The sequence below is a fragment of the Lycium ferocissimum genome, chromosome 10 (assembly GCF_029784015.1).
Source record: "Lycium ferocissimum isolate CSIRO_LF1 chromosome 10, AGI_CSIRO_Lferr_CH_V1, whole genome shotgun sequence".
Classification (NCBI taxonomy): domain Eukaryota; kingdom Viridiplantae; phylum Streptophyta; class Magnoliopsida; order Solanales; family Solanaceae; genus Lycium; species Lycium ferocissimum.
In genome coordinates, this window is record NC_081351.1 from 32,024,031 (window position 1) to 32,162,200 (window position 138,170).

Below are 138,170 nucleotides of genomic sequence, written 5' to 3' on the forward strand. Positions count from 1 at the left end.
TCATATATGCATACGTTGCTTGCCGCGAGGATTTCTTTTCCGTACTAGGAGTATTATTATCTTTGTGCATTCGCTTATTTTTTCGATCTCTAATACAACTTGATTATTTCTTGCACTTCATTTATCATATTATATGTTGCTATTATTGTTATTATTAATAGCACCTTCTCTTGAGCCGAGGGTCTATCAGAAACAGCCTCCGGTAAGGTCTGTGTACACTCTACCCTACACGGACCCCACCTGATGGGATTATACAGGGTATGTTGTTGTTGTTGTATATGCATGTCAATTTAATATGTTAAAACTCATTAACTATCAAATACTAGGAGCGAATTGTTTTTCCTAGTAGTTTATCAGGCTATTTAGTTCATAATTTACTCATTTTAGCTTGTTGTTGGTTGAATGTGACTTCATGCCTGCTTTGTGTTTGTGAAAATGGAACCCTGTAATATTTAGTTGAGTATGTGATACAAGGGTGTGACTTGATTCATTTTCCTATAGAAATTATGAGCCAACTAAGAGAGATCGAACAATTCGTTAAAACAGTGAGAGGCACTCTCATCAGGGAGGGCAACAAGATATTATCGCTTTTTCTCAAGGCTATTTTTTTTAGTCTATCCTATGGCTCTAGAGTTTGGAAAATTACAGGGGTTGCTCAATGAAGTTGGTGGCCTAAAGACAAATATACTAAAAGGTCATAAACTTATTCGTAAAATTCATACAATAAGGAGACACAAAAGATATAGTTAGAACCCTGTCCCTTAACTAGCTATATAAAGGAGAGCTGGCCCTTTTGCTATTTTACTTTTGTAACTACTATGCATCTGCTTGATGCCTGCAATGAAATCATTTACTTCATCAAAAAAAAATAAATAAAAAAAAAATGGAGATACAGTTAGAACTTTCATCTAGCGGTAAGAGCGCAATGTGTGGCATGTGAGTTCGGCGCAAGTCACCTTTTCAAACTCTATCGTAGATAAAACTATGGTATTTTAGTGGAGACACCGAGTTTCAAACCTTGCGCCACTTGCCCTCAGGAATTTCTCGATTAGAAAAGATGAGACACAAAAGTTTGTTTTCTGATGTATGAACCAAGTATGACAAAATGAAATAGCTGATTCAGAGAAACCAAGTTGAAATTAGAAAGTGAAATTGTCAAAAACATGCAAAAGAAATGAGTGAACATAACGGAGGAGAAATAGAATTGGAGAGGAAGGTAAATACATTGCTTAATTTAATGAGAGAAAAAGTTTGCCGTTATTTACTCACGCATCTATACAACCTCAACCAAATTAAAAATAACGTTAAACTTTTGAAATCTTTTATTGATAATAATTATATAAATTATACTCCCTTCGATCCTTATCGGGCACCTGGTGCAAGAAATTGTCTTTAGAGGTCAAAAATTTCCTAGACTAGCAAGTGTGTTTCAGCAGCTGAATTGGTATACATAGGGTAGTAAGTCATAGATGAGCATAAGAACATCTTGAAGGTTGGGACAATGTCCAACCTCAGGTTATTTGCGTTGTAACTGTTTTCACTTGGTAATGAAATCATTTTATTGCAAAAATAAAAATAAAAAAAATACTCCCTTCGATCCACATTATTTGATGTTTTACCTTTTCATTTTGGTTCAAAATAAGCGGTGATTTACATAATCAAGAAGGTATTTTTTTTCTTTCTATCAAATCTACCCTTATTTACACATTCTAAAGAACTATTTCAATTACAATTTCCTTTGAGTACATTAAATAGTTACACTTACTATTTCTTCAAAGGCATTTGATATGCACATAATATTATGTCATATTACTTTCACTTAGAATTTAGAAAGGTGCACATAATATTATGACACCTCAAATCCCTATGCTCTTTATACTTATCAACTTAGAAAGATGCAAATTTAATTAAGGGTAATTTGTTAAAATTGTTGATGGGGAGCCTTGGAGCAACGGTAAAGTTGTTTGTGTGTGACTTATAGGTCGCTGGTTCAAGCCTTGGAAGCATCCCCTAGTGCTTGCATTAAGGCAGGCTATCTACATCACACTCCTTGGGTGCCGCCTTTCTATGGACCCTGCTAGCGCAGGATGCCCTTAGTCAAAAAATTTCTCTGTGTCCAGGAGTAAGTATTTTCTTAAGGGGTGTGTCAAAAGGCAAAAACAACAAATAATATGGACCGGAGGGAGTACTTCTAGCAACTAATAAAAAAATTACCCTTAATTAGATTTTCATCTTTTTAAATTGATAAGCATAAAAAGCATAGGGATTTGAATTGTATGACATAATATTATGGCATCTTTCTAAGTGAAAGTAATATGGCATAATCATGGAGGGTTAAATAAAAATAGAAATGGCTAAGAGAGGTCGAGGAAGGCCTCGGAAGGATGAACCAGCAGCCATCGCGACAAAGGACACTCCACTACAAACTATACAAGCTCTGATTTCTGGTGGAAAGGAGCAATCGATGAATAAGGGTACTATAACTCCGAATAGGGAAGCAACGTTGAAGTCAACTGGAAAAACCTCGGGGATTCCAAAGCTGACACCACCAGATATGGCAGCAACACCGACATCAACTGCTAGCAAAAACCCAATATTAGGATCTGCCATTGCAATGGAGAAACCAAGGGAAACGAGATCCATTGGGGGTGTCACTCCTATGCAATTGATGGCGGTAAAGGAAACTAGAGAGGAGCAAAAGCCAGCTCAACAACCGGAGGAGGGAAATATGAGGCAAACCCGCACTTGGACTAGTTTGTTTGCAAATAATCGGAATGCGGCAAATGGTATGCCCCTTTCTTTTATTCCCCCGATTATTGTTGATGGGGAACCAATGGTGGTAATTGAGAGCAGCGAGACAGCTGCACAAACTAAGGAATGGTCAAATGCTTTGATACTGTATGTTATGGGGGAAACACCTTCTTTTAGTTTTATGAAAAAATACATTGCTAAAAATTGGACTGGTGTAGCTGAGCCTAGGGTGTATTGGCATGAGGAGGGGTATTACATAGTGAAATTCCGGTGCATAGAGGACAGGGATGAAATACTGTACTCCGGACCTTATACACTTAACAGCAGGCCGCTAATCTTAACACCATGGACCCCAAATTTTGACTTCCAGCAAGATTTTCCCAGAACTATGCCATTGTGGGTAAGATTTCCGAATCTGCCCCTAAATCACTGGGGGCCTGGTCCTTTGAGTAAAATAGCTAGCAGATTGGGGGAACCTATGTTTGCAGATGAATGCACAAAAAAACAGACCTATCTCTCCTTTGCTAGGGTCCTAGTTGATGTGGATATTACTCAGGATCTACCAAGAGAAATTGTAGTAACTGATGAGAATGGACAAACGTTTACTCAGGGTGTGGAATTTGATTGGAAACCTCTATTCTGTAAGTATTGTATACAGCATGGGCATGAGTGCAAAGAGGATCCAAAGCAGCCTACAAATCAGAAGAAGGGAAACCGAATGCAACACCCACAAAAAGGGGAAAAGAGAGGCTACAAAGGTTATGAAAAACCTGTGCAGCAATGGGTTGGAAAGCCAGGGCCAGTACAGTTACCAGGGGTTGTAATCAAGCCAGTAAATGTTCAGCAGGACACCCAGAGAGTTGAGGCTACTGAGGGGAAGGATAAGCAAAAAGTAATAACTCAACCAGAAGGAAACAAAGAGGAATGGCCAGCACTGCCAACTATATATGTGACACCACTACCTGGAGGATCATCTGGAGCTTCAAGCTCACATGTGGATAGTATGGGTAGCATGTCCTTTGGTGCTGCTCATAAAGGGGAAAGCTCCCCATTGGTAACTGGTGCTATGGTAACAGTGAAACTGGGATTGCCTCCAGAGGGAGGGGAACCACCAACTTGCCAATGAAGTGGATTTTCTGGAATGTGAGGGGCCTAAATAAGCCCTTCAAACAGAGGGAAATGGGGGAGTATCTGAAAAAATATAAGGTTAGTTTGGCTGGGCTGATAGAAACAAAAGTTAAGGAACAAAAATCCATTGCTTGTGTAAATAAAATGGCTAAGGGGTGGAAGTTTATTCACAACTATACTCATGCGAACAATGGAAGAATATGGGTAATTTGGAAAGAAGCAGAAATGGGAGTCACAGTACAGGAAACCCATGGACAGTATGTTCATTGCCTAATCACTGATAGAAGTACTGATTTTACCTGCACTATGACAGTGGTATATGGCAGCAACAATCCTGAAGAAAGGAAAGAGCTATGGGAGGGTTTACTTCGATTGGGAGCAACTATAACAACCCCATGGTGCATATGTGGGGACTTTAATTCCCCTCTATCAAGTGAAGATCGAACTGGTGGCAATCCAGTAGCTGATGCTGAGACTAGAGACTTTCAGAATGTTGTAAATACACTGGTGTTAGCGGACATGAAAGCAACAGGAAGAATTTTCACATGGACAAATGGGCATATCTGGAGCAAAATAGATAGGGCTTTATGCAATGCTGAATGGGTAGTACAATATGGGGCCATCACTGCACAATACCAGGAGAATCATTTTTCTGACCATTCACCAATTCACATTGCTATATCTAGAGCTGGCAATCTTAACAGGAAACCTTTTAGATTTCTTAACATCCTAACCAAGGAGGAGCAATTTTTGCACATTGTGGAGTCAAATTGGCAGCAACAAGTCCAAGGTACTGCTATGTATAGGCTATGGTGCAAGCTGAATTACTGTAAGGAACCACTGAAAAAGCTAAAAACTGATAGATTGGGAAGCATTGATAGTAGAATTGAGGAATTCAGATGGAAGCTTGAAACAATTCAAAACCATATTACAACATCACCAACCCCAGAATTGATGGCACAAGAGAAGATAGCTATGGGTGAATTCACAAAATGGATGAATATCCAGGAAAAGGTGTTAAGGCAAAAATCTAAAGCTCATTGGATAAAGGAAGGGGATGGAAATAATAGGTATTTTTTCAACTGTATGAAGGCTAGAGCAAGCTCAAATTCCATCTCACTCCTCAAAGACTCAACAGGAAATATACTACAGAGGCATACAGAGATTGAAACTGAAATTCTCAACTTCTATAAGGATTTACTAGGTTCTGCTGCAACCAGGATACCAGATGTGAACCTAAATATCTTAAGACAAGGGCCTACATTGAACATACAACAACAACAGGATATGTGCACCAACATTACAAGAGAAGAGATAAAACAAGCTCTGTTTGGCATTGAGGACAATAAAGCCCCAGGTATTGATGGATTCAGTGCACTATTTTTCAAGAAGGCATGGCATATTGTGCAGCATGATGTATATGAAGCAGTTCTGGAATTCTTTCACCAGAACAAACTACTTAGAGCTGCAAACAACACATTAATTACACTGGTCCCTAAGAAATCCCATCCTGAGACAATGAAAGATTATAGACCCATAGCTTGTTGCTCCGTAATATATAAAATCATTTCCAAAGTTATCTCTGAAAGAATAAAAGGGGTCATTGATGGTATTGTGGGACACTGCCAGTCTGCATTCATCCCAGGGAGACTAATTTCTGACAACATCATACTGAGCCATGAACTTGTCAAGGGGTATACTAGAAAGCAGTTGTCTCCTAGGTGCATGATAAAAGTGGATTTGCAGAAAGCCTATGATTCGGTGGAGTGGCACTTCATTGAACAGATGCTGAAAGGTTTGGGATTCCCAAGGAAAATGGTACTATGGATCATGAACTGTATTCAAACTGTCAGCTACACATTTATGGTGAATGGGGAAATGACTAATACAATGAAAGCACGAAGGGGATTACGACAGGGAGACCCCATGTCACCATACATTTTTGTGTTACTGATGGAGTATTTAAATAGATGTTTGAATGGCTTACGCAGAGACCCTGATTTTAACTACCATCCAAGGTGCCAGAAGCTAGGAATTACACATCTTTGCTTTGCAGATGACTTGCTTTTGTTTGCTAGAGGAGACTTGCAATCTGTGATGTTATTAAAGGACAAGTTTGCCTTATTTACTGAAGCTTCGGGATTGAAAGCAAATTTGAACAAAAGTGAAGTGTATTTTGGAGGAGTGGATATAGCAACTAAACAGGCCATTTTGGAGACACTGGGATATGAGGAAGGAGAGCTTCCATTCAAATACTTGGGAGTGCCCCTTTCAACCAAGAGATTAACTATCCAACAGTGCAAACCTTTGGTAGACAAGATTACTACAAAAATCACAAGCTGGATGGCCAAATACCTCTCCTATGCTGGGAGACTTCAATTGATCAAAACTGTATTATTTGGGGTCCAGGCCTTCTGGTCTCAACTGTTTCTAATGCCTAAGAAAGTGATAAAACTGATTGAATCAGTCTGTCGAAGTTACTTGTGGGCTGGGGAGGCTACTGTTACAAAGAAGGCTTTGGTGGCGTGGGATAAAATATGCTTGCCCAAGAAAGCAGGAGGATTAAACATTTTAAATCTCAGAATATGGAATCAAGTAGCTATCTGCAAACTACTTTGGGCATTAAGTCAGAAAAAGGATAAGCTGTGGATAACTTGGATCCATACTTATTACATCAAGCAGCAAGACATATTTACAATGCAGATTCCAAAACAGGCAGCTTGGATGATAAGGAAGATTATGCAAATGAGAAAGTACTGGCCAGATTTGGGGGACACTAATAGCCTGATCATTAAGGAAAAATTTCATCTTGCTACTGCTTATACTAGAATGAGGGGTGAAGTATTGGATGTTGCTTGGAATAGTTTACTCTACCAGAACTTTGCTGAGCCAAAGCAGAACTTTACACTCTGGCTGAATCTTCATGGAAAACTGAGGACCAAGGACAAACTGATAAACTGGGGAATGGCAGTGGATGCAGACTGTGTGTTATGCAATAACATGCCAGAGACAAGAAACCATCTGTTCTTTGAATGTAGGTTCACAAATGATATTTGGCACAGTCTACTAACTTGGCAGCACTGGGATAGACGAATACAAGAGTGGGAGCTAGAATGGCAATGGGTCAAACAAAAGTCAAAAGGGAAGCATCCTGGGAAAGCACTCCTAAAAGCTAGCTTGGCCAGTGCTGTGTATGGGATATGGACGGAAAGGAACAGAAGAATCTTTCAACAGACGGAAACTACCAAGGAGCACATGCTGCATCAGATGAAGTTGCACCTATGTATTAGAGCTAGAGACAATATGCACTTGTTTAGCTATATCAGCTCCTTAGGAGCTTAGGCAGAACTGGTCGTACAAGTTAGGATATGCAGGCTAAGAGACATAGAGATCTGAACACTGAGAGGGATTTGGATTTGGTTAGTCCACCCTGATTTGTAATTATACACTTTGGTGATTAATAAAATTTCCTTTAATTGCCAAAAAAAAAAAATATGGCATAATCATATTCAATGCCTTTGAAGAAATAGTAAATCCTATTTAATATACTCATTGGAAATTGTAATTGAGAAAGACTTCTTTGGAATGTGTATATTTGAAAAGATAAAATTAATACCTTCTTGATTATGTAAAACAAATGAAAAGGTAAAGCACCACAAAATATGGACCAAGGGAGTAGAGTAGTTTCTTAAGGGGTGTGCCAAAGACAAAAGCACCAAATGATATGGACTGGTGAGAGTATGTATATAATAAAATAGTACATAGTATTTTTGGGGCTTCTAATAGTTGGGAGACTAAGGCAATGTCTTTATTTGCCTTACCCTTCAGCCGCCCCTGAAAAAGTATTATCCTTCTAGTCTTTGATGATTAAAATGTACAAGTCAAAATGCAGCTGATCTGTAAATAGGAAGGGGGGGTATGTGGATAGAAGAAAAAACAGCAAAGGAAGAAGAGCAGAAGTCTATGTGAATTCCAGCTTGAGGTGCCTAAGCTTTTTTTTTTTGTTTTGGGGGTACCGAAGATATTTTATTAATAACATAAGAAAACTCATACAGGGAGGACTGTCCTGGTGGGCGCAGTTAGATTACATACATAGCTACTTCTACTACTATTAGGTGCATTACTACCAGAGCCCCCAAGAGGAGGGCTTACATCTAGTACATCACCACATAAACTAGGTTGGGAACTACTACTAGGAATCTGACTGTGATAGTGTGATAACAACAGGGTGTTTGGTTTTGTGGGGTGGGCTCACTAGGTTTATAATAGATACTACGAGAAGCTATTCTGCCATCCGCATCTGCTTGTAGCAGTGGAATGATGAAGTCGGATGGTTCTTCAAAAAAGTGGATGGTGTTGCGTGTTTGCAGTTGGCAGCTGTAATTTGCTAGACTATCTGCTACATAGTTGGTCTCCCTGTATGAATGAGAGATGTCTGGATCAGCCAGCTGGTGCATATGTACCTGCAGTCATTTAACAAACTGTTAGTATGTGTTGCCGTTGATTTTACTAATGAAACGACTTCCTGTGCGTCAAAGCTGATAAGTAAAGGCGTGGGTTGGCGCTATAGAGCCAGCTGCAGTCCTCGTAAGAGGCCATATAGTTCCATATTGGAACTGGTGGCCTGTTGGATGTTGCCTGAGTACCCCAAGAGCCAGTGTCCACTGGAGTCGCAAAAGACACCACCATACCCATGCTTCCTGTGAGGGACTGCTGCGTCCGTATTGAGTTTGATATAGCTCACAGGCGGTCTAAGATTGGGCCAGCCAGTAAGTTGTTTTAACACCCAAAGAGTCACAAAAGCTTAGACAAATTCACCTGTAATTCCTTGCCATGTTAATTGGATAGATGAATGTGTAGACGCTGGCTTCAGAATCTCCCAAAAACAATGGCGAGACAATAAGCAATCAACAACTTTCTGTTCAAGAAAAAACACAAGCATCTATTCCGTTCACAAGAAAAAAACTAAACATATCTGATTACAAACATTAACAAATTTTTGTTCAAAGTTGATGTAAAAAAGTGTGTATTTTGCACACATGCATCCTACGTCATGGCTGGTAAGTTGTACTTGTGATCTATAGTCCCATTTCCTCCAGATGACAAATTAATGTAATTATGTCTCTTGATACCAGCTGAATGGATAGTGTATGTACAATGTCGGCTGATAATCAGAATAAGTTATTTTCAGCAACAGTTTTATTGTATAGTCTTTCAGTTCAAGATTTGGAAGGGGTAAATAAAAATTAGGGGCTCAGGGAAGGACATAATTGGCCTAAGGCCCCCATGTGTTGTGGCATAAACTCACCATTCATCTCATGCCTGTCTCAATGTGTTTTGCCTCATATCTTAAAATTTCATACCCAGCAAATTCAGAGTTAAGGTAAATATGTCTATTGTTGGTCATGTATTGGGAAATGAGCGACCTACGCATAGTACCCCGCTGAGAGAAATATGGTTAACATGTCTAAAGTCACCTTTACACCCAAGCGTTTGGCCTAGTGGTAAATGAAGTGGTTGAAAACCATGAGGTCTTAGGTTCAATTCTCAGCGGAAGTAAAAGCACTAAGCGGTTTCTTTCCATTTTTCCCAAGCCTTGGTGAAAAAGTTCCTCCGTACCTGTGCTGGTGTGAGGTAGAAGTTATCCTGTGAAATTAGTCGAGGTGCTCAAGCTGACCCGGACACCACGATGATTAAAAAAAAATGTCTGAAGTCCCCGAGTCATGATACAGTTGAAACTCACCAAACTCTGATGTGGAGTTCTTAGTGATAGTGTTGGTCCAATAATGGTTACATAATGAGCAGGGCACGCGAATGGTGATTGTTGATGTGGAATGAAATTGGACAAAGAAGAAAAATGCTTCTGTATAGATAGATTTAATTTAATATGAACAGCGTGAAGTAAGATAGATGTAACTAACTCTTAAATATTTTTGTTTTTTTAAAACGAAGAAGAATATAAATCTTAAAGATGATGAAACCCTCGCACCTTTCAAGGTCTCATATATCTCAAACAATTTACGAGGGCCATGCTCCTTGCCGAGGGCCCGTGCACCCCCGGGATTATTCAAAGAGACTTGCTTAATCAAAAAGATGATGAGCACGTTTAGGGATATATCTCACAGAGGCCATGCTAGACATTTTGAGCAGTTTGCTGCTCTTTGATAGAATGCTTTTACCAATCAAAAGAAAAAAGTTTAGGTGTAATATCTCTATAAGATGTTCTGATAAATAACTATCTCTGACGGACTGTTACCATTCTCAAAAAAAAAAAAAAAAAAAAAAAGGATCTCTAACAGGCAATTTAGGTGTAATATGATGGACAAGTTTACTTCTTGTCTCTTATAGTATTAATTTTAAAGGTTGTTTGAAGCAGCCTCTCTGCCCCACAAAAGGTAGAGGTAAGGTCTCCATACATCCTAGCCTCCCCAGACCCCACTGTGGGATTACACTGGATATGTTGTTGTTTGAAAGTCTAGTATGTTTTAGTTTTTATGATCTTATAATTCCAACTAGTCTTAGAAGAGTTTCTCAGTATCCTTGCTGCTAGATTTGTCATCGGTTTGAGTAATTAATAATTATCTTATGGTTTAGTTGTCATTCTTGAGGCATAAGGGTGCTACCAGAGCTTAATAGTACTCCAAGCTTTCATTTTGTACTTAATAGGTAAAAGTGTGTTTTTGACTTAGATTCCTTGTGTAACCTCTCTTATTCAGGTTGTTCTCGGACAGTCTAGGTGGATAGAATATACTCTTATTCTGCAACTTATTTTCACAAAATTAGAATGATGTCAACCAGGCTTAAACCAGGCTTAACGTTTTTTCTTTGACTACAGCTTCTCTTGCTATGCGTGAGACGTAATATTTTCTACGATCCATCTTTTCTCTACCAACTTACCATATTTTTCTGACCCTTTCAGTCTATTTCATATTAGGTCTGAATTGAGCTATAGGATTATCATTGTTACGTCTTACTCAAGTTCCTCATTCAAGAAAATACTCCTTTGTCATGCTACATGGATGTAGCTGATGGTTAAATGTATGCAAGTTTGTTAACGGTTTAGGGTACTTTGAAGAATCCGCATGAAAGACCTACATCCATTATACCACCTGTGTAACACGGACACGTCAAGGAAAATATAGGATCGATGTAGCAACTCTTTCCATAAGGGAATCTAGTATTCACAAGGAAATGAACAAACCAAGATTCTTAGATTTGTCCTGTGGCATGCAAGGATATTTGGATGCTATAGTTGCTAGATCATCATGGGTCATGTATATGAGAGATGAGGCTCAAAAGAAGAGCAAAAGTATATGAGTTTTGATTTGACGATGTTTTGCACTTTATTGTTAACTTCAAGATCCAGGAATCATGTGAGAAAAATTCTTTTCCTGATGGTATTCACTTAGTTTACAAAACCTGCCTGAGGAGAAAATTACAAATTATTTTGAACTTAGAAGTTTCTGAAAATATTGCAACTTATGAAGCAAATAGAAGCATAGGTACATAGGATGGATGAGAGAGCAAGCTGGTTAAGTATATTTGTGGAGATGCCTGCTTTGTACAAAAATAGCCTACCTATAATACATAATCAATTACTAGACAGATTGGCAGCCCGACTTGTACGTAATGAAAATACAGATCAAGGCAAATTCCCCAGCTAAGTAACTAACTCCTTTTTTGAACAGAAAAAAAAAAAAAAAAGGATTGAATTTGCCTTGATCTATATTTTCATTACGTACAAGTCGGGCTGCCAATCTGTCCAGTAATTGATTATGTATTATAGGTAGGCTATTTTTGTACAAAGCAGGCATCTCCACAAATATACTCAACCAGCTTGCTCTCTCATTCCTTTTTCTAATTAAGAAAGACGCAAATGCTCTTTCTTCTTACTCCCTCTCCATTCTTCTTATATAGCCTGTACCTCAAACTGTTGCACATTTTCGTTAATACTTGAACAGGATCACCGAACTCGGTGAGTCAACAAATTTGACGAGGTTCTACGTCTGCGAGTTGAACTCTTAGATTTTGATCGCATCCTTTGATGATTATTCAACGTAACAGAGCAGTAAACTATGAGATTTCTCATGCACTAAAGAACATTCCAATATCCAATACTGATAGCTTTACTGAGAAAAGGAATAGGTTTCAGCCGTCTTTCAGGATTTAGCTTGCTATAGAAAGCATGGAAATTAGAAAGAAGTACCCCCAAACCGCAAATTTATTGAAATAACGTCATAAAGCTTTGAGGTAAAATCCTACACTTGTAACTGGTACAAGAAAAACTAACTTTCTTTAAATTGGCTTCTCGTTGTGTTTCTTTTGTATTGTGTGACTTCCTACGCCAAGGTTTGATGTTTCTTCTTTACTTTCTGGTGTATAGCGATAGAAAATAATGGTTTAAATAAGTCTGAAGACTTAATTGGGAAGAGTAGAATTTTCAAGAATATCATTTCAATAAGCACTCTTTAGTCATTATCAATTTACCTTTTTCGGTAGTAACTACTATAGAAAGTGCTATCTAGCTTACTATAACTGAATAATCCTTCTTCCTCAGTGATAACTTGCTTCCCTCTGCCACTATTGTACACTTTAATTGAGTTTCAGTTCAAAATACAACAGTTGAACTGATTCATTAAAAACATAAATAAATAGGACTTCATTTGTTGATAGCTCATTTGATTTGTTATCCTCCTGGCCTAGATTTATTTTTGTTTTGTTGTTTTTCATCAAAACTTTGTGTTGGGTAATCTGCCGAACATGTTTTTTTGTGGTTAGTGCCAAGTTGAAGATAGATGTTCTCTCCAAAAATAGAAATATCATTGTTATGGAACATGTTGGTATTACCTGGAAATTTTCTGTCAAAGTTGCTTTCTTTAAAATGTCTATAAATTCACAATATAGTTACATAGGTATGGACTGGTTTTCTTTTTTATATTTTTTTAGGTTTCTGTCTTCTTGAAGGAAATTTTTGCACGTAATCTTCTATAAGATTATGTAAATCTGTATCTTTCTTGTCTGCATTCTGCAAAGACTTCATTATAGTGCTATGTCATTATCCTTTTTCTCTTCATTCCCAGGTATATGGACGGAGAACGTCTGACAGCAGAAGATGAGAAAATAGTGGTAGACAAGCTTCTTGCTTATCATCCCCATTCTGAAGATAAAATTGGATCTGGCCTCGACTCAATTATGGTTGGTCACATAGTTTGATGATACTTTGGTTGCTTGATCTTATTAATATTTTTTAATTAAGCTTCTTTTCAAGCGACTGGAATCTCTTGGTAGAGATTGAAAACTTCTTTTAGTTTGTTAGTTTAGCCTTTTGTCATCGTGCTGCATTGTAAATTATGTTAATTAATGTGTTTGGAGTTCTCATCTCAAACTATATTTGTCCATTGACTACTCACTCCATCCGGCAAATAGCATATGACAGGTCAGTCTGAACTATTGGATCTACTGAAGTGGAAGAGTGTCTTCCTTTGTGAATAACAGCCTTCCCTTGTATCCAAAGTAGACAGCCTTTGCAAAACTATAATCCACTTAATAGAAAAGGAAGCATGTCTTTGAAGCTTTCCTGAGTATTCCAACTTATTTTAAATTGGGCAAACTATTTTTAATATTTGAGGGAAAATGTTGACCTACTCATTGATCATTACAGTACTTCTTGTTAATCTGTTTGCTGGTTCTTAACCTAAGTACCATGTAAAGAGTCAAGACTTATGTAGCTGGTGATTAATTGTGTGTTATTGAGTTGACTAATAGCCTCTATTTTGTAGGTTGATCGGCATCCCCAGTTCAAACGGTCAAGGTGTCTCTTTGTCGTAAGAACAGACGGTGGATGGATAGACTTTTCCTACCAGAAGTGTCTGAGACAGTACATTCGAGATAAGTACCCTTCTTATGCCGAAAAATTCATAAAAGAACACTTCAAACGCGGTAGCTGAGTTTGTATTGGAAAGCCTCGCCTCACATAAATACTAAAGCTGGAAGCTGTTGGCATGTAGAGCCCTCATGGTGGGTCTTTGTCCTTGAAGGAACAAGAAAATGACGGATCTTATGAATGCTTGATGTGCGGCTAAAGGTGTTCATGGATTCAATGACAACAAATGACTTTCTGATACCTTTAGTCAATGTGGTAGATATTAGTTGACCAGCATTTCAAGTTTTATTTAGTGGAAGAAGAAAGTTGATGGAAATAAACGTTGATAAAGAGTATTATTCCATAGTAATTAGTTGGATTTGCTTGTAATGTTGACTGTCACTTCTTTTGATGAATCTCTGTCTCTATCTTCTTTAATTTCTGAAGGCACATTACCTGGCATAGTTGGTGTACACAAGTAAAAACTTGCATGCGGACCTTGTAGCTAAGACTAGCAACTTGTATTTATTTTGCCAAGTAATGAAGGTGCTAGATAGCAAGTTGTGCTGGTGATAGGTAGCAGGTACCCAATAGAATAGTCGAAGTGCTCGCTGTGATTGACATTATAGAAAATGGTAAGTGTTTGTATATTTTGGAGGAATGGTCAAACATGCAATTATGTTTCTCAGATTCAATCATGCAAGGGAAGTGTCATGATTGCCACCGAACTCATGCTCACTTGTACATCTCCAAACAAATTTTTCAAAAGGGGTAGCATGCCTTTTACACTTTTGACCGTAGGATCATGTCATGTGCATCAATTTGGATTGGCAAAGATAATACTACCTTTTTTCTGCCTAATAACTATGAATTGTATTGTGTGAAAATCAAGAAAAGTAGCCACTGCACGGTCTGTGAGTACATAGTGATGGTCGAGGTAGAATTCGAGTAAGTCAAAGTAGTCCCAGCTTTGCATGTTGCTAGGTCGTTCTTTTGGTGACTTTGGCTTGCCAAAAGTAACGTTGTCTACATTTCTTTTAATAATGTTGGCGAACGGTCCAATTTTTGCAAGTGTGTTATTGGATAACAACTATACCCTTGGTCTCAATTTATATGATAATGTTTGACTAGGTATGAAGTTTACAAAAGAAAGAAATAAAGACCTTTGAAATTTGTGATTCAAACAAGTTAAAAATTCAGTGACGATAGTTAAGTATAAATAAAAGGTTAAAGGTAAATTATTTTTAAATATAAGATATCATTCTTTTTTGACAGACTAAATAAGCAAATAGTGTTAAATAAATGGGGACAGAGGGAGTATTCTCCACCAACAGGAGCATCACATAACTCTGTCCACAGATAATTAGATAGTTGGAAGAATTACTTAGCATTTTATCTATGCTGATATTTGAATCTTGATTTCCCATAGTTTCACGTGCTGCGTTAGCTATTATGAGTTCCCTTTGTGCGTTTTAACTAGAAATTTAGTAAATTTTCAAGCTATAAAGATGTTTTAATATAGAATTTTAACTAGAAAAAATAATAGCGGTCTTTGCTAAACTAGACTCAAACAAGAGGGTGACTCAAAGACCTGGCTTTACCTTATTAAACAGTTCACCATTTGGTAAAATGTCAGTGCTTTTACCTTTTTGCCTCATTGCTGAGCTCTAAGCTTCTAAGTTGTATCCTCTTAATCTAGTTAGTGGTAACATCAACTAGCAATTTATGTTTAGATTATTAATGACAATGATAGGGTTTTAACTTTTAAAGCAGGTGTTATAATGCAAGTATTTGATTCGGTGCAATGGGTCCAAAGTCCACAAGCCATGTGATCAATCCATCCAGCTGGATATTCAAGGAAATCTATCGACCACTTCTTTCTTCTTTTCAAAATCTTCTGTGTATATCTTTATAGGATCTTTGAGAGAGACAAACACGTATCTCTTCCGAATATTCTGCTCCTTTATACCCAATATATATCCATAGTTAGATTCCAACTTTGATGGTTATGCATTTGTAAATCGATTTCAGTTGATATTACAATAATTAGTTTTACAGTTCAATGCTTAATAAATTTTAAATAGATAAACTATCTAGATAAAAAATACTAGGCTCGTGTGAACCATACTCAGGACTAATTTCCTTGTATTATTTTACTAAAGTCTCATATATCGGAAGGGACAGAGCTTATACCCTTTTTTATGTTATCAAAAAATTAGGAGGAATATAGTATTATTTGGAGAGTTAAATAATTTTCTTATAGTTGTAGAGTTAAATAATTTTCTTCTACTATGATTTTCTATAATACGAGTATAATTTATGATACTTTTCATGTCATATATAAATATAACAATTTTGTTCTAATTTTTTTTTAAAAATTACGTGTGGAGTTTACTGTTTATATTTGTCGACGCTCTGTATTCTAACTAGGGGTGGGCATGGTACGGTATTTGAAACTTAGGTTCGGTAATTTCGGTATTTAAAAATACTATACCATTACCATACCAAATTAATTTGGTATGGTTCGGTATTTTTAAGTTCGGTTTCAGTATTTTGCGTATGATAATAATTCGGTAAACCATAGTTTGTTCGACTCGACTTACATATATACATATAATAAAGAATTATGACTTATTTATTAAAACGTCTCAATTATATTATACTAACACCTTACACGTGTAAAAATTCAAAAGAAAATACAAGCAATGCCCTTCGTTAATCAATTACACAAAAAGGGCATTTCAATCAAGATATATATATTTCATTATACAAAAGGGGCATTTCAATAAGTTATGTCATACTAATATCTTACACATGTATATTCAAAAGAAAGTACAAGTAATTCCAACGTCTAAACAATTAGTTTATACTAATATTAATTATATATTTGTTAGTATTATATATATATATATATATATATATATATATATATATATATATATATATATATATATATATAGAATTGTATAAGTAACTATATGGAATATAAATATTCGGTATTTTCTTCATAAATACCGAATATCGTATCAAATACCAAACTTTTTAAAAATGCATACTAAATATCGTATCAAATACCATAATACCGAAATCACGATATAAAAAATTTCGATTTCGATATGATAATCGGTATATGCCGTACCACCCCTAATTCTTGCTATCAAAGACTAGTCAGTGAAATGTGTCATTTTCATTTTAGAAACAGAGTTCTTTTGAGACAAGAAATTTCATAGCGATGGGACAATGGATTTTGATCGATCGGTCCCATCAGCTCATCGAGAGTAGGTAATATAAATGGCCATGCATTATAATTGAGGTATTGTAGGGCGTCGTCCCTATGAGTTTTTTGGTCTATGTATAGGCTGCTGTTTTGAGTACATTCTATCTGTAAACATTATGGTGGAAAAAAAGATTGAAGAAGTTGAGTTCGCAATTAGAAATTTAACTTTACGCTGTTAGTGTAAAATAATTTTTGCAGAATTAAATTATCTAAAAGATAATTATGATTAATCAACTCCAAAGCATGAAATTAGTAGCCCCGAAAATAAATAAATTTCAAATTCTAGCGGAGGCAAAATATTAGGCGACTTATTCTTATATGTCCAATCTCGCCTATATGAACAAAGTTATTTCCTATTATGCTAGGAGATGACAGGGTTTAAGTCTACAACATTAAAGTATATTTGCAGTGTAAGAACTCTTTCGTATGGTCAATGTATATAAATTAATTTCTTAATGCTATATATGAGCGCTATTTCACTACTTTATGATGCCAAGATTGAAGTCTGATCACCTGCCTTTGGCAGTTTGACTACCAAATTTATGCCACACGATCAAGAACAGCTGCGACAGACGACAGTTGTAAGATTTCTAAGGATTCTGGAGTAAATTAACTCGTCAATCATAAGCAATAATTTGAAGAAACAAACATTAAAACAGTTAATATAAGTAATCTGATAAATAGAGGCGAAAAACACTAAAAGAGTGATAAAAACTACTCCATAACATTGATGAAAAGACAACTGGAGATATGATATAAAACGTAGGTCACAATAAATATTGTCACCATATTGACGGGTACCATCTGGTCGAATTTCAATATCAAGAACCAAAGTACACGAAATTAATTGTTTTAATGTTTTAGGAATAGATTTTGGAGATTGCAAAAGATACTAGAGATAAAATCGTAAATGCTTGTCCAAACCAAAAGTGTTTATAAGAATAAAAATCCTAAGTTGGGATGATCAATTTCTAACTTAACACATTTGGAGTTGTTTGGTAGGTTATATTAGAGAAAATAATACGTGTATTAATTTTGATATTATTAACATCTTGTTTGATACAATTTTTCAACCTATGTATCACGAACCTCAGGTTTTAACCATTGGTTCACAGTTCATTGCAGTCCATGCCAGTGACCTAACCATTTGGGACTGGACCCCTTTAAAATTACAGTACTTATCACACTGCATTTAATTAACTCCATTCATTTGCAAACTGGTCCTTACCTGCATCATGTTTCACCCAAAACTCCCCGTTATATCATCATAAATTATTCCTAGCTTCCTACAAATCAAATTCTCTGATTTTCTATGCTATCCATTCACAATAACTGCAACTACCGGATGATATCAAGTTTTTCATTATTAATCATATATATATATATATATATATATATATATAGAAATTATCTTTATTTGAGTTTTTTTCTATTCCTTTAAAGATAAATTATCTTTCCAAATGTAAGTTTCGGATATATACCGGTAGAACAGTAAACCAAAAAAACTACCACTAGTGTCAATGTAACTATAATATTCTATCTAGTTTCTACGTATAACAACACACTACTTTATGCTTGGTGCATGCATGTATAACTTCCGTTACAAAGTACGAGCTGGGTGTGGGGAGAAGGACACGGGGGGAAGTCATAGTAAATAGTGAACGTGGAATTTCTACCAGGGACTAGTTCTCTATACACTCTATGTACACAATTTTTGACCCTTTGTCATGATAAACAAAAGGTTGAAAACTAAAACTACCAAAAACTGTTTGTGTTTGTTGGTTAAATGATACTACTAGTAATAATTTAGCTATATTAGTGACGAATCCAACAATGAGTTTGCAAGCTTCGAGATCAATTCAATGTTTAGAGATCAGATTTATATGTTTCTAATCTAATATTCAGAATGTATAGCGTTTAAACTCTAAACCTGTCACCGTTTAGCTATTTGGTCCCTCTTTCTTTCTTTTTCTTTGTTGTATTGCTTGATAGTACTCCGTTTATTTAATGTCCGGGGTTCTCCAGCTAGTCAAAGTCCTCGGAGAATGAGCCTTTTGGAAGAGAGGAGGGAAAGGAAGGGAAGAAGAAAAGTTAATAAAAGCAAAGGTAAAGAAAGAAAGCAACTAATCATAGCAGAAACCCTATCTCTACCATCATCAAAACAACAATTCCCACTGCAGCAATTCAAGATTTAAAATTACTCGCTCCCTATTAGTTTAAATATTATTAAATTAATTATTATTTGAGTTACTGGATTTAAAATTTGATATTTATATATATTTAATACTCTTTTACTCTTACGTATAGAATGTCTTTGATTGGACATAGAATTTAACAAAAACTTGTTAAATTTATGATCTAAAATAAATTATAGATATTCGTTTAGCTATTAATCATCTCATCAAAGTAAAATATAGAGTTTAAAGTTAAACAATTTCTCAATATGTATAGAAAGATATCAATATTTTTGGATAAACTAAAAAAAAGTGCATCACATAGCCACATACATTGAGAACGAAAGAAGTAAATTTTCTTATATATGGTGAGTTCGACCAAATCAACTACTCCCTTCGTCTTAATTAATGTAGCACCATTTGATTTAACACGCAATTTTTTTTAAAAAAAACACTTTTGAAATGAGTGGTCCAAAACAAACCTTATATAAATGTGTGACTGTAAATCATCTCATAAAGTTAAATTGTTTTAACTATAGAAATATGACGTTCTTTTTGGGACAGATAAAAAGGAAATGGTGTCACATAAATTGGGACAGAGGGAGTAGTTTACATGTTACATCCGCCCCTGCCACAAAACATATACTCTCTCCGTTTCAATTTATGTGAACTCATTTGACTGGAAGACGACATTTAAGAAAGAGTGAAGACTTAAAGCTTGTGATTCAAAATAATGTTTTGAATATTTTGCATGATCAGAATAATTTCATAAAGTGAATTTATTTTCAAAATAGGAAAAAGGTCATTCATTTTGACACGAATTAAAAAGAATATAACTTCATATAAATTGAAATAGAGGGATTACATTTATTATGTCTCTGCAGTTAATTCAAGTATACGTATATTTCTGGCAAATACATCTACCCGTTTGCCCTCCTTTATTCTGTTTCTAAAATATGCTCTCTTGTTCTATTATCCCTACAACTCTACTTACTCATAGGCTATATACTTTCAGCTTTATTCGTACAAAAAAGAAGTCCCAGAGACAGAGACAGTAAACAAAGGCATTGGGAAACTGGAATACCTTCTAAATTTGCTTGGTGGCATTCTACACTTGACATTATACCAGACAAATCCTAAACACCCGTTTGGCCACGAGAATTATTCACTTTTTTCTTTTATTTTTTTCATTTTAGTCATAAAAATTTTAAAAATACAGCAGAATTTGAAAAATAATCAAAACTTTATTTTCACTTTTTTCATTTTCTGTTTTGGACCTTCATTTTTGTTTTTTTGTTTTCAATTTTTACCCCAAATATTTTTTTGTTGCTCAATTATTACCTTAAAAGTTCTTACAACATTTTTCACTGATCAGAGGCAACTTATGTTGCTCAGTTGCTCTTCACTCCAATAACATTGGACATCATGTGCTAAAAAGCCTCTAAAAGAAAAGAAGCAGTTGAGAATTTTGCAACAAAATCATATTTAGAGATGCTATATTTTTTTTGTGCACAAGTAAGCCTCCCAAGTTGCAGCCTTTTGATGGAAAGAAACCATCAGTTTTGAGCACTCCATAAGCCGATCTTAAGTATAATTGCTATATTTCTTGCACTAGTTATGTTTATTAATTGCTTTGGGTGGTTTTATTAAATTTTAGAAATTGGGGGGTATAAATCATTTTTTTTTTTAGGAAAAGTACATTTCAACAATCAAATATTATTTGCAAAAACTATGACCAAACACAACTCCAACTTCAAAAATGCCAAATGTTTCTATGGCCAAACGCCTACTAAATGACAATGTTAGATTAAAAGGTTGCTTCGTTTTGTAAGCAAAATTAATGGAGTCTTGAATATTGCCGTGGATTAATGGTATACAAGGATTCTACTTCTAAATTCCCCATAGTACATCTCAAGAAAAAATTAGAAGTGTACTTATTAGCCTTAAAATTGATGATGCAATACACTAGTCTAAACTACAAATTAGAAGGGTGTTCTTCCTGATGAATCATCGAACTTCAAACTGACATAAGGGAATAAGTAGAGTATACCATAACGCTCGAGAGAATCTACGATCGACTCAGCATCTTAGAAGACATGTTAAGGGTGATAAGTAGAGTAACATGCATGATATCAGAAAATATAGAGATTTTATATTCAAGTCTCACTTAACATTAATCCCCAAAGAGAATTTTCAAGTGATTGACCAGCTAAAACTACCAAGCCGGCACACGATGACGTGCTAAAGATATACTAATAAAATAAATAAAAATATTATCTTTTGATGAGATAATAGCACTGTCTAATGTAATCAATCCTTAACGAGAAAGTCAACTATTATAATCTCATTAGACTTGGTGGTGATGAGTATTGGATTCTCGCGTTGATGGTGGATGAGAGAGGCCAAATATGATCTTGAATCTTTTTTATTGCACGAGTTATTTAAGCTTTGGAGTTAAATTAGACTCGCTTATTTTTCTTAATGAATTATGAAGCATTGCATGAGAAAAAGGATCAACGAAAAATGCTAAACTAAGGCAAATGGGAGGAGGGATGGATTAAAGCGTATGGAATTTACTTTTACTTTTGTTTTTGGGTATTATCGAAAATGGTGTTTGGACTTTGGGAGTGATGGTGAGTGATATAGAGAGTCTACTCTTGAAAGCTAAAATAGGCACGCAGAGCAACTTTTGGCTGCTTTTCTTTTCTTTAGTGTATGGGTTTTTTCTTCCTTTTATACACTTTGGTAAAAGAAGAGATCTGAAGGTATATATGACTATTCCACCATCGTATAAAGTACTTTGAAAATATCAGTAAGATAAAGTACTTACACCACTTTTCTTTTTATAAGAGATAAAAAAAAAGAATTTAGTTAATTAAAAAGGAGAAATATGGAGAATTAAGTGCAGGTAATGATAAATTAATGATGCAATGAGAAGTCGAAGTAGTAGTTGGCAAATGGCAAGATGCACTTTTCTGTTGAAGCTGTAATTTTTGTCATTTCTGATGCAAACTTTACAGCGCCTGCCCCGCTCTCTTGCATTCACTAGTCAACTGTTCCCTTTGGTCCCAGTTTTTACTTTCGTTTTTCCTTTGCTTTACTTTATGTGTTTCAGTAAACTATTCGAGGGAAAATATTTACCCGTGTTAGATGTTTATAGCAATCCACTACATACGGTAAATTTATGGTTTTGGGGTCTAACTCATTCCCGAATACTAGCTCATGAGAGGGGATTGTCCAAATTCATATAAGCAAATGTGGAATCTAATCAACTCTAACACCCTCTTTACGCCAAGGGTCAACTAGAGGCGGAAAATATAATTTGGGGAAACAAATAGGAGAGACCTAGTTCTGATATCATAAAAAGATATGACCCTTGAGTTTAACTTAAACTCAAAAGCTAGTTCATTCCCCAACCAAATTAGATTCTAACCCACTTTAACATACACATCATACATGCTCTATGTTTTTGAATATATAGTTCTTTTAGTTAGTTGTAGGTTATATGACACACAGGGGCAGAGATGGACTCTGAATTTAAAACTTAATGGTCGATCTTTATGTTTTACCATGGAATCTATTGTATTTTGAAATCTTAGATTTAATATAAGTAATACTTAGTATTTGTTTATTTAGTAAATTTCAGATATATCTATGTATGCTCTATTTCAATTATTAGATTTAATTGAACCCAATTATTAGATTTTGTCTACCATTGCTAGGGGTGTAGTTAGATGTAAAAATTCATTCATTAATCAGATGTTTCAATGAATATTCACATTTTTAATGAGTTTTTCTCGACGTGAACCTTAATTTAGGTATAAAGAGTATCATATGTTCGGCTAGACACTACGCTAATGTTGTACTTAAATTCTATATTAACTTGATATTTGTCCAGCATATCATTGCCGGTCATGACATTTAAGTTTGGGCTAATTGATTATGTCTAATTTCATAGTTAACTTAGGCTAATTGTACGTATAGGTTAATGACCTTTATTTGTTCTAGGTCAAGATCGGTTATATTATAATTTGCCCATGCCGCGTATAATGAATCTGGATCTTTAATTAAGGATCGAGCTTTAATCCCGCGCGCATGAATCATGCATGTACAAACTAAGAGATGAATATTAACTAGTCATCTGTAAAATTGGCTACACTACACTAAACATTGATGCTTGGAGGATGTCAACATTAAGGTAATTAATGCATATTTTATTTCAACTTATCTTTTAACTATAATACTCCCTCCAGTTTAAAAAGAGTGTCTACTTAGCTTTTTTTATTTGGTTAAAAAAGAGTGTACACTTACCAGAAAAAATAAATTTTATTTTTTCAGATTTGCCCTTATTAAGTGTTAAGTGATCAAATGCAATACCTATTTAATTAGGGATAATTTAGTCAAATTACTTATTTTTGCCTAGGAGTTATATTTTCATAAGAGATGTGCAAATGACTAAGTGGACACTCTTTTTTAACCGGAGGGCGTAAAGTTTTGTAATTTGGTGTAAACACGACGAGTGAATAATATATTTTTCCGTCCGCATTAGCTTATATTACACAAAATTAGTCAAACCTCTCTATAACGACATCATTCGTTCCGATATTCATTTAACTGCTACAACAAAATAATATTATAGAGAATATACAATATAACATAACATGAAAAATTGATTCCAAAAAAATGACCATTATAATGAAATATTATTATGGGAGATGATGATTGCTATAAAAAGGTTTGACTCACTCTGATTAATGGGAGTATTGAGAACTAATTGGTCCACCTCTTTATTACTCGTGCTAAAAAAAAAATTGATTTCTTTTCGGTTTTTGATATCCATTTTGAGACTTGTCTAATTCGGATTCATTGAAAAAAAATCATTTTAAAAGTGACTCTCTATATCAATGTGATTCTATACTCAAGATTCGTACTTTAGAATTTTGATTAAGAGCGGACGAATACTTGCGACACATAATTTTGATGGTTTTACTAGTGCTAAAAGAATAAAACTACATACTCCATTGGGCCTCTATTGCAATTGGGGTCCCAACCAGATTTGTAACCCGCACGAACCTCACGTGTCGAGTTATTATTCTGCATGATCCCATAATTTCCTTGTATATACTCTTCCACAAATAATAATAATGCCATAAATTCATTAAAGAACAAAGCAAAAACAATCCAGATACCCAAAATAAAAACACAATCTTTCCCCCAGTCTCTCCATTCCCTATTCCCCATTTTCCTCTTCTCCACTCTCTCTTTCTCTTGCTCTCTTCAACACTATCAACAAATAAACTTCAAGCTCTTCTGCTAAACAAAGAGCTTATTTTTCACCTTCTTTTTTTCAGTTTGTTGAATAGTATGAAGTAAATGAAAACACAACTAAACTTCTTCTTCTCAGAAGAAGATAATGACTCACTTTCATCAAGAACAACAACAAAAAATCCCATTTTTATTAGATTCTCTTTACTGTGAAGAAGAAGAGACTTGGGAAGAAGATGATCTTTTCACTGAGAGTTCTTGCAGTGAAAATAAATCAAACCCTAATCTACACGACTTGTTATGGGAAGAAGGGGAGCTTAGCTCTCTGTTTACTAAAGAAACAGAGAATAAAATAAGCTACAATGTGCTAGAAAAAAACCAATCTTTAACTTCATCAAGAAGAGAAGCAGTTGAATGGATTCTAAAAGCTACTGCTTATTACTCTTTCTCTGCTCAAACTGCATTTCTTGCAGTTAACTACTTTGATAGGTTTCTCTTTAGCTTTGATCAGTCTCAAATTTCTAAGCCATGGATGAATCAACTTGTTGCTGTGGCTTGCCTTTCACTTGCTGCAAAAGTTGAAGAGACTGAAGTTCCTCTTCTTCTTGACCTCCAAGTATGTTCCAAGAAAATAAAAAATGGATCCTGTAAATATTTCTAGTACTTGTTTTCTTGATCATGTTGACTGATTTGGTGTTTTTTTTTAGGTTGAGGAATCAAGATATGTGTTTGAATCCAAAACAGTTCAGAGAATGGAGCTGTTGGTTCTGTCTACACTTAAGTGGAAGATGAATCCAGTGACCCCATTTTCATTTCTTGATTATATCACTAGGAGGCTTGAATTGAAGAACTTTTTATGCTTGGAATTTCTGAGGAGATGTGAGAAGGTGCTTCTCTACACAATTACTGGTGAGCAGCTTAAACATTTAGACCGAACACATTTTTATTTATTTAATTATATTGTTAACTTTACATGGACCTAGATGAATGCAATATCCTAACTGGTATTGGGCAATGGCAGATGGTAGATTCATTGGTTTCCTTCCTTCTGCAATGGCTTCCGCCACGATGTTGCATGTTCTTGATAGGCTACAGCCCTCCATTGGTGAGAAGTATCAAGATCAACTTTTGGGCATCCTTGGAATTGTCAAGGTTAGAATTTTATTCTCTAAATTCCCGCTTGTAGTTAATCTGTCGCTAAATTGCTCATAGCTAAAAGAATTTTTTTGATAATCCATAGCTGAATATATATGCAGTTAGATGTTGCATTCCCTTGGCTTCTTCGAGTGTTTTTTTTTTTTTATTTTTTTTTTATCTTTTGAAACCCTTGGTGAAAATCCTGAATTTGCCATTGATAGAATTGTCAATTATTTGTTGTTTGGCTGCATAATTTGTCCGTGGTTAGTTCCTTTGCTTTTTAACGAGTGAGCTTGTTATCCAATTTGTTGATGTTTCTAATAAAATCTGGTTAATGTAACAGGACAAGGTGGAGGAATGTTATAGGCAAATCAAAGAGGTGGCTTGCAACATTGATTTTCATTCAAATAAACGCAAGTTTGGGAATTTGCCAGGGAGTCCAACAGGGGTAGTGGATGTGTCATTTAGCTCAGATTACTCCAATGACTCATGGTCAGTGGCTACTTCAGTTACTTCTTCTCCAGAGCCATTGTCCAAGAAGACTAGGGAGTCATGAGAATGACAAAATTCAACTCTCAGAGTTCCTCATCAGATAGATAATTTAAATGTCTTTTAAATATTTCCTTAATAGACTCTAGTGAACGATCTTCACTATAGTTACATATGTATAATGTTCAATAACAGTACTCTGTCTCAGTTAAGTATTAAGTTCTTGTTATTCACATGTTAATTTGCTTACCATCTTTACATTTAAATTAAAACCCCTTTTGAGAATAATAACAACTAGCTAATGGACCATTTCTAATGGTACTGGCTATAGACTATAGTGGGGCTGAGATTTTGTACCTTAAAGGTAAAGATGGTAGGCAATTTATTCTGAGGAAATAAAAACTTTCATAAAAACAAATCACGGAATGAGTATTAAAAGTAAACTAGTGTCTACTTGTTCATCCTGGATTATCTTTTCAACTTCTTGATTTTATAGCATTAATGTTAAGAACTTATTACCACTTTAGGGCGTAGTGCGATGGGATAAGATCACTTTTGATCAAAGGTTTTGCATTGGAGCTGTGGGAATGAAGAAATCTATTAATAGTATGCGCTTCTTCGTTAACTAATCCTACATTGCACGAATTTGGATTAGTTATACCATTGAATACCAAATACCTGAAATAACAGGCTGTTATGATTTCAGTTTTCTTTGTCCATGACCATATGAAATGGAATTTCTTACTCTATATTGTGCTACATTTTTTCAAAACAAAGAAAGAGACGGGTGTGTTGAAAAATAATCAAGATTTGGGGAAAGAGTGGATTTTGTTCACATCTGGAAGGAGTAAAATGTTGTCGGCCACTGGAAATTTTCTAGGGGTTAGATTTGCAAGTATTATTTGTTTGACCTCGTTAGAAGAGTTGGTCTCTTTTTAGTTTTGTTTCTCAATTTCGAGGTCTATCAGAAGGACACTAGTTAAAACGATTCAATTAAAAATAAAAAATAAAAAGGAAAGGATAAAAATACCTTTGAACTATTTGAAATGGGCCAGATTTGTCCAAATTATAATAATTTTTCCAACCCGAGACAAACAAAGGTCAGGGAGAATCAGACTGCGTTTTTGGCTCAAAAATATCTTACATTTTTGGTTCAAAAATGTCCTCCAACTAGGTAAATAACTCAAAAATATCCTTCTTACTAAAAGTTGTTCCAAAACTAGAGAAAAGGGGCCAATTTTGCTTGTGCATTATTTGAATGGGGCAAATTTATTCGAACGATTGAACTATGTTATGTTTCAATTTAAAGATTCGAACACATGATAAAATGGTCATATTAGACATTTATGACTCAAATTTTAATAAGGCTCTTAAATGCGTGTCATTAAAGAATGTGACATATTTTAGGTGACTCTCTTATCTGGACAAGTGCAGAAGCTTTTCCAAATGTCTACTTTATTATGCGTTCAGGAATTCAAGCGAATAGGCCGTAATTCGAATGTCTAAATTGAACTTCTCGATAAGTTTAAGGGGTTATCAATATATTCAACCTATTAAGAATGTTTAATAGAAAATCATTAGTAGAAATTCAAGAGTTTGAAAGTAAACTATAATCATATGGCTTCTCTGCTAAGAGTTTTTATAATACAATCAATAAATCAAGTGATTTGGAGCTGCTAATGATTATTTATGAACTAATGATTAACTTACGAGTCAAAAACCTTATGTTTAAGTTACAAAAATGAAGACATGGGTTCATGGATGGGAAATTAATTTTGAAAATAGGATTAAATCTAAGTAGGCGTTTGGCAATGGAAATCAAATATTTTTCACTTTATTTGGAATTTTGAAGTTGGATTTGAAGATGGAGTTAGGTTTGGTTATAGTTTTTGCAAAGAATATTTGGTTGTTTGAATGTATTGAAAGTGGAAAAAGTGAAAACAACATTTTTGATGTTTTTCAAATTCCAAATATAACTTCAAGTTGTATTTAAAATTTTCATGGCCAAACATTAAATTCCAAATAAAATGAAATAATTTTTCGGAAAAAAGTGAAAAATTCGGCCAAACGGGTCCTAAGTTCACTTTGTGCTTTGTGGTGGAAGAAAAGACATCCACAAGAAGCCTTGCATGTGCTTTCTTTACCCACTTTAAAATAATCATGACTTGGTTTTTTCTCTCTTTTTAATTTCCCTTTCATTATTTTAAAACTAAACACAAAGCTCTAGCAATTTATTCCGAAATGATAAATTAATTCATCGATTTAGTCAATCTTTCTCATTGAAATACCGTGAATGTCGGAACACTATTTATTTATAAAAGATAAAATTATTGGACAGTTCATGGATACTTATATTGACCAAGTCACAACACAACGACGAACAAGCAGACAGGTGTTTCCTTTTTGTGGTGAAAATTTATATTCACTCATATTTTATATCAAACCAATAATTACAAAAATATGTATCTGTTTCATTTCACACATTGATCACTTACCCCACCAGTCCACCAAACAATTATTTCAAAGCAGAGAAAACGCATTGCGATAGTCACATTAAACAATATATTTCTCAATGTTTTGTAATTTCCTTAACCCTTTTTTAAGAAGGCATAATTAGTTCTTATTATTAAATTGTGTGAACTACCTCATCTAACGACTTAAATTGTTAGAAATTCTCACACATTTTATTCCGCCCCTCATAAAAACAAGAACGGGCTTGATTTTTTGTTAGAACTCAATATATGTATCTATTTATACCATATTGAACTTAATAAGGTTAGTTTGGATGGTTAAAAAATGAAAAGAGGCTATTTCCTTGTTTTATTTTAATTCGCATGGCTTTAGTGCGATGGAAGCACAGCTGCCAAGATTTACCATAAGTGAAAAGAGTTGCTCCATGTGAGTTGCATTTTCTCATCTAACTATTGTACTGATATTCATAAGTTGGTGGGGACAAACATAATAAAACAGAAGCAAAAAATAAAAGGCAAAAAAGAAAAGGATAAAAACAGTAGCCAAAAAGGCAAGGATCGGGATTTAGGAGTATTAAGAGGTGCAAAAGGTGAGGATATTAGAAGATTAAAGAACAATTTGGGATGCAATTAGATTCAAAACGCACAAACAAAAAGGGGGGAAAAGGTAAAGAATGTGGAAGGTAAGTTGGGGGACAATATCTTTTGATTTTGAATGAGATGTCTTTGTTGGCACTTTTGTTCACTTGCTTTTGGCTGTCATACAAGAGAATAGACTTTAATGTGTTTTTCAACCCTTAAAAGAAAAAGAAGAAAAGACAATGATAAGAAATGGATTGTTGGTTCCAGTTAACATCTTGGCCATCTTTAGAGCCATATAGTAACTAGTTTGTCGTCCTTTTTGACCTAGAGAACATTAATGTTCAGTACTGAGCATTGAATAACTTGCAGAAAACAGGTAATATGAACAAATTATGGCACATTTTTTTCCTTTTCAATTCTTTGTTTTTTTCTTTAACTTCAGCTCAAATATTGTCAAAGTGACTATTAACACACCACATTCGTTGACAAAGAGATCTGATATTTGATGACATTAATTTGCGCCCGCTTGAAAACCTTTTATTAAGCGTTTGTTTGGAAGGTCATGTGATAATTAAATTTGGATATAATTGAGTATAATTATCATTGGTGTAGTACAGTAGTTGATGGGGAGCAATTACCTTGTTTAGTAATTCTTCAGGGAGACGGGGGAGGGGACAAAGAATTAGAGGTGATTACATGATGTAATTACCATTGACTTTTCAAATTCTCTCTTTTTTTATTTTTAATATTTTCTATATACACATATATTTGTCACATTAAAAGTAATTTATATGTTCATCTGAGTAATTACACTTATTGAACTAAGCATGTAACAAATAAACAGACCATTATAATCACTACTTACATTGTAATTATTCGGGGGTGTAATTACTAATCCAATGATCACATAAAGTACACGGCAATTTCTAAACACTAAAGTAACATAGAAAATAAATTGGGGCGTTTTCAAATTATAATTCTACATTCAATCCTTTTTTTTTCCTTACAAATTGTTATGTTAGGCTCTAGTATGGGGATGTTTGTTTAAGTACTATTAACAAATGATGTATGAGAATGAATGTACTATAGCTTTGATGTATGTTTAAAGGGGAAAATGTAGTTAACCGAAGTATTGATAGTACAGATAGTTAATCAGTTGTAGTAAGTTAATGTTTTGTAAGGACTAAGGAGTGTTTAATGGAGTAATTAATATCGACGGCGACGAGAAAGTGTTTGGTATTTACTCTGCCGCAAGCTAGCTATTGTAGATAATGTACATTAGCTTATCAAATGGAGTTAACATTTTTTAGGATATTATTCTCAGTCTTTAAACTCTTCTTCAATTTGGATGGTACAAAACAAAGTGAGAAACCTATGAATTCATTTCGATTGACTAGGTTTAAGTGATATCTTAAGGTAAGAAAACCCATGACAATTCAAAACATAATTGCTATTTTGGAGAGAAAATGGTACTCCCGTTATCTGAATTAATTATATGATGGTCACTCAATTTTCATTTTATTGTATTAAATTTATTTAATTATTTTTGTAGTATAAAATCACTCAATTATACATAAATCTAAGGAAATCACTAAATTATTTTTTATAACCAAAAAGTCATTTAAATTTATCTAAGTATTATTAAGCTGAAATAAAAGAGACAGTTTATATGTTGATTAGACCAAGTTGAATGTTTTTCTAGTTATAATAACTTTTTTTGGTGACTTTCTTTGATACTTAGGAAAATGGATTTTTTGTTTTTGTTACAAAAATAATTTAGTAACTTATGTGGTATTTAGATAAAGTTGATCTGAGTGATATTTTGCTATCAAAAATAGTTTGTGACTTTGATGAAGTAAGATAAAGTTGAGTGACCTTTTTTGAAATTACCCTCCCTTTTCTTGATTTCTGTTTATTCCTTCAAAAAGGGAAAAGAAGTATCATTAAGTTAAACGATTTTTTCTAAAATATCTTTTTAAATACAATTTATGAAATTATTGTATATGTAATTTGACATAAGAATTGAAAAGTCATTGTTCGAAGTAAACTAGTTTACTTTCTAACTCGAACTTTTCCCATTCTTTTGTTGACAACAAAAATATTTTCAGAACATTTAAATCGAAATGTTGGGATAATAATGGAGGGATTAAGGACCAATGTAAATCCCTTTGCAAATCATTAAGTATATGAGCAGGACGCTGTAACTTTTATTAGTACCAGCAACTGACAAAATGGTTGTTTTTTATTTATCTACTGATGGCTTAATTCCATTGAGAATATATTATTTACCAGCTCCATTTCCCTAAGGGATGAAAAATAAACAAAGAATTTGAACGACTTCGTTGATAAATTAAGAACTATGGGTAATAACACTTTTGATCCCTCAATTATCGACAAATTTTGATTTGATCCCTGTAATATGTGTATAAATACATTAACCATCAATTAATTAAAAGTGTACTTTTTATCCTTTTATGTAAAAAAACAAGTGAATTTGCCGCGTTTCGTACGGTTATAAAATAGGTAAGTGAATATTTTGAAAACGTCGTTATATTTGGATTATTCTCGAAAGTATATTACTTTGAAATGTGATGGAACAATACAAGCTTAACATAAAACATGAGAAGTTAAATGGTGGATTGGTTAATAATTCTGTAAATGTGTGAAGATTCACAAGCAAAGAGATCAAAAGTACACATTTTAAGTAATTGAAGATCAATGTACTTAATCAGATATCATAAGGACCAGAATCATAATTTATTAATAACTGAGGGATAAAAAATGATAGTATTAACTCTAAATAGTACTTTAGTAGTAATAAAGTAAGCAGACTTGAGGAAAAGTAAACAACAACCTAGAGAAGACAATTACTCAATTGTCAAATAATTATTTCCTCAAGACTGATGAAGCATGATGCAGCAGACAAAGCCAATGCACATGTCAATTTTTATTGCAACTAGAATGTATTTGTAAGCATTTGACAGTGAATTTTTTTATGATTCCATTTAACTTTTTCCTTGACAGGTGTATTATTGGGATTTTATAAAAATACTGAAGTTGTTTTCTTCAGTTAAGTACCTATCATTTGTGAAATTTAATTAGAGGTCCCATAAGTCAGACAGACGGAGTGTGAGACCGGCTTTTGAAAATAGTTCCTGCTTATAGTCTCACTAAAACTTGTAGCTGAAAATATCTACACTTCTTTTCACATGAATAATAATGATGGTAATAATTTGGCAAACCTAATACTTGATGTCACTAGGTGGTGCGTTGTTCAAACTCGACAAAGTAGCAGACGTAGCTTTCTAATGTCTTTTCCTCAATCCCTGTCTGTCTTCGTGGAAGATCAAAATTCAAATTTCAGTAATAATAGAAAACGTTAGGTAATTTTTTATTTTTTTCATCCTTCTTATCAACCATTTACGTTGGTTTGAGGTATCAAATATCAAAATAGTTTCAACGCGCAAGCTGATTCGGATACCACCCTTATTCAAAGACGTGTTCATAAATTAAAGTGATTTGACACTGAATAGAAATCCAACAATTTCCACAATTTAAAATAGTTTTATTTCTTACATATTTTAGCCGGTATAAAACATATCATTAATGTATAATCACTGTTTATTATATATATATATATATATATATTGATTTATTAATTTGTAAAAGATTTCAGGATGGAAAATGATTTTTCAACCTGAGGGAAGATTTCCAGCGCTGCAAAATTATTTATGTAAAGGGCCCATATTCTGCAAGGAAATAAGATTTGATTGGAACTGGACTTTTGGAAGATTGAAGGCATAGGGAGGAGCATTTCATCTAGTCTACCATTTTGCCAGAAACACACATTCCAGGCGTGACTCGAATTATTGTGAAGGACCCCTCTAAAATTTATAACCTCTTTCACTTTCTTTTTCTAGAAAAAACATTCTCTGAGTGGGACTATATTTTGGGTTTATTAAGGTCAATAATATAACGGAAATAGTTTTGTCGTAGGATACAAAGGAATTCAAGTTGCAATCGCTAATGTATTCACTATATTCAACTCAAATTATATATATATATATAACTTGAGTCTGTCAATAAATGTTGTTATATGTTCATGTTATGTTGATTCAATGGTTACAAACTGACGGAAATAGTTTGACGTATGATAGAAAGGGAGGTTATAAGACGAATTCATTTTCTTAATTCGAGTCGCCAATGTATTCACTGCCTTCAATTCGAATTACATGTAAAACCTGAAAGTGCCGACAAAGGTTGATATTATGCATGTTATGTTTGATTAAATGGTACAAATTGACTTGTCATATGATATCCACTATATAGAAGAATTTTCCTTATTATTCACTTCTCTTTTCAAAATTTTACCTATTATTTATGGTTTTATTTTTTGGCAGACAAAGGACTAGGATCACAAGTTGAGAATCCAATGGGCTTTATTGGGCTGATGTGGTTTCTCAGAATCAGAAGGCTTTAAAGTCGGCAAAGTCACATAAATACAATTTTTTAAAATGGTAATTAAAAAGATTATAACTATTTTAAAAAAATTACACAAATACAACTTATTCAAAATTTGAAATTTTTAATTACACAAATATAACTTTTCACATTCCTAAAATATCAATATAGAGTTATATTTATATTAATGTATTTCATAAAATATATAGTATATCGATGCATTTATATGCTTAACTTAACTTATATAGTATATCAATGCATTTTTCCTAACTTATATTAATATAGTATATCGATGCACATATATGCATATATATAGTATATTATTTTTAATATAGTATATAGTATATTATGTTTAGTATATATGGTATATGTATAGTTAATATTATTGCCTTCATCACATTGTTAATTCTATTATTAATGGTAAGTAGGAAAGGAGAATTTGTAAGGATAAATTAAGAAAAGAAAAAAATATAACCTGTATAAATTTGTTACCATATTTATACTAAATTAAATACTTAATATTATTGCCTTCATCATATAGTTAATGATAGGTACGAAAGGAGAATTTGTAGGGACAAACTAAGGAAAAAATATAACATGTATAAATTTGTTACCATATTTATATTAAATTGAATACTTAATATTATTGCCTTCATCATATTATTAATGATAGGTAGGAAAGGAGAATTTGTAGGGACAAATTAAGAAAAAAAATAACCTGTATAAATTTGTTACCATATTTATACTAAATTGACCATATCTATTGATTTTTTGCTTTTATCATATATAGGGTATATTTTATGAATTTTGTAAATTCAAAAATAGTTATAGATTTTGTAAATAATTGTACAGTTACTAGTATTTGTGTAAGTTGCCCTTTAAGTCGCTATCTGAAGGTAAATGCCAATAAAAACATTCAATCTTTGCCCATGTAAAGACAGCCCTGACTTAGTCTTGTTTTTTATCTGGTCTATGGTGGGTCTATTTTTTGGACATAGTGAGTCTTGCTCCATTATTTATAGCAGGATTTTACTCGGCCCACGTGGTCCACTCCTTTATGGTCCGATATACTTGGATCTTCTATCGGCCCTATCCCTTTTATTCAGAAACAAAATAATAAGCGAATTCAAATTTCGATCAATTACAATTTACATGTTTGATTAACTAGAAAGGGTGTTAGCAAAGTACTACAACAGCATACCCATCCTACAGCTGAGGTCCAGGGTGAGGGTAACGTCTTGATCTTCGCATACGCATTTTTAGAGAGGTTGTTTTCAAAGAGCGCCTTCGAAAAGAAAGAAAGAGAAAAGAAAGTGAATGGAACAGAAAAGTACTTTGAAACAGATACAAAAAGTATAGCAGTAAAATAGCAAGATAGAACGCAAATGTTTAACAGATGGTAATGCACATCGAAGAGTAAGAAACTACGTGAGTACTAAATAATATTGCTAATAATAAGAGGCAAACTAAATGCAACAATAAATAATAATACAAATCGAAGCATAAGAGACTATGTGATAACTGGATCCCACTACCTACTAACCTTCTATCAAAATCTTCGACCTCCACACTCTCCTATCTATCTAAGGCATTAGCAAAGTATCCCTCTACTAAATATAATACAGTAGGTAACTAAAGGGCTAATACTATCTCTTTCTTTTTTCTTACTTTATGGAACGATTGGATCGATTAGACGGGTTGGATTTTTTTTGTTTGGGTTTCATGTGAGAGAAGTGTCACGTGAGCTTTAATAAAGCATCACGAAGTCAATGGTTAATTGAAGGGGTATTTTTAAGCTAGAAAATAATGGCAGAGACATTTATGGGCCGATAGATGGACAAAGCGTAATTTTAAAACAAATCCAATAATATTATGGTAGTTCTGGCCCTTCTCGATATAATTTAAGTGAACTCTATGAATGTGAATATGAGGTGGATGGGGTATAGGAAAATGAGGGGTGGGTAAGTCGGTCTTGGGGGTAAGAGGGGTGATAGGGGTAGGCTTGGGAGTGGGTAGGTGGGTGGGAGGGGGAAGGCGAAGAGTGGGGGCTGTGGAGTTTGTGGAGCTGGGGTGAGGGTAGGTGGATTGTTGGGGGTTGAGGTGTACAATCAACGCGAAATGTCATTTATGGAATTTATTTTTCCTACTTTCACTGGAAACATTGTTTTATTTTTATTTTTAAGAAATTTATTTTCCTAGAGAATAAATTCTCCAAAACATTTTGACCAGCTAAACATAAAAAAATTAAAAAGTATTTTCCTGCATTCGAAACACACCCTCAGAGTGATTTCAAGTGAGTTCTTCTTTTTACTTCATTTATCTAATTTGATGCAGTGTTGGTTTATCTAACAGGTGGATTTTAGCATGCACATCTATTTTAACTAGACTAGATTATATGGTAGCTTGTTCTCTCAAGGCACAATTTATGGAACCTAACTAAATGGTACTATTTGACATGATAATTAAATGATAAGGTGAAAAATGATAAGAGAATAAATACTGGATCCTAAAAGTAAAACTTTTAAGAGATGGACAAGTGGTCCTAAACTGAGGGGTAATTGGGCCTAGCCAATGCTATGATGTCAGTGTGAGACCTTTTTTTCACGATTCAGATATCTGGCTATCGTTCGTGCATTCAAAAACCAAAAGAGTACAAGATTTTAGGCGGGTCATTTGAACTTCTGTCCTTATTTTATAATGATCTTTAATTTTTTACTCTCATAGCAAATAGGAGTAATTTTTTTGGAGAACATAAATTTATGTTTTTGTATCAAAATATTCAATAAGTTATGCCCCGCATGACTTTTGTCCCTGAAAGAACTTATGTCCACCAGGCATAAATTCGATTGTTAAAGGACCAAAATTATAGACCAGCCCATTTAAAGTACATATCATGCAAATTCTTCATATTTTAGGCCTCAATTTCTCTATTTTTACAATTTTTTGCACGGATTGTCCGTTAAAGACCCTGATCTTTAATTTTTATCCCTCAAATTGTTGGTCTTTAATTTTTGCCCTTCGCTTAAAAAGGTGACCGAAAATACCCCGAGGTTCTGGGTTCGAGCCCCTGTTCAGTCAAAAAAAAAAAAATCGCAAGACAAGGCTTTGCAAAAACTCTACCTTATGCGGTAGAGTTTGCCTTAAGGCATGACGAAAGTCTACCTTCTACGACAGACATTGCCTTAAGGCATAACTAAAAGTCTGCCTTTGTAACGACCTGTCAGGTCGTTATGTGCCTTTTGATCATTTTTCCCCTGTTGACCAATTCCCGAGATCATAAAGCATTTGTAGTGAAAACTGAAGGATTTAGAATCCTTAAGTGAAAGCGTTTGACCTATAGTTGACTTCTAGGCAAACAGACTTTTTTGGATTTCCGACGATTCCGTGAGGTCCAGAGGGTCGATTATGAGTTGGTGGGATGGATGGTTCGGTTCCCGAGGCCTTTGGTTGCATTTTGGATACTTGATTGGAAACTTGATTTTATCGGTTTGGGGGTTGACTTGGTAAATTAGACTTCCGTTGGAAAATCCGATGCCACGGATGAGTTCGTAGTTTGTTTTTATGTGTGTATGCATATCCAGTTTGTATATGGGGGGCCTCAGATTGATGTCGGGATGCGGGAAAGACTTGCGAAAAAGCATATTTAGTTGGTTACGGTGTGATTTTTTTTTCCACGGTGGGCTTGGTCTTTGCTTGTGCCGGACCATGGCGTAGGGGTTTTGACCGCCATAGCGGTGGCATGGACTTTCTTTGGTTCCGCCATAGCGGATGTTCTGACCACCATAGGGGGACCGCTATGGCACAGATTTGATCGCCACGGTGAGGGATAGCCTTTAATGATTTCTGCTATACCGGAAGGCCTGACCGCTATGGCGATCTTGGTGACCGCTATAGCGGATTGACGGGACCAGAAACTCATTTTATATTCTAAAGTTTTAACCATTAGTCCAACACTTCTAAAACCTAATTGTAAGTGCTTGGGGAGGCGAATTTTGAAGAAACTTAGTGGTATCATCTTTGGGGGTAAGTTCCAACCCATTATCTTTCTTATTTACCTTTCTTCTTTGAGTTTCCATGGTGGTTTAAGGTCCCAGAGTGATGGGTAATGATACCTAGGCTCCTAATCATGAAACCTATTGATTATTGTTGATTAATGTACTGTTTAATTTATCTAGAAGTATAGATTAACACATTCTAGGGTTGAATTACTTGATAGTCTAAAAATCTAATTATGAGACTTAGGGTTTCACCCAAATTTGAGGGTTTTGACTAATTGATGAAATTGAAGGGTCTAATGTGATTAGAAACCCATGAATTTAAGGATTATGATTGTTGGGACTATGGGTAAGGTAATTTCACCCTTAATTTCTCATTTTGCCCTCGTGACTCGTTAGGGATATTTTGGGTATTTTGAGTAACCTTTCCCGAATTGATTTCTCATTCGATTAGTTAGTTGTCGTGGTCATTTACTTACTTGCGATGTTATTTACTAGACTACCATCGTTCTGAGGCGCTTTGGAAACAAAAGGCTCGTATGGAGTAGTTGTGGCTCTTGTTCTGCTTTCGAAGTAGGTTACGACTTACTTTAGTTAGACTTTGATTAGCGAAATGTATATATTGTGTAGAATTGACGGGAGAAAGCATGGTTAGGTCTTCGGACATGATGTCTGGTTAGATATTACCTAGGTTGGTATGACTTCTGACTATGTAAGCTTGTCACAGTTATTTACGCATTGTGATGGTGTATTTGTATTCGTATTGTGGTGATTTGGGATGGTATTCTATTAGGTTGGTTGATTGTGGTTTGTTGCCCTGTTATTGTGATTAGGTTTGTTGCCTTAATTACTCTATTCTGATACGGGTTGCACTCATTTGTCTCTTGTCGTGTCATTTATCATCGGAGAAAGGAAGGATAATGAGATTAGGCCTGAATCGTGTTATATAATTATGATGATATCATGCATGGCATACATTCTCATTTCACAAGTATATTGATATCGAATTATGACTCGGTACTAATGATACATGAGAAAATGGAGAACTTTAGTGACACAAGACTTAGTTGTGAAGTGTACTTATTATATTTGGACGTAAAGGGTGTCATAGACTCTTTATGTTGATTAAGATGGTTTGTATTAGGGCTGGGCATAAATACCGAAAACCGAAAAACCGAACCGAACCGAACCTAAATTCAACAAACCGAACCGAACCAAACTAGTTTGGTTCGGTGTTTGGTGTTCACCGTCAAAAAACCGAAACCGAATAGCAACGAAGTTTGATAAAACCGAACCAGCGCACCGAAATTTAATACATTACCCAAAAAAAAATTAAAATAGTCCCGGCCCATTAAGTTTAAAGCAAAAAAAAACCCAATTGTAATAAGTCCTCTTTTGCATTTGTATCCCTAATTTTTCACTTCAATTGAGAAAATCAAATATCCTTAACAAAGAAAGGTAACTAGGATGTGTCTTTAGGATTAATGTATGCCCTTTATGTGTTTTCTTAATTATTCTTACGGTATGTATATAACACCTAGTAATCCTATATCATGATTATAGTTTTCTGTTCTCGTGTATCCTGTTTGTTTGATTTTGATTTCAATTTATCGAGTTTATGTTTTATTGCTTTTGAGAATACGAATTAGTGTCATGGAATTGCTTTAATATTATATCAAAAAACCGAATTGAAAAAACCGAAACCGAACCGAACTTTAAAAAACCGAAACCGAAAGAACCGAACCGAAATAGTTTGGTTCGGTGTTCGGTGTCCACCTTCAAAAAACCGAACCCGAAATAGCCAAACCGAAGTTTGATAAAACCGAACCGAAAAAACCGAACGCCACCCCTAGTTTGTATGATTCATTCCATGGTTGAGCTGATTTATCTAAGTCCTGATATGGCTTGTGGAATTGTGACTCTTACTTTCATTGGCATTTGATTTCATTGATCTATCATGCTTACTTTTGAGTTGGTGTTTCATATTGGGGTTCTAGACTTGAACCATATTTTGAATACTCATCTTGCATATAATATAAGTATATAAGTCACATCTGATAGGGGTTGAGGATGTGGCCTATCTTGTGATATATATATATATATATAGGCACGTTTGTTGGGGGGGGGGGGAGGATGAGGCCTCTTTGTGAACTCGTGATTTGAGGTACGTTTCCGAGCAGTGGACTCGTGATTCGAGGTATATTCTAGAGTGAGGGGTACATAGACTTCATGGGTCCCTTATGGGTCATGACTATTGAGAGAACAATGCATTTAGCATGTGCGTACATGTTTGAGGTATTTGGCCAGTGCACTGCATTGCATTGTACAACATTGTATTTTATTCTGTATCATCATATGGCTCTTCACGTCTGATTTGGTATGGCCTATTCGTATCATTGTGGTGGCATAGATTGGATTATGGACTGGGTCAGATTGCGGAGTAGTGACTTTGCCTAGGTTCAAAACTTGGTTTTGTGATTATCGTTTAAGATTATTGAGACTCGACAAACTTGTGGTTTAGAAGTTTCATCTTAAGTTGTGATTCAGTTATGGGATATTCAGGTTCCGTGGTTTGGGTATTATATGCCTATTTGCTTATCTTGTTAATTTTATGATTATATACGTGAACTAATCTTAGTCGTCCTATGATGTCAACTCAGTACATGTTGTTTGTACTGATGCTACTCTTGATGTACTCTTTTTTTGAGTGCAGAGTCTGTTACGCACTCTATTTTTGATCCTCAAGAGTGTTTTCCGATACGGTGTTGTTGGAGACTTAGGGTAAGCTACTACCGGATCTACAGCCCGAGTTTCCATTCTTCGTATACTTGTCATCTATTTCTAGACGGTATTTCTTTTGATGTTATGAGCCATGTATGCCAACATTCAGATAATTCTTGTTATATATTCAGACCTATGTGTTTATTAGTAGCTCTTGTGCTGACTTAGACAAAATACCTTGGGTAGAAGATGTATTCCGTACTTATTCTCTTTTAATTGATATTGATTTATTATTATTGCATTATTTTTCCGCATTGATAGATTCCATGTTAGGTAAGGGAAGGGTTCGCCTACCAAGGTCGAAAATGGTAGGTGCCCGCACGACTAAGCGATTTGGGTCGTGACTTGACCTTATAAGGCAAAGTCTATCGTATCCGGCAAACTTTTAGTTATGTCTTAAGACAAAGTTTATCGCATAAGGCAAACTTTTCGCGAAGCCTTGCCTTGCGAATTTTTTTTATTTTTATTACTAAGCCGGAGTTCCAACCCAAAACCTTGCGGGTATTTTAGGCGAAGAGTAAAAATTAAAGATCAGCAATTTGAGGGACAAAAATTAAAGACCACCCCAAAGAAGGACAATTGTGCAAATTGCCCTTTTTTTTTTTAAGGGCAAAACCAGATTTGGGTCACGCATCAGTTGGTAGGCCCATTACCAGCCCCAAGTTAGTAAAGAGACTTTGGAGACAAGGGGCAAATCATCTCCATCATTTTTTCTAATAAAACAAAGGAACAGTGAAAAAGAGGAGCAGCCCTCATACAGGGTGTGCAAAGATCATCGATTTACCTGATTTTTTTTTCTAACAAACCCATCACTCTGCAAAAGATTTTTGTAAGAGTGATCTCGTATGTCCACTTACAATTTGAATATAAGAAACTAAGATTACAAAAATCTCCTATGTTAGTTTGTACTGATCTCATGTAAACAGGATGATATAACTGAAAAAACATTTGTAGTGAATTACAAAATTAAATCTCCCCTTTGTATTTTCTAAAGATAGGCAATAGTGATAATGGAAATTAAATGGAGCATGTTTTCGTTCTCTATGCAGTGTGCTCCTTTGGCATCAATTCTTTTTGGCTTATTAAAGTTACTGTAATCGTAAATATATGTGCATTGTTAACACACATGCCTTAACATTTATTCTTGTTTTGGCAATAAAAATTATTTGACAGCATCACTAAGCAATTGATTCTAAGTTCTACAACACCATTAAAAAAAAGTTGAATACTTTGTAATAGCTTAAAAATTATGAGCTACAAACGCGAGCTACTCTAGTTATCAAACAGGTAGATTAAACTTCAAGTTACAGATATATAAAGTTTATTCACACAAATGCCCTATTTCGGAGGCGGTCTTTAATTTTTGTCCTTCGACACTTAAGTAATAAAAAGTATTCGAAAATACCTCTGATATTCTGGGTTCGCACCCCAACAGAGTAAATTAAAAAAAAAAAAACCGCAAGGCAAGGTTTTCATTGAAATCAGTGGCGGATCCAAGATTCGATGGGCTTGGGTGCTTACGTTAAAATCAATAAAAATATATTGCTTTGAGTAGGCTTTGAACTTGGCTCCTCCATGGCTTAGCCTAAAGCCTACTACCTTTTAACCAAAGCACCAAGATCTTTTACTACTTTTTGAGTATTATTTATTATTATATACCAAAATTTTAATATTTTCTATACGTCTACATAGCGTATTTGCCATGGTTAATGGGTACTCGAGCGCCAAATATTACTACATGGGTCCGTCCCTGATAGAAACTATGCCTATTCGGCAAAGTTATGCCTTAAGACATAGTTCTGTAGTATGCCTTTTCGGTATAGTTTTGTAGTATAATTTAATTTCTACAGAACTATCCCTTAAGATATAGTTTCTATGTAACTACATTGAAACTATGCCTTCTCCGACACAACTTTGCCCCAAATAGGCATTGTTTCTATGAAAACATTGTCTTGCGATTTTATTTATTTATTATTATTCTACCGGGGTTCGAACCCAGAATCTCTGGTTTCATAGACCTGCGAATAAGGTTACTTTTTGCCCACAAAATGAGAAGTAGGGACAAAAATTAAAGATCAGTCCATGTAAAGGACAAGTCGCGCAATTTTTTGCATATATAACACAAAAAGTAAAAAAAGTTAAATTTCACATCAAACTAGCTAGCTCCTTGTTCACTCTATTTTCAAATTAATTTACGTTCAATATCTTGAAATTTAAAGTTACCTGATTCAATTGTTATGTACTTACAAACGTGAATTAAAAAATAATAATGATTCTTGTCTTGTGAATTGTGATCAAAGGATCACCAGCTATCTGGACTGGGCTAAGCGAACAGCAGGCCCATTTAGCCATCTGGACTGGGTTAAGTGGAATGAAGCCCATTTAGTTATGTGGACTGGGTTAAGTGTAGCGAACTGCAAGCAAGCCTATTCCTAATTTCAGGATTCGTGAACAGTTTGTTCCAAATTTGTCACAATTATATCAGAATCCTTAAGATCCATGATACGTAGTGACAAAACCACAAGTTTGACCATCCATTGAACCCCTGACAATCAGATTGTCAAAATTTGTGAGCAATTTATTCCAAAGTTATGGCACGACAAGACAAGTTTTGCTTTGTAATATTCGAATGAAACTTTTTCAGGTACGATGAGGGAGAAATACGTTATTTCACTTGATTAATTATTTTCTCATAAACCACCCATGAAATTCACATTATGTTATTCCATCCGAACTCCTGGCGCTTCGTTACGATTATGAACAATTTATTTCAAATTTACGACACAATTTATACTAAACTTCTGGTGATTCTCACAACTTGTGGCAAAGTCATCCATCGAGGACATTCTGTAGTGAACTCCTGGGGAGTAGCCGTAAATTGCGGGAATTGAGTGTTATGGCCATCCTCCAGGAATTGAACTCCAAAATCTTCTGACCTAGAAGTTATTTTTGTACAACTTTTAAACGGGATTAAAAGTTAAATAAAGGCGTGAAATGACGCTATTTGTGTAAATCACCCGATGACCTATGAGGATTCAAATTTTAGAGAGAGAATTTTTTATATTGTGTAAATAATCCTTTTTAACTACTGCCTACTACGATGTGTCCCGAGGTTTCTTGTCCATAGAAAAGGGCGAGTAGATGAATAATAGTGGTTTTACTATGGAACAATTGATGAAATATTTCAATGTTCAACTAGTAAGAGGTCTGAATTACATTAGACAAGTGAACAATCGCTATTGATATCCTGAGGAGGAGGGAAAAACAGTGCTTTGACTATCAATTTTGTCCTTTCAGAATTACATGAAGACTAATCAGTAGAGGCTAATATGTTGTAGAATAATATAGTTTTCGATAACTTTCTCACCCTTTTTCAATAAGAGGCAATTACTGTTTGATATCTTGAGTGATGGAAAACATATAGCTACTTTCACTATCATATTTTTCATTTTAGAAAGAATTAGAAATCACTTAGCTTAAATTTCGACGTTACGGAACACACAGTTGTAGTTAGAATCTTCCATATGGTGTTGGATGCAAATCTTCTTTGGGGAAAAAGATTAAAAGTGATCAAACTTTAGAAATATATGCCTTTCACTTGCTAAAAACCGAGTGATGTCATGAATAATCTTGGGTACTTTAGTTATAGTTTTGAGCTCTCTTAATGTGTCTCCTGACTCCTGTAATTTGCTTCAGATTCTTTTTGGGGTAATTTTACTTTTGGTCCCTTGATTATTAATAATTTCTTGTTTAATCCTTCTAATATTTGGCTGAGCATATTTCATCTTGAATTAACTTAATTATGTGTTTTTGTCCCTTTATATAGAAAATATATGACTATATTTAGAACTATCTTAGCTTCAAATATGGAGTAAAAACACACATTTAACATAATGCATCCATTGTTGAATTGTTTGACACTCAATAATTCGTTAAATTTGTGAAGATTCATAAGCAGAGGGATCAAAAGTGCATATATCAATTACTTGAAGGTTCAATATGCTTAACCAACAATCATAGGAACCAAAATCGGAATTTGTTGATATTTAAGGTCTACAAGTGCTAATTTACTATTCTCTTTTCTTTGTCTATCTTTTTCTGCACTATCAAATCAACTAAAAATATATCTACACATATTATGGGATCTGCCATTATAGGTGGGATTTATAATCTTTAAAACAAAGTAAGTTACTAGCTATTACAACAATAAAGAAGATAAATTAATGCAAATGCAAAAGCTTTTAAAATCGATATATATATATATATAAAAGTTAAACTCTCCGAGGATTTATCGGAAACTATCTATCTATTCCATAAAGTTAGAGGTAAGGTCTGCGTGCATGCTACCCTCCCCAAATCCACATGTGAGATTACATAGGTTAAACTGCTCTCAGAATTAGCATGCACTAATATTCGCCATCCTAGCAGAGTAAAGCAAGGAGCAAGCGAAAATGTTTATTTGGTTTCAGGCAACTATTAATTTATTCAGCAGATGTAGCATTTATAATTTTATAGTTGTAGTGATATTTTTCGAATATATACAACTATAATTAAAATTCCCTCAAAGAACCTAGGAGGCTAGGAAGAATTTTTTTTTTTTTTTTTTTTGGTTGGCAAACCTTCATCAATGACCTCGGAGATCATAAATGTGAAAACTCATGAATAGACCAGAGATGACATAGAAAAGACTTCCCCTTGGTCTTATTCGAGTGGTTCAAGAGTAACCTCAGTTAAAATCACCATTTCAAAACATGGCCCCCGCTTCTTCAGTTTGATTGCTAATTTCCAGCCTAATGGAAAAATCAAATACTCATTTGGGGGTCTGTTTGGTATGGAGCAAAATATTTTTTCATATTTTTTGTTTAGTTGATCAAAATATTTTAAAAAATAAGTTCCTTAAAACTAAGGAAAATGATTTTCCTAATAAAAGAAGGAAAATTAAGTTTTTTAAGTGGCAGTCCATACTAATTATTTCATTATCGCCCCTAGCACCGACATGGTACGCCTACCCTCTTAGTGTCTGCCTAGGTTCTATATAAATAATCTTAAGATAATATTTTTTGCTTATTTGAGAAACACCATAAAATAATGAAAATCTTATTTTTTTCAGAAAAATATTTTCTGGGTGAAACATTTCTCTTCGTACTAAACACACCCTTGAACGAACATTATATTTTACGGTTTTTATCAATTGTTTCAACTTCAGTTTGAAATTGGAAAACTATTTTAATATATCAAATTAAAATAATAAATTTTAACTAAAAAAATAAATTCAATTGTACCCAAAATCGCATGCTAACGACTACCACTACACCACACGACTGTTATCTCAAGATTCATGTGGCGTAAAACCCGTCCTACAATTGTTGTAAGATTAGCTGATCTTGTTTTTCAGATTCTGTTTTGTCGTTATTCCTTGAAAACGAAATATGTTTGGCCCAAAATCAGCACGAAATTGACGCTCCAAAATCAACAAAGATATGGAATCTTCAAGTTACATATGTCTCAATCATTCGACAAGTGGATCTTGAAGATTCCAAGCATGCCGGCAGAACCTTCATGTTTTATGCAATAATAATAAAGTGGTGGAGCTGTCAAAGTTGTATTTGATAGTTTGGTCCCCCTACATTTTTTTTTCTACTTTTTTCTCCCTTAAATTGAGGGCTGGAGCGGATTTAAGTGGAGGTGAGAGTGTTCACCAGAACACTCTGTAAAAAATTGTACACTGTATATATAGGATAGATTTTTTATGTTTGTATAAATATATTAACTGATTGAGAAATCCCCTGGAAGGTTGGAAAAATTGAACACTTGCACTAATGCAAATATGCATCATCTTCCACCTTCAGCCTTTCTGTCTTTTCTGCTCTAGTAGATATATTTTGGGTCACTAATCTATTGGTTAAACTGAACCTAATTTGTCTTCTACGAAGTTAAGTCAGTAATTTAGAAGACTAAATTGAAAAAAGATCAATACTATAGTTGAAAACCTGTGAAACAATAACAATGTCATGTCAGACTAGCGACAAATAAAGAGCTGTTTGGAGGAGAACAAGGTAATTAAATGGATATAGGAGGGTGAAAAATTAAACCTTATTCATAATTGAGATAGGTGATGTGATTAACTTGCATAAGAAAAAATATTCTCACTCTATTCTACTTTACATGGCATTTTTTCTCTTTGAAGAGTCCAAAATACTTATTAGTACATAATTTCCTTAAGTAATTTTATAATAAAAAAACTTGAAGCTTCAATGTCCGATTTTTCAAAAATTAATCAATTTTACCCTCGTACTCTGAGTTGTATCACATAAATGGAACATGAGGAGCAATAGGGTATATTGACCTAATAATTCGGACGAGTCAATACACCTCTCTTTGAATCCTTTTGTTGGCGGTTTGAAACCAATTCGATTGAAGATACTATTTTTTTGTTTTGTTATTATATTATTATTATGGGTATTACGATTGAATTTGACAAAGTTCATACCTAAATTCAAGATTCGTTTCATTTTTCTTTTCCTAAACTAAATTTGAGGACATCCATCCATGGGTACCTCAGCTTATAACTAATATTCAATTGTAGTGATAAATTTTTCAAAAGATAACGATGAGAAACGCCTTTAAACAAGATATGTTACATGGTGACATATCAAGAAGACGGACCGCGTTGATACATGATACTTTGATATGGATGAACAATTTCACGTCAAGATTAGGGTTAGATGTGTCGCTGACGTGCCACTTATGTCGAATTTAATTGGATATCGTAACTGAAATATTATAGAAGACTAATTCCAAGCTCATCTAATTGCTCTGATTTGCAGCTTACTCATCAACCCTAGCAAATTCAGCCAATCATCATCCTTATCAATTGCTGTATCAGATAATAATTTTGGTGAACTGAACTTGTTTCGAAATACTAGTACTAATTTTTTTCCTTAAACATTTATTGCTTTCCTCTTTCAAAACTTTTTTTTTTATTATTATTATTTCACTAAGAGGTAGGAGAAGGGAAAATGGGGATGGGGATTATAACGTGGGGATTCGAACCCTCACCAATAAGGTGAAAGTTCAAGTAGCCAACCAATTGAGCTACTAGATCCCTACTAGTGGAATGTGAAATAAGTGAATTATTTAAACATTATACATAATACTTTTCAAAAATAATAATAAATTATACGGAGTAAAAGGCGTCCTGGAAATTTTAACACATAAATTAATAATATTAATCGTGACTCATATTATTATTTTTTTCAAATGATTTCTCTAATGAAATATTAATAATAGATCTTTGGAATCCAGCTTTTACATGAGGCGCCGCCCTCTTTTTTTATTTTCCCGGCTGCAAGACCAACTTTAGGAGAAAGAAACCCCACTTTGAATTTGCAAAAGTGTCTAAATTAATATGCCCATTGACCAAGATGACCACCTTCACTGGTTGCATTTTTGTTTTAATTGTTTTAATCATTCGAGGGAGGCAATTTGGTGTAAGAGAAAGGAGGATGAAAGGGGTTGGTAAAATTAAACACAGTTGTTTCGCTAGCTTCTCATTTTAAACCTTAATTAATTCTAGACCCCTCATGGTTATAAATTTTTCAAACCCACCAAATATTTACAAACAAGTTATTCTTGATAATTAAAATTAATATATATATATATACACACACACTCTTCTCTTGCGCTAAATATCGAATGCCAATTTACCCATTAATTTCCCTCCCCTCCTTCTTTTGAAGCTTGAATGGCTACGAGAGGACGACGGGAAATTCTCAAAATTGTTTTTTTTTCTCATTAAACCTGTGCTATTATCACTGTTTTACTAATGTTTTCTTCCTATACTCATATTGAGAAAAAAAACAAAAAAGATTAATTTAAATTTGTGATATAATATTCGATCTTGGTCTTTGCCCGTTAAACAATCCTAATCGGAAAATTTATAAAGTGTTCACCAAAAAAGATAAATATTATTTTCGTCCTGATTTTTTGCAAATATACAACAAGTACCTGAGCATTATAGCTTAATATCGTATTTCTATCTTACACCGTACTTGGACAGGATATAAAATACATTGTGTTTTCATATCTCGAGACTCAAAAAATGTTATAATACTCCTTTTAGCCAATCAGTCCTAGGAATACAAACGTAAACCTTTTTTTAGCAATATCTTAATTAGCGAATCTGCTGGAGTGACTGACTGAATACAATTAGATCCTCTGATTCCAATAAAGATTCTTTATTACATAGATTCCTTTTTAGGTGAATGCATTTCTATAATGAGATACTCCAGGAGTACTTCAGTTAAAGAATTTCTTAAGAAGAGATTTTTTTCTTTTCTAGAAATATTTTTAATTAAATTCTAGAAAAGTTGTACACTAGCAGATATTTTTTATTTCTTGATATTGGCTTCCCCTTAGTTACTGAATACAATGTACACAGAATTCTAGAACGAAACACATTTTAAGTACATTCACATGTAAAGACAACTGCAATGCTCCTTGCCGGGGCGGATTTAGAGGGTGCCGAGGGTGTTCACCCGAACATTCTCGGTAAAAAATTATAGTGTATATATAGGGTAGATGTTCTGTGTTTATGCACATATATTAACTTTTGAATACTCTGAACAAATGCAAAATGTTAGCTCAAGCGGTGCAGGGTGTTTAAAATTGTCTTTAGCGTCCTAGGTTTGATTCTCATTGACAACATTATTTTTTATATTTAGATTTTATCATTTTTTTAAACCTCCTGAATGAAAATTCTGAATCTGTTACTGTCTTCTTGGGTCACGCCCTCCCTTCCTTAACAACTTAAGAGAAATAATCTAGGTCTCAATCCCCATGGTTTGGGATATAATTAAGATATTCGATCCGTCCCTTTTGGATATTCAATTTTATTTAAACATAATCATGAGTTGTACTTCTATTCTATTTATGAAAGTTGGTTTAATATTCTAAACAAGATCATTTTTTGAAAATCATAGATATGCCAATTTGTTTTGAATTAAAACGTTAGTATTATATTACAGTCAAACCTCTCTATAACAACATCGTTGGGTTCGAAATTTTTCAGCTGTTATAGAGAATGGCTGTTATATACGTATAGCAGTATTGACATTTAAATAATATTTCGTTGTTATAGGCAAAAAATATGCATAAAAATCTTATTTTGTTGTGATAATGTATTAAATGATCAATATTTGGTCAAAATCCTATACTTATTATTGGTAATCATAGATATTCTATTTTTATAAGGACGGTTAATTATTATATTACCAAAAAAAAAATGTTATATGGGGGTAATTTTATAAAAAGTGTACTGTTATAATTATAGAGAAATAAAATACAACATAAAGAATCGGTTAGAAAAAAATTTTTATTATGAGAGGTGTTGTTATATCTTTTGATTGTAGAGGCTACGATCCTATATTATAGGACACAATTTCCTTAAAAAAAAAAAAAAAAAAAAAAAAAGAGGACACAATTGATACAATTATATGTTGAGTTGCGTTACATGGAGTCCCTAACTACTAGTATTTCAACTCTGCAAGTAAAATTTTGGCAATGACATACAGCCTACAGGTGATTTACAATTATAATTTGAACAAAACGAGTCCTTGTCAAAATACATTTCCATTTCCCCCTGTTTTTATGGAAAAATAATTCAACCCTGCTGCTTTTCTGAAGATTTCGTATGTCACGTGAGCGAACGTCCAAGTAAATAGGAAATGCACGAGAGAAAAAAAAAAAAAACTAAAAGTCGGAATTCCAGAAAGGCACCTATAGAATCACGTGAAAAAATACACGTGCACGTCAGCGAAACAGGTGGGGGTTGTCGGAACTGAAACTATATATTCACAAACCTTGGTTGAGAGTAACATATCAATTCCGCAAAAGCCATTAAAACAAAAAATAAAAATAAACTGCAAGACAGAAGCCAACTAGGATTTGTGGTGTATATAAATAGAAGTGAAGGGAAAATCATTTTACCATCGAAGCAATTGTAACATACATTTATATTATAGAGAGAGAAAGAGAGAGGAGTTAATTGGAGAGAAAAATGGGTGGTTGGGCTATAGCGGTGCACGGGGGCGCTGGTGTGGACCCAAATCTCCCAGCAGAACGTCAAGAAGAAGCCAAACAACTCCTTACTCGTTGCCTTAATATTGGAATCTCCGCTCTTCGCTCTTCTCTCCCTGCCATTGATGTCGTTGAACTCGTCGTACGTTATTAATCTCATTTATTAACCACGATCCACTGACATTCAACCCTTTATTGTTTCGATTTTCTGTTCTTTTGTTAGAATGAATTTACATTTGAATTTGTTGATTGAAATGAAAGAAAATGGGGGATATATTCATGATTTTCCCATGAAAGAAGTTTGTTAAAGTTGTAAATTTTGGCCAAGTCCTTTTTTGCATGGCATCATCAAGTTTTTTTAGACATACAATGAATATTATATTCTCTTTTTGTGTTTTCCTTTTTTCTCTGTTTCCTCTGTTTTTTCTATTTTGCATTTTTTGTCTAAATAAATTGGCATATCTAATTCTGGTTGTATAGGTGAGGGAACTGGAAAGTGATCCTTTATTCAATTCGGGTCGTGGATCTGCATTAACTGCAAATGGAACTGTGGAAATGGAGGCGAGCATCATGGACGGCGATGGAAGACGATGCGGCGCAGTTTCTGGAATCTCCACCGTTAAAAACCCTATCTCTCTTGCTCGCCTTGTCATGGACAAATCACCTCATTCCTATCTCGCTTTCTCCGGCGCTGAAGAATTCGCCAAAGAACAGGTAATAATAAAATCCCATTAAAAAAATATTAATGGCCTAACAATATTATTCCTCAACAGTCAACAACAACAACATACTAGTGTAATCCAATTCATAGATGGGTATAGGGCGGGTGGCAGCCTTATAAACCTCGATTCAAGTAAAACATATCAAAACAGAAATGACATAATTAATCCTCAACAACAACATACCCAATCCCACACAATGAGGTCTGAGGAGGATACAATGTGTGTAGAAATAATATTAATCTTCATAACTATTAAAACATTAATCTAATTATGAAATTAATTTTTTTTTTAGGGTGTGGAGATGGTGGACAATGAATATTTCATCACTGAGGACAATGTAGGAATGCTGAAACTAGCCAAGGAGGCTAACACCATTTTGGTACGTTAAACATGCCACAACATTTCTATTGCTATAAAAGTCTGTCATTTTCTTTTAAATGTAACGTAAATTGAAGTATTTACAAACTTCTTATGGTTGAAACAGTTCGATTACAGAATTCCAATCCATGAATCCTGTGCAGCTTCTGTGGAAAGCCCAATTCACATGAACGGGTTACCCTTAAGCATATACGCACCGGAAACAGTGGGTTGTGTGGTGGTTGACGGCCAAGGGAGATGCGCAGCCGCCACGTCAACCGGTGGTTTAATGAACAAAATGACCGGTCGTATCGGTGACTCACCACTAATTGGTGCTGGGACCTACGCTGGTGAACTTTGTGGGGTCTCTTGTACAGGTGAAGGAGAGGCAATCATACGTGGAACCCTAGCACGTGACGTGGCAGCTGTTATGGAGTATAAAGAATTGGGCCTACAAGATGCAGTGGACTATGTGATTAAGAAGAGGTTGGACAAAGGTTTTGCTGGGCTTATTGCTGTGTCTAATAAAGGGGAAGTGGCTTATGGGTTTAATTGTAATGGAATGTTTAGGGGATGTGCTACTGAAGATGGATTTATGGAAGTTGGTATCTGGGATTAGAGAGTTCATTAGGATACTCCTCTGATTTGGTGGGTCATGTAGTGATGTTTAATAAACCATTTTGATGCTAATTAGCACCAATATTTAATTTAATTGTATCGGGGATCTATTGCTTACATTGTAATGAATACTTCGATTTTCATTGTTCGACTGTGACGCTCAATATATCGAAATACCATACGCGCACCCATAATCAAGATGCCTAATTCAAAGTTTTGTAAATAATGGATGTCTGGATTATTTTGTCATAACTCATAACTTCAGTTTGATTTCCTATTTGTCTAAACAGCTTATAGTGATGGCAGGGTGTGATGAATCAAAACTATCTGAAGAAGCCCCTCAAACTATGATGGAAGACTGGCACTTCATATACATAATTTTTTTAATCCCTCTCCCAGGAGCTCTTCCTTTTTATAGAAGGTGCCTACTATCTAAACAATTCCTTCTCTCAAAGGGCAAATATAGGCTCACTGACATTTAACGAAATTGATATACTCAGTGGTGGAACAGAAATACAAAAGAATCATTATCTATAATTCTTTATATTTATACAGTATAATCCAAAAAAATATACTGCGCTATGTCGTTCTATTTTACTTGTCTCTTGTACTAAAAATAAATTTTCCTTTTTATTTGTCCGTTTTGACAAATCAAGAAAAATTTAGTACTCCCTCGATTCACTTTTATTTGTCTACTATACTAAAAATATATTTCATTTTCACTTGTCACTTTAGCATATCAAAAGATTTTTTTTCTTCATATTTTACTTTTAACATTAATTACTTATCGACAAATCATTTTTCAAGACTTAAGACTAAACATTAATTAGTTTGGGTATTTTTTTTAAAAAAATTTGTTTTATTACATAGGGAGTAGGGGAAGGGAAAATGGGGGAGGGGATTACAACGTGGGGATTCGAACCCTCACCATGCTGGTTCAGGTAGCCAACCAACTGAGCTACTAGATCCCTACATTAGTTTGGGTATTGTGATAGAATACCCATATGAATTATTTGTTTATTAAATTAACAGGAATGCCCTTATTACGGGGGTGGTCTTTAAGTTTTGCCCTTCAAAATGGTGGTCTTTAAAGTTTGCCCTTCGCTAGGGACAGCTTGGTCACGGGTTCAAACCCCCACTCAGGAGAAAATTAAAAAAAAATCGCAAGACATAAGTTCAGAAAAAATGCATAAGTTCAGAAAAAATAACTCTGCCTTGTGACAGAAAGGGCAGAATTTGCAGAAATGGGCAGAATTTCCATGCAAGTTCTGGCCTTTTAAGGCGAAATTCTCGCTTTTTTACAACACGCTCTGCAAAAAAAAAAAAATTCACCGAGAGGGGTTTGAACAAATAGTGGTGCACGGTGAAGGGTAAGAACTTTAAAGGCAATTTCAAGCATTGGGCAAAACTTAAAAACCACCCCAAATGAAGGGCAAGCCGCGCAAAAAAAAGATTATTAAAGGATATGCAAAGTTCAAACTGAATAAGTACAAGTAATTAAAGAGAGTACATATTTCTTTTAATATTACCCCTGTCCTGAAGTAACATATTTCTTTTAATATTACCCCTGTCTTGAAGTAATGTTTTTCATATTATCCTTATCATTAAGTAAGTAATTGACATTAAAAATGGACGGGAAGGAGTAATTGAGTTGTATTTCTTCTCGTACGCATTAATTAGGCCTCTTCAACTCAGTTACGTTTCTTATTCTTCCTCCCTCAATTACCATACAAAAGCTACATAGAATTCATCTCCCAGAAATCTCTGGTCAAAATTGAATTTCTGTTTCATTCACTGTTACATCAAATTTCAACGCTTTATAACGTGAGAATGAAAGGGGTTCCCCACTTGAAAACTATATTAAGTACACCAAATTCTTTCTGTTAGTGTTAGGATTTTAAGATGACAAGTTTCTGTTTGCAGGAAAAATACTCAAGGACTTCAACAAGCCCATTGGATGAACTTGCAGGATTGCCCTTCATACAGACTGGTCTTTAATTTTTGGAAGAATGGCGTATATATACATATGAATAGGGTATATTTACAAAATATGACGATACTTTTCAGTTTACAAAATATAACAATAGATTTCTTACAAAACATATACAAAAAATTTTCACTCAAGGCTTGGAAAATTCGCTCAAATATTTGTGTTTAAAATCGGGTATTTAAATGTATATTTCGCTCAGGCTTAAAAAAATTTCGCTCAAAAATTTTGTGTATGAAAACTGTATGAATTATGTATGTCACTCTATGCTTAGAATTTCGCTCACATTTTTCGTGCATGAAAAATTGTATAAAATCGGTATGAAATGTGTATATCTCGGTTAAGACTTAGAATTTAGGTCAAAATGTCTTGTATAAAAACTCTATAAAATTGGTATGATATATGTATATAATTGTATATACATTATGTATAAAGTTCATATTAGGTTTTAGAAAATTTAGTACAACTAAAACAATATTATATACAACTTTCATACAAATTTACTACAACGACAACAACATACAAAATTTAAGAAATAAATTTCATATAAACTCAACATACAATTATCATACAACTTTAATACAATTTGAATCTCTCAAAATTTGAAGAAAACCAAATTTCATCAAAATTCACAATACGATCCGCTAACTTTCCTAATTCTTCCTCGATTTGAATGTGACAAGTGGATAATATAAACCATACAACGATACATAACTAATACTAGTGAAATCTTAACCGAACAACTACGTTATAGGAATGCCATGGTTGATAAATCTACCCAAACGAGGAAATTAAGAAGAAAAGAGAACATAATGTTTTGAGTAGTCACAAAATGATGATTTGATTTAATGATTAAGAATAATTGCCACAAAGTTATTTGAGATAACAAAAGTTTGCATTCGTGAAATTTCCGATCTAATAGTTGAATTTTAGGTAGTTTGGTTGTCCCGCCTTGAACGCTGTCGTTTCGCCTCCGTTTCCACAATAAAGCGCCATTTTCCTCTATTTACGGCACCATCTCCATCTCCATAACCACCATGAAACACGTCCCCAAACACCGATCAACACAATAGATGCGAAGCGAGAGGTTGAGTAAAATGGAGAGAAGAGGAAGAGAGGAGGGGCGGTTGGGTAAAGGAAAAGGGAGGGTGGTTATGGCCGGGAAGGGAAGAGAGTGGGCTTTTAACTTTTCCAGATCTTGTAGGATTTGTAATTAAATTGTTATATTTTATAAATAAGGAAAAATATCCTTATGTTTTGTAATATAATGTCTTAAGTGGTGTTATTAGGTCATTTTCCCTTAATTTTTATCTCGTTCTTTAATTTTTGCCCTTTACTTAAAAAGGTGACCGATAATACCTAAAGGTTCTAGGTTAGAAACCCAGTGGAGTAAAAAATAACAATATTTTTGCAAGGCATAGGTTTCTATGAACCTATGCTTATTCAGACGAAGTTGTCACGCCCCGAACCATGGCCTGGGCGAAACACGGCACTCGGTGCCATACTGCATGTGATCGAGCGAACCACATGGCTTGCTGAATCATCATGAGGCATACATGAGCGGAAATATAGCATGAAGGTGATGAGCTTTTTTAAAACATGAGATGTCATAATAATTTAATGAAATACTTTTTTTAAATCATAAATGCGGAAATAACATGAGTTGAGCCAAAGATGGCTAAACACCTTGCATGTCTAACATAACTATACTGACTAGTCTATGAAACCTCTAATCGTGAATCTTGGTCGGAAAACGTACTTGTCGGGACAAGGTGCCATACCTTTAAATGCATGAATAGTAAAATAAAGATAATGACTAAACCCCCGAAGAGATGGGGCTCACCAAAACGAGCCGATACGAGCAAATCCTCACGAGCGAGGTGCGGCGTCACGTAAATACGTACCCGCATTGTGAAATGCGGCCCCGAGCAATAAAGGGGACGTCAGCATATTGAATGTACTGGTATGTAAAGCAAGCTGAAAAAAGAAATAACATGGGACATGGAATAACATGGTAAGAAGCGAAAACCTGGACTTGAACATGAGCATGAGCACGAGCATATATATATATATATATATATATATATATATATATATATATATAAATAAAACATGATAAGTAGGGAGAGCATTTCATAAACCGACCATGTGATATCACCACGTGGGTATGTGGAGTCTGGTACCTCGCCGGACCCGAGAGAGCCCCATACCTTGTCGGGGGTATAAAGGTAACGTGCACGATGGATCCATTCGGTGTAAATTAAGGTATCGTCCTAATCGGAGCGATCCTTGTCCTACGGTGGCTACGTAGTTTCGGCTATCTTAGCCTTCTCGGTAATTCGTGCAACTCCCAAAAACATGAACATAATATAGCTGGCTAAGAAAGCCCATGATTTTCGTGAATTAACTTGTACTTGTCTTGAATCATATGATTTCACGAAAATAACTTGTAAACATGGTTTCATGAAATAACTTGTAAACATGGTTTCATGAAATAACTTGTATTTAGTACGTATGTATCTTGAGTCATGGTATGAACATAAATAAAATACAATTGCATGAAAACTTGTAGACATGTAGGATATTCATGAAATAAGTATTTTTATTCAAAAACATGCATGCAAGAATCCATGAATACAAGATATGGGTTTTCATGGATTACGGACGATTCTCAAATAATCATAATGAGTATCAAGAACACAATGATAGGATAATAAAGAACTCAAACATAATATAGTCATAGACATGGACCTAGGGTTATCACGAGCATAGTATAGAATGGAAACCCTAATTTTGTAAAGTTTCATACTTTATGGATTAGGAGGCGTGGGGAAGAAACAATGATGTTCCCACACGTAGATAGTAACTCTACATACCTTAGTCGCTCCAAAACTTGAATTAAAGACTTGAGCTTTGAAGAAGATTTTCAAAATCTTGAATTCTTGAACCTTGAGATGGGTTTTCTTGAAAACCCTAGTTTAGGAATGATGACTTCTTGTTTAGATTATTAGAGTATATGTTAGAATTGAGTTGGAATAATTAGAGTAGGCTTACCTTGGTGTTCTTGATGATAGAGGGTAGGAGGTCGTTCTAGGGCTTGAAGGAATGAAAAATAATGATTTGAACTGATATGGACGAATATATAGTGTTCTGGAAAATTGCAGTTTACGTCCAGCAAGGTACTGGCCGTATTTTGAAATACGGTCCGTATTCCGTATGGACTGCACTGCGTCTCTTCAGTAAAATGGCCATAACTCTTTGCACAGATGTCCGTTTGACCCCCATAATATACTTGTTGGAAAGGTATTTCAAAGATCTACAACTTTCGTCAAAAGTTTCTCAAATTCAAATATGTTTTGAAAAACGGGCCATATTTTGAAATACGATCCGTTTTTAACGATGTAACCTCTAAGTGTCAAATTCTAGAAAGCTCGTAAATCTTTGGTACTGATTTACGACTTGAATACGGCCGTATACTGAAATACGGTCCTGTTCATGGGCGTAAACCTCCATCTTACAACCGAAGAGGAAATTTCAAATTCCCACATTCTTTATCTGATTTTCTAAGTCTAGGATCATGGTCAAAGCTTAGGTTAAAGATACGGGGTGTTACAGAAGTTACATAGAACCTATGCCCGAGACGATATACTTTTCCTTGTAAGGCAAACTTTTAATTATGCTTTAAAGCATAACCAAAAGTCTGCCGGTTCCGACAGACTTTTAGTTATGCCTTAAGGCAAAGTCTTGCCTTGCAATTTTTTTTTATTTTTATTGAGCAGGGGTTCGAACCCAAAACCTCAGGATATTTTCGGCAACCTTTTTAAGCGAAGGGCAAAAATTAAAAACCAGCAATTTGAGGGGCAAAAATTAGAGACCACCCCAAAAGAAAGACAATCCGCGCAAAAAAATGAATATTGACAATAAGGTAGTCCGCCCATTGATTCATGCAGCCCATAAAAGCTGTAGAACCGACCAGTCCAAATGAAGGATGTTCTCACCAAGTAAAATAATTAAGAAGATTTTGTACTCAAAAGGAAAGAAGATCACTGCACGCTTACATTGAATGCAGTCAATCAAGGAATCTTTTATTTAAGGAAGCAATTACGAAGTGACTACATCAATGAGAAGAAATTAAGGAAGCAATAACTGGAGACCCTAAATCAAATAACAATCGAAGTCGTCTACAAAGAAAGTTGCCTAGAAGATATGAAGATCGATCAACATTGAATGCTCTTGCTTTATTCTTGGAAAATCAGGAACCTCAATATTCCTATTTTCCAAGGATCAGAATCTCTTGGGCTGCCTTCTCTGCTTGAAGAGCCAAACATGTTGCGGATCGAAATAACAGGGCGTCATGCGAAAGCTAATAATTGCAAACCTTGAATGGCGATAAATCAAACAACAATGAAAGACTATGAAAACGACTTTGATAATATGATATGTGTTTGGTCAATTGACCTACATATTGAAAACTAATATAAAAGAAAATCATAAAAACTATTGAAAGAAAAATCTCCCCCTAAACAAGACTTCGTTTGAGGACTACATTGTGGATACTACTGTGTTATTTTGTGTGAAGGAAAAATCCTCAATTTATAAAAATACAAAACTTTTCCTCCAAGAAAGTATTAGTCAAATATGGAAGAAATCTTTTCCACCAAGGAAACCTTTTCCACCAAGAAAGGAATTCTAATTATGGTAGGTAAGTCAGGGCAAAACCCTAACAAATCTCCCCTTTTGGCCTGGATTTTCTTGACAAAACTTAATTCGCATTCTTCACATTTATAATCTTCATCAGTGTTGTTTTCCATGGTTAAAAATCGGTATTGGAGCCCTATACGTTAAAAGTAAGCATGGGTTAAAACTGGTTTTTATTTTTAAAGATGTAACCACAGGACTGTTGATATTATGGTTGAAAACTTTGTCTCCACATATGCAGTACTTTAGACTTCTTTTTTTTTTGTGACAAAAATCTTGATTATCTTCGAGTTGGTTGCAACTTGAACTGATAGACCTTGAACATGTCTTCAACCTCATTAAACTATTGGTTTAACCATTGACTCTGATACCACTTGTTAGGGATCGAAATAACAGGACGTCATGCGGAAGCTAATAATTGCAAACATTGAATGACGATAAATCAAACAACAATGAAAAACTATAAAAACGACTTTGATAATATGATATGAGTTTGGTCAATCGACCTAGATATTGAAAACTAATATAAAAGAAAATCATAAAAACTATTGAGAGAAAAATCTCCCCCTAAACAAGACTTCGTTTGAGGACTACATTGTGGATACTACTGTGTTGTTTTGTGTGAAGGAAGAATCATCAATTTATAGAAATACAAAGCTTTTCCTCTAAGAAAGTATTAGTCAAATATGGAAGAAATATTTTCCACCTAGGAAACCTTTTCCACCAAGAAAGGAATTCTAATTATGGTAGAAAATCAGGAAAACCCTAACAAAACGGCTATATTCTGAAGAATGCAAATAGAGGTTTAAACAGACGAATGCAATTGTACTTCGTCTCAACCTTCCCATAGTCTTTGCCCTATTTTTCATAAGCATTGTATTTCTGAATAATTTACTGTGCCCAAAAAAACAAAAAAAAAAAGAGGAGAGATAAAATTATAGTGGGTGAGGCATTATATCAAAGATTATGAGAGTTTGAGTGTAGACGTTGGAGCTCCATCCAAACGAACCATTGAACCCAACACCTTTACTGAGAGCTGCAGAGAACACTCTTGCAACCTAAGGGGACTGGATTAGGATCTCCATTAGATCGAACCGATAAAACATCCGTGTCATTTACGTTCTGCAATTTACTTGCAGCACTGTTATAAGTGACTATATATATATATACACACACACACTAGTTACAAAATCCCGTGCTGTGCACGGGCCCAACTCAGATAAAAATGTTGCAATTGCTTAATTTTTTTAATGAATTTACATTATCTCTTTTTATGATAACGTTAAAAAATGTAATTAAGTTACAAATTTAATACTATCCCTTTTTGTTTGTTTCTTATTCCAACAGAATGTATATTATCAATTCATGATAAATTTCAAGCCCGAAATAAATCGCACAATAATAAATTGAACAAAATTTTGGAAAATATAAACAAAATATTGATGAACTCAAAGTACTTTTTTTCCAAGACAAGAAATATTTTTTTGTCCCAAAAATAATTTTACTTTTGATATGCATAAACAATTTTAACTTCAAAATTCTCATAATATTTTTAATGAGATGATTTATAGTCACACAAATGTGTATGATATGTTTTAACCCAGAAGTTTCAAGTATTTTTCTTTCTTAAACTTTATGTTTAGTAAAAAATGATGTCACATAAATTGAGGTGGAGCTAAAATTCAGATGTTCATTTTGTTGTAATTATATAATCTAATTTGTCCTATAAATTTTAAAAAGTTAAATTTACAATTAAAAATTCAATATTACAAAAATAAATAACAAATTAAATTCAATATTACATAAATAAATAACAAATTAAATTCAATACTACCAGTTACGTCTAGAAAACTAAATTACTCAGAAGAATCTAACATTTAGCATAAGTATCAACGGAAATTTTACATATATATATTATTATTATAATAATAATAATCAAACAGAAATTCAATTAAGGTCCTACTTTTTTTTCAAGATAACCACTGTAAGGTTAAGAAGCCACGTGGCTAGAAAAGAGAAAAGTAAAAAAGAAGTGGGTCAAAAGGCTGCTGCTCGAAAGTGATGCATGCTGACATAACTACAGGTTAATTTGGTAAAGATTTTCAAAAACTTATACATTAGCTACAGTAAAATGTCTTTTAAGCCAATCAAATTATTCCCTTGTAACTGAAATGACCGAACTGCCCTTCAAATCTCACGTTGGTATGTTGATCTGTTGGCTGCTAACTCCCTCTTATTAGATACTTTAGTAGAGTATAATTCATAGAGCCCATTTGGCTTACCTTATAAGTTGCTGAACAGCTTTTTTGGTTGTTTGGCTGGTCAATTTATAAGTCATTTTGTGTTTAAAATAAGCTTAAAAAAATAAATTGGGATAGCCTAATTTTTTTTTTAACTTATGAGTTATTTTCAGCTTATAAGCTATTTTTTTAAACTGAGCCAAACGAGCTCATAGTCCACTATTGAATCCTCAAAGTCGACTTGCTAGAGGAAAAAATTTCAATTGCAGCCCCGCTTCTTGCACTTTCACTTTCCGTGTCCATTTGTTTGCTACGTAACGGTCCCCACCGAAAACGAATCCTCACCAACCAACCATCGAAAGTTTTACCTAATGAATCCGCACAATGTCGGCTTAAATTTAGTGGACATGATCTAAAAATCTATTCTAACTAGTGTATTTGTCCGTATTTTGCGCGGTCATAATTTTTCTAAAAATATGATTCAAATCATAAAATTATGTATAAAACTATTTGAGGAAAAGAATTTGTGAAAAATATTGTAGGTTAAGTATTAAAAAATCAAACTAACTCAATATAGGTAAATTTAAATAAGAAAATCATAAATAAAGATTCGACATTATTTTAGTGAAGGAGAGCACTTCATTATAAGAGAAATTCAAATAAAATGAGAAAATATTAGTGTGATAAAATAATTTGCATGGAACAGTATTAAAATTTTAATGCAATATATATGATGAGAAAACTTAAATAAAGATTCATAAAAATATTAACAAAAGAAATGAATTTTATAGAAAAATAATTTCAAAACTCTCTTCTCTTGTTAAAGTAATCATTTCAAAGCAAACTAAATTTTACAGATTTATTACATACAAATTCGTCTAGGATGAACTAATACTTCTAAAATTGAATATTCGGTAAGGAAAACTTCACAGAAATAATTAAAAATAAGTGGGTTAATGTAATGAAGCTATTAAATCAACTAATTTCAAAAAGGGATAAGATGCTCGATAGGACATGAATTCTAATATCATAATTGTTTCTCATAGGAACTTCGGCAAATTAATCGAATTATATTAAATCTTTAGAATAGATCAATAGAATTTAGGAGAAAGCAATAAAAGACATGAATTCAAAATATGAACTTCCAATTGAGAGACATCAAGAATTCTTGTCCATTTCTTATGCTGAATGTTGAGGGCGATGTTTAAGGTTGCTTTAGGGATGATTCTAAAGCCCATAATCTTTTGGGTATTGTTACCCTTTTGAAGAAGAAGAAGTAGCTGGAAAAAAAAATAAAAAAAAAAATATATATATATATATATAGAGAGAGAGAGAGAAGTCATCTTATATGTTATATCCCGTATTTTGTACGTTGAGATAATCCGAGCTAACCATGATAAGTTAAGGACAAGACTAGTTCGGGATACGAGGTTGAGACTTTTGACCTCCGATTTTATTTTAATGCACAAGTTTCTTATGAATTTTATTGGTATGGAATATTAAGGGAAATTAGGGGCTAGAAGTTGAAATAAAAATTTTCATGAAAAAGCCAAAGTGAGCCGTGTGTTAAGGTGGGACCCACATGTCGGGATTTTATAAAGGACATATGAAGAGATATATGGGTGGTACGTGAAGTTGAGCAAGTTAAGATGACCCATAAGCTAAAAAATGAGTGTAAGCCCTCCAAAAGAGCGATTTAAGAAAACGTCTTCGGGTGATCGACTTCGAGGGCCAAAACGGTATTATGAGTTTGGAATTTGGGAAAACTCCCGAATGAAAGTTGTAGATAATTGAAATATCTTTCCAACCATAAGTCGTGCGTTCACGGAAACGTCGGGATAAGGAGATATGGACGTTTTAAGGCGAAAAGGTCGGTGGGCCGGAGCCCAACCCGAGCCCAACCGGTCGTGCCCATTACCCACACCTTTTTAAATGAAATATCAGCCTTTTCTCCTCATTTTCATACGAAAACACCCAGAAAATTCTGGAGAAAAATAGAGAGGAGAGCCTAGAGAGAAAAACTAATTTTGACCAAAATCCGCGCCCCGAATTCCGAAGCCCATGAAGAGAAAAGTGTCATACGTCGCGTTGCCTTCAATTTGAGCTAAAAATCAACCAAGAAGAAGAGGGTGGACGTGGTGGCTTCATACTTAAGGTAAGATCAATGTTCCTTTTCATTGTTAACAAGTTTATTCAGAGTTTTAACGGATTAGAACGGAGGGAATAGTGTGTAGAAATGGATGAAATTCATGAAACTTTGTATGTTGATGTTGAGCCGTGAGTATGGGCTGTTTTGTGACAAGGAATGAACTAAATTTTATTTAGTATTTTTTGGTTGTTGTGTTGTGGATTCTATGATGTAAATAAAGCTTTAATGAATTAAGTTGAAGATAAAATTGTGTGTGGGCTGTTTTGGAAGCTAATGTGAATTAAATATAGTTTCTTGTATTTATGAAGATAATGTTGCTAAAGTGTGGATTGTTGGTGTAGTTGATGAATTTGAAAGAAAGAGTTGTTGTTCCTATTGGAATTGGGAAGTTTCGGGTGAGGTAGTATAATGGTTGGGTTGTTGGAATATTGTGCGGATTGTTTGAAACGTTTTTGAATCTTGTTTGAATGATCTCGGATTAGTACTTGAACTTGTGATCGTCGATGTTGGGTTGAATATATGTAGTTGAATCGAATATAAATGAATGTCGTCGAATTATGTAGAAATGAGTTATTCATGCTAGAATGCGTTTGAAATTAATTATTGATGTCGTTTATATGGTTGTTGGTATTGTTGTCGAAGATTTGGCCGAGTTGAATTCTCGGGGTTGTTGAATTTATAGGGAAAATGCTGCCCAATTTTTTGTAGATAAAGTGATGGCTTGGAGTTGAATTCTTCGATGCTTATGACTAATGTTAATATCTAATGACGTTGTTGTAGACTGTGAGAAGCCGAGACGTAAGCTTGACTAGCGTAGGAAGCGGACGAGGTATGTAAGGCCTACCCTTTTCCTTCTTTTGGCATGTCTTAGATATGATAAGTTACGAGTCTCGGGGCAATTCCATTCCTATGATCCGAGCATATATAAATATATGAGTCTTGTTCATTCCCTGATGTTCGCGCTTTCAATATAGTCGGACTATGGTCCTTATGTCTTTTGTATGATTGTATCTCAAAAGTTACATAAAGAGATTTTGTTGTAAAATATTCTGTAACTACGAACGTCCATAACTTTCATAGACTAAACCGGATTGCTTTGATATGCTCGCAAATGATTCTATAACGTATAATGTCCCTAACTTTCATGTATGGTCTCGGATTGGTTTGATATATGACTACGATCCCTACGGTTCCGTAATATGTTTATGATGTTTGATATGTTTCCGAGTGTCGTCCGAAAGATATTTGATACGATGATTTGTCTCCTTATCTGCTGAGTCCGTAATGATGATGTATGTGCATATGGTTTCTCACTACTCTGTTCGTGCAAGCTCAATATGTCCTTCACCGAGTCCCGGGCCGGGTACGTATTCGTGCACAGACTATTGCATTGTTCACCGAGTCCTCGTTAGGTCGGGTGCGATATATATGATTACTTCACCGAGTCCCTCACTAGAGGGCCGGGTACGGTATATATATATGATTACTTCACCGAGTCCCTCACTAGAGGGCCGGGTACGGTATATATATATATATATGCATATGATGACATGATGATTATATGATTTCATTCACCGAGTCCCTCACTGGAGGGCCGGTATGGCATGTATATGTAATGATATGTTGATACGCATGATATATGATTCAAAGGCAAGTCTTTTGATCCTTTGGTTATTATGCTTGCTTCTGTAAATCCCAGTTCGGTTACGATTCTGTTTAATGTATTTCATGCTTTATATACTCAGTACATATTCCGTACTGACCCCCTTTCTTCGGGGGCTGCGTTTCATGCCGCGTAGGTACATGCAGATGAGCTGAAGATATTAGTAGGAGGTGTTCCAGCGGGATTAGCGAACTCCATTTCTTCCCGGAGTGCTGCCGAGTCAGAGTATATGTAAGTTATGGTATCTGGGGTTATGTTAGAGACTTTGCAGACAGAGTCATGTGTATGATATGTCAGTTTTGTAAGCGGCTCCATAAGCCGATGTGTTGTTATGCATTATATTACAGATTTCATACGATTACAGACTTTATTTGATTTGAAAAAGATGAAACGCATGTTTGATTTCCGAAAAACTTTCATTATGTATTTATGTTATGATTTAAGGGCCCAGCATGACTATGAGTATTATGAGAGTCAGAGGGTTCGCTCGGCCCTACGTAAGGGTTGGGTGCTCGTCACGCCCTATCGGAAATTAGGGTGTGACATTATATAAGAGCAAGAGAAAGATCAGTAGTTAGAAAAAATGATTATTTCTTTGAATTCCTACAAGATCCTTGAATTTGTGGGATTTCATCATATCTCATTACAAAATGCTGCAGAAAGATAATTGCTACACATTCGATGAATTAATAAACATTATTTAGTTGTATGAACGGAAGAGAAGTAAAAAATTTACAATGGTATTTGAAAGCTCGTATTTTCTTTTAAAGCTCATAATAAAGATATGACACCCAAGAGACTCAAATGAAGAATTTGTAACTAAAATTTCATGAGATCGGTATTTAGACATTTTTAATTATAGGAATAAGGAGTAAAATTTTTTTTTTATTTTTTTTATTATTATTTTTTTTTTTTAAATATAGGTTTCTTGGCCAAAGAGAGGTGTCGCATCAGCTTCCTCGATCTCCGAATTTCATCTCTGATATCTTGTAATCTTTCTTAACCCCCTCAGTGGTGAACATGCTTCAGAAGGTAGATTGTGAATATGGTCATTTAAAATACAATATCCTCTGAAGCTAATAATTTACAAATAATGAATTTAAATATACAACCAACAAATTCATCCGACCAATTACGACCAAATTGTGAATATTGTTTATATATCCATACAACAAAGTGCAAAGTCTCATAATCATAATTCTCACACATCAAGACTACAAGCTTACAAAAGTTACTTTGAACCATAACTTGTATATTAGTTAATCACTTTTGAAATGAAAGTGAAACATAAAGAAGCAATTCAAATCAATATTCGAACAAACCAACAACGAAATGTCTATAAACAGATTTCCTGTCCATCTCTCTATTCTCATATCGTCCCCCCTTCTCTCCTTTCTTTGTTCTCCAGCTGAAAGTTCGTCACAAATTTAGCATCGACTTATTTAGCTTTTGTATTGCAGAAAATGACAACAACTTGATAAAAAAAAATCTAAAAAATTATGCAAGAAACTCAAAAGATTGATAGAATATGATATCCAAAGAGAGGGCATGCAGCTTATTTATGTAGAGGAGAAATATGAGGATGCCTTGAATAATTAATCCTCCATTATCACCACATTTAAGTATATATACTTAATCTGATTCAGGTCTATAAGAACGTGCCCATTTCTTCATTGTAATAAAAGATGGAATAAAATATGAGTAGTAAGAGCATTAATTTGATTTATGTATATAAGAACGTGTCATCCCCTTACTCATTTTTTATTAATCAACTATTAGCCATTATAATTCTTAATTGCTGCAATTAAGAGACGTAACCCCTTTTTTTTTTTTTTAACCTAGAACATAAATTTTTTAAATGAGAAAAGCCAAAAATAGGAGAAAAAAGATAAATAGCAATGGAGATCACAGAGAGGTGCCACATCACCTTATTTATGCCTAGCTTTATATTATATATAGATTACCGAGGAATTCCGCAAATTTAGGTGGACTATTTTATGAGACAACCAGAGTTTAAGCAATTATAATGATACAGAGTCATTTGGCTTAGCTGATTTAAAATAGCTGATAAGCATTAAGTACTGGTAAGTATTTTTAAGTGTTGAAGCTGATTTAATAAATAAACAGTTACGCGTTTGGATAAAATTATTAAAACTCATAATAAGTTGCTGAAGTGTTTGGCAAAAAAGTGCTGATAAACATTTTTTCTGTTAGAATGACTTAAATACCCTCAAAGTTGTTTATAGTAATAAGAACGTAAATTCCAAATATACAAACTAATTTATGCCTCATTTATTTTTAATATAAAATTGATTAGATAAAATTATTTCTTATGAATATAAATTATTTTATGATAAGCAAAACTACAATCATAAGCTTTAATAAAATACGTAATAATTATACTAAAATTCGTTAGGATAACTTACTCAAGTAGTACACAAAATATTTGAATAGAAGAAACACATGTGCAATTAATGAAATTTTGTTTATTGCTACTTAAATTAAAATATTCAAATGTGATTAAAAAAATTGAGCAATCAAATCACGAGTTACTGGGTTTTAATTTTTAAAGACGTAGGGTGAGAAAATGACGTGATGGAGAGAGTTAGGGGTTTTGTTAGAGTAAGGGTATTTCAGGGATTAAAAAATAATATTAGGGATACAGTAGTAAAAGTCTTGGTCAAACTAAAAGTGCTTATAAGCTAAGGGTATTTCAGAGATTACAAAATAATATTAGAGATAGAATAGTAATAATTTTGGTAAAACTAAAAGTGCTTATAAGCTAAAAAGTAATAAGTTGGGGGAGATCAACTTACGGGTTATTGCTTATTTTACCTTATACGCAATTGACTTATAAGCAATTTTATTTTACCAAACCCGCATGCCTAAAAAAATGCTTATAAGATTTGGTAGCTTATAAGCTTAGCCAAATACCCTCGTAGACACACAATTGAAGCAATGATAATGAAATAGAAAAACACAATTTTTATGCGAGGGTCTCACCGGAGGAGAAAGAAACCACGATCGTCACAACTCCAATTAATTTCAGAAAAATATATTTACCGGATACATAATTATATAGGATGCGAAAAATCTTAAATCCAGTCTAAATCAGATATCAATCGTAGAGGCGGCAGCCCCTACAACCCCGCAGCCGATCAGGTATAATGGGAATGATAATTCTTTCTACTTCTCGAGGTATAATGATAGACCCACAGGCTGGACTGGAAAGAAAAAGTAAAGAAAACTCTTTTAACAAACAGTAACTGAATACACCATTCAAAGTCGTCCATTACTATTACAAGAACTAGAACATAAACCTTATTCGTGTTGTATTACAGGAAAAATACATTATACATAGTACAAGAAAACAGGGGAAAAGATTTGATTCAATCTGTTTTGTTACGGTCGCCTGCAAGTGTTTCCTTAGCAGACTCAATTGTTTCAGCAACTTTGGCAGCCATAGAATCCCCAGTGCCAGGCTTCTCATTAGGGAGAGGCACATGTGTGATTGTCACATTCTCTTTTTGAGGTTCTTCTTGTTCATGTCCTGCTGATGTCTTGTAATTTATAGCATCCACCTTTATCTCCTTGTCTCCTTCTTCGTTTGTGGGTGTTTTTGTAATCTTTGAAGTTTCCATGTTTTCAATATGACCTTTGGCCTGAATGAGGAATTGATTTCACGGAAGTATAAATGTAGGTGCGAGTGATTGATACTTGATTGTTTGACGAGATCAAGTTGTTTTTTCTTTATATAAATAGAAGGCTAGAAGCACACAGCTGTCCGTCGACATGTGTGTTTCTTAGCAAGGGTAGTTTGGTCTTTCCGACCTTCTTTGTTCTCATTGGTGATTTAGTGTGGATGGGGTTCTCATTCTTCCACGTATTTAGTCACTATAGTGCCTTTAATTTTGTAAGGCCCATGTTCATCATGCTTAATGGTAGGCCCACTTCCATGTCAGCTTTGTCTTATAAGTACTAAATTAATGGTCTCAAACCTAAGATTAAACTTTTAGCCCAAAAATTATTATTGTCAAATCAACTTAATAGTGTTTCTATTCTACAGTCAAACTGTATATAATTTTTTCAAAACATCTCAAATAACCTGAAACAAAGGGAATACTTCCTCCGTCTCATAATAAATGTTATCTTAGCCAAAAAAAATTATCCCATATAAGTGTTACTTTAGGAAATTAAGACATAAATTGACTAATTTTTTTCAATTCTACCCTTAGACAATAAAGTAACATCTAAATGTTGATTAGAAAAATCACATAGTAACTTGGTAAAGTTAGATTTCCAATGTCAAAGGATTTACAAAAGGTAAAAGTAATTTATTTTTATTATATAGGGGTAATTTAGTAAATTTCACATTACATTATTGGTTTCTTAATATGCGTGTTTTTTACTAAGGTGACACTTATTATGGGACGAAGGGAATATATTATAACACAATTATTAAACTCGTGCTTCCAAAACTTTTATATTTTCACAGGCGACTTTCAAGAAACGCCATAGAATATGTTGAAATTTTTTGATAATTGCATTGCACAGAGATAAACTTATAAAAATATATTGGGGCCATATTGGCACGGGTTTTGGTATCTAGTATAATAGTAAGGCATGGGCCCAAATAACATTATGTTGAATATTGCCCTTCGTTTGGGGTGGTCTTTAAATTTTGCCCCTCATATTTGAAATCTTTAAATTTTGCCCTTCGCATAAACCCATAGGTTCCAAAGTTCGAACCCACGCACAAATAAAAATTTTAAAAAAAATTCGCAAGGCAAGTTTAAATTTCGCTATGCCCCCAATACTAAGATACAAGAGATTATACGGACCCGCATACTTGTGAAGGAATTGGCATCCGGTCCATAATCCTGATAATTCATTCAAAATTATATACGACCCGGCATAAAAGTTTGCCCATTAAAAGTATGCCCCATAACTTTGTGAAGAATTACAAAGTTAGCCTTATGACCAAGAACTTAGCCGGTCCGCATAACTTTGATAATTCCTTCACAGTTATGCGGGTCCGCATAAAAGTTTGCCCATTAAAAGTATGCCCCCACCCCATAACTTCGATGAAGAATTATCAAAAGATTATGCGATCCGCATACTTATGCCAAGTCTGCCCATAAGGTATGAGTATGCCATGTCCGGCATAAAAATGTGTAATTCCTTAACAAAAGTATGCCGGTCCGCATACACGCGACCCAAACCTTGTCTTGCGATTTTTTTTTCAATTTATGTCGAGCGGGGGTTCGAACTCGAACCTCATTATTTCGGCGCGAAAGCTCAAAGTTGCAATGCGAAGGGCAAAAATTAAAGACCAGCAATATGAGGGGCATAATTTAAAGACTACAAATATGAGGGACAAAATTTAAAGACCACCCCAAAAGAAGGGCACTCCGCGCAAAAAAATGTATTGGATTTTAGTTTTGCTGTTATTAAAGAATTCTAGTTTTAGAGTCCACTTTAAAAGAAGGGAATTCTACATGGCATAACTAACTCTAGTACATATTTATATATAGTAGTTATAGGTTAAAATAATTATATCCCATAGCTAATAATAATATGTTAAATATAATTTATAGCTATTTATATATATATATACACACAAAGTAGAATACCCCATCATCACATTATTCACTTCCAACTCAACCCTTCGATCTCTCTCTCTCTCTCTTTCTCCCATCTCCGCCCCAATGCTCTGCCGCCAACCACCACGACCTTTCTCCGGTGAATTTTGACGATCAGATCCGGTCATATCTTGGCCGGATCTGATCGGATATACATCAGATCTTCACCGATTGGCCTTTCGTCCTTCGCCGGCGAACTTTGATGGTTAGATTCGGTCAAGATCTCGACCCATCCGACGGATATACATCGATCTTCAATGATTGGCCTTCCATCCTTCTCCCAAGTGAACTTTTACGGTCGGTCCGCCGGATCTTGGCGGATATAATGAGATCTTCACCGTCGACAAATGTTGCTTTGCCTGAGTCCGGCCGACGGTGGCTTTTTCCTCGTATTTCGGTCTACGATGTGAAAAATCGTGTTTCTTTTTCAATGTATTCATTAATTTTTTAGCATACAATTCAAACAGTGTATTCTTTAATTTTTTAGCATACAATTTAGTGTTTGGGTGTATTTTATTTCTTGTATTCGTATTTATATATTCGTTAATTTTATTTCTTGTATACAAATGAATACATTGAATTTTGAAGTGTATACAAATGAATAGAGTGAATTTTATTTCTTTGTATTAAGTTTTTTAGTGTATTCGTTAACTTCTTTAGTGCAAAATCCTGTGTTTTGTATACAACCGATTAAATATAATAAAGTAAATACAATATAAAAGTAGCTATAATGAATACGAATGAGTTTGAATACATTTAAATTGAATACAAAATTCAAAGAATTTTAATGATCGTATTCATGAATACAGCGATGCGAATACAATAAGTAACAAGTGTTGAGTTTTGCTATAGGTTTGCTACGTCATGTAAATAGGTAAAATGTAGCTAAAATGCATAAATAAGGCCTTCCAAGTTAGTCATTTATGAAACTTTCCCTTAAAAAATCCTAAAGTTAAAAACTTAAATCACCTAAAGTACATGAAAAGGGCAAAAAACCATAATTTTATCCAATTGTCATACTAACAATGAACACAGGTTATTTAACAAGCTTTTTTCTTCCAAAGACTGAAAAACATAGTAATCACATATATTTCCTTGTGGAGTCCTTCCTCTATCATAGTAATAGTAATTAACACAATCTATTTAGGACTTTAGTTTCCCCAATAACTGCAAAGCGTAGTTGCATATATAGTTGTGCCTTTATTATTTAACGGATACTCGTTTTTCTTTTTCACATCAAGCTGAACTCTATTTTATCTTAACCATAATTGTTTTTACCCAAGAAAAAGTTTCTATGATGATTTTCATAAGATTTTAGATGGGTATGATAAAGTTTGATCAATTTTACTGTACAATGACAGAAATGATAGATGATTTTTAATATACAAAAATGAGCTTCTCATGTTAGCCCAAGAAATGATTTCACTAATTTTTTTAAGATTTTACCAATGAATATGCTAAGTTAGTTCAAATTTTTTACAAAAAGGAGCTTTCTTTGTGTACTTTGAAGTTCATGTTATTAAGAAGGAAAAATTTGAAAGCACATGTACCAAAAGATGAGCTGGACCTGACACTGTGAATTTGTGTGAGCCTTTGTCACTTTCATGTGACATCAGCAGTTGTAATGGCTTTTTGGGCATTCAAAAGAAGGCTTAAGTATTTTGGATTTATAGAAATGTACAAGTGTGTTTATTGTGAAAAAGAGCAAAAGCAGGGGCAAAATAAAACTTCAAAAAACTGACTGTTGCTCAATCAATTAAACAGTACAAAGCCGCAAGCGGAATTATATGAAAGATTACTGGCTTTTCAGTCAACACAGTAATAAGTCAAGTCCCTAGACCAAATGATGCAAGACAACTCACCAAGAAAAATCAATAATTACAAAAATATCTCCGGACGACCCGAAGCTGCTCTCCTTAGCTGCTTCTATATAAGTAGTAAAGTAGTAGTATAAAGAGAAAGGGCCGACAATGCTATGAACCACGAACACGTTGTATATGTTAAAGTCGTGTAATGGCTGTGTATAATTGGTCATCTACTAATATATTCTGGAAATCCGACACGTACGAATGAACCTGGCATATTTTCAACCTTTACAACTCAAATTGCATTTTGCCTAAACAACATGGGTTGGTTCAATTTAATCGGTCGTAATAAAGTATTTTTATTTTATTTTCAAGCGATCATATGGTATAAAAAATTTAAAGTCATGCACTAATAACGGATAGAACTTAAACTATGTAAAGAGAATGACATAAGTAGGCATGTCGGTCTGTTTCATTGTCTCTTTTATCTGTCTAGAAGAACATGATTTCAATGTTGGATGGACATGTATGTCATTTGGTAATTTAATTAGCGTTACTTCTTTTCTATAATTACATTCCATTATTCTGCCTATTTTATATATGGTGATCTCTCTTGTAATTTCACAGGCGTTTCTGCATCATTTAATAATTTTCTTTTATCATTGTTGAAAATGTGTTTGCTTCTCATTTAGTTGAGCTTGAAATCTTGATTTTGCAAATTGTCTTGATCAGAAATGCCTAACTTCGCAGCCTCAGAGGCATTCGGTTTCTCCAAAGAAGAACTCTATGAAACGATATATCTCTGCTGGAACTATTAATGTTAATTTGAATATACAATACATATGAAAAGGAAAAAGAAGAAGAAAACCTTGGAATATAACCAAAGTCTGGAAAATATTGGTTCTTGGATATAACATTTATGAACGTGGTAAGGGACTTCATTTGAAGAAAAAATAAAAAAACAAAGATTAGGAAATAAGATCTAAGAGAATATATGAAAAAACTTGTAGAAACTAAAGGTATTCGACGATGTGAAATTAATTAGGCTAAGAAAAGCATGAGCAAACATATGACCAAGTTGAACTTGAGCTGGGGTTGTGAGGTGAATGCCGTCTGGACCGATTTCTAGTCCCTTAGCATCTATCTTTATTACATTTGAGATGTTGATGGCCAATTGAGCTGTTCTCACTTCTTCTATATATGGACCTTTAAATGGCTTTTTCGGATATGGTAGGACAACCTGTCATATATAATTGAATAGTAACCATAAGAACATTTTTTAAATATAACTTAATATAAACATCATATCGAACCAAAGATTCAAATTTCACTGCTAGTCATTTTTTAAAAAAGCTTCCACATGCTTAGTCAATGAAAAAGAAACAAACTATGATTATGTGCCCATTATTCCTCATTAATTAAAAGGAGAAATGCTAATGGGTTAGCTAAATGAGTTTTCACATATAATAGACTAGTCTTTTAGATTGAACTCTCTTGTTTGATCCAATATTGATATAATACTCAAGTTGATCAACACTTGAGGCCACAACTTGAAGTTGAGTGGTCCTGGACCTAAGAGGAATGCCGGTCTAGGCCAACTAGACCAAGCTGTGACCAATAAGGTCGTTGGTCGTCAAGGGGCCTGTGTTATATGTCAACTATCTTTCATTGATTAAAAATAAATGTTAATGGATTTATAGCTAAATGAAGTCTCCCGTCTAATAGATTAGTCTTTTCGATTGGACTATTTTGTTGGATCTATAACAATGACACTTCAAAAAACATGCCGCAGATAAGAACTTTGAAATATTTCAAACTCCAAAAGCACGAGTTAGTTAATTAGAATCCAAATTATCATATGAAAAGGCTATGATCAATCTCAAATCAACATAGTATCATCAAGAAAATGAAAAAAAGAAAGTGTTAATTACCTGTAAAATGGGGAGGTTAGGAGAATTCAAATCACTACGCAAGTCATGAATGAATTTCTCCAAATTGATCTTATAATCTCTGTATCCATCTCCCCCTTTTACATCACTTTCACCATGATACCACAATAACCCCCTAATAATTCCTCCATCTTTCTCAGCCAATTTTGCTCTTTTAACCAATTCATCATAAGGTAGAGACCCACGCCTCCATTTAAACAAACCAGTTCCTCCTCTAGCACAGGGTACTAAACCAATGACCCCAAAATTTGAGTCTCTTTTAAGAATTTCATTAGCAAATGCCATTCCAGGGCCAAGCCCACAACTTGCTAAACAATCAATTCCATAATTTAGAGGCTCGTGTGCTTCTTCCCATTTTTGAGCTGCATTAAATCGTATAATTTTTTGATTTGGTTTACATTCTTGAGGCACGAACCCATTCCAGACTTTGGTAACATTTCCTCCAACAATTTTTCTAATGACTCCGCCGCGTCCTGCCATGTTGCTTTGCCCTGCTAATAGGAAAACTTGTACATTTTTCTTGACACGGCTATTAGTGTTACATTCCTGCACTCTCTTTTGACTCATTAACCAACATATGTTTGAGACAAGTAAAAGAAATGTTAGGATCAAAATAATTTCATCATTTTTGTGCTTCAACATATTGTGGTGACTCTCTTTGGAGGTGAACTTGAAAATGCTCTTTATGTTTTAGTCATTGAGGAGAAACTAGGATTAGAATGCCCATGTTCTATGTATAATGCTAATTGTCACATTATTGTACTTCTTTTTTTAGTGAGTGCACTTAATTTCTTCACTTGCCTGAGTAATGGGTGAATGAAATGCATAGTTTAAATAATTTCTCTAAAAAGCAACTAAAAGAATTAACTATTGTATTACGGTTGATATTTTATGATACAATATTTGCAAAATTTTGATTACATTTCTTTACCTAAAATGGGGTGAAAGCCAAAGATAGAAAAAAGATATTAATGAAAATCTCTCCAATCATGTATCTAGGATGGATTCATTGCATTTATCATCTTCTAGTATATGTAATTAATGAACATGAGGAGATTATCTCAATTAAATTTGTTTAAACCTTACATTTATGCATTTTATATAATTAAAGCTTGAAATGGTTCTTCCGTTTCTTTTTCTATTTCACTTTTTTTCTTCTGAAGAGTAATGTATCCTTATTATCTTACTTTACTTCTAGTACTAAGATATAGGAAGATATAAACGATTCTGTAAATAAGAAAAAACTAGGAGAAATAGTTCTATTAATTTTATAAGGACGATGCGCACCGTATACTGTATTCAATTCACTGATTCAGAGCCCAAAATTACTCAATAATATGAGAAGAATATTGGGGTGAGTTAATTATATATAGTTTACAAACCTATTTCACATGTGCTTTTTTCTTTTTTCTTTTCCTGGTATAAGTATAATCAGCCGGTATTTTATATTTATTGATTGACCGACTAATTTGAATTCACGCTGTGCATGGCCCATTAAGGTGCAAGCTTTTATTTCAAGGTTCGAACCCGACATATCTAATTAAGGGTAAAGAGATTTCATCCATCTCACCACACTCTTGATAGTTTTCGAGGTTTGAACCAGAAAGCCATAGTTAATACAATAATGTCAATGTCACTAATTAGCTTCCCATTCTAATCTTGCAGCGTCATGGTCCATTTTCTGTACCAAATCATCAGTGCTCCAATTACCTCATGTATTACCAACTCTAGGAAAGATAGTTACTCTCATATGTTATACACACACTTTTATCACTTAATGGTTAATTAAGATATATTCTTACCTAACTTAATCATAATAAATTGATTTTTTGTTTCAATGTAAGTTCTTTTGCTATTTTTGCTTTCCATATTTCTGCCTATTATGTACATGTTCGTCATTTTGGTTTCAGAATACGTTCTTAATTGTAATCTGTATATTAAATAAAACTGCAAACTCCAGTTCCAGAGAAACACATGAGACAAAGTTTTGTAAAGGCTCATTAATTCTCCCTAATTTTCTCCTATTTATCGATCAGTAGAGGGAATAATCAATATAACTTCACTTAAGGTTTTGCTTTTACATAGGTATCAATCCAGTGTAATTCAAATGGTTGTTTAAATCATAAAGTTCGGCAAATATTGATTCTTGCGTATAGCATTTCTCAATTGATTTGATGACTCATCTTAGGTTTACGCGAAGAAAAGAAAGACAAATTTTCATTGGTCCAAGTGAAACTTTTACGTTCGTTGGTGCTTGCAATTGGCGCTAGTCGCTACTCTCATGATCAATAAGTATTACTCCTTCCGTCTCATAATAAGTGTCACCTTAGTCAAATTTTTTTTTATCTCATTATAAGTGTCACCTTAGGAAATCAAGATATAAATTGACTAGTTTTTTTCAACTCTACCCCTAGACAAAAACATACAAGTTAAAGTAATATCTAAATGATGATTGGAAAAGCCACATAGTGACTTGATATTGTTGGATTCCCAATGTCGAAAGGATTACTACTCATGCATTTTCTAATCAAGAGGAAAAAATAATTTATTTTTATATATAAGGGTAATTTAGTAAACTTCACATTACATTATTGTTTTCTTAATATGTGTGTTTTTTACTAAGGTGATACTTATTATGGGACGGAGGGAATAGTTAACAAAGGCAGATGGGGGATTTAAAATCAATGGGTTCAAAGTTAAGGCTGTTAGCAGCAAAATCCTTTAACTTTTAAAATTATGAGCTTAGATTGGATTTATTGAAATTTTAGTGAGTTATGTCTATATCTATGATCCGCGATGAAAACAGTCATGAGACAAGCTACCAAATATTAAAACAAAAAAACAAAAGGCGATGAAGTTGTAATTAGCCTAAGAGCAATTGTACTCTTCATAACACGTCAATTATTTCCACGATTAACCAAACGATCATCCTTTTACTGTGTAATTTTGTCCGACTCGGAATCCATTAAGGAACAATTGATACGTGATGGATGATCATATGGAAATCACATACATAAATAAGAAACCAGTGAGTTAAAATCAAACACATTATATATATGAAAGTGGTACGAGAGTTCATTTAACACCTATAGTTATACAGGGATCAACAGAAAATCTAAGAGAATATATTAGAAGGGAAAAACTTGTAGAAACTAAAAGTTGAAGATGTGAAATTTTTTAGGCTCAAAAAAGCATTAGCATACATATGACCGAGTTGAACTTGTGCTGGTGTAGTGAGATGAATGCCATCTGACCCAATTTCTAGTCCCTCAGCATCGAACTTTATCACATTTGAGATGTTAATTCCCAATTGAGCTGCTCTCACCACCTCTATATATGGCCCTTCAAATGGCTTTTTCGGGTATGGTAGGACTGCCTGTCATATAATTAAAAATGAGTTTAAGATCTAGTATGTTGAAAAAAAGGTAAAAGGCAGCCCGGTGCATAAAGCATTCTCGTTAGTATATTGATGTTATAGAAAATATTATAGCACACAAAAGTAAATTATAAAGTACAACTAACCAACCATGCATCACTATTCAAACTACACGACTAACAGGGTAAAAAACTTTGCACACCAAGTGTATATAACTTAAATCCTTAAACAATATTACATTAAAGAGAAAGTCCTTGATGAGTTGAACTTTGAAATGTCCCACAAACTCTGAATCACAAGTTAAAATCTACATATCATATCAGAGAACCATCAAGTTTCAACATGAGTGGGTTCGATTCCTATTTCTTGCCCTTCCCCCGTTTCTCCTTCCCTAACCCCCCAATATAATAAAGAAAATCACAATAATCACATATCTATTGATCAAACATTATATTAACATGAATTGAGGGCTAGCTCAACTAAATTAACTCTCTGTCTTTCACAGTTGAGGTGAAGGGTTCAAATCTCATCAGTAGCACAATATTTCCTACCCTTTCCCCTTCCTCTCCGGTCTCACCAGATATAATAAAAATAAAAAATAAAAGCATATTAACATAGCACTATAATCAGGATATTAAGAAAGACGTGTGTACCAGCAAAATGGGGAGGTTAGGAGAATTCAAATCAATACGCAAGTCATGAACAAATTTCTCAAATTTGGCCTTGTACGAACTTGATCCATTAATTGTTCTTGTATCTCCCTCACCATGATACCAAAGTAACCCCCTGATAGTTCCTCCATCTTTTAAAGCAAATTTTGCTCTTTTAATTAAGTCATCATAAGCATAAGATCCACGAATCCATCTATACAAACCAGTCCCTCCTCTAGCACAAGGTACTAAACCAATGACCCCAAAATTTGAGTCTCTTTTAAGAACTTCATTAGCAAATGCCATTCCAGGGCCAACTCCACAACGTTCAAAACAATCCATCCCATAATTTAGAGGCTCATGTGCTTCTTCCCATTTTTGATGTGCATTAAATCGTATAATTTTTCGATTTGGTTTACATTCTTGAGGCACGAAACCATCCCAGATATCTGTAACATTTCCTCCAACAATTTTTCTACTTATTCCACCACGTCCTGACATGTTGCTCTGCCCTGCTAATAGGAAAATTTGTACATTCTTCTTGCTACTATTAGTAGTGTTACATTCCTTCACTCTCTTTGGACTCATCAACCAACATAAGTTTGAGACAAGTAAAAGAAATGTTAAGACCAAAATAATTTCATCACTTTTGTGCTTCGACATATTGTAATGTCTCTCTTTGGAGGTGAAATTGAACTAAGCAAACAAATATAGTACCTTTTTGTCTAGGAGGATTTGAATATGCACACGTTCTATGTATAATGCTAATTGTAATATTATATATTTCACTTCCTTTATTTAGGGAATGCACTTAATCTCATCACTTCCATCAGTAATGGGTGAATGAAATGCATAGCTTAAATGCTTTCTCTAAAAAGCAGCTATATTAAATATTGAATTGCTAAATGAGCAAAAAGTTGATTACATTTTTTTATTTTAAAATGTGGTGGAAGCTAAAGATAGAAAAGAGATATTGATGAAAATCAATCATGTCGCAGGAGATATTAAGCACAATACCAGAATGGATTCATTGCATTTATCATCTTCTAGAAGGTAGTATATACAAAATAAGGAGATTATTTCAAGCACATGATTGGCACAATGAAGTGAGAAATGATTCTTTCGTTTATTTTTCTTTTTTGTATTTTTTTATGTAAAATTTACTTGCCATAACTACCCTTAAGACTTAATTATGGATAGTAACTACCTTTTTTAATATTTAAGTTTAGTAGCTATATTATTCAAAATTTATATTTCATAGCTAACCACTTTTTTTAATTAACTGTGCTGCCCCATAATCCCTAAATACACGCCGCATTACTATCTCTCTCCCTAAATACATGGTAATTGTTCCATTTTTTCAAATCATAATTAAAAATGATCTCCAGCCAATATGACTTCATATACAAAGAGTTAATTAATGGCATCAACTAGTAAACTTGAAAACAAAAAGATCAATGGCACTGTTGTCCTTATCAAAAAGAGAGCTTTAGAGCTTGTTCCATCTGAAGTGGTTCAACGACAAGTTTATGATATTTTTGGGCATAAGGTTATCCGTGACTTATCGGATTACATTAATGGAGATTCAGGTGATTACATTCATAACAATTCGTTTGCTAAATCTCCATGGATGGGCCAAAAGAAGAGGAAAATCTTTCTTATGTTTGTTGTTCATGTAGTGTTGTTTATCTTATGAGTGATGAAGAATAGTATTGATTATAGTAATATGATATTGTAAAATCATCTAGGAGTAAGAGAATAGGTTGTTGGTGTAGAGATATACCATTGAAGAGAGTTGTGGAGCTTTATGCCCACCAAGTGTTTGATAAAATGTTTCAGTATATTTCAGTGTATTTACGTATTAGCAAACAATATATTTAATTTTCAATATATTTCAATGTATTGTTTTTGCCATTGACTATGTGTATTTTAATATATTTCAGTGTATTTCTGTATATATTTAATTTTCTTTGCCATTGATTATGTGTATTTCACTCTATTTTATCTAATTTCAGTATATTTCAGTGATGTTATGGAACCTCATAAGTTTTGCGTGATAGATGGAAGCATTAATACTAATTACCATTTAATTCGAAAGAAGATATTTATTTCCTTAAATACAACCGTTTTTTACTCAACAGCAATTTTGTATTTTGTTGTATTTCGAAAACGCGAAGATATTTATTTCCTTAAATACAGCCGTTTTTTACTGAACAACGATTTTGCATTTCGTTGTATTTCGAAAATGCGAAAATGACCAGAAATACAACAAAAGCAGTTACAATTGTAATTTTGCAACTTGTAGCTATAAATTGTTAGAACCTATAAAAAGGTAGCTATTTGTGTAAGTTTTACTTTTTTTATTGTGAAGAGTAAAGCGTTCTCTACCATCTTTATGGGATGATGCAAGATAATTTCGAAAATAAGAAAATATTAGGAGAAATAGTTCATTAATCTGATCCTGCAATTTACATTTGGGCCTAACTAAAACATGTCCTCTAGAGGTTCATGTGATACAACACTTTGAGATGTTCGGTTTGGTCTCATTTGCACTTTTGTCCCTGTTTGTGCTGGTCTTTAGTTTTGCCCCTCATAACAAACAACTTTCTCGCGGGCTATAAGCTTATATTTACCCATCATAATATCCTACAACTTATGCCCCGCGCTCTTAAATAATTTATGCCCGCTAGGCATAATTTCTACTTTTAAGGACAGAAATTGAATACCAAAGATCAGTCCATTTGAAGGGAAAACCGTGCAATTTCTTCGTTGTGGTTGGAATTTCATGGGCCAAAGAGCCCATTCCTCAAGCATTGAGTTATACGCAGTCGAGGGATTGGGCCTTGAGTGAAATGGCGGCCTATTAAGTTTGCAAAATAATCCAAGGTAATGACTTATGAGTGCGAATTGCCATTCCTTTGGGATGGTTTTTAGTTTTTGCCCCTCAAAATGTTGGTCTTTAATTTTTTTTTCGCGTTGCAATCTGGAAACTTCACGTAGAAATCATGAGGTTACGGGTTCGAACCCCCGCTTTCGAGCATAAATTAAAAAAAAAAAAAAAGCAAGAAGACTTGGGTCACGTGTATGCCGGACTCGGCATACACTTCTTAAGGAATAACTAAAGTTATGCCAAATCCGGCATAACTATAAGTACCCCCTTATAAGGCAAAGTTTATGCCTTAAGAAAAAGTTCCGCCTTAGGGGCATACTTTTAGTTTTGGCCTTAACTAAAAGTCTGCCCCATGAGGCATAACTAAACTATGTCTTAAGGAAAAGTTCTGCCTTAAGGAAAACTTTTAGTTAAGGCTTAACTAAAAATCTGCCCATAAGACATAAGTATGTCGGGTCCGGCATAACTTTGGTTATTCCTTAACAAGTGTATGCCGAACCAAGCCTTGTCTTGCTATTTTTTTTTTTTAATTTATGCCTGAGCAGGGGTTCGAACCCAAAACCTCAGGTATGAGGCCATTTTTTAAGTGAGGGGCAAAACTTAAAGACCAGAAATATGAGGGGCAACATTTAAAGACCACCCCAAAAGAAGGGCAATCTGTGCAATTTTTTGTATGAGTGATACGTTATAGAGCCGGCAACAACAAGACATTTGCTCAAATAGCTATTTTAAAGCCATTATTAGATCAGCAGCCTAATAGCCTGTTTGCCTAAGTTTCTAAAATGAGCTTATTTCGAATAGTGCTTTTTTTTTTTAAAAGTGTTTTTCAAAAAAATTCTTTTGGTGAAAACCAGTGTGTGTTTGGCCAATTAATTTAAAAAGCACTTTTGAACAGCAATTAGTATTTGACCAAGCTTTTAAAGGGTGCTTCTAAGCGTATTTTTCTCAAAAGTGCTTTTGGGGAAATGCTACTTTTTTTAGCTTCTGAAAATAGCTTTTGCTACTCCCCCAAAATATCTATTTTCTCCCAAAAGCTTGGTCAAACACCTCACTTTTTAAAATAATCACTTTTGTGCGAAGTTAGGCTTACTAAGGCCTAACTTCAAACAAAATGTCGGAAGTTTGGCGTATTGACTATACAAGCAAACTTCACGTCCTAAGTGGTGATGGTGGCTATGCATAATACTTACTACTCCCTACGTCCCAAAAAGATTGACACTTTTCGCTTTTCAAGAGTCAAACGAGTTGTTCTTTGACCGTAATTTTCTCATATGTCTTTTAAATATTTTAAATTATTAATTATGGTGACTTATACTATTTTTTACTTAGTTTTCAACTATGTAAATTTTATTTCGAATAAATAAAAGATCCTATGTTAAATCACACGATCAAAATTAAAAAGTTTAACTTTCGAAAAGCGAAAAGTGTCAATCTTTTTGGGACAGAGGGAGTATTAGTTATTGTAAGTTTGAATTGAAGTTGTTTCTGGACAGAGAGTTAAGTTTGAGGTTGAAGCATCTTTTGTGTATTTACTTTTTTTCTTAGCTGTGCAAAGAAGTGCATAAGAAGAAGAAGAATAAGTGGACATCAGTACTTTTCTATGTTCTGGTTCTCTTATGTACATTGCATTCGAAGGCTACATTTTAAGCAGCAGCCTGAAAGTGGGATTCTCTCCAATTTATTTGAATTTTTGTCACATAGACTACATTTGAGGCAAAACTATTGAATTCGAATGAACTTATATGACATACTCGACGTCCCACAATAAAATGATGACCTATATCTTTGATTAGATTAAGTTCCAAATTATTGAATCAGCTATTGGGACGCAGGAAACGGGATAAACTCGATAAACCTTTGAGGGTGAAAATGGATTTGTTACTTTTTAACCTTAAATGCATCAAGTTTTAACCTTAAATACATCTTGATATTATTATGATTTTATATATCTGTTCTTTTATGTCTGGAAAGGAATCGGACTAACGTTCATGTAGCAGCCTTTGATATTTAAATGAAAGAGAAAAAGATAAGATACATAAATTTAAATAATTTACATATAAAAATTATGTACGTCAAAATAACCAATTGAAGGAAAATTCACAGAGGAGGAGTCAATTCAAGGGCCGGTGCCTATCATTCCAAATGAAAAATCATTTGGAAATAATAGAAGCCATCTGTTGAAACACCAATATCTTACCAGCATTATATACGTCCAACTTTGTGATTGAAAACGAATGGGTTATTATTGTGGACCCTTAAATGTATTGGGCCCTTGAAAAGAGAATAATTGGAGTGAGTAGTAGAAGGGATCTTATGAATGGACAATATACAACCAGATGGCCCATTTTCCAGAAATGCAAAACAAAACAACAAAATATAACAAACCTACTTTGATCTAAGCTTCGAAAAGTCAATGTCCACAGCCTCCAAAAAAATTTGATCTCTGGAATTATGCGAGGCAAGATGATAAGGTTTTTAATCCTTTTGTTAAAATGTCAAATTCACAATTTGATAAATGTTCCATAAATTTTCAACACATCAATATCACTTCCCATTCTAATCTTGCTGACTCATTGCCCATTTTTTGTCCTAAAATTGTCCTCCAATTACCTCATGTGTGACCAATTCCAAAAATAAATGTATACATGGCCAGTGTTTATACCAAATTAAAAAGTAGATAAAACGAATTTTTACATACACTATATAGAAAACTACTCCCTACGTCTCAAAAGAAGTGTCATCTTAAGAAAATCAGGGATTAAGAAATCAATGTGGTGTTTACTAATCTAGCCCTATTTAGCAGATGTTTTCTTTAGAATTGAGCAATGTTAAATAAAATTACTTCTTTAATGCTAAGGGTATAGTTCGATATAGTTTGCCAATTTTATTGAATTTCTAAGATTACACTTATTTTGGGACAATTTTATTTTGGTTAAGATGACACTTATATTGAGACGGAGAGAGTAACATATATTCTTATTTACTTAATCATGATGACTTCATATAGTTTAGTGTAATTACAAGAATTAGATAAACGTTCCTTTAAATCCAGCTGCTTTAATTCAGACATCATATATTTCATAAAGAAGTTAAGGTGATGACAAGTGTCTTGACAAATCTAAGGGCGTTGATCTTGTCTAGTACATAGTGGACCAACCTATTTATTCACCTTCAAAATAGGTTTGAACTAATCAAAATGATTACATAAATTGTTTTTATTTAGTGATTATTATTTGAGATCATACATTTTAAAATGGTTTTAACTTTGGATGTAAATCAGAAACAAGGTGCGCTTAAATATTTTTCCGAAAATATAGTTTTGGGTGTTAGAAGAATTGTTTCAATAGAGCGGATTTTTCAGTAGAGCAGATTTAAACTGAATATGTTTGCGTTATAGGTATGGTTTTATATGTGATTTGACTTTAATTTGATTGGATGCATTTTATTAGATTATTTTCTTGTGGGGAAACCTCTCCCTTTGTTAGTTTATTATTAAATGATATAATATGGAAATTAATCTCTTATTGGAGGATACCATGAAATTGGTTATTGGTTATTGGTTATAGTCATGCTATCGTAGAGACACTACTTGTCAATTTTATAAGAGAGACATTGTTTTTCAAAGTAAATACGCTTACCCCTTTAAACCTTACATGATAAAGGGAAAAAGAAAAGAAAAACTCTTCATGGAGCGAAGTATGAATAATACAACATTAGACACATCTCTACATTAGGTAAGACTAGTAATTGAAACTTTTATATGTTTATACCTTAGTCTTAATGTCTTATATTAACCGTCGGTCCATTAAGACAAAATTTTGCTCGCCGTAGATAGCATTCTCTTCGTCTTGTATATAATTATAAGTAGTATTCTACGCTATCAGTAAACATTGAACATAAATTCATACTTAAAGTATAATTTTATTTATATAAGGCATACTGAGGTAACTGCCTCCTTTTTTCGTGGTTCAACATTCGGTGTTTAAATGCTCCATTAATTCAAATTTATGTTAGTAATTTTTTATTCCAGGGGTAAAACGCTATCTAATAAAGAAGACTGCATTCCAAGAGCTCGTACCCAAAATCTCTTATTAGCGGTGAAGAGGTTCTTACCATCCTGCGATAACCTTTGATGATCCTTATTAACATATTATCTATTTTAGTACGTCCAAACAGTTTGACACAACCTTTAGTAATATAACTGTTTACAAATTTTATAATTGTCTTGAATTAAAATTTATTGTATTAATCAAAATTAGTTGTATTATTACTACTATTTTTTTATTATTCTAAATTAAATTAATTAGCCACTATTAATTGGTAGTAGTAACTATTCGGAGTAAAATATCCAGTGGCCAACTAGCACTATGAGAAGCCAAATGTGACCAAGTCAAACACGTAGGTTTTCACATCAACTCGTAGGTTTTCACATCAACACGTTTACTATCCATTTTGCTTTATTGCTCTGCTGTATTCTTCAATTTAAAAGGGCAAACTCTACCATCCAATTCAACCTTCATTGATAAAATATTGACTGAATAATTCAATTTTACCATTATAGTAAATCCAATAACTCATGAACAAGAATAGAACCTTTGCTTTTCTAAGCTACTTTTAATATTTATCAAAACAAAAGATTGTGATGTATCCAATTTTGTTTGTTTCCATCGAATCATTATAATATTCACAACTTTAGTAAATATTTAATCATTAAAAATCCAACTTGAGTTCTTGCTAGTTGTATCACACTTGTTGACTATTTTTTCTTCTCATGCATGGTGTATAAATTAATCAAACTTCTTTTTTTTAAAAGGCCACAAGTTGGGACCTTGGGATAAATTAGTAAAAGACGGAAAGACCTAAAAAAATATACTTGCGGCTGTGAACGGCGGATTCCGTCAACCACAGCCGTTTCTTAGGAGGGTTTCTTTTGATTTTTCATAAATAAAATTAAGATAAGTTAATTAATATAATTCATGGGCCCAATTTGTTTTTTTTTTTTTTTTCAGGATATTACTTGCAAAACTGGGAAAAGTTAAAAAGGCAATTATCCCACGAGAAGCATGCCATTCACACACATTTCTGCATGTCACTTTCCTAAATGGGTTGAACATCCTTTAAAAAAAAAAAAAAAAAAAAAAAAATGGAGCTTAGATTATAAAATTGATAGACACAACGTATATCAAAAACTAGTCAGAATCTCAGATTAAAATTAAAAGAAATGATTGGGGCATTCCGAGAATCGAACTCGGGACCTCTCGCACCCAAAGCGAGAATCATACCACTAGACCAAATGCCCTCATGCGTTTTAGTTTCTCTTATATAATTTCATAACTTATTGTCTTATATTCAGACATTGACAAATTTATCGCCAAGTTTTTCACTTATTTTCCTTTGAATTTTCTAATAAGTTAGAAAATACAAAAAAATGTAACGGGCACAGAACTAAAGATGGACAAGAAATTAGCAGCAGGATGAAAGGAAAAGAGGAAAACATATAAATAAATGAGGAGAAACAAAAAGGTTAGAACTAGACAAAGACAAATAGGAGGAAAAAACGTTTTTATGATGAATATGTAGAACGATTAAGTTTTAACAGATTAGCCAGTAAAAACACAAAAAGGAGAGAAGTTGCACAACTACACATAGAGGAGAATAAAACTTTTGGAAGATAAAGCTTAATAAAATGTAGTTTCATAATATGGATTAGAACAACACTTGCACAGTTGCACTTAACGCGATGCACAATATTCCCAATTTTTAATGAGAAGAACCTGAAAAAAATAAAAATCACGTTCTTTTATGGCTCCAATATAAACTAATCGGTCTATAAATTTAGCATAGCAAGTTAAATAGTTAGTCAAAAATAATGTGAACAGTACAAGTCTTATCGATCGGTTAATTTCACGTTCTTTTGCTTCGCATGTAAGAAATGAAAAGTGTGTGGATAAGTATTCCAACCGTATGTTCTTATTAATGCATCTTCACCTTCTTTTCTCCCACTATTCCACCTACTCTCCTTTCAAAATTAAATTCACTTTAGAACAATCAAAAATTCGTTTCCAACTATTTTTTAATCCTAACAACATAGTAGAAAGATTAGTTATTCAACTTCCTATTTACCGTTGTTCGCAAACGCTCTATCATTTGGAAAAAGTTTTATTCCTCATTCTTTTACAACTAAAGATGATAAATAGGCGCTCCCCCAAAAAGCTTGACAAGATCACTTTCTTTTCTTCTATTTATTTTTTTTGGCCAAGAAATATGAGGTTTAATTGATAACACTTAAATAATATAATCCTAATCAATAAGAAGGACGATGTAAAAACTAAGCTAGCGTTTGGCCATAAATTTTGAATCATATTTTGGAAATATATTTTCAAATATCTGTTTGACCAAAAAATTTGATCAGATTTTGAAAATCTATATTCAAAATATTTTCAAGTTCCAAAAGCTAGCTCAAACCAGTTTTTGGGTAAATTTTCACTTCCACTCAAAACATTGTAAACTTTTTTCAAGTAAAATATCTGTCCAAATGCAACTTCAATTTCTTAAAATGGCAACTTCAAAACTCAAATTTTCAACTTCAAAATTTATGTCAAACAGGAGCTAAGACTTCCTTCCTTTCTAAATTTGAAATGAGCTGTATATAATTCATTAATTCCTCAAAAAGAGGGGGAAAAAAAGGAGAAAGGTGAATAGTACTGTAGGTGGTACGTTATGGTACAATAAGGGGTGCATGCAGCGGAGAATCGCATTGGAGTGTGGACCCCACCACTTCCCTCTTAACAAAAAAACAAATGAAAAAGAGAATAAAAACAATAAATAAACTGAAGAAAAAAACTCATTTATGGGAACTCGTGAAAGAAGTGGGTTATAGCTGGCAAAGAGCATAAACATTGGACGTCAGTTTATTTATTTTTAAAAATTGTTTTTGTTGGTTTTTTCAAAAGTTGCAGTTAGGCCCGTTAAAGACAGTGCACACGTCACTAGCAAACTGACAATTGACTTGTCTTAGGTGGTCCCACCTAACAAACTTCTTACGTGGCTAGATAGAAGTCATGATTTGAGCTGTAACTTGTCGGCCGTTTGCTCATCAAAGGAGCGGTATCTACGTGGCACTTATTTTGGGTCCTACATTCACAACTGTCCGTCCTAGAGGGAATTCGGCGCCAGTTTTTATGGCTTTGGGTTTTGTTGAGGAACACCAATAATTCATGTGAGAGAAAAAGATAGCCATTGGACAAGGAACCATTAACATTAGAAATGATGAATTTTTTTTTCATTAATTATATTATAAGGTTTGACTGCTATTATGTTTTTCTTAGGTCACTGATTCTAATGCAACTACTTTTCTCCTTGGATTTGTCTTACATTTTTCTCCCCCTTTTTATTTGCTATGGCATGAAGAGAAATATCACATTTGTTTAGGTGGTTACATGTCTCTTGGAAGTTAGATTATACAGTAGACTAGATAAAATTAACTTGAGCGCCACAATTTATGCTAGTGTTTACTTCATTAACGACGTACAATCTGAATTACTTTATTTAATGAGAGCCTTCCTCACAAGAAAAAGAGAATGTAGATAAGTTTCTTGAATCGAGTCTTGACTTTGCAATTGTTTGTTGTTAGTAGTCCTACCTTGGGTGGATGACAATCTATCTCCTTATATGATCTTATCATCACTGTTTGACCTAGTTTTTGTGATTGAATTTGACACAAAATCTTTTTTTTTTTTAATCATGATTTCAGATTCAGACCTACTCAATTATTATTTTACCAAATATAAGTCACTCATATTATCTTGTCCACGCTCTAGTTGTCAAGCCTATGCGTGTCACACTAATGGGTGCTATGACAATTTGTCTCTTTATATGACCTTGAACTAACTTCTTAGACCAAGTTTGGTCCAAAATTCATTTTCGAATCATTTGTAATAAACGACAATATTCATTGCGTTTAGGATTTTGAAGAAAATGAGAAAAATGGAGATCGCTGTGGAGTCTATCATTGAATTTAAGCCTTTTAAGTTGGGGGTGGGGGGTGGGGTGAATCATGGATTGAATACTTTTTTTTTTTTTTTGAAAACAGAGTTACATAAGTTAATTTAAGTCTAAAAAGTTAAATAATCGGATTAATTAGCTAGTGACAATGTGAAAACAATTCGTCATGGAGTCTCTCACAAGAATAAGGCTTAAAGGTAAATTAGAAAATCTTAGCCATCCAATGATGTGGTATAGCTAAGGGTGAGCTCTAATCATATCTACAAGTGCCAAATATGATTATTGGAACATCTGCCTACAAGCAATTGGTCGATCCAAACGATATTTGTCCACAGTGATTCCTCTGTGGTCCATATAGTGTGACGTCGTCGAGGCTCGCACATTATAATTGATCACATTGGAGGATTAAATAAGAATTCTGTCCCAGGTATTATTATAGGGAATGAGTGTACTTTAGGGGAAGAAAAGTATCTTCCCATTATCTTTTGCTTTATTGTATGGAGTTGCTTGTTATGTCCTACTAGTAGAAATCAGTTAAGAGAACCTTTTTTGTTTTCAAATTCTTGTTATACGTTACTCAATAAGATTTTTATTGGTTTATTTTAATTCAGCAAAGTCCACAAGAGGACACATCCTCGATTACTTCTTAGCAGTACAGTGGCCCGGCGGGGTGGGGAGGGGGGGCGGAGTACAGTAGCGAAAAGTCAGATTTAAGGAAAAAGGACGACCACCCAATTAATGAGTGTGGTCTTGCTAGCATAGTAAAAAAAAATTACTTGATTCTGAGTGAGTAGTTAATTTGAAGGAAAAAGGACACTCTGCGGAGTTAAGGCGCTTGTTTGAAATTTGCAAACTCAATTTTTGAGTTGTTGCGAATATTTGTTTGTTTACTTTGTTTATGCAAAAAAGAAAGTGGAGTAACTTTTCTTTTTCAAACTCAATTTTTCGAATTTTTCAAAAACACAAAAACTAGTTTTCCCTAAAAGAACAACACAAATTTGGAAAACAAAAGGCCGAAACTTACAAACTTCATTAGGAGTCTAAAAGTACCAAAATTTCAAAAATAAGCTTAAATGTTTTGAATTACATATACGATATGATATGAGGTGGAGTGTGAACCATAATTTTAGGTAAAATTTACTTGGGTAACTACATTATTACCTATTTATGGAACATAACTAAACTTTACTGAATAATTATATTTAGTAGCTAAAATATAACATATTTACTTCCTATAAATACTACTTTTTTACCAATCATCGATAACTTCCTACACCCCTAAATTTAAGCCAAAAAAAAAAAAGTCCCTCTCTCTATCCCCCCTAAATACACGCCATTATGCCCAATATCCCTTAATTTCCTCCAATTTCAAATCGGTTTATAATAGTTCATCTTCCTTGTTTATCTCTAATTAACTACTCATTAATTTCACTCATAATTCAAATCTAATTCCCAAAAAAGGTAAGATTCTATACTAATTTTTACGTTTCACCGTGTATTTAACCTATATATTTATGTTGTATTTTCAGTATATTTCAGTTCGTTTGTATTTTTTAGTTCAGTTAGTACAGATATGTGACTTAACCCATCTATATTTTATGTGCATTTTAAGCATATTTTGTATTGTTTATTTTTTCACATGTTTCTTGGTTAATTCGTGTTTATTGTTCTTCACCATAATCGTAATTTTTTGTAGTATATTTAACCATTTAAATACGGTCGAAATATACGAGAAATATAACTTAGATATACTCCATAAGTCCACTTTTAATGTACAGTGTTACGAAGTTAAAATTTCATCTAAATTGTAACACCCCGTATCTTAGAACTAAGGTTAATTTCATATCATTAGAGTTTTAGCGAAAAAAATTGAAGGTTTGAGCGTTTTGCGAAAATGGTTGATAAGCTTTAGGATAAATCTTTGATTAGTTGGGAATTTGGGAAAGTACCCTCAATGAAATTTGTAGTACGTAGAAATACCTTTCTAACGATATAAGGACCAAGCCAATCAGAGATCGGGTCAAGGAGATATGATCATCTCAATATGGCTAATAGTAAGGCACTTGAAATCCTATAGAATCGGCAAGTTTTCGATACGTCGACTTCCAGCCAAATTTCGTGCAAATCCGTTGGGAATTTGAGGAACCTTCCTTGATGAAAGTTGTATCCCTTTGAAATAGCTTTCCAACGGTATATTATGGGTCTTGAACAGAGTTATGTACAAGAAGTTATGCCCATTTTACCGAACACTATGCAAAACCGACACCCGTCGCTTCTCGGGGCGCGTGAGGGCGCGTGAGAGAGCGCGCGATGGCCCCGCTTCGCGGAGAGATCGCACAACTCTGAGTTTTTAGCTTCAGAATGTTGCGCGATGCACCCGCATCAACGGAACCATCGCGAAACGGGTCAGTTTCGGGTCAAAAGGTCGGGTTTACGCGTTTTAAGTTATATTTAAGGTTTGGGGTTTCTTTCCCCAAGACCCGATTCACGAAAAATTAACCTAAGGTCAAGAAGAACAAGTCCCAAGCCTCAAGAACCCTACAAGGTAAGTTTTATCATGATTTTAGGTTGAATTCAAGTCCCTAATCTCTTTCTAACTAGTAAACCCGTCTCGAGGTTCGAAGATTTTGGAAATCCTCTTCAAAGTTAAAGTCTTTAATTCAAGTTTGAGGCATTACCGGTATGTAGAGTTACTATCTACGTGTGGGAACATCATTGTTCTTCCCCACGCCTATCCATAAAGTATGAAACTTTACAAAACTAGGGTTTCTATTCTATACTATGCCCATGATAACCCTAAGTCCATGTCTATAATTATATTATGTTTGCATTGCTATTATTCTATCATTGTGTTCTTAATACTCATTATGATTATTGAGAATCTATCCGTAATCCATGAAAACCCATATCTTGTATTCCATGGGTTCTTTGCATGCATGTTTTTAAATAAAAATGCTTATTTCATGAATATCCTACATGTCTACAAGTTTTCATGCAATTGTATTTTATAACTATATTCATACCATGACTCAAGATACGTACATCCTAAATACAAGTTATTTCATGAAACCATGTTTACAAGTTATTTCATGAAACCATGTTTACAAGTTATTTTTTAGTGAAATCATGATTACAAGACAAGTACAAGCTAATTCACGAAAATCATGGCTTCTAGCCAACTATATTATGTTCATTTTTGGGAGTTGCACAAATTACGAGAAGGCTAGCCTGAAACTATGTAACCACCATGTTGATCGCTCCGCCCGGATAGGACGATACCTTAATTTTACATCGAATGATCCATCGGAGCACGATACCATCTTATACCAAGGTATGAGGGCTCTCGGGTCGCGGCGAGGACCAGACTCCACGTACCCACGTGGTGATATCACATGTCGGTTTATGAAATGCTCTCCCTACTTATCATGTTTTACTTATGTTATATATATATGTACTCATGCTCATGCTCATATTCATGTCCAGGTTTTCAGTTTCGGTTCTTATCATGTTATTTCATGTCCCGTGTTATTTCATTGTTTTACATACCAAAGACATTCCCGACGTCCCCTTTCTATTGCCGGGCTGTTTTCACGATGCGATATACGGACGATTGGCGATGGACAAAGATTCGTACCGGCTTTATTGGTGAGCCCCATCTCGTTCGGGGTTTAGTCGGTTATCTTTATTTTACTAGTCATGCGTTTATAGGTATGTTGGGGGCACTTGTCCAGCCAAGTACGTTTTTCGGTCCAAGATTCATGATTAGAGGTTTCATAGACTAGTCGGTTTAGTTATGTTAGAAATGTTTAGCCATCTTTGGCTCATTCATGTTATTTAACTATGTTTAAACAAGTATTTTTATTAAGTGTTATGACTTACTACGTTATATAAAGGCTCATTATGCATTCACGTTATATTCGCTCATGTATGCCTCGATGATTCGACAGGCTGCGTGGTTCGCTCGGTCAAGATGCGGATGGCACCGAGTGCCATGTTTCGCCCAGGCCATGGTTCGGGGCGTGACATAAATACACTCCCAATATATGTAAAACATATATGAAATATAGTTAACAGTAGGGCTGCATATCGGTCGGTTCGGTTCGGGTTTCAAAATTATCGGTTTAACTTATTGGTTATCGGTTTGTAAACATGTTAAACCGTTAAAGAACCGTTAAAATATCGGTTAATGGGTTATCGGTTAATCGGTTATTGTATGTTATCGGTTGGTTATCGGTTTAACCGTTAAGATTTCACACAAGAAAAATGACTTGACCACTTTGTACAAGCAAAATCGTCGGGAACCACTTCTTGTACCAAGATCCAAGAATAATCTTAAGTTGCATTTACTACTACAAGAAATTTAATGATTTGTTATGGCTCTATCATACTCAAAACAATGCCGCATCGTGTGGGCAGGCGGCGACAAGAAAACAAGGCAAAACCTTTTTGAAATTTTGTTTTCAAATGAGATTAACTCGAAAGAAGAAACAAGATCATGCTAATTGTGAATAAAAGTGCCAAAACCAATTGAAGTTACCTAAATTTTGTGGAATCCCGCCAATCATCAATGATAACTAGTTGTATCCTTTTTCTAATGATAATCCTAAGATAAAATAATTATATTTAAAAAGATACGGCTACTTACCCTCAAGATTGTGAGGTAAGTTATTGAAAATTCAATGAATTCGAATTTGGATAAAAGAAGAAATTCTGTATTTTTTTATTTTTTATGGTATGTTGCGGAGGGATAGCATCCAAGCAAAGTCGAATTTCGTTTGTCGAAATCGTTTGCCTCGAAGATTAAAAGACCAAATATTGGCTTACATGTGTTTAAGATTCGGGGCGAGAGCCTAAACCGAGGAATTGATTGAACAACTTCCTAACATACTCGCAAGAAAGATCAAACACCATTTGTTTTTGCCAACAGGTGGAGAAAGTTTATCTTTTCAAGGGTGTCACAAAGGAAATTACATTACTTTGGTAAGATATAACTTTGTTGAATATGGTATATATATGTGCAATTATTGAAGCGTGTTTTATGAAATGAAAATGAAGTAACCCTAATTGTAGTGTAAGTGACTTTATATATATAAAGGGTAGAAAGTGTAATTAATTAAATTCTTATCGGGTTATCGGGTAACCCGTTAACAAAAATGGTCAACCGCGACCCGACCCAATAAGCCAATAACCCAAAAACACCACCGGCACTCAACCGGTAATCCATTAACCGAACCATTAGCCCAATAACCCAATAATAATTGGTTCGGTTATTGGTTTAACTAACATGCACGTTTAACAAGAAACGAGAATAAGTAGTATCTAATCGAGCAACTAAAATATAGCAAAAATATATACGAAATACAACTATTAAAACATAAATCCAAAACAAAAAGGTCAAATCAGTTTGTAGAGTAGACTTTTCAAATCTTAGTAAACCAATATAACATAACATCTTGTTAGTAATGAGATATGAGATCAAATATGGAATGGGAGGATATTTGCGTGAATCATGAAACATTAAAAACTGATTTTAATTTAAATTGAAATAGATTTTGTTTCCATAAATATAGCATTTTCAGTTTTCTCAGTATGTGTATTTCCGTTATATTTATCCTATATGTCACGCCCCGAACCATGGCCTGGGCGAAACACGGCACTCGGTGCCATCGTACGTGACCGAGCGAACCACATGGCTTGGCTAAATCATCACAGGCACATCATAGTTAAATATAGCATGAACGTGATGAGCTTTTATAAAACATGAGATGTCATAATAATTTAATGAAATACTTGTATAAATCATAAATGCGAAATAACATGAGTTGAGCCAAGATGGCTAAACACTGTATCGCTAACATAACTAAGCACTAGTCTATGAAACCTCTAATCGTGAATCTTGAAAAAACGTACTTGATAAGGCCCCCCGGCAAAGATACCTTAAAAGCATGACTAGTAAAATAAAGATAACTGACTAAACCCCCGAATGAGATGGGGCTTACCAATGAGCTGATACGAGCAAATCCTACTGAGCGGATGCGGCGTCCTGTAAATACGTACCCGCATCGCAAATGCAGCCCCGGCACAAAGGGGACGGCGTCGACATTGAATATCTTGGTATGTAAAGCGAAAGAAATAACATGGGACATGGAATAACATATAAGAGCCTAAACCGAAACACCGGACATGATCGATACGGATACATATATCTATAACATGGTAAAAATATCATAAGTAGGGAGAGCAATAACTTATAACCGATCCATGGTTCTTGCGTCGCGTCCCGCCGGCTGCCCTGTGGAACATGAGATTTAATAAAATATGAAAGGATCCGGTCATTATGAGAGATCGTCCGGGACATGGGTGGAGCGATCCTCATCCTACGGTGGTTACGTAGTTTCGGTTATCCGAAGCCTTCCTTTAAAGCAACTCCCAAAACATGAACATGTAAAATAGTGACACTTGTCGCCTATAGTATGTCATGAAACATAACTTGCTTGTACATGGTTTTTATGAATCATAACTTGCTTATACATGGTTTTCACGAATCATAACTTACTTATACATGGTTTCATAAATCATAACTTGCTTGTACATGGTTTTCATAAATCATAACTTGCTTGTACATGGATATCATAAATTATAGCTTGCTTGCAATGAACTTGTAAAACATGTATAGTATTTTCTTGAAAATAGCATAATATATCATAAACTAGCATGCATGAACCCATGGAATGAGATATATGGATTTTTCATAGATTACGGACGTATTCTTAATAATCATAAAGAAATATTAAGAACTCAATGATGAATTATAACAATTCATACATAATATAATCATGGACATGGACTGGGGTTATCACAGCATGGTATAGAAAACCACTAGTTTTCATAAAGAATCATAATTTATGGATTATGAGGCGTGGGGAAGAACAATGATGTTTCCACACGTAGATAGTAACTCTACATACCTTAGTTGCTCCAAAACTTGAATTAAATACTTGAGCTTTGAAGAAGATTTCCAAAATCTTGAATTCTTGAACCTTGAGATGGGTTTTCTTGAAAACCCTAGTTTTAGGAATGATGATTTCTTGTTTAGATTACAAGGATAGATGTTAGAATTGAGTTGGAATAATTAGAATAGGCTTACCTTGGTGTTCTTGATGAAGGAGAGGGTAGGAAGTCGTTCTAGGGCTTGAGGAGTGAAAAATAATGAGTTGAACTGATATGGATGAATATATACTGTCTGTGAAATTGCAAATTACGACCTGAACGATTCGGTCGTAAATTCGGTTTACGGGCCGTAAATTGATTTACGTCCGTATTTTGATTCTGATCAGACGCCTCTCTTCAAAAATGGCCATAACATTTTGCACGGATATCGTTTGACCCCCGTAAGATACCGTTGAAAGGTATTTCAATGATCTCAACTTTCATCAAGGAAGTTTTCTCAAATTCCAAACAAGTTTTGAAATACGGGCCGTAAAGTGAAATACGGTCCGTATTTAACCATATGACCTCAAAATGTCAAATTCCGGAATGTTCGTTCTTGGTTTCAATTTACGGCATGTTGGAATAAATGGGCGTAAACCACCATATCACAACCGAACGGAAAAATCTCAATTCCCACATTCCTTATCGATTTTCCAAGTCTAGGATCATGGTTAAAGCTTAGGTCAAAGATACGGGGTGTTACACTATATTTAAGTCGCCGCGTCTACTAGCTAAATATAGGGTCCTCCAGCTACGAATTGTAAATCTAGAACATGTAGTTATAGGTTGTTAGAAGGAGTTAAAAGGTAGCTGTTTGTGAAAATTTTACTAATTTTAGCTTATTAGCTGAAAATTACTCAAGACCATTAAGGAGACCAATTTTCCATTATATTATCACCAATGTGAAACTCAACACCCTCGTATATCAAGACCTCCCAATTAAAACGTGCACAATATAGTATAATGCTTCAACATTGAATAAACAAAAAATTGAAATGAATCTAATATTAATTCCACGTTAAGAAATGTTACGTTGGGTCTAATCCAAAAACTAACTTGTCAGTTGAGGATTGCCAAGAGCATACAAGGAGGTCAAGTCCCGCGTCCCACCACCTATATGGGACTCAACACTGTAAATTACATATTTATTAATAGTATATTACTACATAGAGAGTGGACTAATATTTGTTTAAATCGGCTATACTTTATTCGGAAAAGGCTCAAATATGCCATCGAGCTATTGGAAATGGCTCATTTATGTCACTCGTCAATAGTTTGGCTCGTTTATGCCATCGAACTATCGGAAATGACTCATTTATGTCACTCATCAATAGTTTGGCTCATTTATGCCATCACTCGCTACCAAAATGACTCATCCATGCCATTTTTTATTGACGCCAGTTTTATAATACCAGATATGAATCGTGGCCTCGATTAGAATGGCGGAGCGTAGTCATCAAAACGTTCGATGAACCCACAAGCTTTATTCAAACCTTATATTTGCTTTAAGAAATTTGTGTAATATGTATAAATTAGTAATTTAGAACCCAGTAACTTAAAGATTTGAATTCGGAACCTACAAACCTCAAATTGTAGCTCAGCCTATGATTAGATGTATACGTCGTTTAATTAAACCGGCCCAATTTTTACTCCCAAATTAATAAAAAATACGACCCATACACCCGACCCACCCACAACCATAATCTAGTTGGAGGTCACGTATCATATCTGGTATTGTAAAACCGGCGTTAATGAAAAATGACATGGATGAGTCATTTTGATAACGGACGATGACATAAATGAGCCAAACTATTGATGAGTGATCGAAATGATAGTTCGATGGCATAAATGAGCTTTTTCGTATTTTAAATGAAACTATAATTTTTGATATTATGAAAATTTCTTTTCCGCACTTTATATTTGTTTCCCTTTTTAGTGGAAAGAGGTACTATTGTATTGATGAGAAAATTGTTCCTTTCTTGTGGTGCCGGGCTAAAAGCAGAGCATTGGCAGGTTAAAAGCCAATACGCCTAACTTGCTTGAGCAATACAGTTATACAGAGGATAGAGACCTGACTTTCATGTGTTTATTAAAGTAATGTACGTAGCATCTAACACTTTGGTCTCACAAAAGTTACACATTCTTCAAGCAAAGCATGCCTAATTTCTTCTCCTTTATATTACAATAACCGTGGCTGAATATTAATTGAGAAAAAAATTCACAATATAGTGTCATTCGAATTTCATGCGTATCAAACGGACTTGGAAAATATCGAGTACACTTATATAAATTCCAACACAGAAAAAACTTACTACGTGATAAACCATTGTTATTTTGTTTGGCATGTACATAGTCTTGGGTCACCATTCTTTTGAGTATGGCAAAGTAAAAGGAGACAAGATTATATTCACCTCCCTCTACTTTGTCAATCACAACATTCGTCTAATCTAATTTTCGATAAATGTGTAGACATAAGGTTTCAACTATTTCAATTTTGGTGGACAAAGTTATCTAATACATATGCTAAAAAAAGATAGTATTATGTTTTTGAAAGAGATCATTTCCTCTTATTGAAAGAGGCATACAATAATGAATTTTTTTGAAATATAAAAGTGTGTTTTGAACAGTCTATTTTTAAAAAGAAAATTAGACAAGGAAATTGAGGGAGATGTGCACTCGGGTGGGCTGTGGTTTATAGACACGTGACAAGGTGGCGTAATGGAGGAAGGGACGGTGCGGAGTACGGGCAAAGGACAGAAGAAGTAGGTGAGGAAGGCACATGTGAGTTGTATTACTTTAGATTTTTATCGCATCTGTGACTTATTCCTACTACTCCTAACTTTACTACCCCACCCCCAACCCCAAGTGCTGTCTTCAGTTTCTTCTTATTTTTCTGCAAAAAGTATTCAAATTTTATTAAAAAGTAGTATTCAATTTCTTTAATGTTATAATTTGATAAGACATAATGTAGGACTTATAAACACAAGATGACACAAATGCTATGTAGAAACACAATCTACCAGTTAGGTCTGTTTGGAATTCATTGTGTAATTAGCTGGTGTTGTAATTAATAAGGTAGCAATTACAAAGTCAAAGTAATTACACATTATACTTCTTTCATTTCAAATTAACAGTATCTTTAGCTTACAAAAAAGTCACAAAATAATTATCACTTTAGAAATTTAAGATCAAAGTTGACAATTGTTTTCAACTATATCCACCATCACAAGTAACATCGCCGACAACTACTGACATCAACCAACTCTAGAATCACAACACATACCGCAACCATCACAAGTCACAACTATCACCACCACCGATACTAGCCACTAGCACCAATCATCACCACCGCTACCACTACAAAGCTTCTCCACCATCACTCGCGAACATAAATGTTTTATTTATCAAATAATGATTCTATTTTACTGAATTTGTACTTTAAATATTTAATTACTTTTTATTTGAATTATATATTTATTATATTTAAAAATAAATAAATTATGCACAATCAAATGTTAAAAAATAAATAAATTTAATCATTCAGTGTTCAGATCTTAGATACAATATCTTAAATTATTCTGATGTGTACAAATTTAGAAGTTTTAATTTTAATTCAAACAAATGGGGCCTTAAGCATTTATATCCCAATACAACAATTATGAGAAAATAAGTTAGTTATCAGTCTACGGATGCTAAGTTTGTTATTAGTCTACGGATGCTGACTTTATTTGTAGCATTTGAAAAATACTGGTAAACATTACTATCAAGGAAAATACTTACATCTTCTATCAAACAAGTAAATACCGTGACATTTTTGGTGTATTACTTAAACATATGTTATTTCATTATGGTTGATTCACGCGTATTGTGCGCATGATATCAAATAATTATATTAAAATTAACAAATAAAAATGAATATTTATTTACTTTTATACTACGTGGAACTAACGACTATTAATAAAACAATTTAAACTCCTTATAATGGTCATAATTAAAGGAAAATCTATATAAATAAAATTAAATTTAGCTCACTTCATTCTTTAGCAACGCTGCTTTAGAATTAAAATAACAACATACCCAGTGAAATTTCACAATGTATTCTAAGGAAAAGTGTCCAGTATCCTTACTCCTATCTTAGAAGATATTTTAGGTCAAGCTTTCCGAAAGCACTTCGCCTGCTATAAAAAACACAACGAGAAGATAAAAGACAAACAATTCAAAGAAAAATGCAAATGAAACTAAAGAAAGCGAATTAGTCAAGATGTTCGTTCGAAAAAAAGGAAGCGTAGCTACGTATAAATAAGATAATCGAAGCATAAGAAACAACATATAGTAGCAAGAATCAAAGGACAATAGATTATAGATCGAAATACAATGTATCACTACCTACTAGCCTTTCCTCTATCCTAATTCGAGTCCTCCATAACCTTCTATCTAAGGTCACGTCTATGTGAAATCGAAATCGCGCCATGTCCCGTCCCGACCGCACCCCAATACTTTTTTGGCCTACCCCTACCTCTTCTGAAACCATCCATAGCTAACCTCTCACACCTCCGCACTGAGGCATCTGTGCCTCGTCTCCTCACATGCCCAAACCATCTCAGCCTCGCTTCCCTCATCTTGTCCTCTACTGATGCCACTCCAACCTTATCCCGGATATCTTCATTCCTAATCCTATCTCGCCTGGTGTGCCCACAGATTCATCGCAACATTCTTATTTCAGCAACTTTCATCTTTTGGACGTGAGAGCTCTTGACTGCCTAGCACTCTGCCCCGTACAACAAAGTCGGTCTCACAACCACTTTGTAGAACCTGCCTTTAAGTTTTGGTGGCACCTTCTTATCACACAACACTCCTGAAGCAAGCCTCCATTTCATCCACCCTGCACCAATACGATGTGAGACATCATCGTCAATATCCCCATTTTCTTGTATAATGACCCAAGATATTTGAAACTTCCCTTCTTTGGGATGACCTGGGTACTAAGCCTCACTTCCACGCCTGGCTCATGTGTCACGTCACTGAACTTGCACTCCATGTACTCTATCTTGGTCCTACTCAACTTGAACCCTTAGTGACTCCAGAGTTTGTCTCCAAACCTCCAGCTTGACGTTCACTCCGCTACGAGTCTCGTCAATCAAGACTATGTCATCTGTAAATAACATACACCATGACACCTCACCTTAAATTTGCCGCGTCAAACAATCCATCACTAAGGCAAATAAAAATGGATTAAGAGCTGATCCCTGGTGCAACCCCATCTCCACTGGGAAGTGCTCCGAGTCTCCTCATGCTGTCCTTACCCTGGTCTTGGCTCCCTCATACATGTCCTTGATCGCCCTAATGTACGCTACAGGTACACCTCTGGCCTCCAAGCATCTCCATAAAACCTCTCTTGGCACTTTGTCGTAAGCCTTTTCTAGGTCGATGAAAACCATGTGCAAGTCCTTCTTCCTCTCCCTATACTGCTCCACCAGTCTCCTCACAAGATGGATGGCTTCTGTAGTCGAGCGCCCCGGCATAAATCCTAACTGGTTCTCTGAAATGGACACACCTCTTCTCAAAGCTTTTACCTATTATAAATTTGATGTCAATGTTTATTCAAACATTGCTACCCAAAAAAAATGTTTTTACTTGCATTATTTTCTTGTTTTGCGTTAAAAGTGCACAATTCAATTTCGCTCATTCACAAAGTTACCGTAAGTGTTAGTCATTCCATACTTATCATCATGTGCTGTGTAAATTTTGTATTCTTACACGTTATTTGACGATAATGTAATTATATAAATAGTCAAATAGCATGTTTCATATTAACATAGATATTTTAATTAATCCAAAATTAAATATGCTCGTCATATCACAAACGCTAAAAATAAAATTTACTCATGGAACCAAAAAGGTTAATGGCTATAGGTAGCATAAGCAAAGTCTTTATTAATTGAAAGAGAAAGAAAGAGTCTTTAATTGAATCCAAACACTTGGTAGACAGGTATTCGGCAAAGGTACATTCGGAAACGACAACACACAGCCCATATTCATTGCATGAAAGCTGAAATGAGTGCCGATAAATTTGTGGCTTTCAATGATCCAAGATACTATCTCATTCACCCCATTTAAAACACATTGGTAATAGTGCTAAGTGCTACAACAACTAGTGACCCCTTAAACACAAATGATTTTTTTTTCTTTGTAACAAGAATAAAATTACATAAATATAATGAATCGCATATTTTCGCGATGGTTGTTTAAGCCGAAGGTAGAACTAGATGTGCAACTATCGATTTAACTGATAAATCGAATTGAAAAAAAAGGTTACTTACTGATATCGGGTTATTGATAACTGTTTTCAAATTATTTTGTGTTTTTAATTGATCTATCGATATATTAATTTTTTTAAATTTACTTAACGGTTAAACTGATAACCCAATGAAGTCCCGCTAAATTTACCTTTTTATTTATGATTATATAACAGTGACTCTAGAATTAGAAAGCTTATACCTCATTTTCTATTTCTCTTTGCCAAAGTTTCATTAGCTTGACTATAATATATTGGAGTTTGTTATAACTAAACATATTTATGGTTCATAACTAATCTGCATTTTTACTGAGTGAATGATTATATTATTATCTCTTCAATAAAAGGTAAGTGAAATCCGCCCTACTATGTACCATCCATTTAGTAGCACTAAACTTTCTGATACAGCCTCAACTAAACGAAATAAAAATTAAGGAAGGAGCTTAGCCTAGGTTAACGGTAAAAGGTTGTGATTTTGTATTAGTTGTTTGTTGCAGTAACACATGCTAATGTGGATGTCTAAGACAATAAATTTGTCTTAGAGGTTACTATTACTATTATAGAAGAAAGTCCATATTAACAGATGAAACAAGAAGAGAAAGGAAAAATATCTAAAGGAGCAGGCTGGCTTCTAGAAGGCATCTTTTTATATGTTAAACTGATAACTAAAATCGTTAAGAACTAATTAATAGATAACCGATAATGAATATCTTAATAGTTTGGTTGTCGATTTAACTAGTATACAACTCGATAATCAATAAATTGAACCGATAACATACAAAATCAAAACGAACCTAGCCGGCTGATAAATTGCCTAAGTAGAAAAGGAAGAGGAGATTTTTTTTAAGAACAATCTTAAATTAAGATAAAATATGCTAATATCATCAAATTCCGTACTAGAGGTAGATCGTGTGGCGGAACTATTCTAGTCCAAGGGATGTCAATTGACATTCTTCATTTAGAAAAATTACAATAGGTAGATAGATAATCATTTTTAATGTACATATATTATATGTTGAACTTCTTCGTATGTTTACTTTTTATATTATGATAACCTGTAAAAATTCTGACACCCGTTCAACTGCACCTTTATAAGAAAGAATAAAGTTGGTATATTGGTCAACTTCTTTTAAACTAGATTAACATCTCAAAGAAAATAAGGTAGAAAAAAAAACAACTAAGAAACACGAGCCAGCAAAAATGATTGTGACTCAAAACACTATCAACGATTAATGAAAATGAACGCTGCTTCTTGATTTTATGGTATATTATATTACCATCACACATTGATTAAGATTGCAATTTTAAAGTAAAAGCCACTACCTTTGAAGCAAATTTGTTGAAACTCCATCTATAAATCCGCTCATTGACTAAACAAAAGTGGAGAAACAATCTTTCGGTTACCATGTAAGTTGCGTGACATGTTTCTTCCTAAATCTAGGTAACAACAGTAATCAAATTAATTAATTACTCAAAATCTAATCTGATCTCATTAATTAAAAAATCAAAGAAAACGTTAAAGTCGGTTACAGGCAGTTCAAACTGGGCGCGTGTGACTGGCACGTGGAGGTAGGTGGGCACGAAGGCCGTTATGATGGGTCAGGTTTTACAGCCTGGCTTCATCCTCCTATTCTGCTTCAGTTATTTGTCGTTTAGTGCCAGCTCATCACCACCAAAATTTTTAAAAAAATACTCTAGTAAAACCTACTAAAAGTTGGAAAATATCAACGCCCATGAAAATGCTCTCCAGCCTGGCTTTAGTCAAAGCCCATCCACTCATCTTCTCTTAACCGTACGTACACTTCATAAAAATAAATAAATAAATTATTATTAACTTCCAAAACGGTCGGTGATTTGAAATTTTATTTTCCATAAATCTCACTAAAATATATTTAAAACCAACTACTACTCCTGCTCCTTAAGGGGTCCGTTGGTAATTAGTTAGAGTTACACAGATATTAATTGTGTAATTTTTTATATATTATTTTTTACAGAGATTAAATCTGCAGGATTAATTGTTCACGAATTAATAATTTTATTTTTTACTTTGCATAAAATAATACATAGTTCTCCACAAACACAGCATTACCCTTATACATGAAACTAGCCTTCTAACCATCTTTCAAACTTGGTAGTATTAACTATACAACATTTAGTGGTCGTTTGGTAGGTAGCTAAAATTATCCCTGGATTATAATTTCGGGACTAATTTATCCCATTTTTTGGGATTATTTTATCCCATTTGAGAGATGAGATAAAATAATCTCAGGATAAGTGGGATAAGGTGGGATATCCACCCTTAGAATAAGGCTTCATTTTGTACAACGTTAGGTAGAAGGTATAAATTTATCCCAAAATAAATTTATATCTCCTATCAAATACGATATAAAAAATTAATACTGAAATATTCCAGCCTATACCATGCGCCAAACGACCCCTTAATATACAAATAACTTGCCTCATATCAAGCTATCAAACCATTCCAAAATATCCCAAAACTACCCGAGATTTTAGAAGCGTGATTTAAATAGGTGTCTATTTAACCGTCTCATCATGTGACACGCGTCCCTTGCCAGCTGTATACTTGTAACTGCCTTTGCTTCTCTATAACCGGTCACTTGCACCTCCTCAACCAGTCATCCCTATCCTCTTTCCCTTGTCATACTATATAAACCCCTCTCTCTCCCCCACAAATCCTAGTTTAGTAAAAGGCGAGGCTCCGCCTCCCACCACCACTCCTAATTTGTAAATATTCTCACGAGAAATCACCTTTTCTTCCGGTTTATCAGTTACTATTCCCTTATGGCTGCAATTATACAAAGAAAAGATTCGGATCGGATCAAAGGTCCATGGAGCCCCGAAGAAGACGAACTGTTACAAACACTGGTTGAAAAACATGGGCCTAGAAACTGGTCTTTGATAAGCAAATCGGTTCCGGGTCGATCCGGAAAATCATGTAGGCTTCGTTGGTGTAACCAACTTTCACCTCAAGTTGAACATCGTGCTTTTACGCCTGAAGAAGATGACACAATCATTCGGGCCCATGCTAAGTTCGGTAACAAATGGGCTACGATAGCCCGTTTACTATCGGGTCGGACTGATAACGCTATTAAGAACCATTGGAACTCTACTTTGAAACGTAAGTGTTGTTCTATGTCTGAAGATTTAAGCTTTGATACACCTCAACAGCCTTTAAAAAGATCTTCTAGTGTAGGTATGAATCCCGGTAGTCCATCTGGATCCGACTTGAGTGATTCAAGTCTTTCGGGTTCGGGTTTTCCTCAACCCCTTGTTTGTAGACCCGTTCCCCGACCCGGTGGTATTTTCTCTCTTCCTCCAACTCCAGTTCAACAGATCGAAACTGCTCCATCTGTACCCGTACCCGTACCCGTGTCCGACCCGCCCACTTCTCTTTGCCTTTCCTTACCGGGATCCGGATCCAATGAGACCTCAAATCAGTCCACCCAAGTTGATAAACCAATACCCGTACCCGAACCGGTGCCAGTTACTTGTTTACCCCCGTCTTTTATGGCTCAGATTCCTCAAAACCAGCAAAGTTTTGATTTTTGTGCACAAAAATCAGGAGAGAAACAGTTTTTTACACCAGAGTTTTTATCAGTTCTGCAAGATATGATAAGGAAGGAAGTGAAGAGTTATATGTCAGGGTTTGAAAAGAATGGTGTTTGCATGCAAACTGATGCAATAAGGAATGCAGTCATTAAACGTATGGGCATTAGCAAGATTGAGTGAATTAATCAGTGATTACAGATTTAATCAGGCAACAATGGCAGCAGCAAAGCAAAATGAGGTTGAAATGTGATGGAGGAAACAATGGATGGAAGATCCTTTTTTTTTTTTTTTTATTTTTTTGCTTAAATCCTTTTTTTTTATGCCTTTCGTAGAATTCATGGTTCTACAAAAAAATAATTTTGCAGTAGTGTACAGATGGAAGGGAGAGAAGAAAAAGAAAAGAAATTGGAAAACGTATCTGTTGTTCAGGGAAAAATGCATGGAAAAAAATATCCTGTCGACCAACCAACCAGAAAAAAAAAATTGAGAATCTCATTGCCGTGTCTACTGGATGAACTGCTGCCCTAAATTGATAATATTTGACTAGTAATTAATTTAACAAATGTTGAGTACTATTATTAAGAGGATTTTCCTTTAGATCTTTGCTAAAATAATAGTATTTCATGAATTTTATTTGGGCATTTTACATAAATGACTAAGGTCTAGGGGTTTAAAATTGAGCATAGTTACATTTTCAATATTTACATAACATAGCTTACTTTTTTAGCTTTATTCATTTTTTTTTTGTTGCATTCATTTTTTACATCGAGTAAAATTGAATACATAAAAATATAGATATATCAAAAATTAACAAATACACTAAAAAAAAAATGAATACAATCTAAAAAATTAACAAAAAAAGGGAATACAATCGCCGTATTCGTGAATATAAACAACACCAATCACTAATTCCGGCTAGATCTGCCGGAAATTTCATAACAACACCAACAACAACCCTTATGGTGGCGTTTTCGGCCAGATTTGATGATTTCCGGTGTGTTTGTGGTGGCATGGTTGGTGGCCGGAGCTTGTTCGCCCGAGCTTCAGCGGCTAACAACAACAACAACAGCCCTTATGGCTCGTTTTCGGCCAGAGATCTGATGATTTTTGGCGAGTTTGTGGCGGCGTGATTGGTGGCCGGAGCTCCGGTGGCTGAGCAGAAAAAGCAATCAAGAAATTTTTTTTATAAATAATAAAAATAATGTATTCTACTTTTAAATATATATATATGTAGCTATTAATTATATTTAACATATTACTCTTAGATATATGATGTAAGTAATTTAAAACTAAAGTTACTAAATATAAATTGTATTAGTAGTGAGTTATGACATGTAGATTTCCCATTTTAGAAGGGAAAAACGTGTTTCTTTAAGAAGACTATCTAAACGAAATTGAATTATCGACGGAATGGATATAACGTCGAACTTCGATATGTATAATTCATGTGGTCGGCGTAAATTTAGGATTGAGTTGCAAAGTTGCAAATAATTCGTAGATTGAAAAATCCATAATGGAAAGTAATGAGAATTTTGCTAGTGGTGGTTGTTTGGATTATTCAGTTTTAGGGTCAGCAGCAATTGGACATGAGATTGGATTGGGTAGAAGCCAAGTAGGTCCAGTTTTGAATGATATTTTGTTTGGTTTGCAGCTAACACCCAGTGTTTTAAAAGGCAATTTCAAGATATGTCGGGGGCGAGGCATATAAAAACGCTCCACGCGTCTTCGACTTACTGGTGAGATTTTACGCTCTAAATGTCTGACTGTACGTCCTAAACATGTCTAACGCCCAACGCTCGGGACTCGCCTAGTAGTTCTTACACAAATTATATATTAAATTCCTTAATTAAAATCGTTGACCCTCATAATTCTTTAATAAATGAATAATACTTAATAGTTTTTCATCTATAGAAATAAGAAGATTGAGTGTAACTAAAATAACAAGTCGTAGTATTGCATATTTACTATTAGAGAACATCGTGTGGGTGAATATCACTTAATATTTCTTTTAAAAATACATAGCCGATTTGTACATTTTCACTTGTCATTGGTCTTTTGTCTTATGTATCAAAATTATCATATTTCACTATTTGAAAGTAATTTTGATTTTATTCATGAAGGAATTATATTTTAATTATAATACTGATAAAGTTTATTGATATAAAATGAATAGTATGATAGTAATATTGTTTTAAGAAATTGTGATTTTTTTACTGTTTTAAAGTTAAGATGTTAGAGTTGATTTGTATTCCATAATAGATTTTATTTCATTGTATTGTTTATAATTGTAAAATTATGTTATATATAATTACAAGTTATAAGCAGGGGTGACTCAAGGGTGAGGCTAGTAAAGCTTTTGTTTTAGGCCCTCAAACTTTTGAGGCCCCAAAAAATTTTACCGATGAATTTTATGGTTTAAGTTTCTCTTAGATAATATTGAAGATTGTAAAAGAAGTACAAAATATATATATAACAAAAGAAAGAAAAAACACTATCTAAAGAAAAAACACTATCTAAGTTTTAAGAGTAATATTTTAAAACTTTGAACTAAACTACTCAAATCTTCATAAAATTAAATAAAGTTTTCACAATAACATCCTAGGTAATGTCTTTAAAACGCATGGCTAATATTTTATTGACTTGAATTGATCCTCACTAATATAAATACTAATGTTACTATATGTCATTTATTTACAGTTTTCTTTTATTTTTTAATGTAATTTTACCTATTTAAAAATATTTCTTGTAATTACAATATTTTATGAAATACTAAAAATAAATACCCATGGGGCTTACGCCTAGTGCCTCGGGGCTTATGTCTCGCCGAGGCAAATGTAAAACGCCCCTGCCTTTTAAAACACTGCTAACACCTACAATAGATTCACTTACAATTAATTAATTAATGTGGAGACAGTTGTGCATGTCTTGAAGATTGTGGTGCTAACTGAAATTGTTTAATCAGTTGCTGATCTCCAGCTAATAGCAGCCTGTTAATGCGTTATTAGTCAAAGAACTTGCTTAAGGTGCTTAGTTTGTGATATGATGGTTAGGCAAATGCTCATTATAGTCGGTTAAAATCACCCTTTTTGTTGTTGGTGGTGGATGCACTATGTGTTACACATGGTACAAGTGTTTTAATAAATTATCAGTGGAACCTAATCTAGTTGTGAAAAGGAACATTCGAGAAAACATGTGGAGCTGTTGAAATTTATGCGAGAAAAAAAGATTTTAATTATTGGTTAGCAATATTATTTCACATGCTTAATGTTACGTGATGATTTCTTAAAATGTCTGGAAAGGACGATATAGGGGCCATCCTATTAGCGTAGAGTGACTACAGACCCTCCTTTTGCATCACATTAAGTTAAGATTGATTGTTAATAGCAGCTAATCAAGTAAACAATATGCACAAAAAGAATAAAAGAAAATTTGCTTGTATCTACAAGTCCAATTATTGCTTAGCAATTATGACTTTCATGTTTAATCTTACCCGATGCCTTTTTAAAGTATCTTGGAAGGACGATTTAGTGGGCCTACTTGGTGGACCACAGACCCTCCCTTGGCATAACATTAGCTCTGAGGTAGGTTACAAATGAGTTTTAATTCAATTCTTTTCTTGTACACTGTTCAGTTAAGATGTAGTGTTACTTGGCTGGCAAAAAATAACCAGAGACATCGATTGCTTTGTTTTACATTGCTCCTTCCAAGACACTTTAAGAGGGCGCAGATTAATTATGCTTTATTTCTACCAAGGCAGAATTTATACTATGATGGCTTGCATTCATTTTTTCTAAGTTTAGGACAGAAGATTGTTTTTGGTTTAAATTATTGCCATTTCATCTTTTCTCAATTGTTCATTTCTACTCCACATTAAGTTTGGCTGGGGAGTAGATGCATGTTAGGTATTGGCCTGAGATACTAGCTTACGAACTTTCTTAAACGTTTCTGATCCGTGGGCTCATTGGTTTGGTGGTTGCTTTCTGATTTCTGGGGACCATATAGGGCTGGGCCTGACAGTTTTAGCACATGAGAATTTCTCTGATTGGTCTAATTATAAAAGGCACTGGATTTTGTTTCACTTGAGTGCAATTAGATGAAGAAATTGCACGATTCCTCCTTCAAATGGGCTGGTCTTTAATTTTTGCTCTTTAGCAATCTAACTTATGTCTTGTGGGACATGATTTCTTTTGTCATGCGAGACATAAGTTGTGAAATATTATGATAAGAAAATATAAACTTATGCATCAAAAAGTTGTTTGTTATGAGGGACAGAATTAAAGACCAACACAAAATAGGGTAAGCTGGCACCTGCTCAAACCGACCGGAACGATAACCGGTTAAGAAAACCAGCCGGTTTTAAAGTCTAAAAATCGTAACCGCCACCGGTTTTTAACGGAAACCGGACCGGTCCGGTTGAAACGTTAGAAAATCCTTTTTTGTTTTTGTTTTTTGTATAGATATATATTATAGTATTTATTAGTATATTGTAGGTATATTTACATATGTTATATAAGTTTATAAATAAAATTTATATATTTACCGACTAACAAAGATATACGTGTGTGTATATATATATATATATATATATATATATATATATATATATATATATATATATATATATATTATATATGCTTAACTCGATACTACATATACCTAAAATATACTAAAAATATACTTATATATATCAATATACTTAAGTTATATAACTTATATATACATGTTTAAGTTATATATATACTTATAACTTATATATATATGTTTAAGTTATATGTATGTATGTATACTATACATACTTATATATGTTAAAGTTATATGTATTATAACTTAAGTTATTTATAGCTTAAATTTTTTTCTAAGTTTATAAATTCCTATTTTATAAATTAAGTATATTTATATTATAAGTATATTCTTAGTATATTTTAGTTATTTTTCAAGTATATAACTTTCTAATTTTTAATTTAAGTAGATGTATATTATAAGTATATTTTAGGTATATTCCTCACTTAATATAAGTAAAAATATGAACACAAGTAAATAGAAGAAAGTTCAATGAGCCGTATATTTTATTCATTCATGGATAACATTTGTTTGCAAGTTGTAGTTTTTTTAACTTGCAAATAATACATGAGTTGCAAAGAAATAGTAGAATAATAAAATAAAAAATTATCAATCATTTGGTTAATATCCGCCATATCATATTCGGTCATGGAGATATCTTCAAAGTCTTCCATTTGGTCCACTCCACTTCTTATCAAATCTTCAATCTCTTCCTCTTCGCCTTCCACTCGCTTCTAAGTTATTGGTTGCGTCGCTCCGATCTAATCCAATCGCCAATGCACACTAGTACTTGCAAGCTAAATCCGATAATGAGTGTCTATGGTCTCCAATTTGTTGTCTTCCTTGCTAAATGCACTCTCCGAAGCCACAGCTTGACATTTGAACCGTAAGGATATCTCGAGCCATTCTTGAAAGATTTGACAGACTTGCCTTGTATTTCTTCCACTATGCTAAGACGTCCAAATCATCTAGTTGGTTGATATCCATATTTTGCTGCATCAAATAAAGGTATTATTCATCAAAGTTTGCATTACAAGAAGGAGTTGGATTTGAATGTAAAACTTTTAAATGCGACAAACCCGACAAGCCCTTTTGCTACTTTGAGAAGTAGTGGGCGTGAGCAACGGTGTAGCATTTTCTTCCAAATTAGAATAATGACTAATTTTTTTTCTAAACTTGGCATCAATAACGAGCTCGGCTTCAGTTAAACATGGTTCAACTTCCTCTTCAACTTCTAAAAAGGTATAAATTTGATTAACCAATGCTCTAGTATAAGACATTTTTAAACAAGAATTTAAAAGAGAACCCAATATAAATAAAATTGGGATGGAAAAAAATACTTCTTAAATTTTGTTGTCATATTAAAATAGCCGCTTGATAACCGAATTTATTTTTATACTCTTGTAAAACTCTAGCTATTTCCGCTAAGTAGGCTAAAATTTCGCTACTATGGATAAAATTGTCTAGAAAAAGCAAAAGCTGCATTATAAAATTTTTGTAAGAGTTCAACACATTCCTTAATATCTTCCCAATCGGTAATATTTAACCAATCATCACTATTTGTATTAAAATGGTTGTGAACTTGTTGTATGGGAATCATATACTCATATGCTTGTTGTAACATAATGTAAGTGTAGTTTCACCTTGTCTCAACTTCTACTTAAATTTTTCTAGGTCTAAGGCCATTTTCCACACAAGAATTCTTAAAATCTCTCAGTTTTGCCCTATTAGCATTACAAAAAAGAAACGCAACTGCATTTCTAACTTTTTGGATAGAATCTTCAAAACATTCAAGACCATCTTTAACAATCAAGTTTAAAATGTGACAACTACCTCTCACATGAAAAATATTTTTTAGCGGAGGGTTTAATTCCCTTTTTAAAAGACTAATCGCCTTTGTATTATTAGAAGCATTATCTAAAGCAATACAAAGTGTTTTTCTATAAATGTTAAAAAATCTCATAATAGTAGACATTGAATCCGCTAAAAATTTTCCATCGTGACGACCTTTCCCTTCATCATATAAAAAAGCTATAACTCTTTTTTGCATTACCCAATTATCATCAACCCAATGACATGTAATAGTAAAAAAATCTAACTTGTTAAGACTAAGACCCAAATAGGCGGTAAGAGAAACATTACAATTTAAAGAATTAAATACATGGCACAAATAAAATCTATATTTTTTATACAAATCTATAACATCCGCTCTACAAGTACTTCTAGGAATACCCTCAAATAACGGATTATAATAACGTTGAATATAAGTAACAAACCCCAAACCCGAAGAAAAGGAAAATGGTAGAGCATCAAAAGCAACCATTTTAGCTATTTCTACACGCTCTTTTTTCTTGTCATGCTTAAAATTTTTACCGGTTCGTGGGTCTATTGTCATTTGAATACCCCCAGATTTGAACCCGTTTGCTCTCCCCAAACATCCTTATGTTTACTTTTCATATGATTCGTTAGTGTACCCGTTCCACCATCCTTACTACTTTGTTGCTTAAAAACAAATTCTTCTCTACATATATTGCATGTAGCTCTTTGTCTTTCCTTATTCTTAGTCATAAATCCCCAGATTTTAGTGGTTGGCTTACGAGTTCTTGGCAGCTTATCTTGTGTATGTGATTGTGCAGGACCTATATCTCCCATGGGATTTTCGGAGGCTTGTGTTTCATCATCATCATCATCATCATCATCATCAATTTCATTAAAAGTGTCGGTATAATGTTATTGCATTGCCTCATGATCTAAAAGTGATTATTTCCACCAACATCAATACCTAAATTAGGTGTTTCGTTCATAAATGTTTCCTCATTAAACCCACCCCTAACAATACCACTACTACCGACACCACATCTAAATCTCTTCGCCATTAAAAAATAGAATTAATTTAAATTACACTCAAATAAATCACTAGAAAATAAATTGCGTAAATTAAATAGCGAAAAATAAAGATAGAGTTGAACGAAGGTACCAAATTGCCGGACTAATTTCTAACAAAGTGAAGGTAGCTAGAATTGCAAATCTACCAAAGCTACTTCTATTGTTGCAAAATCACCAACTCCACCAACAATATTATAATTGCAAAATTAATAATTGAAACTAGAATAAAACTTTATAATATTTAATTGAGAGAAATTTAAAGTGGCTAATTGTTGCAAAGTAGCTATAATTGAGAGAAAGAAAAGAGTGAATTGGTGTGAATTAAAATTGAAAATGAAGAGGGGTTTATGTTATACCCTATTTTAACCTAAGTCAAAATAGTTTATAACATCCCGGTAATTCCGGGGTTATTTAAAGTTAAGAGTCGCCACCTAATTATTATGGTGAATTAGGACACCTAAAGTTAATTAAAATTATTCTAAAGTTAATTTTAAAAGTCTGCGAAACTTGAGATTCTAGGTAAGGGTTCAATTAGTTTAAAGGGAAGGTATTAGGCACCCTTTAAGACCCATTAACAATGGTTAACCGACCGGACTTATGATTAGTTAGGCTAAGTGTAAATATTATAGAGAAGAAAATAGTTTTGTAAATATTGCTAAAGTTATAGACATGTAAGATTGCTATAAAAATAAGACTTGTAGGAAAATAGTAATTTGCATAAGAGCTTGGTTATAAATAAATTGAAGGAAACGCGAGATGGTGTAATGTTTTAAACGTATTTGAAAAATAACTCAAAAGGAGAGACATTAACTGATTTTTGTTTTCAGAGTCAAACAAGATGAGATTTTTCTTTCTCCTTTTTATTATTTCCTATTAACTAACTTTAGCTATGCGTGCTTAATTCAAAATTGAAGAGTTGTCTATAAAATCTACTTGAGTTCATTACTTACATCTTAGTGACGTTTCAAACTTTCTTAAATAATAAGAATAAAAATGTGATCTTGATTCCAAATAGATGTTCACGACCTCACGTCCTGAAGATTAATTGTTTTAATAAAAGTAAATACTATAGATACTATAAACAATTTTAAAAACAATGAAAAAAAAGAACAAAACCGTGGAATTAACTAATAGTTTTCCCTTAAGGTAACTAACCATTGTTTATAAAACTACCCATACTAATTCCCTATAATTCATGTAAGCTAAGAGGCAAAAATAAGGTGTTAATCATACAAAGTAAGTCAAAAACACAAGATGAAGATAAGATGAGGGGAAAGAAAGAGCGAATGGATACCCATTCTTAAGACCCATCATCATTGAAATTTTTATTGGGCTTTGGCCCAGAAAGTCTTTTTTTTTTTACTTTTTGCTACGAGCAAGCTGGACAAGAGAGGAGGATTTTGTTGGGCTTTTAGCCCAACACCGAATGCGGAGGAGGTATCCGTCAGACTCGTGCGATGATTTCACATACAAAGACAAAGAGAAAAGAATTAGTAAATAAATCCCACCATAATCAATACTACTCGAATCTAAACTCCATGCATTATATCAAAAGTAATAAATCCGAATGACTTTAATAAACAACAACAAAGTGGTGTGATGACTCAACGAATTAGAGCTAAATCTTAAAGCGATTTGCTAAAAATATGCAAGAAGAAGATTAATCCAAAACGGTGTTACAACCTCAAAATGAATAACAATTCGGCTTTCGTAACGGAGCTAAAACTCGCCTCAATGGCAACAAATTCGGCTCAAAATGCAATGGTCTATGGCCCGAAATTACAACACCAAAAGTGGCTAAACTACAGCTATTCGGATAGATGGTCTCAGTCACGACAATTATTCTGATTCCCTCTGGTCAAGATAGACTTAACTCATGCCTATTCTCATCTTTGGACTCAAATTATACATTTAGCCGACTTTCGAGCAACAAATTATTCATATCCAAATAAGTTCACATAATCTAGCTTGTCTAGATCCCTGCATTTCTTTAGATATCAAATCCGATTTTTAAACATATTCAGCAGATATAAGCAATATCCAAGGACCATTTAAAGGGGACATTTCACCGTAGCATTCTTACTAACAGATTATACTACCAAGATTGAGCTTAAGTAACCATGTGTCATTGTATTTTCTCTAAATTGCTAAGACAAAGAGTTGAACTTAACGAATACGACAGCTTGTACTAGTCAGGACATACATGCTATGCTAAACAAGTAATAAGATTAAACTATACTAAGCATGATCACTAAACTAAACAAAAGCCTAAATACTATGCACATAACTGAACTAGTCTGCTAATAAAATAGACACGATCAAACAAAGTTAAACAAACAAAGCCCAGAAAGCACATAGAGGAAAAGTAAAAAATCTTGGAAAAAAAGGAAATAGAGTATTAGACAACACAAAGCGTATGAACTCTCATCAACATTTGTCGAACATTCCTACTTTAGACGATATACGCCCCGAAAAGATGACTTTAAATTTAAATAGATGAATATGATTGCAGCAACATCCGGAATAAAATCACATAAACGAGGCCTCGTAATATTTTGACAACATGATTCAAACACAACAAGGAATAGGATTCCAAATTAACCAAACTAATTTCAGACGAACTTCAGAATCACAAACACATACAAAAGAATGCTAAAACAAAGGACTGCATTTCATCAAATCTTCACAGATTTAAGAAAAAGAAAAAAAAAAACTTAATTACCCAAGCTTTAACACACAGTCGCCCAAAAAAACCCATCTTAAGGAACAAACAATACTGAAAATAACATAACTACGTGATTTGCCTACGACCTAACTAATGTCGACAGAAAAAGATGGAAGGACAAGATCGAGTATTACCTATCATGGGTGCGGAATCGGGGCTCGAAGCGCGGATCTATACTCGACTCCAAAGTAAAAGCCGATTTGATAAGAGTGAATACTTAATACTTCAAAAAAATATTCCCATACGATGTCGGAGAATGTATGTCTTTCAAAAGCGGTGCTCCCAAATATAGTGATTGTGGAAAGTGTAAACATTTAGGAAGTGGTTAAGTGGGCGACCGTAACTCCCGTATTTAGAGAGTAGTAATGAAAAAGATGAAAAATGTTGAATGTCGTCCAAAATCCCCCTCCTTTCAAAATGAACTTGTAGATCTTTTTATAGGATGATTTGGTAGGTTTTTTTGAGTTCGAAATTATGGGGTTTTAAAATCAAAATTCAAAATTGAGTCAAAGTTTTGCTAATCCGAACGTCAGCCTTTCACGTGGTTGATTCAGACCCTCTCCCAAAGGGTTCGACCTTCTCTCGATCTTTGAAGATTTCAATTTGTTTGAAGCGAGAAAGGAGCGTCTTTCTCTGTCAATCAACAGAAAACTCAGACAAAACAGACATAGAGACGTTTTTGTGTAGAAATGGAAAGATGCATCTTGTGCAAGGCTAAAGAGAGGGTCGGTATTTAAATGGAAAGGAGAGAGGAGAGGGAGGAGGAAAGAAAGGCGTGCGTATTGCACGAAAATGGGGGTGGCGAGATCTGCCATGGCTGAAAGGGCCTGAGCTTTGGTCAAAAATGGAAGAGGGAATGAGGAAGACGACAGGGAGAGAAGAGAGAGCGTAGGGAGAGAGAGAGAAGAGGAGGCGTTGTTGAAGAGGAGAGAAAGAGAGGCTGATCGTTAGTTTTAGGGAGGAAAAAGAAATGTTGGGCCGGGTCGGGTATGGATTTTAATTGGGCTGGTCGGGTATAAAGTGTAGTGGGCTGGTCCGTTGGAATGGATAATAGACTTGATTTTTTGGGCCATTAATTGGCTGAAGATATTGATCCTTTCTCCTCTATTTAATTATTTTCGGGCTTCTAATTTAATAACTAGTACAATTTATACTATGATAATTAATGATTAATATGTAGAAAATAAAGGACTTGATAAAATATAATTAACTTAACGAAAATAAAGTGACGAAGAACCTTTTTGAAATTTGTGATGAAGTAATACTAGTAATGTTTATAGTAGAATAGTGAAAATGAAAGTAACGATGTTAATAGTAGTAGAAAATAAAAATAATAGTGAAAACAAAGAGTATTTAGCTGCACAAATTTAAAAGCCCAAGGAAATAAATTGAACAAGGGAGGGACAAAAATTACCGGGTGTCAATGTATGCTCCTCTTCGACCGGAGACGATGTGAAGCGCGCGAAGTAGTTGACGTAAGCCAATTTTGTTCCGACCAACTAATACGAACTTGGAAGAAATTGAGAAAGGATGAGTTAGGAGCATTGGTGGAAAATATTATGGGGGCAGAAGGAATTATGGCCGAACCCGTTTCGAGTTGCCTATATGTTTTGGGTTCTATGAGAATCAAGTTGTATGTAGTCCAAAGAATTGAATCGATACCTACCTACGCTTTTTGCCCCAGTGTTGAATTATGGTAAGACTGGGATATAGTAAAATTACAAGATTGTGAAAAGAGTTGATTGAGTAGAGTTTTAGCAGTGGGTATGAAAAGAGATTAACCTACGTATCACGTGTTTGTGGACGTAGGCAGGGTCGAGTTCGAGAGTAGATTCGTGACCTTTGCTTGTGAGTTTGATATTCCTCTTCAGCAAATTTGCCCCAGTTCACTGTGTAAGATAAAGTTCCACGTTGCACTGTGTCTCTGTATGTAGATTGTATTTTCTGTCAAAATTGAAATTCTTGTCAAAATCAGTAATAAAGTCTAGGATAAAGTTGAAAATGTAAAACTTATAAAGAATGTAAAAATAATAATAAATATAAGTGTGGAAATGAGGGTGAAGCCGTGTGGCTTATAATGAGGCAGTGTGGTCAAATGTTGTCTCTGGTTGTCTTCAGGTACTTGAATGAATATGTGATGTGTATGCCGAGGATGTAATAATATTTCCAGTTGTATATGATAGTAATAAGGTCTCCGGCTGTCTTCCGGGACTCGATGATAAACGATGTCTGTAGAGTTTAGGGTAAAGTCATTAGAGTAGGTAAAGTGACTGATAAAGTAAAGTAGTAAAGTAGAGCGTAGAGTAAGTATATAGCCATTTGGCTTATGCAAATGAGGCTGTGTAGCCATGTGATGCCTCCGATTGTTCCGAGGGTTCGATGATATCTGCGGAATTAAGGTAAAATTATTAAGGTGAATGATAAGGTAATTGATGAAGTAGAAGGTAAAGTAAGAGGGCGGTTCGTCCGGCTTATGAAAATGAGGTACAATATAGCAGCCATATGATATCTCCGTCTTGAGACTCTGGGATGAGGATTCCCGTAAAGTCCGGGGTAAAGTTGTTAAAGTAAGTAGAGTAAATGATGTCTCTGGTTGTCTTCGGAGACTTGATGCCAATTCCCATAAAGTTCGGGGTAAAGTTGTTAAAGTAAGTAAAGTGAATGCTGTCCTAGGTTGTTTTCATTTGATGAAAATTCCCGTAAAGTCCGGTTAAAGTAGTTAAAGTAGGTAAAGTAAGAACGTAGATTCTGTAAAGTTGGCAGTAAAGTCGTAAAGTTGGTAAAGTAGATGATGAGAATATGATTGCCCGTAAAGTTCGATAACGTCATAACGCGGTATTAAAATGATAAAAATAAAATGATAAAGTAAAAGAGTAAAGTAAGTGCATAGCCGTTTGGCTAATAACGTGAGTGGTATTGCGACGGGCCAAATTAATGACACACGTAATCTGATTCGATTCGTCTTGATCTCGACAACCTACAAAACGAAGTATACTTGTTAATGAGGTCATAAAGAGTCGTGATAAAATAAAATTGAAGGTAAAGTTAGAAATAAAGCCGTTTGGCTTTAACAAAACCTAATGAGCAGTGATGTTTCGGCAGAGTTGATAGGCTTGACTATCGGTCTCCGCAACTTTGTCTGCACTCAAAGAAAAAATTCTTAGTTCGTGGCGAGGAAGTCGATTCGTGTCGACTCCGAAGCTTGGACGTTGTTGGCGCTCCATTCGTCTTGTTTGTTTGGATCTTATAATCTCCATTCAAGCCTCGATAGATGAACGGTAGTGAAACAATCGAGAGAAAGTATTTCATTTGAAAGGTAGGTATGTAAATATATGTATGAAAATGTAACCACGCATATAAGTTGTAATATATATATATATATATATATATATATATATATATATATATATATATATATATATATGTATGTAAGGAGAGATATACATGTAAATATATGTATGTAAGTTGCAAAATATTTCTGCCAACTTCAGACTGTGACCCTTCTGAACAATTGAAAGGTCATTTGTCTAAAATACTTCCTGTCTGGTAGTCTTAATATTATCAATGTCTAACTCTACTCTTTGTCTAATCTTTCAAAAATATGCCCCAGAGTTTTGGCTTAGAGTGTACTAAATTTATGTTGTGGTGTGACCGAACCTTATATAGGTTGCTTACGTATCCCGCTCGAAGAATCGAAGTCGTAACGTAGTTCGTACGGTACGTAAAATGATTTGAAATTTTTAACGGGGACCGAACCCGATGTGGATTGCCTACGTATCCCGCGGAATCGGGTCGGCGTAGTTACGGTATATAAATGGTAAAAGTTTGTTAGCTTTCTACCAAATATGTTCGACTTCGTATGTTGATAGTCTACGAATCCCGCCGCAGGAATCAAAGCAAGCGTAATTCTCCTTGTATAAAGATTTTGGGTTTTACTCGTTATAACGCAACCGAACCCTATGCTGGTCGCCCACGTATCCCACCACGAAATCGGAGTCGCCGTAGTTCATACGATTGTTAAAGGAAAGGTTGCAAACTAGGTCAAGTCAACTTTAACGTTGTCTTTTGATTTTTCTTGACCGATAGCTAGCTTTCGGGTTTATGTCATCACCTATTGGCTATCTTGCTTTCTTCCAAATGGAATCTTGTCTTGTCCTCTAGTTTCTTTGTTACTCCCTCGAGGCTTATGTTATTCATCTGTTCATTTTATGTCACAATCATAGAGTTGGCAGATTTGATAAATAAAGTAGAAAATAATAATAGATGATTAAGGAAAATCAGAAGTGCATTCATGGTTTTTGCAATTTAAGCTTCCAAAAGATGAGGCGAAACAACAAAGTTTTAGGGCACAATTTAAGCCTCAATTTTAAAATCGTGCTATCTCAAAAGTTCACTACGTATTCAAATCTACCAAGACTCCCGGCGAACCCGGGGACGGAGTACAAGTCCGGTTCTTCGAGTTTCTCACAGTTCAAGCACCCCGATGGTCGGTGCCTCGGTGTTGTAAGTAGTTGTAGTGTGAGCAATCTCGTTGGTGCTGTCTTTGGATTGTTCCACGGGGGCGACAAAGGTTGATGGCATGATGGCTTCTTTCACGTCTCCATCGTCTTCAACGGTGATCATGTTCACGTTGGCATTTTCATGAGTAGGTAGAGGGTTGTTTTCCACGTTGGGCCGAGCTCCAGTAAGTTGGATTGCTCCTTCCTTAATCAAGGCTTCGATTTTATTTTTGAGCCCATAGCAATCCTCAGTGTCGTGCCCAGCGACTCCAGAATGGTAAGCACAGCGCTTGGAACCATCAAACCATCTTGGAATAGGATCGGAAATTTCCGGCTTCAATCGGTTGTATCACGCCGTTTTTTCAATCTTTCGAACAATTGAGCCAAGGTTCAGCGAATCGAGTGTAATTACGGGTATTTTTGATGTCAGTGTTTGGACGGGCCTTAGGTGCGGTGTGTGGTCGATTTTGGTAAGTGGGAGCTTGAACGAAGTTGATATGGACGTGGGTTTGATATGGAGGTGCTCGGGGTTGGTAGTAATTTGCTTGGGTATTGTAGACGAGGGGTAAGGAGATGGTGGGTTTGGTAAGGTTCGACGTAATGGTAAGGGTAGAAAGGGCGCTGATGGTTAAAGTATGTAATGGCTTGGCTTGGATTATGTCCTTGGACATTCATGACCGCAGCAAGATCTTCTTTCTTCTTTTAGTCCCACCGATGAACCCGATTGGTAGCCTTGTTTATCGCATGCAGCGAAGATCCTCGAATTTTTCCCGATTTGATGCCCTCTTCAAGGCTTCTCCCATTCAGACAACTTCGTGAATTTACGTCCATCATACCTATCATTTTCTCATAAAATATGCCCGACAGCATTGATAAGTAGCAGATCATTTCTCCGTCATTCATCGGGGGGTTGAACCACTCGTCGCTTCGACTCCAACGGCTAGCCGCATACTCACCGAATGACTCGGTTGACTTCTTGGTTAACTTGGTCATGTAGACTATCCGGTGTGATATCGGTGTTGAAACCGAATCGGTCCATAAAGTCTTGGGGCCATATCACTCCAACCACGCCATCATGACGTCTTGTTGTGTATACCGGTAAGAGCTGCCGTATGATAAACACGCCTAATTTTATCCTTATGTTACGATCTCTGCCTACTCCAACTTTGTTTGTCACGGTAAGCCCTTAAGTGTGTATGGGGATCGCCGGTTCCATTGAAAGTATCAGAATTTTGGCGGTTTGTAGCCTACGGCAAATCGACGTCGCCGTACACACAAATCTTCGTATTCTACGCTGCGGATTCATACAAAACTTGAAGGTTTCATCGTGCCTCTTTGAGGCTCGTGGATCTCCTTTAATAACACATCGTCCGCCCTTGCTTTTGCATCCTTTTCCATTTCCTTGTATTGATCTACCTCGGGTTGGAATGCGGCAGATCTGGGTTGGTATAGGCTTGTGTTTAAGCCGCGTATGGGAGGAACATATTGCGTGTTAGGGGTGGCAAAATGTGCCCTCGTATATCTTTGGGTTGGATAAGTTTGGACGATCGGAGCGTTTTGGCCTGGGGTGGTGTGTTATGTCGTGTTTATAGGTAGTTGGTTTGGTGGGTTTAGAGGAGTAGTTGTAGGTGGCGCATTAGTGTTGGTAGGTAATGGAATATAAAGGGGTGTGAACTTGTGATTGATTTGGTGGGTTGACGGGTGTGGATTAGGAGTAGCGTAGGTGGTGTAGGTGGGTGGTTGACTTTGTAGAGGAAAGATAGACGGGTGATGGATTTGGTGGATTTGCGGGGGTGATTGGAGGGAAGTTGTTGTTGGTAGGTACATTATTTTGTGGAGGGAATGTTCGTGGACCGAGATTAGCGATGGAAAACGAGATGGATTTGGTGTGCCGCCCGTTGCAAGAGGTGGACTTTGGAGTGTGATGGACAAATTGGTCAAGTCCCTAACCCGATTCGAGCCCTCCGCGATTCTCAATCTCTTGAGTCGGGCGGGCGATGTGTTCATCGTGTTGAATAAAGAATTCTATGTTTAGAAGTCTCGGAGGATCGCTAGGATCACGACGTTTTCCAAACCAAATTGAAATAGATGCGCTACCGGATCGGACATGATAATTTCTTTTCCTTGCACGACCCAGGTACGTCGAGGTAGTGATGACGTTTTTGACCTTGTGCGGTAAGGATGGCCGGCCAGCTCGAGTGTCAACACGAATCAACTCTTTGGGGAAATAAACTAAGAGAAAAGGAAACATAAACAATGCAAATGATATTAATTTTATGATCACATAAAGTCCAGCAAGTCATGTAGCAAATAAGTCACCAAGTGAAATCAAACAAATCGTCACACGAATATGTCAAACAATAACGCGTCCTAATATGCATGTGACCTTTTTGTGCCAGAGGTAGGTCTAACGTTTGCTTGAAGGGTAAAGTGTGCCATAATATGTCATCCCATTGCTTTTGATTAATTAAACAAAATCTATTGCCCAAAATAAAGTACAAAAGTAACGTAATTTATTATATATCGAATGAATACAACATAAAGTATTTCCTAATCTAAGTAAAGAAAATACAATTTCCTATGTCTAAATGTACAGCTCCATTTTGTGATGTCACTGGTCTTCGGCAATTGTCGATCACGGATGTACTCCGATGTGAATCCATACCTGTCACATAAACGTTAGTCATTCCCTCCCTCCTAAAGTTTAACTAGTCAAAGCAAATAGTCAATATTTAGGCACGCTAATTCTTCAATCATGCACATAAAGTATGATTTAGTGTCACTTGGGGTCGTGGACCCACTTGGACGTTTCGTAAAGTCATCTAACGGGTTTAATACACCAAGGGTATTAAACCTCCTAGGTCATGAAATGTATGCTCCTAATAACGGGTGTTGGTTTAGCTCTATCCTAGGTTGACTAAGAGTTGGTTTACTAGACGTGTTCCCGAGCGACTACTCGAGTGAGAAGGCTACGCGATCACCGTATTCGGACACCCCGCGCATATGCCAACTCTCCTAAAATTTGGGTGTTTGAAAGAAATTTGCGGGTGCGCAAAACACACCTCGCGTGTGCGATAGTGATAGTGGATCCGATGTGGAGAAAAGTGATACGGGATGACGATTGTATCAAAGCGATAACGTTAAACAATTTATATCAAACAAACAATTAATAGCATGTAAAAACAGTTATCAAATAAAGTAATTAAAGTAAGCATATAAAGCCTATTTAAACTAAGTCCATTATGGCTAGAACCTAAGTAGTCCCAGTAGTCGCTAAGTTTATACCCTATTTTAACCTAAGTCAAAATAGTTAACAACATCCCGGTAATTCCGGGGTTATTTAAAGTTAAGAGTCGCCACCTAATTATTATGGTGAATTAGGACACCTAAAGTTAATTAAAGTTATTCTAAAGTTAATTTTAAAAGTCTGCGAAACTTGAGATTCTAGGTAAGGGTTCAATTAGTCTAAAGGGAAGGTATTAGGCACTCTTTAAGACCCATTAACAATGGTTAACCGACCGGACTTATGATTAGTTAGGCTAAGTGTAAATATTATAGAGAAGAAAATAGTTTTGTAAATATTGCTAAAGTTATAGACATGTAAGATTGCTATAAAAATAAGACTTGTAGGAAAATAGTAATTTGCATAAGAGCTTGGTTATAAATAAATTGAAGGAAACGCGAGATGGTGTAACGTTTTAAACGTATTTGAAAAATAACTCAAAAGGAGAGACATTAAGTGATTTTTATTTTCAGAGTCAAACAAGATGGGATTTTTCTTTCTCCTTTTTATTATTTCCTATTAACTAACTTTATCTATGCATGATTAATTCAAAATTGAAGAGTTGTCTATAAAATCTACTTGAGTTCATTACTTACATCTTAGTGACGTTTCAAACTTTCCTAAAATAATAAGAATAAAAATGTGATCTTGATTCCAAATAGATGTTCACGACCTCACGTTCTTGAAGATCAATTGTTTTAATAAAAGTAAATACTATAGATACTATAAACAATTTTAAAAACAATGAAAAAAAAAAGAAAAAAACCGGTGGAATTAACTAATAGTTTTCCCTTAAGGTAACTAACCATTGTTTATAAAACTACCCATACTAATTCCCTATAATTCATGTAAGCTAAGAGGCAAAAATAAGGTGTTAATCATACAAAGTAAGTCAAAAACACAGACAGCGAAGATAAGATAGAGGGAAAGAAGAGCGAATGGATCAGTCCATTCTTAAGACCACTGCTGCAGTCCGTTTTGCTATTGGGCTTTGGCCCAGAAAGTCTTTTTTTTTTACTTTTTGCTTCAAGCAGGCTGGACAAGAGAGGAGGATTTTGTTGGGCTTTTAGCCCAACACCGAATGCGGAGGAGGTATCCGTCGGACTCGTGCGATGATTTCACATACAAAGACAAAGAGAAAAGAATTAGTAAATGAATCCCACCATAATCAATACTACTCGAATCTAAACTCCATGCATTATATCAAAAGTAATAAATCCGAATGACTTTAATAAACAACAACAGAGTGGTGTGATGACTCCTCAACGAATTAGAGCTAAATCTTAAAGCGATTTGCTAAAAATATGCAGCAGCAAGATTAATCCCAAAACGGTGTTACAACCTCAAAATGAATAACAATTCGGCTTTCGGGAACGAAGTCGAAACTCGGCCTGATAATGGCAAATTTGAAATTCGGCTCAAAATGCAATGGTCTATGGCCCGAAATTATAACACCAAAAGTGGCTAAACTACGGCTATTCGGATAGATACGGTCTCAAATCACGACAACTATTCCGATTCCTCCGGTCAAGATAGACTTAACTCATGCCTATTCTCATCTTTTTGGACTCAAATTATACATTTAGCCGGACTCGAGCAACAAATTATTCATATCCAAATAGGTTCACATAATCTAGCTTGTCTAGATCCCCAGATTTCTTTAGATACTGAAATTAGATTTTTAAACATATTCAGCAGATATAAGCAATATCCAAGGACCATTTAAACGGGACATTTCAGTCTGTAGCATTCTTACTAACAGATTATACTACCAAGATTGAGTTTAAGTAACCATGTGTCATTGTATTTTCTCTAAATTGCTAAGACAAGAGTTGAACTTAACTGAACATAATAGTTGTACTAGTCAGGACATACATGCTATGCTAAACAAGTAATAAGATTAAACTATACTAAGCATGATCACTAAACTAAACAAAATCCTAAATACTATGCACATAATCGAACTAGTCGCACAATAAAATAGACACGATCAAACAAAGTTAAACAAACAAAGCCCAAAAGCACATAAGAGGGAAAGTAAAAAATGCTGGAAATGCAAAAGGAAATAGAGTATTAGACAACACAAAGCGTATGAACTCTCATCAACATTTGTCGAACATTCCTACTTTAGACGATATACAAACCCGAAAAGATGACTTTAAATTAAATAGATGAATATGATTTATGACAACATCCGAATACAAATCACATAAGCGAGTACCTCCTCGTAATATTTTGACAACATGATTCAAACACAACAAGGAATAGGATTCCAAATTAACCAAACTAATTTCGAACATTTAACTTCATAATCACAAACACATACAGTAATGCTAAAACAAAGGACTGCATTTCATCAAATCTTCACAGATTTAAGAAAAAAAAAAAAAAACTTAATTACCCAAGCTTTAACACACAGTCGCCCAAAAAAACTCATCTTAAGGAACAAACAATACTTGAAAATAACATAACTACGTGATTTGCCTACGACTGGCTAATGTCGACGAGAAAAGATGGAAGGACAAGATCGAGTATTACCTATCGTGGTGCGGTGAATCGGGGCTCGAAGCCGCGGATCTATACTCGACTCCAAAGTAAAAGACGATTTGATAAGAGTGAATACTTAATACTTCAAAAAAATATTCGAGATACGGTGGTCGGAGAATGTATGTCTTTTCAAAAGGTGCTCCCAAATATAGTGATTGTGGAAAGTGTAAACATTTAGGAAGGGTTAAGGTGGCTGACCAGAACTCCCAGATTTAGAGTAGTAATGAAAAAGATGAAAAAATGTTGAATGTCGTCCAAAATCCCCCTCCTTTCAAAATGAACTTAGAGATCTTTTTATAGGATGATTTGGTAGGTTTTTTTTGAGTTCGAAATTGGGCGGGGTTTTAAAATCAAAATTCGAAATTGAGTCAAAGTTTTGCTAATCCGAACGTTGGGGCCTTCCACGTGGTTGATTCAGACCCTCCTTAAAGTGGTTCGACCTTCTCTGATCTTTGAAGATTTCAATTTGTTTGAAGCGAGAAAGGAGCGTCTTTCTCTGTCAATCGATAGAAAACTCAGACGAAACAGACATAGAGACGTTTTTGTGTGGAAATGGAAAGATACATCTTGTGCAAGGCTAAATGGAGGCTGGTATTTAACTGGAAAGGGAGAGGAGAGAGGGAGGAGGAAAAGAAAGCTGTGCGTATTGCACGAAAATGGGGGTGGCAGGATCTGCCATGGCTGAAAGGGCCTGAGCTTTGGTAAAAAATGGAAGAGGGAATGAGAAAGACGACAAGGAAAGGAGAGAGAGCGTAGGGAGAGAGAAGGAAGAGGAGGCGTTGTTGAAGAGGAGAGAAAGAGAGGTTGATCGTTAGGTTTAGGGAGGAAAAAGAAATGTTGGGCCGGGTCGGGTATGGATTTTAATTGGTGAGCGGGTATAAAGGGTAAGGTCGGTCCGTTAGAATGGATAATAGACTTGATTTTTTTGGGCCATTAATTGTTGAAGATATTGATCCTTTCTCCTCTATTTAATTATTTTCTTGCTTCTAATTTAATAACTAGTACAATTTATACTATGATAATTAATGATTAATATGTAGAAAATAAAGGACTTGATAAAATATAATTAACTTAACGAAATAAAGTGACGAAGAACCTTTTTGAAATTTGTTTAAGTAATACTAGTAATGTTTATAGTAGAATAGTGAAATGAAAGTAACGATATTAATAGTAGTAGAAAATAAAAATAATAGTGAAAACAAAGTATTTAGCTCGTTAATAAATTTAAAAGCCCAAGGAAATAAATTGGAACAAAGGAGGGGCAAAATTGGGTGTCAACAAGCTTTATATAAAGGGATGGGTTATAGTGTGAGACAAGTTAAAGTGTTAAAAAAAAAAAGTTTGGAGAGTCAAAATGTGGAGTTTGGAACCCTTTGCCAACGGCCATTTTTGCCAATGCACCGTCGGCCAATGGTTCAACCCATATATCCAATGGCTACATTTTAATTTTTTTTTTTTTTAATTTTGACTTGTTTAACTGTCCGTTCGGTCCAAAAATCAAAACCGGACCGTATACTAACGGTTAACCGGTAAACCGGTTCCATCGGTTCCGGTTCCGATTTCACCGGTCCGGTTACCGGTTTGAATCGGTTAAACCAAACCGATTGACAGGCTTAAAATAAGGGCATTCCCAGTTAAACTATTTAGAAAGCTACCCAGGAACTTGTCCTTGTTCCATAGAAGCCTGCAGCTTGGCCTCGTTAAATTTTATGGCTCTTTCAGTTTTGTAGGACAAGTTGGAGGATTTAGTAGGCGTTTGGCCATGCGATATGAACATGATTTCAAATCAACGTTTGTTTATATAATGCGCACAAAATTTCAACTTCAACTTCATATCATGATTTCAAATCCCAAATTGTCCAAAAAAGTATGATTTGGGATTCTGAATCATGATTTCAAATTATTTTAAATGTAAAACTTGACCATACGTTCATATTTTGTAAAAAAAGATCCATAAGTTGGTAGATGTATTTACTAACCATTTATATCAAATATTAAGAGATATGCAAGTTAGCAATATATTTATAACAAATTTACTCTTACCAATCATTTACCAATTGCATTTACTTATACAACTCATGTTAAAATTTTCTTTTTATTGAACTAAAGTTCGATCACTTGATCTTGTATTATTTAGAAAGGCCTTCTAGTAGCGTATTAATTTTGTTGTAATTATGATTTGCTCATTTGGTAAGTTTGTAGAGGCATCTGAAAGTTTGATGATTTTCATTTTCTACAACTTTGTTTTTTATGTATGCGAAAGATACAACTTAACAAATCCAAATTGCATATCCAAACGAAACTTAAACTTCAAATCATCATGATTTAAAATCACTAATTTCATATCATGTCCAAACGGCTCCTTGGTTGCAAAAATTAACATGACCTCAACAGTACACAAAGATAAGAGAATACCAATAAGTATTGTTTAAGAAATTCTGGAAACATGTCGATCAACTGAATTAGTTTCAGTCTCTCCGAATCCTTTGAATAGCTAATATTGAATACTTGATGTTAACTAGTTAAAGATTGAAATACAGTAAATAGATTAAAAAAACTAACATGTTGCGAGAAATAATGAGAACATAGCCAGTAGTCGTTCTTGTGATTATTAAGGTAAGCAATTGGACCTGGGATTATATTGGGCTAAGCTTGGATACGAGTAGGACCGATTTGAATGATTTTGTTAGGTTATCAACTAACACCAATTACAGATTCATTTAATAATTATTGACTATGAGACAGTTTATCATGACTTGAAAATTTTATAACTGAATTTGTTAGCACAGCTGCTGATCTCTCCAGCTAATGGGCAGCCTGCTAATTAGGTTTTGGTCAAACACATGCCAAATTTGCTTAGTATGTGATATGATGGTTTGGTGCAAATGGTTAATACTACCCATAATTGTTGGCATGCACTATTTGTTAGACTGGTCCTGACTGAAGGATTGCCCCAATGGGACTCTGATTTGTCTAATAGTGTTATCACTTTTTTTAACCATCAGATATTTGGAACTCACTGACCCGACTATTCAAGATTTGTGCCCTATAAGGCCATTTAAGAGGGACGTATTCTCTACCAAAAATTTCTCCAGTACGAGGAGTCAAGGACTCGAACCCAAGTCGCCTGGTTAAGGGTGGAAGAATCTCTTCCATCCATCGCATCGCTTGGTGGTAGTTATAGTTATTACTCCCTCCGGATCAAAAAAAGAGTTCACTTAGCCATTTGCACACCCCTTAAGAAACTATTCACTCCAAGAAAAAAATATGTAAATTGACTAAACTACCCTTAATTAAATAGGCATTCGGATTTGGTCACATTACTATTATATATAAGGGGCGACAAAAGGGCTTTTGTAGTCCTCACAAAACTTTCGCAAAAAATGTCAAACTTTTCAATTATTTACTTTTAGGTCCTAACCTTATTTTTTAAAGTCAAATTTATTTTTTGTTCTTATGATCTACTTTTTAAAAGCTGTCGAACATTCTGCCTTATTTACCTGTTTTCTATCCGGTATCTAGTACCCATTTTGGAACTCGCCTAATCCAGATTCGTGTCGCATAGAGCCCAATCAGGGAAGCTCTCCCTACTAAAGATTTTTTCATACCTAGGCTCAACCCTGAGACCCCTGGTTAAGGGAGGAACAACCCCATTCGCTGCACTTTATTTTCCCTGTTACTTTTTTCTATTGATCTTATCTATTAACCTAAAAAATAGTCATTTATTCGCTAGATATTCTTGCTTCTTGTTGCTCTTTATTTTCTTTCGTTTTCATTTGTTACTTATTATAGATTTTTACATGTAAGTATTTCTTTTACTTTATATTTATACTTTAATGAGCTCATATGTGTTTACCAAGATTAGTATAAAAACTGATTTTCAGATAGTGTTAAAAATTATTAAATGATGCCATATAATGTTAAAATAAAGACAATATGATCAGTTAAAATAGGGTTATCTTTAAAATCTCTTGTTTGGTTAACTAAAATTAATCTTTTAAACACAAAATGAGTTTGAAGTAGGTGGAATTAGAGCGTCAGCTACCGATTCTGCATTTTTAAGTAGCACCTTGGTCCAAATTCTGTATTTGTCTTAAAAGTTCATTAAATATGTACAAATTATTAATTTAGAACTAAATAACTTAAAAAATGAGGATTTGAAACTCATATATTTCAAATATGGCTCTGCATTTAATTTGAAGTAAATAATTTGATCAAAATGAAAGTTAAGATATTAAAGGAGTGAAATGAAAGTTTTGCTTTTATATATTGAAAATATACTTATTTGAAGTTTAATTATTAGCAAAATAATTTATATTTCTTTAATTAAAATATTACTTTTTATAAGCCCGGGCCTCGTGAAACTAGTAACACTTAATAGGGGCAAATCTGGAAAGATAAGGTTAATTGTTTCTTGATTTAATAAGTGGATACTATTTTTGACCCAAGAAAAAAAGGCTAAGTGAACATTTTTTTTTTATCCAAAGGGAGAACTTGATTTCATTTCTTTCTTCCGTTCTCTTTTACTAAGTGGCTCTTCCTTATCTGCGGACTAAATGTGCTTTCTGCTTTGCTATTTTGGTTTGTAATATGCTATTCTTCTAGCAAGAGGAAGAATATCAAGTTTTTCTGTTGTGATTTTAGAATTTGTGTTCCAGTTTTATATTATCTTTGTTTAACGATCTTTATTGATTCAAGCTTTGTTCATGAAATTAAGCCCTGTCAAAATATTCAGGCCAGCTAAATAGGTATTGCTTAAGTATCCTCATATGTACTGAGATTACGTTATGCCAACTTAAGTTCATAATAGGTGGATTTTTCAATCAGTTTTGAAACCCAAAGAAGATGATTAGTGAAAATCTAAATAGCAGAACTTCTAGAGCTATTGAATGAGCACATTTGAACAGGGAAAACTTGCGATTTTAGCTGTTGACCATCTTAATGATGCCACAATTTCCCTCTAGCAATGGGCCACAACACCATAACAGTTGCTACTGCACAAGATTGTTAATAAACTATGTCATTACCTAAGGAGTTAATTACATTCAAAAATTTAAAAGTACTTGCATTTCAAGCCACTTTACACATAAAGCTCTAAGAACAACTTTGGCAAGATTTAAAATTTGAGAAACTAGATTAACATGTCTATTTTTAACTCGAGATTTTCTGGATGAACCATTTTATCCACCACCTCGCTCATTGTAGGTCTTGCATCTCGGTCTTCCGCTGAACACTGCAAAGCTAACTTCAATAGAATCTCCATTTTCTCCGGGTCAAATTTACCATCCAAAGCTGGATCCACAATTTCTTGAATCCATGATTTCCCTTCACTGGATTCGCGCATTTTCTCTCTAATCCAAGTGACCAACTTCCCTAGTCCCATAGAATCATCATGTCCGGAGCCACTATGAGCACAAACTTCTGGACTCTTTCCCGTGATCATTTCCAATAAAACAATGCCATAACTATAGACATCGACTTTGGATGTAATAGGCATCTTAAAAACCCATTCGGGAGCCATATATCCTCTCGTCCCCCTTATCGTGGAAAAGCTTGAATTATCCAAGCCCCCTCTGTTTAATATCTTTGAAAGCCCAAAATCAGCAACCTTTGGCTTGTAATTGGAATCTAGAAGTATGTTCTCAGGCTTTACATCACAATGCAAGACCCATTCTAAGCACTCTTCATGCAAGTATGCAAGTCCTTTGGCTGTTCCCAAAGCAATTTCAAACCTTTTTTCCCAATCAAGATTGTTGGCATGCAAATTATCTGACAAAGAACCATATTCCATGTACTCATAAACTAAAAGCCTGTGCTTTCCCTCAGCACAATATCCCCATAACTCTATCAAATTCATGTGATTAAGGTTCCCTATAGTGCTCACTTCTGCTAGAAATTCAGCTTCTCCTTGGTAGTTGGAACAATTCAGAGACTTTATAGCTGCAACTCTGTCATCAGATAATTTCCCTTTGTACACAATGCCACCGCCCCCTCGGCCTATTTCTTCGCTGAAATTGGAAGAGGCCTTCTTAAGCTCAGCATAGGTGAATTTCTTGAATCTTGTTGAAAGTTGAAGGTATCCTTGATTGGTTTGATATGAATGTTGTCTGGTTTTAATAAAGTAAGTGAGAATACAGAGAATCTCAAAGACTCCAGCTACAACGACTGACCAAATGAATGACTTTATCCATCCATATTGTCCTTTTCTTCTATAAGCTCTATCCAACATCACTTTTTTATCGTCACATTGGAGGTTTCCTTCATTCTTTTCCTGCCAGGCGTGTCCTGATTTAGGCACTTTCAGGTAAACAAAATCAGGCCAACTAGGCTGAACATAGCCATTGAACAGATGCGTTTTCGGGTAACAACCATAGGTACCATTACCCACAACATACTTGTATTCAAAACCTTTGCAGTCGCAACTTTTCAAGCACAAATTTTTGCATTCTTGCAAGGTTTTATTGCGATAATACGCAATATCATACCCGTAAAACTCAACATGGCGAAGAGGAATGAAATCCAACGAACTTGTATCATTGCATGAAATCTCAAAATCTGGTTCACAACCATACGACCAATCTTTGGGATTTCTCATCTTGTATCCTGGTATACAAGAGCATTTTTTGCCAGAGATAGGATCATAGGAACACAAACTGTTCAATCCACAAACTCCATGAACCCTACAAGCTGCTAAAAATAACTGCCAAGAAACTTTCCAAGTGTTACCCAGCTTATCTAGGCTGTACAATCGAAGGTTGCCATCTACGTCAAGGGTAAATCTTCTTTGCAATTCCACACCATGATCAGCAGAATGGAATCCAAATAGATCACTCGACCCAAAATTGCCAAAACGGTCAAGAACTGCATTTTTGCTGTCATTGTAGGTGGACCGACCTGCAGATGCGGATGGAGTATATAAGCAATGAGTTCAACTAAACCAATATTTTCGATACATAACATAAATATACATGAAAACCACTAAAATTTCAACAAGTATTAAATTCTGAACCCATAATTTTTATGAGTTGTCCTAAATATTGAATTAGCTAAATTTAAATCTTGAATCCGTCGTTACTGACCTATAGACTCGAATGAAATAGTTATATAAGCAATGATATCAACTACAGCCAGTATTTTCCATGCATACATAGATGTTTATATATGTAAAATATCACTTAAATTTTGTCAAATATTATATTCTTAACCATAATTTCAAAGTGCAGTAAGTAAATTTTAATTCTGAATTCGTCTTTACTGACCTGCATCCCAAACGATTAACCACGGACTAGGCCAGAAAACACTTGTCATCTCTATGCCATCAAAGACAAGATGTAGGACATTATCTTCATTAAAATGTAACTGGTAAAACCCTGAAGAGGAATTGGTGGGGCTTCTACGTGACACAAGCTTTGAGGTTTTTGTTAGTGGTTGTTCAGGAAGAAGTGTATCCGTAGGTGAATCAAAGCTTTGCCATAATCTTTGACCTTCATAAGTCACAAGAACAAGGTTGCCATTATCCAGCAACATTAACTCGACAGAAGAACTTGATGATTGTGTTCCAGATTCCCAAACATTGATCTGATTCGCATCGATAAGTACCAGGTTGCCTGATTTGAGCAGTGAAAGATGTGATTTTTGTCCGTTGATCGGTTGATCACGGTTAGCCATCCAAACAACAGTGTTGGTTCCATCAGCCAATTGCTTAGTGAACCATATTGCAAAGAAGTAAGCATTATCACCAACAGAGTAAAATCCAGCAGTGAATTTTCTATTTGGAGATGAAATGGAATCTTGTGGAGCTGAAAGTGAACCTTCAGATAAACTAAAGATTGTTGAGGAATAAGATGAAATTGAGAATGTAACAAGTGAAGCCAAAACAAGAATCAAAATTGGTACCTCCATGTTATACTATGATATTCTAATTAAAACTAAAGTTTTGGAATATATAAATCTGAAAGAAGACAGAGGAGCTGTATTATAGAAGGCGGCTAGTAGCAAAATATTAAAAAGGTGGTTGAAGACTGCCTCAGTGACTCAAGTGCCGTTCTAACAGGGGCAAAGTCTCTGATAGTTCATTCGTGCCGTTCTAACAGGGGCAAAGTCTCTGATAGTTCATTCGTTATTAATTTAAGAACATCAATTATCATTCTCCTCTAAGATTAGTTTGGTCTATATTCCAACAGTCATAGTCTTAAAATGTATTTTTTTTCATCACATTAATATGAGAAAAATGGCATCTTACATTACTTTTCGTATAGTTTTTGAATATCTAAATTTTAACTTTAAAATATTGAGTTGATATAATCGAATTTAACTTTAAATATTAGTTAAATTGACTCTCGATAAGTAAAAATGTCTCATAAATTGAGACTGAGGGGGTAGTTACAAGTAATAGCATTGCAAAAATATCATTTTCTGGTGGCTGCTGGATTGGAACTGTCACTTTTATATTCTTTTTGGGGTCTATTTCTTTATATCATACTGTTATATTTTTTTTTCATTTTTATATTTTTTGATGAAATAATCCTTGGGCTTATTTAAGTTCAATAATACAAATTTTAAACATTAAATTGGCAATAATCAACAGATTTTTATGAGCACTATTTATTGAGAACAGAATGAGACCAACTTCAAATTTCAGTTTTCTTTTCTAAAAGTGAGGATTAAATATAGCATTAATAAAAGTTCTAGTCATTTAAGTTCAAAATACAAATTTTAAACATTAAATTGGCAATAATCAGCAGATTTTTATGACTATTTATTGAAAACAGAATGAGACCCAAATTTCAGTAGTGAGGATTATATTCATTAATAAAAGTTCTAGTCATGGGTGACAAAACCCAAAATAGGGATATATTGATTGGCAGGGGTGGAAGGGTGTGAGGTGCCCCCCACCATCCCAAAAAATGAATCATCTCTTCAATCCATCCCAAAATTCCTGGTTTATTTAAAACAGTCCACATCGCAGTAATCATCTTCTAGAAATGTTCTAGTCTGGGGTGCTTTTTTATTCTCATATACTTTTAATTTCTCAAGGAAATTGGATACAGGAAGAAGTCTAGGTAGAGAAGTCTTATTGACATTATTAGGAATTATTAGGAATGACAAGACTTAACTGACAAAATTTTTTACAATTTATAGTTTATTGATCCTGTTAAAAATCCAAGCATAGTTAACTATTTATTGTTGTGCATCCCTAGATATGTTTTCCCTTTTTAGCTCATGAACAAAATATCCTTTAAGAATCGAAATTGGCATATACATTCCTTAAATATTGAGTTGTTTGGTTCAAAACAAGGTAATCTCAATTATAGTCCTTGATTTTTACCAAAATTTTGGAATTATCTATTATTTTACATAAAAGAAGGAATAATAATCCTAGAGTTATGATTGAAATAACCTCATTTTGATTTTTCGAACCAAAAACCCGAGAGCTTTGAAATATATAAATTCTGAAAGAGACACTAAACCCATATGCTGTCGAAGGCAGCTAGTGGGGCGGCTAGTGAGGAAGGGGGTTTGAAAATTTGATGAAACATAAAATAATTCTCTTTAAATTATTTCTCTTTGCACACGTCATTTCTTTTTCATGACTTCTCTGTTGCTTGTCATAGTACATACTCCACATAATGGGAACTAGCTTTTTTTAAGGAGTCCCACCACCTTAACAGTCCACGAAATGTTTTTACAGATTCATGTATATACTTATACATGACATCGTCATTTAAGGACGGATACTTACTACCCTAGCAATACTTTTGGAGTTAATAACCGACTAGACATTAATTAAAAAATAACGGAGAAGGTACTACTATATGTCTCTTATTTTTCTTTTATCTTGCTACTTTATTGTCATATTTTTTCTTGATGTCATGCTTCTTTTTCCTTTTATCTTGCTTTTCTTTTCCTTCGGTACGGTCGGGGTTCACTCTAAAACGGTCCTACCCCAAAAAGTAGTGATAAGGTGCAACGTACATCCTACCCTCCCGCACCTCACTTGTGGAAATACACCTGGTATGTTGTTGTTGATAGTTGGTCCGATTATATGCTAAAGGACTACGTCAATGTCGCGCAATGCCTTGTTCTAACCGGAGCAAATTCCACCTCATTATTAGTTTGAAAACCAACAATTGTTCTCGTCTTAAGGACTGACTAGTTTAAGTTATGCGACCGTCATGATTATTAAAAAAAAGATGTTTAATGAGTTATCATTAAGAACTTCCATTAAGTATGTGGATATTAGTTAAAAATTAATAATTGTATCGTGCAATGAATGCATTCTGATTAATTGAACTGAATTAATTAGAGAAAAGTGATTAATTGGGTTGAAGAAAAAAACTTAATCAAACAAACTCTACTTTTTTACTTCACAAACTAGAGAGATACGAGGTTCAATTCTTAACCCGATGCTTACATTTGTGTTCCTCCTATAGATTAGACTTGACCGAAGTGATAAGTTATAAACATAAGGTAGGAAAGTCTTATTGACATTATTAGGAATGATAAAACTCAATCGAACCACAAAATTTAACTACAATTTGTAGTTTATTGATTATCGTTATCCCGTTGAGAATCCAAGCACGCTTTATTATTTAATCTTGTTAATCCCCTAGAACATGTTTTCTTTTTGCTCATGAACAAATACCCTATATACAGCCGGATCCAGGATTTTTATTCGTATTCGGAAAAAAAAAGAACCTAAATATACACCGAGGATGTTTAAAAATTAATATATGCACATAAACACGAAGTAAAATTTACCCTATATATACACCGTAATTTTTTGCCGAGGGTGTTCGGGTGAACACCCCGGCCCCAAGTGATCCGCCCCCGCCCATAAAAATCATTTTTTTTTGCGCGGATTGCCCTTCTTTCGGGGTGGTCTTAAATTTTGCCTCATATTTGTGGTCCGTAAATTATCACCTCACATTGTTAGTCTTTAATTTTTACCCTTCGCATTGTTAACTCCGAGAGTTCACGCAAAATTACGAGGTTACGAGGTCAACCCCCACTCAAGCATAAATTAAAAAAAAAAAAAGGTTTGGGTCGCGTGTATGCCGGACCCCGCATACACTTGTTAAGGAATTATCAAATTTATGCGGACCGGTGCATACTCATGCCTTATGGGCGGATTGGCATGCATATGTACGGTCCCAAGACAACTTTGGTAATTCCTTCACAAGTGTATGCTGGGGGTACAGCGAAATTTAAACTCTGCTTTGCAAATTTTTTTAAAATTTTGACTATTGGGGGTTCGAACCTCGGAACCCATGGATTTTAGCCAAGGGCAAAATTTAAAGATTTTCAAACATGAGGGGCAAAATTTAAAGACCACTCCCAAAGGGCAATTTCGCGAATTGCCCTATAAAAATCGAAGTTGGCATATACATGCTTAAATATTTTATGTTGTTTGGTTCAAAACAAGGTAATCTCAATTATAATCCCTGATTTTTATCAAAATTTTGGAATTGTTAATATTTCATATAAAAGAAGGGATTATAATCCTGCATTATAATTGAAATAACCTCATTTTAATTTTTCGAACCAAAAAACCCGAGAGAGCTTTGAAATATATAAATTTTAAAAAAGGAAATTAACCCATTTGCGAGAATCCA

The 138,170-nt window shown here is 34.3% G+C and overlaps 8 protein-coding genes and 1 non-coding gene across 9 annotated transcripts in view; 5 read left to right on the top strand and 4 right to left on the bottom strand.

The window, feature by feature from the left end:
• LOC132033420 (protein DCL, chloroplastic) overlaps positions 1 to 14,203 on the top strand; it is a 14,697-nt gene extending 494 nt beyond the window's left edge. Inside the window, exons 2-3 of the mRNA XM_059423394.1 lie at positions 12,960 to 13,074; positions 13,659 to 14,203. Coding sequence (XP_059279377.1) covers positions 12,960 to 13,074; positions 13,659 to 13,826 — 283 coding nt within the window. The 3' untranslated portion in view covers positions 13,827 to 14,203. The remainder of the gene's footprint in view (positions 1 to 12,959; positions 13,075 to 13,658) is intronic.
• LOC132033000 (uncharacterized) lies at positions 2,351 to 3,894 on the top strand. The gene has a single exon (XM_059422835.1). The coding sequence runs from the start codon at positions 2,351 to 2,353 to the stop codon at positions 3,875 to 3,877; it is 1,527 nt and encodes a 508-aa protein (XP_059278818.1). The 3' UTR covers positions 3,878 to 3,894.
• Positions 14,204 to 24,334: 10,131 nt separating the features above from the next.
• LOC132033421 (cyclin-D3-3-like) lies at positions 24,335 to 26,316 on the top strand. The gene is made up of 4 exons (XM_059423395.1): positions 24,335 to 25,073; positions 25,165 to 25,366; positions 25,479 to 25,609; positions 25,938 to 26,316. Exons 1-4 carry the CDS (start codon positions 24,606 to 24,608, stop codon positions 26,148 to 26,150), a joined length of 1,014 nt encoding a protein of 337 aa, XP_059279378.1. The 5' UTR covers positions 24,335 to 24,605; the 3' UTR covers positions 26,151 to 26,316.
• A 23,958-nt stretch (positions 26,317 to 50,274) lies between these two features.
• LOC132033422 (probable isoaspartyl peptidase/L-asparaginase 2) lies at positions 50,275 to 52,290 on the top strand. Its single transcript, XM_059423396.1, has 4 exons — positions 50,275 to 50,592; positions 50,931 to 51,164; positions 51,465 to 51,551; positions 51,657 to 52,290. Exons 1-4 carry the CDS (start codon positions 50,431 to 50,433, stop codon positions 52,146 to 52,148), a joined length of 975 nt encoding a protein of 324 aa, XP_059279379.1. The 5' UTR covers positions 50,275 to 50,430; the 3' UTR covers positions 52,149 to 52,290.
• Positions 52,291 to 73,200: 20,910 nt separating this feature from the next.
• On the bottom strand, positions 73,201 to 75,088 carry LOC132035328 (probable carbohydrate esterase At4g34215). The gene is made up of 2 exons (XM_059425595.1): positions 74,263 to 75,088; positions 73,201 to 73,571 (listed from the first exon to the last, which is right to left on the bottom strand). Exons 1-2 carry the CDS (start codon positions 74,920 to 74,922, stop codon positions 73,314 to 73,316), a joined length of 918 nt encoding a protein of 305 aa, XP_059281578.1. The 5' UTR covers positions 74,923 to 75,088; the 3' UTR covers positions 73,201 to 73,313.
• A 2,167-nt stretch (positions 75,089 to 77,255) lies between these two features.
• LOC132035329 (probable carbohydrate esterase At4g34215) lies at positions 77,256 to 79,088 on the bottom strand. Its single transcript, XM_059425596.1, has 2 exons — positions 78,310 to 79,088; positions 77,256 to 77,656 (listed from the first exon to the last, which is right to left on the bottom strand). The coding sequence occupies exons 1-2, from the start codon at positions 78,967 to 78,969 to the stop codon at positions 77,396 to 77,398; spliced, it is 921 nt and encodes a 306-aa protein (XP_059281579.1). The 5' UTR covers positions 78,970 to 79,088; the 3' UTR covers positions 77,256 to 77,395.
• Positions 79,089 to 86,423: 7,335 nt separating this feature from the next.
• Positions 86,424 to 86,495, bottom strand: TRNAP-UGG (transfer RNA proline (anticodon UGG)). Its single transcript has one exon. It is a non-coding gene; the product is annotated as a tRNA-Pro (tRNA).
• An 18,677-nt stretch (positions 86,496 to 105,172) lies between these two features.
• LOC132033423 (transcription factor MYB44-like) lies at positions 105,173 to 106,637 on the top strand. The gene has a single exon (XM_059423397.1). It carries the CDS (start codon positions 105,288 to 105,290, stop codon positions 106,233 to 106,235), a length of 948 nt encoding a protein of 315 aa, XP_059279380.1. The 5' UTR covers positions 105,173 to 105,287; the 3' UTR covers positions 106,236 to 106,637.
• A 24,910-nt stretch (positions 106,638 to 131,547) lies between these two features.
• Positions 131,548 to 134,648, bottom strand: LOC132033424 (putative receptor protein kinase ZmPK1). Its single transcript, XM_059423399.1, has 2 exons — positions 133,815 to 134,648; positions 131,548 to 133,449 (listed from the first exon to the last, which is right to left on the bottom strand). Exons 1-2 carry the CDS (start codon positions 134,455 to 134,457, stop codon positions 131,687 to 131,689), a joined length of 2,406 nt encoding a protein of 801 aa, XP_059279382.1. The 5' UTR covers positions 134,458 to 134,648; the 3' UTR covers positions 131,548 to 131,686.
• Between the last annotated feature and the right edge of the window lie 3,522 nt (positions 134,649 to 138,170).

Bases quoted from the DNA above. Each gene is read 5' to 3' on its own strand.
- LOC132033000 (XM_059422835.1), top strand. From the start codon at position 2,351: ATGGCTAAGAGAGGTCGAGGAAGGCCTCGGAAGGATGAACCAGCAGCC.
- LOC132033421 (XM_059423395.1), top strand. From the start codon at position 24,606: ATGACTCACTTTCATCAAGAACAACAACAAAAAATCCCATTTTTATTA. The intron at 25,367-25,478 runs GTGAGCAGCTTA...GGGCAATGGCAG, and splicing joins GCTTCTCTACACAATTACTG to ATGGTAGATTCATTGGTTTC. The intron at 25,610-25,937 runs GTTAGAATTTTA...TTAATGTAACAG, and splicing joins GCATCCTTGGAATTGTCAAG to GACAAGGTGGAGGAATGTTA.
- LOC132033422 (XM_059423396.1), top strand. From the start codon at position 50,431: ATGGGTGGTTGGGCTATAGCGGTGCACGGGGGCGCTGGTGTGGACCCA. The intron at 50,593-50,930 runs GTACGTTATTAA...CTGGTTGTATAG, and splicing joins TTGATGTCGTTGAACTCGTC to GTGAGGGAACTGGAAAGTGA. The intron at 51,165-51,464 runs GTAATAATAAAA...TTTTTTTTTTAG, and splicing joins AAGAATTCGCCAAAGAACAG to GGTGTGGAGATGGTGGACAA.
- LOC132035328 (XM_059425595.1), bottom strand. From the start codon at position 74,922: ATGTTGAAGCACAAAAATGATGAAATTATTTTGATCCTAACATTTCTT. The intron at 73,572-74,262 runs GTAATTAACACT...TATATATGACAG, and splicing joins CTAACCTCCCCATTTTACAG to GTTGTCCTACCATATCCGAA.
- LOC132035329 (XM_059425596.1), bottom strand. From the start codon at position 78,969: ATGTCGAAGCACAAAAGTGATGAAATTATTTTGGTCTTAACATTTCTT. The intron at 77,657-78,309 runs GTACACACGTCT...ATTATATGACAG, and splicing joins CTAACCTCCCCATTTTGCTG to GCAGTCCTACCATACCCGAA.
- LOC132033423 (XM_059423397.1), top strand. From the start codon at position 105,288: ATGGCTGCAATTATACAAAGAAAAGATTCGGATCGGATCAAAGGTCCA.
- LOC132033424 (XM_059423399.1), bottom strand. From the start codon at position 134,457: ATGGAGGTACCAATTTTGATTCTTGTTTTGGCTTCACTTGTTACATTC. The intron at 133,450-133,814 runs GTCAGTAAAGAC...CCGCATCTGCAG, and splicing joins GTTAATCGTTTGGGATGCAG to GTCGGTCCACCTACAATGAC.